At 35.1% G+C, this 144,179-nt stretch overlaps 2 protein-coding genes across 3 annotated transcripts; both read left to right on the top strand.

Moving 5' to 3' along the window:
• The first annotated feature begins 24,777 nt into the window (after positions 1 to 24,777).
• LOC149569055 (ran guanine nucleotide release factor, putative (Mog1/PsbP/DUF1795-like photosystem II reaction center PsbP family protein)) lies at positions 24,778 to 139,159 on the top strand. Its single transcript, XM_089821839.1, has 7 exons — positions 24,778 to 24,988; positions 71,055 to 71,090; positions 71,367 to 71,504; positions 72,008 to 72,094; positions 115,532 to 115,579; positions 115,683 to 115,759; positions 138,716 to 139,159. The coding sequence occupies exons 1-7, from the start codon at positions 24,899 to 24,901 to the stop codon at positions 138,855 to 138,857; spliced, it is 618 nt and encodes a 205-aa protein (XP_089677965.1). The 5' UTR covers positions 24,778 to 24,898; the 3' UTR covers positions 138,858 to 139,159.
• On the top strand, positions 90,913 to 97,130 carry LOC149569056 (uncharacterized). Of its 2 annotated transcripts, XM_089821838.1 has the most exons (4): positions 90,913 to 94,196; positions 94,329 to 95,762; positions 95,898 to 96,186; positions 96,305 to 97,130. In XM_089821838.1, exons 2-4 carry the CDS (start codon positions 94,369 to 94,371, stop codon positions 96,866 to 96,868), a joined length of 2,247 nt encoding a protein of 748 aa, XP_089677964.1. In that variant the 5' UTR covers positions 90,913 to 94,196; positions 94,329 to 94,368; the 3' UTR covers positions 96,869 to 97,130. The 2 variants fall into 2 exon arrangements, with proteins under 2 accessions (XP_089677964.1, XP_089677963.1); XM_089821837.1 differs by having other exon boundaries at positions 90,913 to 95,762.
• Positions 139,160 to 144,179: the final 5,020 nt, after the last annotated feature.

The following is a 144,179-nucleotide window of genomic DNA, read 5'->3' as shown; positions in this document are numbered from 1 at the left end:
CTGTAAGAGGATTTAAGTATGTGTGTAGGGGATGTTACATTGATAAATGAGAAATGCATTTATTTAAATAACGATATGGAAATCTAGGCTACCCCGAGCTAAATTTTTTAACTCGTAGTGATAACAATTGCTAAAAAATTAGACAAGAGCCTACAACACAATGGTAAATTGTGAGCCTCTTATGTGAGAGGTCTTGAGTTCAAATCTACTCGAACGCTTAAAAAATAATAATAACTTAATCATAACACATAATAATTAATCATGGCTTCAACCTCTTACCAATAATAAAAAAACAATTGCTAAAAAATTGAAGTTTGGATTATTAATACTTTTTAATCAATTACAAGGGATTTATCAATCCCCAAATTTGCTAACTCATCTGCCCTCATATTCCCCTCCCAATAAATATGGTTAAATAATTCTCTTATGAAAGATCTACATAGTTATAATGCTTTTGAAAGCTTCACATCTTACCTCTAGTTGGAAAGAGAGCCCTTTCTTAAAGCATTTTCATAAAGAGAGACCCTCTATTAAAGCTGAAATTTATTCCTAGGTTTTTGTGGCCTCTCCTATATATTTTGCTACATTTTCTATTTCTTCTCCCTTATCATTGTGAATGCAACATATTATGCCATCTTTACCTAGGTTCCCCCTCGAGACACCATCAAAATTGAGCTTGAACCTTCCTTTCTTTGAAACCTACCATACACATTCAAATTTAGATGTTCCTAAAATTCCCCCCTTACCCAAAAAGGGAGGTATCTTTAAACCATTCAATCGATCACGCATCTTCTCATCCCAATAAGTCATCCTCACTAATTTAATGTTTGAGTTAAGAAACCTATTATTTGTTAATTTAGTGATTGAAGTTTCTATCTTATTTATAAGTTATTCTACATCCATCATTTTTTCTTGAAAAATTCTTCTATTCCTCTCATTCCATAGTTCACAAAGAATTATGGAAAGGGAGGAGATCAAAAGGCTATGAAAGATGTTATCTAATCTTAATAGGGGCCAAGATGACAATATACTATTGATAGGACTAGGGAAGGCCACAAAAAATCCTAGTTGAGAGCATAGCCATTGCTAAAATGAGGAAGAGTAAGGGAAATGGAGGAAGAGATGATTGTTGGAACTACAATTAAAAAAATTGTTATGTTGTCATTGATGTCAAGCCTTATTGGTGAGATAGTTGCTACCTAAGTAGAGTTTCATATCAAGATGATTGATGGAGAGGATTTGAGAAGAAGAGATAACAAGAGAACCTAGTGGAAATATTGAGTTATGTTGAATTACAATTGGCACTTGATTAGTTGGACCTTGGCAAGATAATGCATTGTTTAATCATAACACTAAGTGGAAAAGATAGTGTGTTAGATTCTAGAAGAGATGATCAATAAAGAACAAATACTTAGGCTTAACTAAGCTTCAAAGTAGAATATTAAGGAACTTATAGTTGATGTCGAGCTATGCTAGCATTGACCGAGTAAACAGTAGAAGCCGAGCAAATTTAGTGTCGATCGAGTACCAATAAAAGATAGAGTAATAGAAAACTTGGACCGAGCACCAGTGAATGGACCGAGTGAAGATAACATAAGATGAGTAAGTCATTATAGTGGTGATCAATTTATCTAGTGATGATATATAGTGTTGGCCAAGTGACAACATTTTGCAGTTTGTGAAGGTATCTCAATTCCTAGCCGACATAATTGAGTTCTTAAAGTATGGAAAGTGTGTTGAAGATAAGAATTGATGATATGGAACATTTAATTCAAGGAAATTATGTTTGAGCATTTACATGCATGAATTCAAAGAGAAGCTTGGAGAATTTTCTAGAAGAGGAAGGAGGAAATGAAAAGATGGAAGGATTCGATGAATCTGACCTAACCCTAAGATCAGTGGTGGTGTTTAAGCGACAAAATATCAAGATACCTATTTAAGGGGACATAAGGGCTAATCTAATGAGGTTAGCAGAGATGATGAATACCTTAACAAGGTTGGAGTAATTGTTGATTCTATGGGTTGGAAAATTTGAGTAGAAGGCTAAACAATAAAGAGTTGAGGAGGAGAGTGATTGCTTTAAGGGTTCCCAAGAAAATCAATGATGAAGATGATAATGAAGGCCAGTTAATGAGTCAGTTGTTGAACCAAATTTGTGATCTGTAATTGATTAACCACCCCACCCCCCCACCACCTCCCCCCCCTCCTCAGTTATTCTAAATCATTCTAACAATTTGTGTTAGAGCATTGGTGCTTGTAGAAGGAAAAGTTTGAAAGGACTTAAAGCTAAAGATCAAGATGTATAGAAAGGAGATAGCCAAGCTGAACTAGGAGAACTTTCCTGCATGGAAGAGTTTGATGAAGTTGTGCATTGCTGGAATTAGAGCTTCAACACTATTATACTTGTAAAATAAGTATGTGGTCATACTTGTGCCTATGACAACCTAGCAGATAAAGGAGAAACATGAATACAAAGATGCAATGTTGAAGATTGCATCTTCCCTAAGCTACTTAGAGTTTGATGGCATAAAGGAATACAATTATGCAGAGATGATATGGGATAGGTTGGCAAAGATTCATGGAGGAGATAAGAATGTTCTTCGAGCCAAATTAGAAAGATTGAGAGGAAAATTTGATGACATGAAGATGATAGAAGGTGAGAACATTGCTCAATATGTTGGAAAAATCAAAGAAGTTGTGAATGCTATCAAAGGAGATGATGGAAAGATTAGTGATGAGACTATCATTAGCAAGGTACTGAGAACCTTACTTCCTATTTATGCTATTAGAGTTTCTACAATACAAGAAATAAGATGTACTCTTGCTAATGAGCTAGCCTTGGATATTCTAGTTGGGACTCACTACTTTTGAATTGTCAAATTTTGAAAATTTTAATGACCCTACTATTGAATCTTCTTTCAAGTCACAATTGGTTTTGCATAAGTCTAAGAAGAAGCAAGGAAGGTATGAGGCTAGTGAGAGTGAATCTTCTTATGATGATATTGAGGATCTTGAAGCATTAATGGCTAGGAGACTTCCAAGAGGCATATAAACATACAAAGGTAAACTCCCCATAATCTATTTTTCATGCAATAAAGTTGGTCATATTGTTGCAAGGTGTCCTGATAGGGATGAACGGAAAGACAAAATTTTCAAAGGTAGAAGAGACAGTAAAGAGAAAAAAGGATACAAATATTACAAAGGAAAAGGTAAGAAGTATTTTTACATTATTGAAGAAGAAAGTGATAGTGGTTCTAATAGTAATGATGAAGAAGTTGTTTATGTTGCTATGAAAGATTATTTTGATGAAGATGAGAAAACTGCACTTATTATATATGTGAATAAAGGGGATAGATGGATAATTGACAGTGGTTTATCACATCACATGACTGGTGATAAAAGTAAGTTTCAAAACCTTGAACATTATAAAGGAGATAGTGTTAAGTTTGGTAATGATGCACCATGTTTTGTGAAATGTAAAGGACCAATAAAATTAATGGATAATATTAGATGTGAAAATGATTATTGGGTTGAAGGACTTAACTACAATTTTTTGAGTGTGGCATGGATGAACAATTTAGGCTACAAATTTGAATTTGAGAATAAGAAGGCCAAGATCTATAGTGGTTCAGGATAATTGATTGGAAGTGGAGACCAAATCAGAGGTAATTTGTTCTATCTAGACCTATATGATGACACTTGTTTGTTTGCACAATGTGAGGATATATGGTTATGTCATAAGAGGCTATCTCATGTGAACTTTGATAATTTGGTAAGCATTAGTAAGATGAAGAAAGTAAGAGGGTTACCAAAATTGAAGAAACCTGATAATGTGATGTGTAAACAATGTTAGTTGGAAAAAATGGCAAAGTCTAGTTTCAAGAGCAAAACCTATACTTCTAATGTTATTTTAGGAATGGTTCATACTAACCTTTGTGGACGTATTGGTGTGCAAAAAAATTATGGTGAAAAATACTTTATTTTATTTGTTGATGACTACTCTAGAATGATGATTGTGATGTTTCTTGAACAAAAATCTGATGCATCTCAAATGTTTAAGTGGTATTTGGCTAGACTTGAGAAAGAGACAAGTAAAATCTTGAAGTGTCTAAGATATGATAGAGGAGGTGAATTCATATCTGGGGAATTCAACACATTCTAAAATTATAGAGGAATTAAAAGATAGATGTCTACACCTAGGACCCCTCCACATAATGGTATAGTTGAAAGGAGGAATAGATCAATCATGGATTATACAAGGATATTGATGATGGCGAAGAATGTTGCACCTAAGTACTAGAGAGAAGTTGTAAGTATAGTTGTTTATACCTTGAACAGAGTACAAGTCAAGAAAGGTTCAAACCTTACACCTTTTGAGCTATGGTATGGTCATGCACCTAATGTGAAATATTTCATTTTTTTTGAAGAAAATGTTATATGTTGAAAGACAATAGAAATGAAAAACTTGATGCTAAAAGTGATGAAGGCATATTATTATGTTATTCAACTAAAAGAAAAGCATATGAATATTTGAACTCCAACACTAATAAAGTTGTGGCAAGTGTAAATGTGAAAGTTGATGAATATGCAGAAGAGAATAAACTTGAATGTAAAAAGGAACTTGAACATTATAAAAGCTTTATACACATTGATGAAGGTGAGCCCAACACCTTACCCAAACCTTGGATGAAAGATGCTAAGCACCAGTAGCCAGTACATTTCAAGTTACAATCATAGTGGGTTGAGCATCATGCAATTGGTTCCAAGCATTAGGAAACATATGTTGAGTGTCAGGCAGAACGTGTCAAACAACAATTAATTGTTGAACAACTAGAAGAGCAAACATAAATACATGAAGTCCTACCTGAAGTCAATATGCAAGATGTACCCAAATTAGAAGAAATAAGAAGAGAACCTACATTAGCAAAGTATGTAAGAAGATATCATGGACTTGATCAAATCATTAGAGACAAAGACTTTGGAGTTGTGACAAGAAAAAGACTCAGAAGTGACACATGTTTACTATGTGAATTTGAGCCCAAATTAGTGAAAGATGCTTTGGATAATGAACATTGGATCCAAGAAATGAATGAAGAGGTTGAACAGATAGAGAAGAAAAAACCTGGTCACTTGTGCCTAGACCAAAAAACAAGAATGTTATTGGAATAAAGTGGATATTCAGAAACAAGTTGAATGAGAAAGGAGAAGTAACAAGAAACAAAGCAAGGCTAGTTTGTAAAGGATATGCACAAGAAGAAGGAATAGAATATGGGGAGACATTTTCCCTTATTGCAAGATTGGAAGGAGTGAGAGCACTTCTTGCATATGTTGCTTACAAGGACTCAAGGTATATCAGATGGATGTCAAATCTACATTTCTAAATGGAATTCTAGAAGAAAAAGTCTAGATTGAAAAAACTGAAGGATTTGTTGATCCAAATAATAGAGATATGGTATGTAAGTTGCACAAATATTTGTATGGATTGAAACAAGCCCCTAGAAAATGGTATGAAAGATTGCATACATATTTGGTGAAGATTAGTTTTTTAAAGCACAAATGACAATGGAAATATGTACTTGAAGACTTCGTCTAACAAAGAGATAATATTAGCTATGATTTTGTTTAACAATATAATATTTAGAGGAAAGGATACATTCTGTAAGTCATTTGTAGATCAAATGAGACAAGAGTTTGAGATGTCTATGTTTGGAAAGATCAATTTTTTTGTTCGCTTACAAGTGTATCAAATGAAGAAAGGTATCTACATTACTCAATCAAAATATATCAAGGAGATACTAAACTTTTTTGGTATGGAAGACTCAAGACTAGTAGGAACACCCATGGCTATTAGACTAAAATTTTAAAGAATGAGGATTCTACTAATGTAAACCAAACCTCGTATAGATCAATGATTGGAAAGTTGCAATCTGTTGTTCATAGCAGACCAAATATTGCACTAGCAGTTGGGACAGTTGCTAGATTTTTTGCAAATCCTAAGGAGAATCACATAATGTTAGTAAAAAGAATATTGAGATATTTGAAAGACATAGAGGATTATGGACTATATTACAAGAAGAATGAGAAGTTTAAGTTGAAATTGTATACTAATGCAGATTGGGCTAGTAATGTTGACGACAAAAAGAGTACAAGTGGTGGAGCTTTCTTTCTAGGAAAAGGTTAGTAATGTTGATGACAAAAAGAGTACAAGTGGTGGAGCTTTCTTTCTAGGAAAAAGACTAGTTTCATGGACAAGTAAGGAGCAAAACTATATTTCCCAATCCACAACATAAGCTAAATATGTAGCTAGAACAATTAATTGTTATAACATAGTGTGTATCAAGAAATTGTTGAAAGGAATGAAGAAAGAGATCACTGAACCTGTTGTTACATTCTGTGATAACATAAGTGCTATAAACATATCTAAAAATCTTGTGATGCATACCATGATCAAGCATATTGATATCAAGTATCATTACTTGAGAGAGTTGGTACAAGACAAATAAGTGAGATTGGAATATGTGAATACAAAGGAGGAGATTATTGATATATTCACAAAAGCTTTACCTAAGGATGCACATGAATATCTAAGAGGTAAACTAGGGGTGATTCCCCTAATTGATGATACTTAAGTTGAGATGATGTTGTGGATCAAAAGTGTTGATCATAATATCTTACATGTTGATGCAGAAGGTCACACTTTAGGACTTGCTTAAGGTTGTGAAAAGAGAAGAGCGCAAGATGTTGAATTAGTCATAAACAAGCTGATAGAAGAAGAACCCAGTTTAGAGAACTGATCGAGAGATATCTACATGTTGAAGATGTATGTGACAAAGTTACCTGGTGATTCTAGTGGAGTGTCTTTGGCATTGTTATCAAAAAGGGAGAAGTTTATGTAGTTACCATATGGGGAAGAAATTAGAAAGAGATGTTACAAAGAAGGAGAGTCCATAAAGAGATAAATCAATGAAAACTGTTGCTATCAATCAAGAAATTTTAGGAGTTGTATATCAAAGAGGGAGATGATTGATTTCATGATCTGATATGATAGAGGGAGCCTATGTGTTTCATATTAGAGCTACATGGATGAAAATAAAAATGAAACTAAAAAGGGAGATTGTTGGACACTGAGATGAGAATCAGACTGAAACTAAGGATATTAATGAAGATCTGATACTAAACATAGAGGGAATTGCTTGAAGCAAGTAAATTTATTGGATTGCATGGTAACTATAGGTGTTTCCATCAATGCCAAAGAGGGAAATTTTTGGAACTAAAATTAGAACAATTGTTATTTATCATTGATGTCAAACCTTATTGGTGAGACAATTGCTACCTAAGTACATTGTCATATCAAGATGATTGATGAAGAGGATTGGAGATGAAGAGATAACAAGAGAACCTAGTGGAGCGATTGAGTGTTGTGGAATTATAATAAGCACTTGATCAATTGGATCTTGCTAAGATAATGTGGTGTTTAATTATAAATCTAAGTGAAAAAGATAGTTGTGTCAAAGCCTAGAATAGATGACCAATAAAGAACAAATACTTAGGCTCAACTAATATTCTAAGTAGAAGATTAAGGAACTTATAGTTGAAGTCAAGATATGCTAGCATTGAACCAAGCATTAGTGAATGGACTGAGTGAAGATAATGTAAGCTGAGTAAGTCAGTATAGTGATGACTGAGTTATCTAGTGATGACTGAGGCCAAGGAACACAATGTTAGCCGAGTGACAACATTTTATAGTTTGTGAAAGAATCTTGATTCTTAGCCGACATAATTGAATTCTTGGAGTATGGAAAGTGTGTTGAAGATAAGAATTGATGAACTAAAACATTCAATTCAAGGGAAATTGTGTTTGAGCTTTTCTATGAATGAATTCAAAGAGAATCTTGGAGAAGTTTCTAGAAGAGGAAGGAGGAAACAAAAAGATGGAAGGATTCAATGAATCTGACCTAACCTTAAGATTAGCGGTGGTGTTTAAGAGAAAAAAAGATCAAGTTACATATTTAAGGATTCATAAGGGATAGTCTAATGAGGTTAGAAGAGTTGATGAAGGCATTAATAGGCTGGATCAGTTGTTAATTTTGTTGGTTGATGAATATGAGAAGAGGGCTGAATAGTGAAGAGTTGAGGAGAAGAGTGATTGCTTGAAGGGTTGCCAAGTGAATGAGTGATGAAGATGATAATGAACACTAGTCAAGGAGTTAGTAGTTGTTGAACTGAATTTGTTATTTGTATTTGCAAAGTGAGTTGTGTTTATTTAGATCAACCTGTTGTTACTTTCTAACCATTGTATAAATTTGAAATCCTTTAATCAAGGTTACATTCTAATGGAATATTCTTAATTCCTCTAAAAAGGCCACTCTTAACAAGGTGATTAATTCCTTTAGTAGGGTCACAACTAACAGTGTGTATTGTAATCTTTGGCAAGGTTGGCTCCTAACAGAGCTCACTTCAGATGAGTGAAAATATTGGTGACATGTTGCTGGTGGTTTTTTCTAAATTGGTTTTTCATGTTAAATCTTGGTGGTTTACTTCTATGGATATTATTTGAGATGTTTTACTATTAATGTTTTACATTCTACAAGTTTTTTATTATTGAGACACTGGACTGCAAGTTTTATGTTACTAATAAGTTGCTATAGAGACAAAGCTACTTAATATTTAGATCTAAGTTGGTTGAAGTGTTTAAAAGTTAAATTGGTACATCTGGACTTGAGGATAACTAATTCACCCCTCCTCCCTCTTAGTTATTCTAAATCGTTCTAACAATGATTAACAGTTTCTTCCTTAAACTCACAGAAAGGGCACCTACTAAGGCCTTGAAAGCCAAACTTTCTAAGTCTTTCCATTGTAAGGGCCCTGTGATGAAGAACTAGCCATGAGAAGAACCCAACTTTAGGAAGGTAAAATTTTTCCCAACACAATCTAAGAGGAAGAAGACTTTTTGAAATGCCTTGATGACATTCCAAAAGCCTGTGATCCATTTTTGAGCTATACTCTCCATTATTGCTACCATCCCAAATAAGGGAATCCTTACCTCCCTTGAAGGAAATCTTTCTTGAACAAGTAATTGATTAAAAGAGATATTTATCTTCCAAGGGAATATCCCTAGAATAAAAATCTTTCCATTTCCAGTTCAGCCCATCTCCCTCAAAGATCATATAATCCATTACCTTAGGTCCTCATTTGGATTCCAAATAGATCTTAGTGAGATGAAGGGACAAATAGAGGTCTAGGGCCTTATATCCTCCCCAAGAGTCATGATAGAATAGAGCATCCCTATCATCCCAAAGATTCCATGTTACTTTATTCTGAATAATAGGTTTCCATTTAAGCAAGAAATTACAAAATCTCAAGCCTTTAGGAGGATTAGCTTCCTTAAAAAAAATTTGGATCCAAGGATGTAAGGTATTTATAAGTTAGGGTCTTGAGATATTTTAGGTTAGGGGACTTGATTATCCTCTAGATTAACCTAGCTCCAAAAGCCTTCCCTTGAAGTTTTATATTCTTAATACCCACTCCCCCTAATTCCTTTGATCTGCAGACTCGATCCCATGAGAGTAGGGACAACTTTATTTTTTCTACACTTCCTTGCTAGAAAAAAAAAGACCTAAGATAACCATTTATGCCAGTCATTTTACCACTTGGAAGATCCATAGAAGAAAGTTTGTATATTGGTTGAGTTGTTAAGGTAGAAGAAACTATGGTCTTCATCCCTAAAGAAGAGAGTCGCCCTTCCAACCTTCCATTCTCAGTTTCAATTTCTAAATGATAGAATCTCAAAGCCTAAATAAATTATGACTAGAGTTTAGGGGCAAGCCTAAATATTTATAGGGAAATGTGACCTTATTAAAATCCAAAATAGTAAAATTTTGATCCACTATACTAGGTTCAATATTAAAGAAGAAAATGTCATATTTGTCTTTATTAATCTCTTGTCTTGATGTTATAGTATATTTGTTTAGGATGAGTTTTAAGCCTAAGCCCTCCTCTATCGAGATTTCCCTGTAATATGGTATCATCAACAAAATGTTGATAGTGGTGGCTTCCTAGTTGCTAGTAATGGCGATACCATTTATCCCCCTAAGGACCAAGCCCAAGAGATCGATCTTCCTAACACATCTACCATTAGAATTAAGAGGAAGGGGGAAATAGGGTCCCCTTGCCTTAGTCCTTGAGAGGTATTGAAAAATCCTATAGGAGTGTTATTGATTAGAATAGACATTTTCATGGTTTAAATGCATTCAAAGATTAATTCTATCCATTGTTTGGAGAAACCACAAATGCTTCTAGATATTTGCATAAAAATTGCCAATCTACCCTATCATATGCCTTCTTAATATCTAACTTGATAAGCAAACTAGGAGTTTTGTTTTTCTAGACTGAATAAATAGCTTCTTGTGCTATGATAATACCATCATATATAGATCTACCTTGGACAAAACCCATTTTTTCCTCACTAATGAGGTCAGATAAAATCCTTTGGAGTCTAGAAATGAGGATCTTGGTAAAGAAATTATAGAGTATTGCAGAGAGAAATAGGTCTAAAGTCATTAAAAGTTTCCACAGTTTCTTTCTTTGGGATAAGAGCAATAAAAGTATTATTAACTTCACACAATAGTTTTCTAGAGTTCCTAACGCTTTCCAAGGCCTTTGTTATATTGTCTCCAATAAAGTCCCAACACTTTTGGAAGAAGGTAGCAAATCCATTTGGCACCAGAGATTTATACAAATGCATTTGTTAAGAGGTTATTCGACATCTATTTTATATATTTTTCAAGAAGTAGCTTATTTTGTTCCTTGGAGACAAGTTTAGGAATGTTTCAAAGAACACCTTGTTGAGTAGATAGGTTAGAACTAATCTCACTATTATAGATTACCTCAAAGTAAGAGATTGCATCCAAAATAATTTCATTAGGAGAGTTATTTGTACTCCCATACACCCCTTTGATAGTTATGATTCGATTCATGATTCTTCTTTATTTTGAGTTATTATGAAAGAACTTGGTATTTTTATCACCTACCTCCAACCAAACCTCCCTCAATTTTTGCATCCAAAAAAGTTCTTCTTTGGTGAGAACTTCTTCACACTTTTGTATAAGATTTTTCTCTTCTAGGAACTAAAATTCTCTCATCCAATTCTCTAAAACTTATTTATTGAGGGATTCCAATTTTTCCTCAAGAGTAAGCTTATCCCCAAAGATATTACCAAAAGAAATATAAATTCTACTCCTTACATTTGATAACTTTCATCTTACTTAATACCTAGAATAGTTTAGAACCTGATATTTATGTTTCCTCCCACCATTTTTAAATTAATTTAAAATAGTTTTCATCTGTGAGCCACATTTGCTCAAATTTCAAAACGACAATTGTTGGACCATTCTATTAGAAATTAAAGTCTGCCAAGATAACTAAGAGGAGCGGGGTGGGAGGGGGGGGGGGGGGGGGGGGCGCTAAATTAGTTATCTGATCAATACAACTTTTATCAACCTTAGTAAACTTCAAACATGTGATCAATATAAACAACAACTATAAGAAGACACATACACAATAACACCAAATATGTTAACTAGGGAAACCCTTGATCAGAGGGATAACCTCGGTGAGGATGGTACCCATAAGATGTACTAATATAAAAGTTCCTTGTAAAAGGATGGACTCTATTAGGAGCCAATGAAATACATCCAATTAATATCAATCCCTGTTAGGAGACTTTGAATCCCAATGAGGAGATTCCAACCCTGTTAGGAGTTGTAGATGGCATATAGACACACTATCCAAATAACTTCAGGGGCAAGACCACCAAACTCACTGTCGAACTAGTCTCTGTATTATTCCTTTCAAAATAATAGAAATATAAACGATCTCAGCAACTCAAACTCTTGCTATGTCCTCTTCCGTGCCAATACCACACCAAAACACTTCTCAAATCTCAATACCAAATTTCTACACTTTGCATCACAATGATCCCTTTGATCACTTACTCACATTTACCAACTTTGCATATTACTTTCACAACTCACACTTGCATCCTTCATCACAAGGAAAATAAATTTCCATTATACGATGTCTTCAAAATAATTCATTGAGTAGGCCTTAAGGCTTTCCCAATGACAATTATAATAGGACTTCAATAAGATATTACAATTCATTACATATTTTCACAATTACAAAATAATGTTGGCTTGTAGTCTTCACAAATTATCACATGTAGGACCTCAAACTTCATACACTCATTGACATCATCATTAGGTTGTCTATTGTCACTGTCTAACTTTGCTCATCCAGATTCTATCCCTATTAGGAGATACAATCCGAACACTAGAAACTACTTCTCAGGTACTCTATCTACACACTATTTACTGTAAATCACAAATAAATTTCATGTCTTCAACTTCCTACATGCGCACTTGTCCATTTCATCAAGACATACTTTAGAACATATTTTCTACACAACCTCATTCTCTATATGCTACCCTGTCAATCTTCATAGTACATTGACATCAATGACAAAAATAGTCATGAATGCAACACACAGTCATGTTAACTATCTCTTGACAATGTTAGAATACTCCCCCACAAGAAAATCATCAGTATTCATGCTAACAATCTGCCCCCTTGGCATTGATGGAAACATAGATGAAAAACATCTAAGTTCCAAGAATACCAAATATAGCTCTATTGATGCTACTGCTCTCATCTTTTCAAATCCTTTTTGTCAATCAAATATGAAACTGTTAGGAATAACTGTTGCTCCCCCATTGATAAATTGATTTTCTCCCCATTGACATAAAATCTATCTTTTCTTCACAACTCTACCCTATTCATAGGAGATTCTCTCATATGCATTCACTTCTCCCCCATTCATAGGATATGTTTTTTATGTGCTACTTCTCCCTCATTGACCTCAATGTCAAAGGTAACATTATGTCAATTAGCTACTCAAAGTCTTCAACTAGCTCAAGTGTCCAAAGAAACTATTCAATACTAGCTACCAAGAGTCCTTCATGACTCTTCTCAATCACAGATACTCCCCCATAGAGGAAGCATTGAAATTCAGTCTAGATAAATAATAATGTTATGTGCCACTGGATTGATGCAATCTCTACATCTTCTTAAGCAAGGGCATAACCCCAAGTATACCTCGCAAATACTTAAATGTATCCTTAGGCAAAGGCTTCATAAATATATTTTCAATCTGCTCCTTTGTATTAACATACTCTAATATGATCTCTTTCTCTACAAATTTCTTTCTCAAAACATGATACTTAATCAATATGTGCTTTGTCATAGAATATAACACATGATTCTTAGACATACTCATTGTACTTGTGTTATCAAAATGTATGATAACAGGTTTTGAAAACTTTATCTTCATATCCTTTGGGATCTATTTCATCCACATAATCTGACTATAATTATTTGTTGCCACTACACACTCTTCTTCTATTGTACTCTATGAAATAAAATCTTCTTTCTTGCTCAACAAAGAAACCAATCTTCCTCCAAGGAAAAATTCTCCACCACTTGCACTCTGTCTTTCATCCATATTGCCTGCTCATTCCACATCATTATATGCACATAGAGTAAAGTCATATAATCTATCATGCCATAGCCCAAAATCAGGTGTGCCCTTTAGATATCTTAATATTCTTTTAACTACTACATAATGTGATTCCTTAAGATCCACTTGAAATATTGTTATTATTCCAACTAAACTTGCTATATTTGGTCTTGTGTGGGTAAGATATTGTAAACCTCTAATCATGGATTTGCACTTCTTCTGCTCAACTATAGGTCTCTCAACTTTTCTAGATTACTTGTGACTAGTTATCATATGTGTACCAACAGGTTTACAACTTTCCAAGCCAAATATCTTCAACAAGTATTTCAAATAGCTAGTCTGTGATAAGAAAATACCATCCCTATTCTGCACAATCTATAAACCCAAGAAATATTTCATCTCACCAATCAAGCTCATTTCAAATTCATTCTTCATTTCACCAGCAAACTTGTCACTTGCTTCATCATTACCTCCAAAGATGATATCATCCATAAATATCACAATAATGAACAAACCATTCTCAATTTCTTTCAAATATAAGTTACTATCCGCAGTACCTTAAGCAAATCCCCATTTTTCCAAATACTTATCCAACCTTGCATACCAGGTTCTAGGTGCTTAATTTAGTTTGTACAATGCTTTCTTCAACTTACATGACGTATCTGCTTCTTTTGTTAAAGGAAATCTTTCAGGTTGTTCAATGTAGACTTCTTCTTTAAGTTATCCATTCAGAAATGTTGACTTCACATCCATCTGATACACTTTGAACTTCTTATTTGTTGCATAAGCCAAGAACATTCTTACTGTATCAATTCTGGCAACAGGTGAAAATGTATCTTCATAGTCTATACCTTCTTGCTATAAATATCCTTTGCATGCCAATCTTTAGATTTATTTCTCACAACCTCACCTTGTTCATTTATCTTGTTTTTGAAAACCCACTTAGTTCCTGTAACATTCTTATCTTTAGGTCTATGGACCAATTCCCATGTTTTATTCTTCATAATCTAATCTGGTTCTTCCTTTATAGCTTGAATCCAATGAGCATCCTTACATGCTTCATCTACATTCTTTGGTTCAACTTGAGAAATCAAACATAATTATTTATGTACTTTATTTCTTGTCATAACTTCTCTATATTTGCTTCCAATAATCTAATCAACGAGATGATTCTTTTTCAAATTCTTGTTTGGTGTTAGTTTCATTGACTCAATTCTTTGTTCTACTTTAGGTTATGATCCTAGTTCCTTTTTCTATTCCACAACTTGAATGCCATTCTACAAATCATTGCTAGTCCCATAGAAAGTCGCAACATTTTCTTGCACAGGCTTAGGATTAGTTTCTTCATCATCAAAATTATAATCAAGCATTATTTCTTTAACTCCAAACTTCTCATTCACTTTTACATTTTTACTCTCAACAATAATTTTAGTCCTCTAATTAAAATATCTATAGGCTTTACTTTTCAATGAATAACCAAGGAAGATACCTTCATCACTTCTAATTTTTTTGAAATACTTCACTAATGGTGCATGTACAAACCATAGTTCATAAGGTGTCTTGTTTGTACCTTTTTTGATATGTACTCTATTCATTGTATATACTACTATATTAACTGTTTCTCTCAAAAATGTCTTTGATACATCATTCTCAAACATCATAGCTCTTTGTGCTTCTATTACTAACCTATTTCTTCTCTCAACTATACCATTTTGCTTAGGAGTCTTAGGGGTTGGTAGTTGTCTCTTAATACCATTCACTTCACAAAAGGCGTTAAACTCATTTGAGGTAAATTCTTCATGTCTATTAGACCTTAAACATTTAATCTTTAATCTAGACTCATTCTGAACTCTATTATTTTTGGAATTATTTAGAAAAATAAGAGGGGGGTGAATCAGTTATCCAAGGTCTAGATATAAAAATAAAACTTTTCACATCTTACTGAACCCATATCCATAAAACATCATTATGCATGCATCGATTAGATCATACAATACTTAAACTTTGTAGGTTATTGTCCTAGGTCAAAACAACTTTACAAAAATGTAAACATGAAACATAATAGATTCAATAGCACATTTGACACATGGATTTTACATGGAAACCCAATTTGGGAAAATCCACCAACAACATGCTACTAATTCTCACTCTTCTTAAGTAATGCCCTACAAAAGGCCAACCTTGTTAAAGGTTACAATACACAATGTTAAATGTGATCTAGTTAGAGGATTTCAATCACCCTATTAGGAGTTAGCCTTGTTAGAGGACTTTATGATGCAGGAGCATCCTGGGTTGCACTACTATCGTGCATGTTTTCAGTTTTTACCTTGCTATTGAAACTGTGTTTTTTTGGTTTTTGGGTGCCTGTTGCAGACTGTGTAACTAATTTTGCACAATGAATGAGAGGATTCACTTTTCAAGGATTGAAGAGGGCCTAGATTAATTCCTTGTGTCAAAGGAAAAAGTTCTAATTCCTCATAAGTTTGGAGATATGGCAATTCTCTCAGAGTATCAATTTCTAGTAGTTTTGCACGACAGTTTTATGTGCTTGACTTTCGGGATGGATGCACACTTATCCTTGATGAATCAGCCTTTGCACACCTAACGGGTTATAGAGGACCTAAAATACTAACCATAGTTCAAAGTGCAAGTTCTAATTCAATCGGAGCTAGGAGATATCGTGATTTTGCTTGGACATCAATTTTTGGACATTTAATTGTTGATGCAGGCTGACTTGTGGCTCTTCAAGTATTTAATTTTAGGTTTATTTTCATGATGGGTATTTAATATTTGTTGAGAGCTAACTTGTGGCTTTTCTATGTTCTAGAATGATATGTAAGCCATTTTGGCTGGTATAAATAGACTGTTTAGGCTTAGAGCTAGAGCAGTTTTAAGAGAGGATTGGAGAACAGAACTAGAAAGTGCGAATTTGAAGCTAGATCTTAGATCATGAATGTATTTTGTACCTGGCCATAATCCACAAGGCCTTAGAGCTGCACATGTATGATGATATTTTTTATGAATCAATAAAGAATATTGTTCTCTCTCTATGGTGTTGTTCTCTTTTGTGTTTGCTTTTGTTGTGTTAACTCTCGCATGGTGCCTTGAGTAGCTAAGTGTGCCAATTAGCCTTAGTTACTCTCAACTTACCCTATAGAACCCTATTTAAGATATTGGTTGTAGGTTTATAGATCTGGACATTTGACCTATAACTTGTAGAGGGTTACAATCTTGTAGGAACCTTATTTGTAAAGATGGTTCATCGTAGACGAAATGTTGATAATGCTATATTGGATCAGTTGAAAATTGTAGCTAGATTAGATGCTATGGAGACAACCCAGAGGAGAGGAGCACATCTTGATGATGTAAGTGATGATGAAGCAGTAGCACCAAACCATAATCTAGAAACTAAAGAAGATCAAGATGAGGAAAGATTGTTGAGAGTATTGTCTAGGGCACATTCAAAGCCTATTGTAGAAGTTGTTCCTTATGATGGAAAATTAGATACAAATGTTGTGTTAGATTGGATCTCAGATATAGAGAAGTTCTTTGGGTATCAAAACACTCCTGATAATAAGAAGGTGAAGATTGTAGTTACTAGGTTGAAATGTCATGCTTCATTGTGGTGGGAGCATTCACAAACTGATAGACAAAGGACAAGAAAGGAGAAGATCAAAATTTGGTCAAAGATGGTGAACAAGGTAAAGGACAATTCCTTCTTGCTGATTATCAAGTTAACTTGTTGAGAAAGATGCAAAATTTGAGACAAAAGGACATGACTTTGAAAGAGTATACCGAGGAATTCTATAGATTGGACATCAGACCTAGGCATGTGGATGATGATGTTGAGAAAATTACAAGCTACATAAATGGATTGAGATCTAGAATTCAAGATTAAATAAGTTTTGTGAAATTGGAAAGTGTAGAAGAAGCATAACAATATGCCTTGGAAGTTGAGGAGATCTTGAAAAAGAAGCATCAACAAAGACAAAGAAGTAGAGGTAGATCTTATGGAGAAGGTGGCCAATATGATAGCTTTGTGGAGGATAAAGGCAAATTTGAATGGAAGAATGATGATAAAGACAAGACCAAGTGGAAAGGTGGTAGTTCATACCAAGGAGGTACTGGATCTTACTAAGGAAGAGGTGATTCTTATCCTAGAGGTGGTTTATGTGGTAATTGTTTCAGATGTGGTAAAGAAGGACATAGATCTTTTGAATGTAGATCTTCTAAAAGTGGGTAGAATAATAGAAATGTTGTGATTCAAGGAGACATTGAGAGTTCACCAAGTGGACCTGAGGCTATAGAAAATCTAATGGTCAGAAGAACCTTATGATTTGAGACTTGATACATTATTTGATTGTTTAAACATTAATTTATACTATTGATGCTATGTAGTGTTTTACCTTATGACAATGTTATTTATGAAACCTTGATAATTATGTTTATACACATTTAGATAGTTCATTTTGATAGTATTAATTTGGTCAGAATGGGATTCATAATTATTTGATGAACTATGTTGAAAAGTTTAAGACTAAAATCGATGGATTATATCATGGTATTTGAATAACAAAAGCATTTTATATGAATACTACTTAGAAAAGATACATTCATTGAAATGAGATTATGGATGTTAAATGATTCATTCAATTAAATTTTTTTGATTATATGTGTGTGTGTGTGTGTGTGTGTGTGTGTGTGTGTGTGATTTTTCATTGAACTATTAATATTCAAATTGAATGTGTAGGAAAATTAACCATGGTACTAATTGGAGAACCAAGAGTGAAACCGATGTGCAAACATGAAGCCAAGGTTGAATCTAATGAAGATATTTGAACCTCGTTGTTATGTAATTTAATTTGTAATTGTAATTTTCATGTATGTATTAGTCTAGTTCATTCTCTAGTTAGTGACATGTTCCTTGTATTATGTAATGTGATTTTGTGGTGTCACTCGACACTTGTAATGTATATGTGTAAATGACATGTCAATTCGGGTTTAGCACCATTAGAATGTCGAGGCAACTTTATGGACCCTCAAAATAACCCATTTTCCAAAAGTTGCAAAAATGGAGAAGTCTTATGTACTTACCCTTATCCACACACTTTCCCAAACTTGCATTAATGGCAGGAGAGAAGTATGATGACCAAAGACTTAGGGTCAACTCAAGAAGTTATTGCTAGTAGGTGGGTGGGATTTGGAGGCCTTTTTAGAGGGCCTTGGATAACTTAGTGGGTGTTTAAGAGACACTAGGGTTTGAAGATTGGAGCAACAAAGGATAGGACTCTTCTCAAATTTCTATTCCATCACATTTTGAGTAAGGTTGGTGATTCTCTTGCCAAGGTTGTTCTTCATTTCTTGTAATAGATTAGCATGTGGAAGATCATGATCATGTTTTTCTTGCATTTTTATGTATTGTTATTTTGTGCTTGTGAGGGTTGGGAAATAGTGTTTTCAATCTTGTTTCTCTTGAATTTTCTTGAGGGATTGTTCATGGGTGTGAAGACATTACTCACCCTTGGAAAGGGAAGAAGTGACCTTATGGGGTGAAAGGGTTAGTTGTGACCTCCATGGAAGTGTAGAGTTTCTTCTCATGTAGAAGAGGGAAAAAGGCAAGGTGTATGGGCCCTTGCTTGCCAATAATTGTTAACATGCTTACCTAGGAGTTTTCAAAGCTAATTTTCTATAGAATACACCTTCAAACCTGGACTTAACTATTGAAAAAATAATGCTAGATCTTGGAATCTTCTTTGAACATATTTTATTGAGTGTTTTGATAAACATATCTTCTCCTATTCCTATTTCTCTCCTTCCGAGTTACAATTTGCAGCTATCAAAGGTCCTTGAGTTGGGGATTTCTTCCTTCTACAGGTCCAGGAAGATGGGTTTGGTTGAGATTTACTATCCACCACTTCTTTATTGTGGAGGGGGTTGAAGGAGTTAGATCATTTCCTTGATCGCCTACCTCCATTACCCGTAGGAAACCTAACTGGGGGATTATTCCTTTACCTGCCAAAGAAATTTAATCTTCTTTTCCTAGATATGCGAGAGCTTACCTCAATCCACCCATCTTCAAGCACATTTTTTTCTAGATGTAAGAATAAAAAGGGTAAGGCATACCTAGTTCGCTAGAAGTGAACACATTGGCTGTGATACCTTGGTAGATCTAAGAGAGGTCTATAATTTACTGGATTCACAAAGTTAATAGTCCAACAAAGGCCATTGTATCTTTTTTTTTATTTCACTATTATTTTATTATGATAATTTATTGTTAACATTTATAATACTAGTAATTAAATGTTGATTTTGTACACAGATAGATAATTCTAATTGTTTATTCAATACAAAATAATACTGAATTAAATTTTCAAAAGAACTAAAGATTCAAAGTAGATTAACTTATCCAAATTCAGAGACTTGATCTTTGTAATTTCCACACTAGGACAATAGATACAATCACTTGAAGCTCCCCAAATTGTAACAGGTAATAATCCTCATGAGTATGTTGCGATGTAAGCAAATATTCTAATCGAGGGTTTGAAGGAGATCTTAGTTTCTAAACAAATTTGGATTTTGATTTTCACCCATTCCGATCTTCGCACAAGGTCTCTAATCTCAAACTAATGTTTCATTGCTAGAATTAACTTTCAAAGTTTGCTTGCTCAACCTAAATTCATGATATGGGATTTAATTTTGTAGACACTTGTTATGTTTTATCCATTTTTATTTCTCTATCTCTTTCTTATTTGTTAATTACGATACCTTTAGTTTGGGTGTATATGTCTTTCCTACCTTTTTTTTTCTTTACCCTGCCAGTACTTTTTCCTGGGTGTCCACTTACCTCTGATGTGGATTTGTTTTTTGTCTTGTCTGTGATGAATTTGTCATCTTTATCAAGATTAAATTAAATTAATCTATTTTGGTGATAATATGATTGTCTTTGGATTATTGTTTCTTCTTGCCTGTGTTTGCCCTCGAATTCAACTTCACTTTGCTATAATGAAGACAATCTCCAGACAAATCTTTGTGAATTTGACAACCTTTTTCCTTCCAATTTTCTATTTTTATGCCCTAACTGGAGATTATATTGTATTTTTTAAAGATTAATCTATTTTCCACATCTTGAAAGGAGATATACTTCATGATACGAGTATATCCTCCTGCAATATTATTCTCTCTCTTTCCTGAATGTAATCATCGATTTGAATAATATAAACTGAGTTATTTGCTTCTCTTTTTTATAATCTCCTTCACAATCATTATTTTTCTGCCTTTGCATGCAAAGTTTTTTTGTTGCTCACATAATTCATGAGTATCATTTTGTGATTTTATTGAAATCTAAATTTTATTAATATAAATTAATTACTATACTAATAGTTGGTATAATTGATTATATTGGAAAAGTAAATAAAAAATGAATAAGTAGTAATTTTCATGTGGTGAAAATAGTGTAATATAATTAAAAAAAGTATTGTTAATTGATTCACATATAAGAATCGATAAAAAATTAGAAAATTAATTTTTGGAACTTATAAAGTTGAAAATATACTTTTAGCATGAAGTCGAACTTCCTATTCCCATCCCTTCACAGTTGTCCCAACGAATTCTATACATATTGAAAGGGGGTAGGTCCCTCCATCCACAAAATGCCATGGGCATCTCAGCATAGATCTAATCTTAAAAAAAGCAAGGGTCCTCTGGGCCTATCCCAGGAAGGCTATGAAATCAATCATTCCAACAAGAAGCAGAGAACTATCAACAAGAAAGGTAGGTACCTTGTGCAATTAGTTGTTTTAGTAACCTTCTATCCCACTAATGGACCTAAAACTAGATCCACATTTTTCCTGCCTGTGCCTTTATAGAGAATATAAAACTAGCAGTCGCATGCTTTTGTACATGCAAGGAGTGCACCGATAGGAGATGAGATTTAAGAGAAAAATCTAGAATGAACATTAAATAATGTAAATATAAATTTTTTAAAAATGAAAATACAAAAATACAAAAATAAAAAAGTTGAAGATTAAAACATAGATATAAAATTTACAATATTTAAGAAATTTGAATATTGCTTAAGAAATGTGTTCAATAATTTCAAGATTTTACAATTAAATTCAATTTATTAAATATGAAAAAAAAACATCTAAAAAAACCATCAAAAAATTTATTACGAAGAAATACAAAAAATAAAATGAAAAATACTCTAACAAATATTCTATTGACTAAATAAATTATAGAAATGAAAACACAATATTTAAAGAAAAAACTAAATTAGTATAAAAATAATAATTTAAAGTAATTTAAAAACTAAAATCTAAATCAATTTAAAAAATCAAAAGTTTAATAAATAGAGATCACAATATAATCTAATCTCTATTGACTAAATAAATTATAGAAATGAAAAAACAATATTTAAAGAAAAAACTAAACTAATATAAAAATAATAATTTATAGTAATTTAAAAACTAAAATCTAAATCAATTTAAAAAATCAAAAGTTTAATAAATAGAGATCACAACATAATCTAATCTATTGTGGAGATCACAATTAACTATTTTTTAAATAAATACGAAAAGAAAAACAATAGTTAAAAGTGGATATTTAAAATATAATCTTATGTGAACAAATTAGATTATTAATAATTTTTAATTTAAATAATATAATATTTACTAAATTTTTTAAAATAGATTAATAAACATTATTTTTTAAAATTAAATTTATCAAATATGAAAAAAATAATCATTTAAAAAAACTCATTAAAAAATCTATTATGAAAAATTAATAAGAGAAATACAAAAATATAACGTGTTAACAAATATTCTTGATTAAATAAATTATAGAAACTAAAAAATAATATTTAGAGAAAAAATTAAACTAATATTAAAATAATTTAAAAACTAAAATCTAAATCAATTTTAAAAATCAAAAGTTAAATGAATAGATCATGGAGATCACAACTAATAAATAGAAAAAGAAAAACAATAATTAAAAGTGGAGATAACAACTAATAAATAACAAAACAAGAGTTAAAAGTGGAGGGAGATAAAAAAGAAAGCTGGTAGATAATTAACGGGGAGGATTTTCAAATTTTCATCAAACTGACAACTTTCCCAGCCAACTTGCAAATTTTTCGTCAAAAATTTAATTTTCGAGAACGAAGTTCCCACAAATAGCCTATCGGCTAAATTAGATTTTAAAAAGTATAAAAATCTAATAAAATTTAAAACATAATAAAGCAAAATAATTTTGTTTAATTACTTGTTAAACCAATAATTCTATAAAATAATACAATAATACTTAACCTATGGGAATGACTAGTAATGATGTTAAATAAGTTAATTATTATTTTCAAAGTGACTGTGTCAAGTGTCATCATTACCACAACTCACTACGTATTTCTTTTAGATATACACTATATCATGCAAGAATTATTTAAACCAGTTCAAAAACTTTAATTACAATAAATATAATTGACTACACTCTAAACAAATATATTTCATTGACTTTATTAAGTTTTTAATAAAAAACATACATATTTCAATAAATATTTTATTGAATTAGATATTCTAACCCACCTTAATCCCTCTTGGTACCTTTAGTTCCTCTATTTTTTCCCTTAAAAGTATTCTTTTAAACTTAGAGTAACAAGTTTAACATTTAAAATTCTCAATACATCCCTTCCGACATTAAAATTAGAAATTTTAATATTTACTTAAACTAATTAGGTCGAAGGCGTACCTATATTGAAGTTTCACAACTTAAAAAATACATCAATGGTTTAAAATGTCTAATGCAAAATGCAAGAGGATTGAAAAAATCCCAACCGTTTGCATTTCTTTTTATTTCGATGTTAATATCTTTTCTTCCACATATGTGTTCTTTTCTTCTACATATGTATGTAGCACGCCACATGTTTTTTGTTGGCGATCATTTACTTTCTGATTTCAACTCCTTTGTATTGGTTGAAAGCACAATTAATTTAAAAACTCTATTGTACCAAGTTTACTATTGAGTTTCTTTTTAAATTTAAATGTTGCTTCTCTCTAGTTTCTCTAATTTTTATTGGGCCATGATGATAGAGAGCTTGAATATAAATACTATTTCCTTCACGACTTCATAGATTTTTTAATTTTTTAAAAATAAAACCATTGTACATTATTATGAATGACCTATACATTCATAAAATATGAAAGATATAGTTGCCTTCCACATGATCAAGATGTAAAGATAAGATAATATTTAATTTTTTAATTTTCTTTTTACAATACATATATCAAATATATATTTAATTTTTAATAGTAACAAATTATATTTAAAAACATATTTATGAAATGCATGACAAATTTATGGAATTTAGATTGTGCTAACTTTTTAACGTCAATGTTTCAGAAATGTTGATGTTAAAACTTTATGGACAATCTAAATTTAAAAAAAAAAATGTCATACATTTCTAATGAATTATGAAAATATGATAACTTTAATGTATTTGTGGTTTACTTTTATTTTTACATTTGAGTTGAAGGGGAAAATGACTTATTTAAAATCACAATATCAAGATAGATATTTATTTTGACATAAAAATGACATTTGTTTTCTACTTTACTTTGTCCTACTACTAATTATTCACAATTACCAACAATTTATTGTGTTTTTTCATTTTATTTTCATTTTCTACTTTGTGGTTACTATCATGATTAGAGGTAGTTTTATTATGATTAAGGTGGAAAGTTACATTATAGTTAGTATTATGTTTAAGGTTTGAATTTTGATTAGGGCTAAGGTTAAGTTTAGGTTGAGGTTAGGCTTTAAGAATATGATCATCTTTTCTTTGATGAAGTTGTGATTTTTACCAGAGTTGGAATTAAGATAAAGGTTAAGGTTAATGTCAAGATCTTAGCTAGGGTCGTTTCAATATTTTGTATTAAAAGTTTGTGATCAATATTTTGTAATATATATTTGTGACATGTTTATGATAATAGAAATTAGTTACCTTACTAGTCGTACAACATATGCAAAATAATATACATTTTTTTTTTTTTTTTTTTGCTTTTAATTGATTTTAATATTTCTTCTCCCTACCCATTGCACCCCAAGGTGCCATTGCTAGTTATTAGTGTGTATTACGAACTCGTTAATCTGCTTTACAATTTGTGCTAACTAGTAGTACATATCTTGGGGTCTACGCAAGTGCAAGCGCTCAACGAAGCCGTTGAAGGTTTTAAAAAAGCAAAAATGGAGCTACGTAGCGTTTTTTCTCCGCAAATGAAGTCTGTAAGACTTCCAAAGCGAGCTGGAGTCGAATATTCAAAATAAAAAAAATAAAAAATGCCGGACATAGCCGTGCCCGCAGAACCCTGTTTTGAGCGTCCTCTGTTCGGAGGCTCCATCTCCAGCACCTTTCCTCAGCGTTTTCAGGTATTTCTAATTGATTCACCTATTTCATAAATACTCTTTGATGGCTCTAAGTATTCAGAGCCTAGTGGTTACAGGGAAAGGGATGCCATTTCCAAATTAGGGTGTGGAGCATGCGTCAGATACACATATGTTTCATCAACATATAACCTAAAATGGCTTCCCAAATATAAATGACCTCATGAATCTCAATTACTCTCTAGTAGGTGACAATAGTACATGCAAATTCAAGCTGCCCAAAACCAGAAATTCTTAGTGCTGTCCATCCTTAATATATCAAATCCTATTAACATATTCTGCACGTCCCGCAAAATGCCTGCAATTTTGAATTTTTTGGATTCGGTTAGCAGGAAAAAGCTCGTTTAGGGTCTTTTGACGCTGAGGTGCCCAGAGAAATCTGGGAATGCTCCCTGCGTGCCAAATTTCTTCTGCATCAGGGAGACATTTCACCCATCTCTAAGAAATTCAGTTTTCTTTGAAAGGTGTAGCCAGGTATGGGTTTCCGTATTATGCTTTAAGTGAGAAGGTAGTTGCCATGTTTGAATTTACGTTTCGTTTCCAGGATTAGTCCCAGAGCTGAGAATTTAGTGTTGATTCTGAATTGTATTGCAATTTATCTTCATGGCAAGTCAAATTGTGATATTGCTACCAGGATTCAACTGTATAGTTTTTGAGTCAAACCCATTAACCCATGTTTCATGAGACTCATTTGTTATTATGTGCTTTGAGGTATTGATGACAACATTAGAATGGTTTAACCATGATAAATTACCCTTATTTTTAACTAAAGATAAAAAAGGTATATTAAAAATACACAGGGTTACAGAAAAACTATTATCTGTGAGCCAGAGCCTCAGAGGTTCAATCCCCACACAGTCCTATTCTTCACTGTAGTTGTAAATATTATTGCACAGATAATCAAGAAATGCCATATTTGAATTTAATGAAAACAATAGCGATAATATTTCAGGCAATATTAGAATCTTACCAACTGAATCTACTACCTGTGTTTCTAGCGGTGTTGCTAGTTGTATTGAAGTTAATAAGCAAATTACTGTAGGGCCTGAAGGATGCAGATTCTCTCATGAGGTAACTGAATAGGCCCCAGGGAACTAAAACTTAAAATATAAGATATGAGGATACTAGAATTCCCTGATCTCTGTAATATCATCTGTCCTAGAAGCCAAAAGTGCTATCCCAAATTGGAAATATCTTGATATGCCCAGATCTTATACCTTTTACTAAGACCATGCAAAACCATGGATGCAGGGGCCAAACTGTCAGTCCTGAAAATTTATACGCTAGAAAATTGTCCGCACCTGCTGGGAAGCTGGAAAATACCCACAAATATGGAAACATAAAATTTACAGCTTTGGCTGGTAGCAATAAAATTCACAGAATTCAGATAACTGAAGAAGAGAATTGCTAGGCTGACATTTACCACTCATGAGCACTAGAGGCTGGTGGTTGCCAATCATCAAGGAATTTTCAAAGGCATTCATTGTGATTCACAGTATCTTCAATAATGATTTTCTTGGCACTCTCATGATTGATTTTGTGAGGCTTTGGTTTTGTGAGGGTGCAGGGTCTTTTGTCACTATTTGCAGGGTCACAATCCTGTTGCATTACAGTTATGAAGCTCTCATTTCCCATGAAGCTAGTTGCAGGTCTTGTGTGATCCTTTGTTATAGATGATTTTCTGCGTCTGGATTTTGATTGCTGCTGATGGAGTTTACATTAACACAGGAATCCAAAACTCACTATCTTCTCAAGGCATTGTCATCACAAAACAAATATTCCAGCCTTGGCTGAAGAATGTCCAGTGTTGAAACTTTAGGGTTTAAGAAGGTTATCTCCTGTTACAAATCTTGGACAGCACTCTTGTTAGGTAGTTCCTCAACGTAGAAGAATGTTTGCAAGCTCGTAGCTAGAGTGGAAACTTTTCTCAATCCTTAAAATTATTTTCATTCGGTGCAATGTGGGTCTTACAAGATTCTAGGTCGATGTGCTTTAGAAATCTCATATTGGATTTGTAGTTGCTAGGGAGGAGAACAAATAGGTAGTTGTGTCAAATTGTAGAGACATTATTTGTGACTACTATTTGGGTGGTCATGCTTTAGATTTTTAGTATGATGGGGAGCCCTTGGGTCTCAATGGGTGATGATAACATCTCCATTACGTGTTAAAAATGCAACAATGCTATATTTTTCTTGTCTTACTAGTTAAGATTTTATTGCCTCGTCCCATCCTCCTCGGTGAGAAGTTGAGAACCCTTAACGTTCTATCCTTGTGGAGAATTGTCATCAGTCTTCCATAGTCTTGTTTTTTGGACTTCAAAAAGGCATTTGACTTGGTTTGTAGACAACAACTTTTCTAGAGGATACATGATTGCTATATTCCTAATTCTCCCATTATTGCAGTTTGAAGGCTTTATGAGATCGTTATTGGATAGTTTTGTACTTCGTAGTCTTTTTGAGTTTGTGAAGATTACGATTGGGGTCAAACAATGGTGTCCTCTATAATTGACCTTGTTGAAGATTTATATTGATAAGCTGGTGGAGTTTATTTGGTAAAATCCTCATATGGGTGATAAATGTATTTTGCATGATTTGATTATGGCCATCCTACCTTTTGTTGATGTTTTGGTCTTTTCTATCAATTTGTTAAATTCATACATCAACAACTTGATATCTATGCTTATTTTTGTGAGCTGTACCAGTTTGTATTCAATCTTAGTCAAACTAAGGTCATTTTTTAACATCTGTAAATGTTTTCTTTTGAGATTCTAGTTCTTATTTAAAGGGGCAGCTTTTGAGATAACATCAACTTACACATACTTGGGAGTCCAATTTTCTTGTCCTCCATCCAACACGAAGCCTACCTCTGAATTTTGTCAATGTTTTTAGAACTACTTCCATGATTTTTTTTTCAAAGACACATTTTTTTGATACAATCATCAAGCTTATAATTGTATTTGGGTCTAAGGTTTAGGGACCTAGATTGAGATTTGTGGATTAGGATCGTATTGAGAGGTTTTCTTGTGTCATGTTGCAATACATGATCCATTTCAAGTGGATTGTATATGGGCCTAATGTTTGGGGACCTAGATCAGGCTTTGTTGATTGGGCACATATTGAGAAGGTCCATAGTCTCGTGTTGAACCACATGGTAAATTATATGTGGGCTCATCATCTAGGCCAAATTTCCACCTAGTTGCTATCTCTTATGCTATTTTTAAGCTTACTTTCTACATATATAGACCCAAATCCATGGGGAATTTAACATCTTGACACGGGAGGTATCCATTCTTAGCTCTTTGTTCCTTTAATTGAATTGCTCATTGGACTTCAATAAATGCAAATATTGTTTGTACTTTGAGGCTAGCTTGCTTCTTTGTATCAACATCTCTATTCATAGACTATTAGCTTTTACTTTTAGGTGTTACTTGGAAGCTTTTATTTGACTTCTCCATTTGAACACTACCATCACTAGAGTTGTTAAAGAGAACATTTATAGATAGTACACTTACGCCAGTTAATAGTTCAATCTTCTTGTTTCACTTAAGCTGAAACTTTCTTTTGATGTAAAGCATTTCCTATAGGTGGAGGATGGTATCTTATATTGTCCTCATTATCTCTAGTGTTATTGTTCATTGGCTAAGTGAAGGTTTATTCCTAACAATTATTGGTTGAGATAGATCATCATATTAATTGCTAGGATTAGATTTGTTGTATTTACTTCCCCTTAGGGAGTGGAGGTTGAAGAGAAATTCATCTTCAAGTGCACTATTTACGAGATTCAACCATTGCCCTTATAGAGACTTAGATAACATTCTCTCCTTCCTATGGATATTTGGATTAGCAACGATTTAACTTTTATGTATGGGAGGTAGTTATGCTTAGATACAAATTCTTGTAGGGGTATCTCTAAGAATCCTAGAGACCCAAGATTAACACCTCCTCCTCCTAGTTCGTCTTGGAGGTTGGTGGTTCCAAAGAGCCTTAAGAAGCTCACACAAATATGGATGGACTTGGGAGATGCCATTTGTGACAACTTTACTTTTCTTCTCAAATGCCCTAGCTTATTCTCCAACAATTTGGTTTTGCTTCTTTCTAGTGTTGTGGCATGGATCTTTCTTGACAACATAGAGCCATTGCTCTCTCATCACTCCCTTGTCGCATGTACAAATGCATAAAATGAGCTTCTTCATTACTATAGTAGATGTTACATCAGCCATGGATGTTAGAAATGATTCTAGAGGGAGTGCTTGACTTGCTCATAGAGTCTCTGTTGAGTTTAATAGCAGCGATAGAGATCTTTGCATTGTGCAAATGTTAAACTGCCAGCAGAGTTTTCAATGATTAATGAAATATAGAGCGCTTCTAGTTATTTATGACTATCATTGGTTATTGCATTATTGGTATTGATTCAGGGATACTGTTATTACCAAGTCACTGTGAATGTTTAGGCATTGTTGGTTTTTATTGAAGACATTAGTTTTGTTCAATAATGGCTATTGATTACTCTTCTTCAAGGGACTCTTTAGTTTTGCACTGATTGATTTTTTTGTAGGTGATAGTTTACAACCATCTTTGTATCCTCATTGGCATCGTGTATGGGTACTTTCATTCTTGTGGTGACCTTTCGTATAACATCCAATTTTCATGGATAGACAATGATTGTCTATTCTTATATATCGGTGATTATTGCTAAAAGAAAGTGATCATTGTTGTTGTTCTTTTTGATTTCTTATAGAGAAGTTTGTTGATTTGAGGTGCTTGTTTACCACGGGTAACAATTTGCCCCCCAACCATAGACAATCTCATATTGCCTTCCTCGAGCACTGCATCTACTTGATAAAGAAAATCATATAATTTCCACGCTACACTATTCCAATAGAGGAAGATTGATCTTCCTTTATACCAATCAAATAGGATTCAAGGAGGCACACACCCCTTCCAGAGTTTGGGCCCTTAATTAATATTATATTATACTAATAATATAACATAATATAATAGTAGTGGCCCACAATAATATAGTAAAGTTGGGTCCTCTCAAAACATATTATAATTATTATATTATTATATAATAATATGATAACTATATTATAAAGTAATTATCACATCATCTCACAATAATCTTATATTATTGATATGATTATTATATTAGTATTAATCACTAATAATAATAACAATAAGATAATTATACCATCTTGCAATATAATAATTATATTGCCAATTTAATTATTATTTTATCAATCACAATAATCAATATAATTATTTTATCACAATAATTATATTATCACAATCGTTATTATATTTAAGTCGGCCAATAAGGGACTAGACCTAGCTACCAAAAACAATAGAGTTTGTGTAATCTTTGTAATTTTGAAGAGAGAACATTTGTTATATCATGAGTTATGATGTCTGCTCGGTGCATGAGTGACATATACTGTTTTGCATCTTTTTCAATTGTGTGTAAAGGTTGCATTATGAGATTCTAGTGATTGGTGTATCATGACTTGTTTGCAGTGATACTTTGTCTCTTTATGAACTCGGATCATGTGTGATCATTAAGTATTGAAGACTTTGGAAGGAGTAGATGTTTTGTAGTTTTTTTGAGAAACTTAATGAAGAGAATCTTTTTTGGGTGTGTTTGAGTTTTCCCCTTGAGTAGGAGGGTTTTCCCAATGTAAAGCTCTGTGTCTTTTTGTTCTTGTATTGTGTTTAAGGTATTGGCTCTCTAATTTGCTATTTTGGTTCAAAAACATTAACATGGTACCAGAGTGGGTCTAAAGAAAAGATCCAGAACTAGAACTCTTAAGCCTTGAGATATTCTATTCATGGAGATGTTCGTTCGCATTAATTGTGGGAGATAGTATGCATGCAATGCTTAATATTGTATGAATGCTGGTCTGCATTGATTGTTCAAGATTGTTAAAAGAGATACCTGTGTATAAAGAGATAGTTGTGTATTGATCCATATCTATGTTGGGCTGAGATCCTTCTTGAGGAAGATTAGAAAACAAAGAGGTAAGCATTTTGTGATTACACCTTTAAATGTTTATCATGAATTTTTGTTATAACACTGGGAATAGCGTATGCTTTTAGCATTGATCTATATATTTCTCTTCATGATAGGTCGACTCTATGAACTATTATAAATCTCCCTTGGTTACATGACGGATCGAGAAGCAACATGATAATGATAGATTTCATACAAAGTCATGCAAGTTGTAGAAATGAACATGGGGACACTACTTGCAATAATGGGACTGAATTGGTGATACATAGCGTCATTAAAGAGGAAGATCCTATATAAGTTGTCATTATGATTAGTTTCTTCAAAGAGGAAGAAATAATATTCAAAGAGAGCTTGTGTGGAAGAGGGAGAACGCAAAAGCTCCTTGCTAGACCGAACTATTAAAATAGGATCGAATAATTTGTTCTGTAACTTGTAATAGCACTTGTAGATTTTATTATGTGTTCCAAGTTACTATTCGAATGGATATATATGTAATATAAAGAGGCATGTCTCTTGAAGATACATGTCTCTTTAATATATTAACTTACATTAGTTATCGTGATATCACAAGTGATATACTCACAATATATTATAATGGTTATATAACAAGATTATACACACACACACACACACTCACTCTTAAGTTAATTATTCCATATATAATATTTGCCATATATTATCTATATGTCTCATGTATATAATATAATTTATCCGACAAAATTATAACATTAACACTTCCTCTTAATGAAGAAGGATAAAACACATAGATATTACACCATAGGTAATATTTCAAGAATAATACATTCAGGAAGTCTTTGATCAGAAGATTTCTAGTAAATGGTATCATATATGTATTGACTTATCAGAATATCAACACATGATATTCGCCAATTACTATTTGATATCATATTAGGTAACATTAGCACTTGCCTATCAGAACATCAATCAAATGATATTCACCAAGTACTCTAAGTAATGGCCTATCAGAACATCAACTAAATGATATTCACCAAGTACTCAATGCAGTAATGGTCTATCAGAGTATCAAGGCAAGATATTCACTAAGTACCTATCATATATCTATACAAACAACTTATAGATAATCAACTTAATGACATCTAACACTTATTTGTTGATATTCAAGATTAAAGCCTTTCGCGATCTATTTCAACATTTGCATAAAATGTATATCACGATTTAAGTTATTGTAAGATTGTCACCTTCCAATAACTTCTCTAATGCAAGTGATAAATTTGGAAGTCATCACTTCCTCATGATGTACACAAGGGGTAGGCCCATACACACATGACATGAAAAGTTCACATGAAGTCACCATATAGATACCGTCATGTGGTGTTGTCATAACATCCACCATGAAACATATCAAAGAATAAGGTTCTCACCTCAAACTTATCTTTCATAGATAAGAATGTATTACAAGGTATTGCACTTGAAACTTCTTCTTCACGAAGAAACATTTACCTTATGACCTCTGATATCAACTTTTTTGACCTCTTAGAACAAAGTTCTCGTTGATGAAGTGTTAGACTCCCTTTGAATATGTTATCATCCTTCTAACCACCTATGTCATGCTTCCCTAGTTTAAGAGGCATCTTGATCGCATAAGGTCTTATGATTGAAGGATATTTTCTCTTTGCTCCCTCTTTGTCCAAGGTTGCCTCTAATGAACTGTCAAAATCCCTCTCATAATCTCAATCATCAAGGATACTCACTTCAAGAGCCTCACATTATTCAACCTAATCATCAGATGATTAATGAATCCTAAATTACAGCTTCTTTGGAGCTACTATCACAAGATTGAGTTTGCACAATATTTGGTAGCATGCCTAATGTTCCAATCTTCTTCCTTGCAAGAACATTCTAGAGAAAACAAAAAAAGATCAAGGTAGATAACTTCTTATAGTGCATATAGAAATACAAATAAGATAGATACTAAAGTAATACTCAAGGATATAAATACTTATCTACACACCAACTTCCTTGATACAAGTTTCTCCAATTAGAAAATGCCTTCATATAAGCATTTCTCAAACAATGGGAATGGTACATTGGTTAATATCCCCTCCCCCATACAATGTAAAATTTCCACTTTCTCCATTTCATAGAGTTGCCAGTCACGATCAAGTTCAATGAGAGACAATCATGTATGAATGATATCACATTCTAACTTTGTTAGTCATCCGCTCAAGTCTCATGGTAGAAATTATCAGGTTCTTGCTTTAATGCAATTTTTTATGCTTCTTGATCCATCTTGAAGGCCCTTTAGAGAGATTTCTAATAGTTCATAAAACTAACTATCCCAAAGAGAAATACCAGTGATAAACATACAAGGTTATCTATCCCTCCTTCTATGATGTTTGTAGCTTGATTACTTGATATGGAATGACTTTACATAATTGTCAACTAGTCTTCCACTCTGTTAAATGCATCTCCTTGGTTTGATTACATTTAAAATTAGAGTTGAATATATATCACTTGCAGCCATGTTATTTCTATCATGATATCCACTCTACTCAAATACACCATATTTCAATGGTTGTTTAAGAGATAAAATCTAAACTTTGAAGTTTTGATTTCCTCACATCTACATGTTAATGTATAGATGAGGCATGTACCTTCTAGAGTGTTCAATGTTTCATATCACAGAGGAATCAAAACTTCTCTAGGCCATGAGATCGTGGTGATCATCATTTGCACTCTCACATGGCTTTTGGGCCTCTTCCCCCATGTTATGACTGCATGACACATATCTAGTAAAATTTTCCATATCTACTAGGTGATTTTTCATTGAGAGATTTTGATCACTAACTTTATGTAAAGACAGTTGTCTATGACCTTCTGCAAATGGATCCTCTCTCTAGAGATGTTGGGCAACATTAATTGAGAGCATGTAGTTTTTAAGTTGTCTAAACAAGTTTGTTTTGAATACGTCTTGCGCATCTTGATTGGAAAAATAATTTGTGATACTCGTGATGACTCACTCAACACTTGCTAGGTTGCTCCTTATTGTGCTGCTATCTTCCATGCTTTCTATTTGTTCATCAACAATCCGTTTTGAGCATATATTCAGCTATCCATGCTGCCTTTTATAAAACCAATCAAAGTTATCAGTGGGAAATTGATTATTTCTTCGACCTTTCTCTTATTATGAATTTAATTTTGGCGATCATTTTCTCAAACAGTTCACATGCACTTTCCACCCATTTATGTTTTGGTCTAACTCTTATATATAAGATGTGCTTTTGAATTCAACATCAATGATGCCTTAAACTTCTCAACACAAAATGTTCTAGTCCGCACAGAGCGACCAAGCTACGATAAATAATGTGTATTAGGACACATTGAATTTGACACCCAATTCAATACCAATGGTTTCACTTGCAAGCATTGGACCAAGGTCTCCAAAGATTCACTTGACACAAAACATGAGACATTGAGTGAGCCCTTCCTTCTTTCAATTTAACCATTGTCATTTATAGAGGACACATATCTTGGGAAAGTGTTTAAACATTGGAAGTCAAGAAACACTATTGAGCGTAACGTACAAACATATGAAATGAGTATTGACATTACCCTCCTTTTGTCACTCAACAAATATACTTTGCAATACCACTTCAATAGTTTATCCCTTAATGGTCAAACAAAATTTGATAATTTAATGTGCCATCTTACATTCTTTGCCTGCCACAATAATTCAAGCTTCGATACAAAATCCTTTCTTGATGCCTTAACAATATATCGATCGAAGACCAATATTCTAGTATATCGATAACCTTACACAACAACTTCTCTAGCAATCCAAGCACGAGCATCCACCGAGCGCACGAGATGTAGTCTTTCAAATCAGATATACTTGTAGTGATCCAAAGCAACTATCGACTTGATTTGATTTCCTCATGCGTAATCCACCCACTACATACTCTGCAGACATTTTCATTGGTGATCCCACGTAAGAGACAATGCTTCAAGCACTAGCAAAGTATGCGGTTTATATTGGATTAGACATTCTATGCAGGTACCAACTCGACGCCCTTTATATCCCAACACCAGTCTCAATGTAAAAATACATGGCCATTAATACAACTAGCCACTAGATCCAAAGATCCTAAACCATATATTCCAATCGTATTCGAGAAACCTAGCTTTGATACTATGTTAAAATAGGATCGAATAATTTGTTCTGTAACTTGTAATAGCACTTGTAGATTTTTTATGTGTTTTTCAAGTTACTATTTGAATGAATATATATGTGGTATAAAGAGGCATGTCTCTTGAAGAGACATGTCTCTTTAATATATTAACTGACATTAGTCATAGTTATATCACAAGTAATATACTCACATTATATTATAATGGTTTTATATATATATACACACACACACACACACATATACATACTCTTAACATAAGTTAATTATTCCATATGCCATATATTATCTATGTATCTCATATTTATGATATAATTTATCCGACAAAATTATAACATTAACAACATTGAAGTCAATCAATTTATTGCGATATCTATGAGTTTGGCTGCCCCTCTTGAGAGTGAGTCTCAAAATTTAGAAGATCTTTATGTGCTTTAATGAGTACTTCTCTGTGAGAGAAGTTCGACGTAAAATCCCTTGTTAATGAGTTCTTCTCTAGGAGAGAAGTTCGAGGTGAAATCCCTTGTTAATGAGTTCTACTCTACGAGAGAAGTTCGAGGTGAAATCCCTTGTCAATGAGTTCCTCTCTATGAGAGAAATTTGAGGTGAAATCCGTTGTTCCACCTTCTGGGAGTAGCCATGGTGGAAGTCATGTGTGACTTTATGACTTGGTTTCTGTTTCACCCTCTAAAAGTAACTAATATGAATATTGTTATGCTGAGATAACAATTTAAGAAAATCTGTAACGAGATATATGTTGACATTTGTTTTTGTTAATGTTTTAGCTTTAGTTGGATTGAATTGACCTAGAGACAATCCTTATATAGTTATTGGTCAATCATCAATTAGACGAACCCTCTTATATCTACTTATATATATTATATATAATTATATATAGATATGGTTATAAATATTATTGTTAATATATTGTCTAGTTATGATTAACTTATAATTTACCATAGAGACGTGTCTCTTCATGAGACATGTCTCCTATTCTCATTTTATGTGTCATTCAAATCAGCATTTGGAATACATAGAAATTAATGGCAGTGTTATTAGATTTGCAGAAAATGATCCTATAAAATTAACATGGTATCAGAGAAAGGCTGCAAATGGAAGAAAGTAACTAAAGCCATGGGATGCCTCTTCAATATGAATAATATACACACAATCTGCAAATAGTAGTTGGATGATGGTGTCATGGATGTCAAAGCAATTTATTCTTGTCAGACTAGAATTTTTGTATGCAAATTAAACAGAAGATTGAAGCTTCAGATGTATTAGTCTACAAGCTTGGAGGTTGCGGACTCTCGGATCAACAATATTTAGCTGAAGTAATTCAATTGACTGTTAGAGCATTTTCTGCGAAGAGAGCAAAACTAGATGTCTATAATACAGTGAATTTGTCAAACATCGTAGTCTATGATTCCATATTCATATATACTTGTGTCGCTCAAAATAGTGTTGTGATATGCATTATATTGTGAGGAATAATTACTGTCATAGTGTCATCAATGATATTGCAGAATGAATGGGGAATGTTGAAATGTCTACAAAATTTATGAAAGTTATTGGTTGAAGTTTGAATAACATTCGTGGAGTCTCAAATGGTATCGATTATCCCAAGAATTCTTCTTGAGATATCTTCGAAGGGTTAAGTTGATGTTCTTAAGCTTCTAGTGCCAAATTTACATTCGTTCTAGGCTTTCCAATGGAGATATCTTAACAATGCTATATTAAGAGAATTCTTTTAGGAATATCTTTTGTTATATGAAGGTTGCCCTGACAAGGGTGTAAACCTCTTAGATTGGCGTAAATTAAGTATGAATTCTTTCTTAAGCAATATTCGCTTGGGAAACTAGGTTAGCATCTTTAGCAGGTTAGGTTGTTCGGGGTGCTGGCCTCCTGCGAATACTCCCCTGGCTATGACCTACAAAGGTTATACAGCTACATCATTAGATGCTCCAGACATTACAGATATGCAAACTGCACACATAGGATCGACAGAAAATCATGTCCCGGCAATGAGCATTCAGACCATGACATATATATGGGACAAGCGGTGGTCGAAGCCAGAAGGTTTGGCATTTGAAAAGGAGACATTTCTAACCGGAGTATCTCTATAGCAAATAAAAATCCATTTAACGATACCGAATGTACATCATCTCTTTGAACAGTCAATCTTGAAGACATCGAGATTGGTTCTTACATATACACTATAGCTGATGCGCTCAAAGATATTCTTTAACATTTTCCTTGGGTGTTGAGCACAATAGCTAGTAATCAATATTAGTAAAAGAAACACCGATCACATTCGTAGCTCATTAATTGGATACATTCACCAATGCAAAATGGAAGGAAGACATTTGCATAGAATCATAGTATCATTGATAAAGGGGATAGAAGTATCTCCAAATGCACCACCTCAAACAAGAATGATGTATTCAATAAGTGAAAGCTACGCCAAAAGTAAACCCCGAAGTATATGCATTAATATGGTGTCATTTCTAAAACATTTGGAGTGCCACACATTTGGAGCACACATGGATAGATAGTTGACCAGTTGCAACTGAACCGACTTCTTCATACATCACAAAATGTCTTTATATATCTCAGCCATTTTTGACTTTAGTGGTTTGTATTGAATGAGGAAGAGATACATCAAAAGGTGTGTAGTCTCAGTGTAGAATTTTCTGAAAGGAAATCTGTGTGAGATGGTGTAGAATGAATATACAATAGAAGAGGCAGTCAATTTAGAGAAGAAATTGATTGATGTTAGTAATTACACAGTGTTGGGCCGTCTAGATCTAAGTCACAAGGTTCGAGTTCGTGTTCGTATTCGACAATCATAAAATTCGGATGAAGTTTGGGAAAGACAAAAAATTCGAAAAAAATTCTTAATTAAATTCGCTTTATATGAAATTAATTTTTTACAAAAATATAGCATAGAAAAATAAATAATTTATTTTTCTTTTACCAATTCATATATATATAATAAAAACATTATATAGAGAATAGTATTAAAATTATGTAAATTATATATATTAACAATATCTATATGTAATCTTATTTCAATATTTATTTCACTAATATATTATATCAACTATCTATAATAAAAATAATATTAACACATTATTTTCAAACTACAATATATAAAAATAAAGGCAATATTAACATAAAAAATAGTATTATCAAAGTATAAAACACAAGATAAATATTAGAAATTTTGAAAACAAATATACCCAACCCTAAAAATATTTTCATCGAAAACGAAAAACTTATAGTTTGAAACCCGACGCCCCACATTCCTCCATTTTCTTCAGCAGCCACGACACTCAACAAATCCTAGCCACAATATTTTAGAAATCCTTTGTTGGATGGAATCGCAATCACAAATTTATCTCCTGTACATCCGTGGGTAGTTTCTCCCACCCCTTTGAGACAATAAAATGCAAATAACGATCGATGATAAACGGCGAATGTAGATAAAACCTCCTGGTGGTGTTAGAAAAGAAAATGAAAACACAGAAAACCCTAAATAATAATTTTTCAAAGCTGATGTTGTATACGTAGCGAATTTTGGGCAGATTTTAACCATTTTTCATGCTGTTTTAAAGTTCGCCAAATTTCGAACCTCATGGCTGAAATTCGGCGAACCTTGTGACTTAGGTCTAGATTATATAAAATCTTTAACAGGAAAATTGAATTTTCAGTTTGAATACAATAATCAGTGGTTATATTGAGTATAATTGAATCGTTCTGCTGCAGTATTGATTTAAAGAGATTAGATCAAAATTAGTATGATAATCAGTCATACAAACGTGGATAGATAGTTGACCAGTTGGAGCCAAACCAACTTTTTCATACATCATAAAACGTCTTTGTATATCCCAGTCATTTTTGACTTAGTGGTGTGTATTGAATGAGGAAGAGATACATCAAAAGGTGTATAATCTCAGAGTAGAATTATCTGAAAGGAAATCTGTGTGAGATGGTGTAGAATGAATATACAATAGAAGAGGCAGTCAATTCAGAGAAGAAAATGATTGATGTTAGTAATTACATAGTGCTGGGCCGTCAAGATTGTTTAAAGTCTGTAACAGGAAATTGAATTTTCAGTATGAATACAACAATCAGTGGTTATATTGAGAATAATTGAATCCTTCTGCTGCTGTATTCATTCAAAGAGATCAGATCAAAATTAGTTCAATAATCAATCATACAAAAATTGTATCAATTGTTTTGTTTAATCAATCTCTACTTGTACATGAGTTGATGCTCATTTGAGTAGGTGCTCTGTTTAAAAGAGTTGTAGCTCTAAGAGCAGGGGTTGAGTACAAGGATGTTGAGCTCAGTTTCTCCAATGGTACTAGTGATGACATGACAATGATACCTTACTAGGATAATTCTAAGAAGAAATATGGGTTTGAAGTGGTTGAGTTTGAGGATGTTTCTTGCAGTTTCTTTCTCAAAGAATAAGATATAATTGTTTCTGTACAGTATGATCAAGAGACACAACATGTGATTAAAAAAGAAGAGAATATTTTATTTACGAGGAAAGATTTAACTATTAGGAGGAACTAAAGGCACAAACCCAAGTCACAGAGGAGATTTCTAGGTGGCAGCTTGTCCTAGAAATTACTGCTGGTTATGTTGTGGCTAGAACATAGAGGACTATTCAAGGGTATTCTAAAGTCAAAAGACATGAGCCATCTTGATTTCCTTGAGTTGGTGTTGATTTGAAAAGGAAGTCAATATGTATCATCATTCAATTTGTTGTTCATATTCAAGACATATGTGAACATCAAAATTTCTAAATTGATCAACAATAAAAAGAATAAAGAAGTTTGAGGAGGAGGACGCTTAAATCTTCAGAGTCATTGGGGAAGATTAATATGTTGGAACATGGGTATAGAACCAAAGTAGGAATACAAGGATCATCCCAAGAGGACTGAATAGGAATATAATTATGGATATTCATCTACAAGAAGCGCTGTTCTTTTCAAAGTTTTTGAACAACCACATGATGGTTCAAATTAAGCGAAAACTCTATAATAATGAATTATGTGGGAATTTTACATTGTGTGGGGATGAATAATTACCTTAACCAATGTTTCATTCCCCATTGGAGGCATTTTCTGATTTGACGCATATGGACCTTCATTGGAGCATTTATATCAAGGATGTTGATGTACAAATAAGTATTGATTATCTTTTAGTATTACACTTATTTGTTTATTGTCTTAGTCTCTTGCTTATATGTATGAATAATAAGAGTCATGTTCCTTGATGTACTCTTGTTCCATTCCTTGTTCTCCAGGGATGTTCTTGCAGGAAGAGAAGAATGATGCATTAGGTATGCTGCCAAGGCATTTGTGCAGGACTTGATCTATGAGTTTTTTGGAGAAAAATATCTTCAATGATTGGGACTATGTGAGTAGAGTATCCTTCCGTAATAGAGCGAGCAACTAGAGGATTTTCTTAAATTGAATGTCAACGATCTTCATCATATTGATTCAGAGGGCGTTTGACACTTAATCAGAGGCAACCATGGATGAGGAGGTCAGAAGATTGATATCAGATTTAGAGGGAGTCTAGCAGTTTATTTTAGGCATCCTTGAACAAAAAGAATTTCTAAGGGAGCAGCTAGAGGATCTGATTTCCTAGAATCTTTGTTCAGAGGAAGTTTTCGAGGTGCAATTCCTTGTTAATGAGTTCTTGTTTATGAAAGTGAAATTCCTTGTAATGCATTCTTCTTTGTGTGAGAGAAGTTTAAGTTGAAAGCCCCTATTCCACCCTCTAGGAGCAGCTATGGTGGATCCACCCACTGACATAGTTCATGGTGGATATCATGCGAGTTTCTACATAATTATGTTGGAAAACATCGTGAGAGGTGATGATCTTTCATCAATGTTTGTGTTGTGAGGTCGCTATTGTAAGGTGACAATCTTAACAATGACTTGATTTGTTATCATGATGGACTACATTAAGTTGTTGTCCCAGAATGTGTTAGAGATCTTGATAACAGATTTATCATGATGGAATACATTAAGTTGATGTCCTAGAATGTGCTAGAGATCATGATACTATGTTGTTCTTGAGTTCTTGATCTATTATCATGATAGACTACATTAACTTGTCTCAGAATGTGTTCGAGATCATGATAAGTAACATATCATGATAGACCACATTAAGTTGATGTCTTGGAGTGTGCTGGAGATTGTGATATTTGTCATAATGGAGACTACTTTGTTGTCCTTGAGATCAAGGTTGTTATCTGATAGACTACATTCAATATTGTCCTGGAGTGTGCCAGAAATCAGATAACTCATATCTTTCTAGGATATGATATTCTTGTTGATAGGCATCTTCGTGTTGATAATAGTGCTCATATCGCAAGAATGCGAGATTGATAAGATTTTCCAAAATCAGATCACCATTTTTTGAGATGATTGTATTGATTAAATCCTCCCTTGAGATCATGATACTCTTCATGATGGACTACATTAAGTTATTGTCCTTGAGATCATGACTGTTATCTAATAGACTACATTCAGTTGTTGTCTTAGAGTGCCGGAGATTAGATAACTCATATCTTTCTAAGATATAACATACTCTTTTGGTAGGCATCATGGATTTGGTGCCAGTGCACATACAAAAAGAATATAAGTATGATGAATATCATATGATTGATATTTCTTCGGATGATATTGAAAGATAAAATCTACGTTGATGGATCCTTAAAATATGCCATTCCAAGAATGTCATATTGAGATTATATCTCTCTATATGCTTGAGAGCATAATGTGTTCTATAATAATCCTCCCTAGCTAAGAGGGAGTGTTAATGTTGTAGTTTTAGCCGGATTGAATTGACCTAGAGACAATTCTTCTATGGTTATTGGTCAATCATCAATTAGACAAATCCTCTTATATCTACTTATATATATTATATATAGATATGGTTATATATATTATTGTTAATATAATGTTTAATGATGATTAACTTATAATTTACCATCGAGACATGTCTTTTCATGAGACATGTCTCCTCTTCTCATATTTATGTCATTCAAATCTGCATTTGGAATACACAAAAATTAATGGCAATGTTAAATACATTTGCAAAAAATGGTCCTATAAAATTAACAGTTTTGCCATTGTGTATGTGTCATGTGATGACACACTAAAGATCTCTATCTTGCTAAGAGGGATTGTTGAGTTTTATAACTGCAATAGAGATGTTTGCATTGTGCAAATTTTAAAATTGTCGACAAAGTTGTCAATGATTAATGATATATAGAGCGCATTCGATTATCTATACATATTATCAGTTCTTGCATTATTGGCAATGATTCAGTGAAACCGCTGTCGCCAGGTGATTGTGAATGCTTTGTCACTATCAATTTTTATTGAAGATGTCATTTTTTTCAATAATGGCTAACAATTAGTCTTCTTCAAGGGAATCTTTAGTTTGGCACCAATTGATTTTTTTTGTAAGTGACAATTCTTATTTATTGAAGCCATTTTTGTATCCTCATTGGCATCGTGTATGGGTGTCTTCATTCTTGTGGTGGCCGTTCATATAACATCTAATTTTCTTGGATAGATAGTAATTGTCTATTCTTATATATCATTATCATTGCTCAAAGAAAGTGATTGCTGCTGTTGTTCTTTTTGATTTCTTACAGAGGAGTTTGTGTATTCTTAATATTTCCGAAGAGAGAACATTCATTGTATCAGAGTTATGATCTTTGCTCAATGCATGAGCAGCATATACCATTCTCTATCTTTTGCAATTGTGTGTAAAGGTTGCATTGTGGGATTCTAGTGATTGGTTTATTGTGACTTGTTTGTAGTGATACTTTGTTCTTTTATGAACTTTGATCGTGTGTGATCATCGAGTATTGAAGATTTTGGAAGGAGCAGAGATTTTGTAGTTTGTTATGAGAAACTAAATAAAAAAATCTTTTCTAGGTATGGTTGGGTTTTTCCCTTGAGTAGGAGGGTTTTCCTAGGGTAAATCTCAGTGTCTTTTTGCTCTTGTGTTGTGGTTAAGAGATCAACTCTTTGATTTGCTATTCTGGTTCAAAAACACTAACAATCCCTATCTCAAGCCTCTTGGTCTTAGACACTCCCTAATGAGCATAATTAGATCTTTTATCCATCGTGGCACCTTGATTAATGATGACATTGATACCAATATCTCCTCCATAGGTTGGATAATAATACTTGTTGGTGTGTGTTTTGGGATACAAACAACACAAACAACATAGAATAAAATACCAAGGGTCCTCTTTTCATCATAATCTTCAATGTGTTGAACAAATGAACTATGTGATCACAAGGACGACTCCAAGGTTCTAAATGCTTGTGGTTTTATGCTCTTCCTGATAGACTCTTGTGGTAGATTGATTTAGTGAAAACAATCAAGGGGACTTATGTGGTTATTCAAGATTTTATCATTCAACTTTTTAATTTCCTTTTTTTTTTTTTGTGGATTTTTTAAGTTTAACACTCACAAAGATTTCTAAAACAAAGTGCAAAAGAGGAAGGTTTGACAAGATAATTCCAACTCTAAACTAGACCTATGAACCTTTGAAGACAAGTTTGCAAATGCAGAATAAAAAATCTATCCTTGATTCACCACATTCAACAACTCCACAAGAACGGTGCAATCTTCTAAGGTATTCTAAGGATTTTCACATCACAAATATTCACTTCCATGAGTTGAGTTTTTCTATTAGAAGTTGAGATTGACTTTGCACAGTAGTTGAAAACCATCCAACTATCAAAAGTATGAATATATTAATTCCACAATGAATATTTACTTCAAAATCTTCATTCACTTTAACAACTTGAAAATAAAATATAGTCTAAGTGGGAGACAATAAACCACACAACTTGCAAAAGATATTAAATTCAACAACAATTGAATAATGATTTTACTTATGAAGTGTTATGCAACAATTTCTCCAAATCTCCCCCTTTACAAATAAGAGAAGTGGGGTAAGAGTTTAAAAATAGATGAAGGGCCTAGATCAATTCAATATTGATGGCTAAGATTTAGGCTACTTTGCCATAATTAAGGTTTAGAATGATTATCAAGTGAGAACTAATGAAAAATGAACAACGTGTTAGGATTAACCACAGATTGAAATGACAGTTACATGCAAATATAACCAATAATAGATTGCACATAAGAGAACACAAGACACAAAGATTTAATGTGGTTCAACCCATCCTTGGGCTATGTCCACCAACAACAATTCCAGTGTTATTATCCAGTCATTACAATCCGCAATCCCTTACAGCTCAATATTGCTGCAAGAAGCTACAACATCACCGTACATTATGAAATCCCTAACCCTAAGCCTTTTTATACAAGCTTTTTACCGCTTACAAAATTAGGGCCAGAATAAGTCATCCAATAGAAAAATAGTAGCCAATGCCTTTTACAATATAAGGTCATTTTTGGCTTACCTCAGCGAGGGCGTTGCCTCTCGATCCCACCCTATACTATGGGAGGGAGTGCACCTAAGGCGCTGCCCCTTGACCCCCGTAGAAATAATCTAGGGAGAAACCGTGCCGAATAAACCTCTGAGTCTAATTAGGCGCCACATCACAACACAACGTAGATGGATCTTATCTTAATGGAAGAAAAAGTCAGGCTCATGGAACTTGGACACCTTGTCCTAAAAATATCTGATTGGTGGAGACAGTTGGTTACCACACCATCAATCTTATCTCTTTGAATGAAGTTGGCTTTTAACAATTCTTTAATTTTTGGAAATTTGGGATTTTGGGAAAATATTCCCAAATTGTATCATCTTTAAATCTCCTTGAACTCGGAAGATTCTCTCCCTTTTGAATGCTTTTCTTCATCTTTGATCCAAGATCTTAGGCTTATCGTTGTGAACTTTGAAATTTGGAAGATATCTTTGAAATCTTTCCCTTGTTCATCCATTCTTATTGTCTTGAAATTCTTCGTTGCCGATAAATTCTTGAGTTATTTTTGTTTTCCTTATCTGTGAATGATATCATTTCTTATACAATTTGAATTCCTTCCTTTGATCTTGATCTTTGGAAATCCCGGGTTGTTGTAGCATCTCCTTCACCTTTGTTTGCCCTTGATTGTTTAACTTTGCATTAGACGTGCAAAAAAACATTATGAAAATTGTCATTATTGAAATGACTTTACAAATCATACCTTGAATCATAGAAATGGCCTCATGAATGTTGGAATTGATGAAGTCTTGTCTTGGCAATGCACTTTCAATCTGATTTTTAGGAAATTTCCCATACTTAAGGCAATTTTCCCCATTGCTTGCTTAGTGATTTCACCCTCTAAAACCACACTCTCTCCCCAAAATTCACGCCTCCTCTCGCTAGAAACTTATACCCCTTCTTAACCATGGATACCTTAGAGGCCTTTTACTCTTTGCCACTTGGGAGTTTTCTCTACATGCTTGATGATTTCAACCTCAAATAGCTTTGGACTCCACAATTCTCTAACTTTGGTTCCAAAGAGTGAATTTTATTGCTTGGTTTGCATTCTTCACCTAAATTGTCAATATTTGGCCAATTATTCATCATGAGAGGGTGGATTTGCTTATGTATGTGGATTTTCTCTCAACTTTCCTTGGCAAATATAATGCGGATTGAGTAATTTGTCAATACTTGGTCAATTCGAGGTCGTCCTAAGTAGGGAGGACTTTGCTTGTGCTTGTGAATTTCCAACAACTTTCCTTATTTGAATTTAGGAATTTTCCACAACTTTCCATGGATTTGATTTGGGATTTTTTCAGTCTGCTTAGGCAGAGTTCATTATAGATCTAGGAATTTCCTCAACTTAAACAAATTTTCTCCCTTGAAAGTTCGTTCTCCATGGGAAACTTTTGATGATACATGAGGAATTTCCAACGCACTTCATGGACAAACTTCATTATGCTTTGAGGATTCTTCACATTCTTCATGACCAGACTTCTCTTGGATTGAGGAATTTCCAAAATCTGTAGCCAAAGGCTGCAATCATCCTCTAGGCTGGGCGAACTTTATATGTGGTCAAGGATCCCGAAACACGTAGATAACTTTTTCCTTGCCTTTCACTAGCACTTCTCATGGAAAAATCCTTTGGTAGGGCGGAGTTGATGATGCAATGAGAATTTTCTTGACACTTAGCCATTTTCAAAGCTCCTTAGTTTGAACACACTTGAGCTTGGAGCAAGGAATTTCCTCCTTTTAACGCTGAAGTTTGAGGAACTTCTTCTAGTCTGCATGTTATCCTTATGAATCTACAATCAGGAAACAAAAAACTTACGAAAATTAGGCAAGTCTACAAGAAAATTAGGAAATTCCACTTGTGAACTGCTTCCAAACCTGAAAAAAGGTGGAATTTTAGATAGAAAACATGCAATTGATTTTCTGATCTGTGCTAAGGAAAACCTTCAACAAGTATGAAATTGAATCTGAAAATTGTCGAAAACCTCTTTACATTATTCTGAAATACTGCTGACTCTGGAGTTATAATTTCTTCTCGTGAAGAATAAATGCCAAACTTATGTGTTTATAGGAATTGTGAATGTTCACGAGGAGATCAAAGTCCTTGCTTCTTCCTTTGTTTTCCTGATATTTTTCCTTTCTGCTTTCTTTCTTGGTTGACTTCTTGGAGGCTTTCTTTTAAAGCTTGTTTTATTTTATTCATAGCAATCCCCCAAGTTTCTTTTGCTCATTTCTAGAAGCTCTTATTTAATTTGATCTTGGGGGATTGCTAGAAGTTCTCATTTAATTTGATCTTGCTTGCTTTCTAGAACTTTCTTTCAAATGTGCGAGGACTTTGTGTTGAATTAAGGAATTCTTCTTTCCTTTGGCCGAACTTCATGTGGTCTTAGGGATTTCTCATGTTGGAGAAGTCAAAATTTGCCCCTTGTCAAGGAATTTCACATCTTGAAACTAACTTTGTTGAGGATTGAGCATTGTTATCATTTCCAAATTGGATTTCACATGACTTCCAGAATTTGCCTCCTTGAAAAGACTCGGCATTGGTTTGAGGAATTTTCCTCATTAGAGATTGGACTTTGTGTGTTAATGGAAACCTCCATGCCTTAGATAAATATTCATGTCTTCAGAAGGGTGAATGAACTTGGTATTGACTTGTGGAATTTCCTCATTTCACATTGCGTAGATTTGAAATTGAACTAAGGATTTACCTCTTCTTTTTAGTGGACTTCACGCTTTACTAAGGATTTTCAAACTTTTTTCCTCAACACTTAGCGAAAATTTCCATCATGAGGGGAGGGAGACTTTGCTAGCATTGAAGGATTATCAAACACATAACAATTTCACATCATTCAGTTGGATGAACTTGAGCTTTGCTTGTGGATTTTATCAACACCGAACCAATTCTCTCCCTGACCTTGGTGCACTTTATCATGCTTTGTGGAATTTGCCCATAATTAGGAGACTTCGTGGGCTGGTTGGACTCGATGATTATTGTGGAATGGTCATTTCACAGGCAAATCTTGTGCCCCCTAGGTTGGGTGGAATTGAGCTTGAGACACAAAATTTCCTTTTGAAAATAGGAATTTCCATACTTGGAGGAGCTCACATTGTAATCACTTGTTGATTTTCCTTGTTCTACCGTGGGTGGAATAAGGAATTCTTCCTTTCTTGGATCAGGCTTCATATGGTGTTAGGGAGTTCTCATGTTGGATTCAGACTTTGCCCCTTGTCAAGGAATTTCACGTCTTGAAGCAGACTTTGTCGAGGATTGAGGATTTTTTCGTTCTCTCAAAGTTAGACTTCTAATGCCTTAAGGAATTTCTCTCCTTCCTTGAGTGTAGTTGGCATTGGTTTGTGGATTTTTTTACTTGGACAAATGTTTCTTGGTCAGAGTTTAGGTTGATTCATGGAATTTTAAGCTTGGAGTGTGGAATATTCATATAAAATATAGCATTGAAATCCTTTCTTACACTAAGTTATATTTTTATAAATACTATCACGATGTTTGAGAGTGGTTTCAGATCTCTAGGAATTACAATGGACATTCGAGATTTCAGAAGATCTTAAAAATCTCCACTCTTAGTGAAATTGCAGTAATCAACATGCTTCCATCAATGTTCTTTTCCATTGCCCTTTTTCAAGATTGCTAATAAAGTCGATATTGCAATAAGGAATTTCCAAAAATTTTCATAATTTTGAATGCTTTTCCTCATTTTGAAATCTAGTACTTTTCACCACTTTTCATGCTTTTTCATGAAATCTGAGACGAACTTGAAGTTGAAAACAAGAATTTTACAACTGGGCGCAAATTTTACCTTTCCCAAAATGCAAGAAAACAACTTTTTAAATTAGAAAGAAGCAAACAAAAAAGCAGGTTCCCCGATTGGCCCCAAAATGCCAAAAATGGAACTTTCAAAAAAGCAAAAAAACTGATCTTTTCCTAAAAAGCTGATAAAGACTGTGTCCTTTGGATCGGTGATTTTTCAGACTTGGAAGAAAAGAAGTGTTTCAGCATCATACCATATACGATATGTTCATTGGCATTCATAATTGTTAAAGATTTAATTCTGAATTTATTCTGCAAGAAAGGAAGAAGAAAGTTAGTACATTGTAATCTGCATACTGAAAGAATTGCATAAGTCTGATATAAATTTAATAAACCTTAACATGGTATCAGAGCCTTGGTAACGAAGATTCAAAATAAATTTTAGCTATCGGACTATTGTATATTTATATTGCAGTCACATTTCATTCTTCACAATGTCAAAGATGATTAGATTTGAAGATCGACCTGTGAAAGACTTCGGAAATTATCATTGCAAATCAAATATTTCTCAAAATGCTCATAAGCATAGAGTGTGAAGAATAGGAAAAAGGGGATTGATTTGTATGTTGATAAGGGATCAAAATATTTTACCATCTCTATAATAAAAAGTAAAAACAAAGATGTAAAGAAGACTACAGATTTTCTGGTTCTGAAATGTTATCCCTGCCTTCCCTGTGGTTACATTCAAAGACTGCTAAGAGCAAGGTTCAGGAAGCCCAAAACTTCAAATAGCTTGAATCAGAGTGAGATCTCTGATGCCAATCTGAAAGAGCATTGGCAAAGAGATGAACCTATTGATAAGAAAGATTGGAGGTGAACAACCTCCATCGAAAATGATTGTGGGCACCGTTAGCATGAAGAGGACAGATAAATTAGTGTATTGGCCAGAAGAGATTGTAGAAAGGATAGTGATAGAGAACTGGAATATGGAGAAATGATTATTGATCTGAAAATTCTTCACTGGCAAGATGATGACAGTCGTGACAAGAAATGGTCTACAGTGCGAGGACCTGAAGATGCTGCAATTTTATTGAGATACAATGAAAAATGCCTTGAATGTGAAGACATGTGATCAAAATTAAACATGGCAATAGAAATGCCTTGGTGCATATTGGGAACATTTGCAGAGTTATAGTTTGAATAGGCATAACATTCCTATCTAGAAGAAATGGGATAGTAATTTAGAATACATTACATTTTCAGATTAGTAGCTGGCAACAGTTTTCTATAGCACAATTTATGGTTGGCTGAAACAGAAAATTATCTGTGCACAATCGTTTACAATTACATTAAAGATATACATCCTTCTCTCCTTATTTTTAATTCAAATATACTGAGTTTGGCAAGGTACATTCATGGATAAAGGAAGGAACAAGCGATTATTACAAAGTCAGTGAGTATACATATCATGCAACACCATGTTCTGCATAGTTTTCCAAACTATTATCTTTGTGACAGAAAGCAAATATTGCAGATGCATTTGACCACAGTTTTGGACAAGCATTTGAATCTTCCTCAATCAACTCATTATGGTGATGGGAAATGTCCCATTTCAAATTGAAATCTGTGATTCATCATCTAATGCTCTCTCTCTCTCTCTGTCTCTCTCTGGGTTCGGCGATTCCAGATTTGAAGTAAAAGCAAATACTCAGTCATGTTTTAGCAACCACCACTATAATGACTGGCTTCATCATCATATGCTCCACAGACAATAGAGGGAAATGTACAAGTATGAACAATGAAGCATCGTAGAGAGAATCTTCTTTTGCTTAAGTATTTTTTTCTGAAATTGCATTGAGTGTATACTACATGGTCGAGCCATATGGAAATCGGCTACAGAAACATACATGTTGAAATATTTGGTGCAGTTAAGATCTTCTTTGGTTTGTTATGTATCTCCTGGCGAAATAGTGAAATGAGCCATGGCATAAAAGCTGACAGAGAATGGTGGTTCTAATGATGACAATGGCAGTGAGACCGCTTGCATCAATGGAAATAAATGCTCATTGTTCAAAATCTCATCCATTATCCAACATTATATTTGTTTATGTTCAAGCCATTTTTGAAAGCATTTTTTTGTTGGCAGACTTTGGCTCTCACCATTATTGTGAGCTTGCATCTAATCCCTTGATTGGACAACCTATTGGATATATCTTCAATTTGCACTCGACTTAATGACTTCAGACACATATTCAACACAATTGGCATGGAGGACCCGCTGTTTGGTGACTACTTTGATCTTTGTGGTTTGGGCCTACACTTTATGACAAAGTTTCCCATGAACATGCAGTGTCAGTTCACTTTAGCTTACTTGTTATGGAGGACAAAGCTTAATAATTAGACAATTAACTAACACCCATAAGGAGGAGTGGTTCAACGAGTATAAAATAAGTATTAATGATATTGTACGGAGAAGTGATGAAACACTAAAATCAAAGAAAGGATCTAGAAGATCCGTTGTCTTCATTCATCACAATCAAGTGGGGATAAAGAATCCAATAAATGGAGATGTATTTTTTTATGCATGGGACCACAATGATGTATTTTACACAACCTTGAATCACATCAAAATGTAGATAGTGATATCATAAGAACACTAGATACACCAATATGAATAACTACAACTTCTGAGAGTTTTGTTAGTTACTTGGATTGGGATGGAAAGAACAATGTTATATAGATTGATGCCACAAAGTATATGTCAAACTAGCACTAATTTGGTTTGATTGGATTTGCCAAAGAATAGGTTCTTGGTCCTTAAATAGAGGTCTAGAGAAAATATTTCTGATCTAATTGCATTCTTGGATCACAATACCTTCCAAGAGTGGGACCTTGTGAAAAGGGTATGCTTTTGTGTTAGAGGGAGCAGCTAGAGGATTTGGTTCAGATGAACTTTCGAGGATCTCGATCATATTGGTTTAGAGGGAGTAGACCATGTTGAAGGAAATGTAAGCAGTCTTAGGACTATAATTCATGGGATGGAGTCCTATGTATGAAGATTGGAAGGCCTTCATGCAGAATACTAGGATATGATATTTCTAGATAGATGGATACTTGTTGGATTGAGGAGCATTCAAGAGAAGAGTTTAATGCATCTTGTGTGAAATTCACGTAGACTGATAAGATGACACAACTTTTTTCCATAAGGCTGAGTTGACGGCACATATCTAAATTAGTTTTCTAAGAGGAAGAATTAACATTCAAAGGGAGTTTGAAAACCCATCACAGGCAACTTTGAGCGAGGAAGTCAGAAGGATTTAGATGGAGTTTTATATTTAATTAAAAGTAATTTTGGATGAGGAGGTCAAAAGGTTAGTGTTTGTTTCATGCGTTCTCCTTCGTAAAGGAAGAGTTCAAGGTGAAATCCCTCATGATACATTCTTCTCTATGAGAGAGAAGTTTGAAGTGGAAGTTCTTATTCCACCCTCTGGGAGTAGCTATGGTGAGGCCACCCTCTGATATCGTTCATGGTGAATGTCATGACAACGGTGTTGGCAATATGTTGACATAGATGTTTTGATTGTTGTCATTTGTGGCAACATGTATTCAGCATTTTATTTATGCATTTAGAGAAAGAAAATTAAGTGTTAGACAATTTGCAGCAGCACAAAGAACATATGTGATGTGTACAGACAACTCATTGAGAGTTAGCTTATGCGCAGTTGAGGAAAGCTCTATGACAGTGTCATGGTGATGTATACCAGTGCGTAAGAGTGTACAGACGGTACGACGCGAGATATGATTGAAATAGCAGTACGGGTATTTAACAGAGCATAACAGAGAATTGGATTGTACGACTTAAGGAATAATTTTGGTAACAAAATATTTACTAAGTCATAATGAGCCGACTATATGGATATTATTCCATAAGTTATTTCATATTATGCCAAGTGTGTGAAAGCATGAAGGCCGACTAAGCAGTGAATTATGTATATGAGAGGTACAAGTAAAGATCTTATCTTGCGAAATAAGTGTGCGATGTATGATGAACTATTTAACAGATATATGATCTATGCGAGATTTGTGATTGATGAGATGATATTCGAACTACATTTGATTAGAGCAAGTGCGAAATACAATAGACAAAAAGTATTGTATGTATATCAAACTCGTGAAGAATTGAATTGTATAATTGCATGTTAGGGCAGTGGGCTCTACTTGCATACATTTTATTTGTTCCACCAACTCCTAGCAAGGTTGAAGAAACTCCTAATAGGGTTGAGGCTTCTAACAAGGCCTAGTCCTCTAACAAGGACTCGAGACACTATATATACTTCATAGACTCCTAACAGGGTCAATATCCTTAGCAGGATCCTATTATTTAGTGAATCATCTAGTGTGTATTATCCCCATCGAAGTTTTCCCTTGGCCAGGGTTTCCCTAGTTAACAAATAATGATGTTATGAGTTCTCTATGTGCATGGTTATATTTACTGTTCAGCATTGTTGGTTTACTTTCATATGCAGGTTATAAAGTAATTAACAATATTTAGTTGTAGGCAAAAGTTTGTAAAATACTGATTCACCCCCCACCCTCTCAGTATTATCTATTTCTAACAATTGGTATCAAAGCTTTGTTACTCAGAAGAAGTTTAATAGCTTGAGTAAGATCCCTATAGATATGGAACAGTTGAAGAAAAACTTTGAAGAAGCTCTTGAGCAGATTGATCTTCTTACTAAAGAAAGAGATAACTTAAAAGAGAGATATGAAGATGCAAAAGTCTGCATTGGTAAATTGAAAGACAAGATTGATGATCTAAAATCTGGCAAGGAATCAATTACACAAACTAGTGACAATGAAGAAGTAGGAAATCTTCAGAAAGAAAATGAGATTTTGAAACATGAATTGAAAATCGTTGAACTTAAGTTGAGTCTTAAGATAAATGGTGGCAAGAATGAACCTGAACAGAAAACTGAGAATGCAAACCTTAGATCCCAGTGAAGTCAAGTTACATATGAACTAGATACTATCAAGATTAAACATGCAAAATTAGAAAAGTACAATATCATTGTGAAAGGAGAATCAACACAAGCTAAGCAATAGTTAGAGAAACTTTATTCCAGTAGTGAGAAGATAGATCAATAGATATTTCACCAGAGACCACCTTATGATAAGACAGGACTTGGATATCTGATTGGAGAGAAATCAACCAAGAAAGTTGAAATCAGAAGAGAACCAGATCCAGTTATTGAATCCCCTAAGGAATTTGATTTGAGTAAGGTTGAGTCAAGCACATCTACTGAAGTATCAAAGGAAGTAGAATTAATTGATTTATCAGTGAAACATGATGAACCTAAGAAAATAGGGCAAGTTGATAAACCTAAGCAAGATGAACCACCCAAGGAAGTAAGACGTGAGTTTAGAGAAGATGCTTCATATGTAATGAAGTTGGACATATGAAAAGAGATTGCATAGGTAAGTCTTTTAAACCCATTACCAATTTCTATTGTTATAATTGTCATAGTTATGGACATAAAGCAATAGAATGTAAGAAACCTAAGTTTGATGGTAGTAATGCAAATAGTAGAATGTTTAGGAATACTAACCTTGCAGGTAATGAAAGAGAAGATCACATATCAAATCCAATGATGGAGAGAAATATAATGGAGAGAAGAACCATTTTGTGTGTTACAAGTGTGACAATCTTGGACACATTGCAAGGAATTGCAGAGCACCTGAGAATTAGAATGGAACTAATCAGAGAAGAAATGCACCTGAATGTTATGTAATAACTTCAGGCACACAGCGAGATATTACAGAATGGACAGAAGGAATTTGAACAGGAATCCTAATAATAGAACGAACATCAACAAAAATGACGGAAGGAATGATAATGACAATGACAACAATTAGAAGGAAGCAATTAAGGAACATGTTGATGAATTCAAAGAAAGATTTGTGTCAGCTAAGGATCTAGAAAGCTTTTTTACAATTTTGGAGGAACAATATTTTGATGCACCTGATAAGAAATTGAAGTCATAGATTGTTTGTGACTCATCCTACTTGAATTAAACAATTTCATAAGAGGTAGTGCATCAGTTGGCCAGATTTTATGTTAGAGAGAGTTGGAAGTTGTGCACTTAACAGAAGGTAAAGGACATAGAGAGAAGGCTATGGTCAAGTATGCAAGTCTAGAGATGATCTCAGTGAGCAGGAATTCAAAAAACAAGCTTACTAGTAAATAGAGACAGTATTTGAATTTGTGGTAGATGCGCATTTAATGCGCAGTGCGATTTGAAATGACTTAAGGATTGCAAGCAAGATTGTGTGTACCATTTGTTCGTGCGAAGTGTCTTGAGCGAATTGAAGAGCAATTTGACAATGAATTGAAGTGCGAAGAGAAGTTTGTGAAGCGCAAAGTTGTAGAAGCCCTAAACGCGATTTTTAAGGTATTTTACGGAGCTAAAGCTAAGTATTTTCAGTAAATACAGTAGAATTGCAATGGCCAGTCAAACCATCTATGATGTGAGTGATAGACCATGGTATGTATTCAAGAAGCATCTGTTTGTATCACTTTTGTATGACCCTTTGGGCGCATTTTTGCAAGTTCAAGAGAATGTGCTTTATGTTGAGGATATCATAAGTTATATCCATTGTAAGATTGAGAGTATAGGAGATGAAGATATTCACAAAGATTTAAGAACCATGTGTAACAATGACCTATCCTTGAAATTTGAGCTTGCGCACCTAAGTGAGTTGAATCTAGTGAAGTATATGTTTTATACAGAGTTCGATAATCACGATTTGACCCGAATTATTCTAAGTAGGGTACACGATGATTTGTTATGGCTAGGTGATGTGCAGATGGTTGTTGACAATGACCAAATTCATAAGGTCACAGGATTATGTAATGAGGGATGCAACCTTGTCAATGAGAAGAATGTAAGAAAAATGGTCGAGACAAACCTGAATACAAGGTTTGATGGAAGAAACATGAAGGTGGACTCCATTCAAGACAAAGGAGTAAAGCTATTAAGCAAGATATTAGGGTACAAGTTCAACCATGAATAAAGGGTTAACTCAGTACCAGTAGGACTTTTACATGCGACTTATGTGATGGCAGTTCAAGGGAGAAAAGTTAATCTATATAAGATTATCAGACTGCAATTGTTGGACAACATTGCCAAAGTGAAGAAAATAAAGAGCATAGTTTTTAGATTTGAATCCCTATTGACTCTTTTGTTTTTCTATGCTACAAGGAAGTTTCCTAGAGTAACGAATTGGGATATCAATGAGTGGACAATGAAGATGGTGACTCAATGCTACAGATCAAAGTTGGAGAATGTCAGGGAAGATGACATTGACAGAATGACAAAAATTTTCCAGTCAAAGATGAAACAGAGGTATAGAATACCTCCCTCTATGGTAGAGAAATATAAGGATGAGATATGCTTCATGGTGGAGACAGACAACACCTGTATAGACGCTGTGGTACCAAGGGTTAAGTTCATTGAACCCATGGGATATGAGATGAGCGTTGAGCTCATAGAAGGGTATGCGCAGATCATACTCCAACTTTAGAAGGACACAGAGTGCCTGAGATGGGGAACTTATGAGGAGAAAATGAGAATAGTTCATTCTGAATTATGCAGCAAGGAAAGCAAGAAGAAAGTGGAAAAGGTCTATATTTGATCACCATGAGCTAACTTAGTCTATATTTATTTGATTAACATCATCAATTATTTATTTTGTTTCTGATTTCTTTCTCTTATCTTGCAGGTATAACCCACTGATCATTTGTTATCAGTCCACACTCTTCATCTTGACCTTGCTGGTCATCCTTGATGAGTCTCAGTGTGGCTGTCTATATCCTTGAATGAACTCTGTTTATTACAGTCAAAACTTTTTGCCCAGCCTTGGCTTACACCAAACAATTATAAAAGAGGTTCATGGAAATTTTCATAACAATTTCTTGACTCTTTGAGTGTGCCTTCTCTTATCTCAAAGCCATATGGACGATGCCCCTGCATAAGTGTTGCACAAAATTGGAAAGCTTTTCAATTTAATTTAAGGTCTGAAAGGAATAATCATAATAGTTACAACAAATAGCTCAAACCCCTTTTTGCATTTACATAAATAATTTAGAAATGAAATCAACAAATCTAATTCGGACCTAGTCCGTCTAACATTTCCCTTCAGATTTCAAGCTAGAATATCTGAGCCTTATTATAAAAATAAATTTGAAAGGTGAAGTTCAGAAAGAATGTCGACCTGGCTTTGTAATGCAGGGGTATTATTATCCTCAACTGTTGGTAAAATCCGGAAGTGTTTGGAACAGTTCCTTAGCTATGGAATATCAATCCTCTAGCAAACACAGGTATGATGGCAACCTCTATGGAGCAAATCGCAGGCAGGAAATATAATCCTCAAAATGGACAATCATAGTTATGAAACAATTCAATGGTATGAATGCCGATCACAGTTGAGGGTCCACAACACTTATGAATGCAATTATTGGTATGAAACAATGACAAAGTGGATGCAATCACAGGTGAGAATTAACGACACTGTGTATGCAACTTGCAAATGACAATGGAATCGCAAATAGCAATTAAGAATGAAATCACCGATAAAGAGTGTGTTAGCTGGTTAGAATGCAATTGCAAATATAAAATTTGGCTTGCTGTTTCATACACATACTTGGTTATGAGCAAGATGAAGAAAAGGTGGCTATAAAATGAGTTACGTTCAAGAGCCATTAAAGCGGCCAATAATACATATGGCTAATTCAATGACATCAAATAGGCTGCTGGAAATTATAAAGGCCTGATGAAGAATATAAAATAAGAATATGGCTGCTGGAAAATATTTAAAGGGCCGGTGGCACAAAATAATAAAATTATAACATTGCCCAAAGGCGGAATCATAAATTGCTCTCAATGTGTTAATATAAGGATACCATCTTGTATCCACCTTTACTCGTATATGCATATACACATGTATATGTATGTAATATTCTAAATATACATGCTCATGCATACATCATATTTTAAGTAATCGTATACATTCATGTGTGTTATATTTGAATTGCGCATATACAAATATATGTATGTACATGTAGGTACCATGGTATCATTATATTAAGACATGTCACTCATAATAGGAAGCTCTGAGATCATCCCAAATTATAAAGGTAACAATTTGTTCTTAGCTTGATTGTTTTATTATCTTATTTGGTGCGTTGACTAGTTAGCTCATGGTGATCACTTGGTAAGTCCTTGCTTGCCTAGTCCAGTTTTCCCTTGACTAATGTGGTTTAGGACACATACCTATTAGCTCAATGGTAGCTGGTGCCCTCATGCTCTTTCTTTTGTTTGCAATGTTGAGTAACATGGATCGGTTTTGTAGATGTAATTATATTGCCATTGCTATAGATATATTTCAAATGCAGATCCCAAACTGTTATAAATATAAGAGTAGGAGACATGTCTCATGAAAAGATATGTCTTTATGTTAATCGTTATTAGTTAATATACATTAAACAATATAAATCACAATATAACATATGATTTATATATATGTGCGTGTTTGTGTATAATATATATATATATATATATATATATATATATATATATATATATATATATATATATATATATATATATATATATATATATAGACACACACACGTGTGTGTGTGTGTGTATCAACATTGCAACTTAAGATTAAATCAATCCAACTGTAGCTATAATCTTAACACTCCCCCTTAGCTAGGGAGGAATTGTTATGGAACACAATATGCTCTCAAGCATAAGGAGATATATCATCTCAATGTGATATTTACAGATGTCAACAAAATCCATCAACTCACACATATATTAACATATATTACATATGAAATTTGCATCAATTCACTACTCCCTCTCTAACAAAGTGAGAATTAAAGCAATTTGATTAAAAGGTTTGAACACCACCTTAAGTGTGGTCAATGATAGATTTAAGTTATGGTGTCTGTTACATCCTAATTTTTGCCCTAAAATTTTTAAACTAAATATAGCCGTTGAACCAAATTAATTTTTCATGTTCAAGTGAAATTGAGTTAGTTCATAATAGTCGTTGTTATATCATGGTAGTTATAGCCGTTATTTATTTATTCATATTCATGTGAAATTGAAGCAGTTAATTTTAGCCGTTGCATCAATCTAATTATCATATGAAATTGAGTCAGTTAAATCTAGCCGTTGTGTTCATGTGAAATGGAGTCAGTTAATTTTAGCCGTTGAACATTTATGATGAATTAGTTAGTATTTATAATGAAATTTCCTAACGATTATATCTAACAAATTATGAATCATGAATTGATGTTTTGGCGAGAATGTTGTTTTAAAGCTTGCAGGATGAAGACCGGAGAGAGAGGGGAAGCATTACGAAACGAGGTCATCAAAATGGGATGGTCATAAGATTCAGTCATCTGGAATGATAGGTTTGACCTAAAAATCGCCTTGGCAAGGTTATTAGGACTTGGCAATAAATTTCTTGGCGGAGCCCCATGAGCTAAAATTAAAAATAATATAAATATTAAAAATAAACAAACTTCTTACCTTAATTAAATTTACAAAATAATAATATCACTTAATATTATTTTACTCTCTCGATTAAGATCATAAATAAATAAATACAAAATGGCACCATTACATTAGAATTATTAATCCAATAATGCCACCTTGCAAATACGTATTTATAATTTGAACTAAGAAAATAAGATAATATAAAATAATATTAAATAATAAACTCTTCATCATCTTCCTTTCATTTTATTTTTCCTCCTTTTCATATCTTTCAAACCGATCAAATTAAAGAATTCAAATATGAATCTTGTAATGGCAGGAATTTGTAAGGTCGATTCTAACTTAATATATTTGATAGCCTTGTCGTGTATCGGCAATCATAGACATCCAACTCTTCTTTATTTCACAATTTCTCTTAATATTTCCTTAGCTCTGTGACGGTGCCTTTAGCACTCGGGTTATACGTTTTTGCATCCAAAAACAACTGCGTTTCCGTGGAAATCTGAAGGAAGCGTTTTGATTCCAATGAAAACAAACTCATCTACAGAGCAGTGAGTCACGTAAGGAGATGCCTTGTATTTTCTGCCTTATTTCTTTCTTGAAAACTTGTCTATTTGAGTCGGCTTTTGAGTCTAATTCCAAGTTCTTCCACACAATATTTAAACATGTCATTTTCCATATGTTTTGAATATACGTAATCATCTTTAAGTCTGTATTCATGTCCACTTCATAAAATGTTAATGTTAATAGAAAAAGACGACTGTGAATATAATATTGGTCTAATATATTTCTCAAGAGTAATCGATTGCCACAATTTTGATTTCTTTTAGATATAAGATTATTCCATCATAATACCTGAACATGTTAAGCTCTGCAAATTTCCTGAATGATTTTCTTTTGATAAATATGTTTAACAATATGGAACAATGTCCAAATCTGAGATGAGTAACAAATCCAAGTACCAAGGAAATTCACAGGCTGTAGAGCCAGAATCTTGTGAATAGGGTACATGTTATATTAGTAAAAGTTAATGGTTCAGGCACCAAGGAGACACCGGTCTGATGGCCTGATAATGGTGAGGAGGTGTATTAACCTATTAAAAAGAAAACAAGAATGAAAATCAGTAACCATTACAAATAAATCTAATGCATTTAGCTCATGCAAATTCCACTTTTGAAATTAGTTGTCAAGCTGAGTGTTGGAGATCGGGTTACAAACCCACATTTTGAAATCCTTGGCGAGGGTGGTATTAGGTAAACATGCCACAACAATATGATCGTGTTGTTGTCCAGACGCTTCAGTTATTCATTCAAATAGCTACTGAAACCTCAACCCACCTGATTAATCCGATGGCTGGATCAATGAACGTTCCAAGCCCGACCTCGGGGTAGGGAGGGCCGTTCTATTAATTTAGAACCTGTGGGGATAAGTAAAAAGGTCCGCGGTTGGGAGGTTAAGCCTATGATAATGCTTCTCCTCTCACCAAAGTTAGAGGTTGAGCAACCAATGATTTGCAAGTGCCTCCCGCTAATTGGATAGTAAATAAGCCGACGTATGTTCATGATTACCAAAAATTATTTAGGCGGAGTTTAAACGTTTTTGGGTCATTCGATCTCAGTGTGACACTAAGGAAAATTATAGAGTATATTACTTTTCTTACCTCTACAGAGGGATGCATTCAATTACCAAACTAGTTGGGTTAGGCACTTTCCCTAAAGTCTCTCAACTAAAAATAGTATGTTCTATTTAACTTGTAAATTAGGATTTCCTTTCAAGCTGTTATCTAAGGCTGCGTGAACTTTCTGTTGAAAAACTTGTTGTTGTTGCGGCAAAGATGGGCATTGTTGCTGATCTAATGTAATGTCAGTAGATCTAATGTTCAGTTCCACCTTGGTGTTCCCCCACCAAGTTGTTGCTTCCCCAGTGAATTGATATATGCCCCAAACTGCCTTTGAGGTTTCTGAAAAGTTTCAGAGCTCGAAGTATTGTTCCATCTCTGTTAGCCATGCTTTGGCTTCCTCTCCAGAATCAATACCAGAGAATTTAGGGGGTTTAATTTTCTTAATATTTGCTGATAAATCAGTCACGATTTCCTTTTTCTTTTGTTTATCAGCTTGTTTAGGGGAGGGGGTTCTATTATGTCAGAGACTTTTGTCTCAGCTTTGGGTGTTTCTTGCATTTCCTCGCGATGTTGCCCCATCTAGGCTGCCATCTCACTCATTCTTCTATCCATAGCTTCTAGTTTTAGTTGTGTTTCTTGTAGAATTTGAAGTAATAGCTCGTTAGAGGTTTGATGGTTCTTTCGAACTATCTCTCAGTTTTCCACATTCTTGTTGTTACCTATGTTGTATTTCAGGTCTTTCACCTGTTAGTTTACACAATTAAGTTTACAGTTTAGTTTTTATTGCTCAACTAAGCAAAAGAAGGTTTTATTTCTATTGTTCAAAATTTTCTCCTTGTTTGTCAAAATCATTTTTCAAAAACAAGATTTATTTTCATTGCTCAACTAAGCGATCCTTAATTACCAAATTTCACTTATATTGCTCAACTAAGCAAAAAAAAATTTAATTACAAAATTTATATCCATTGCTCGACAAAGCAAATTGCAAAATCACGTCCATTGCTCGACAAAGCAAAATTTTTAATTACAAAATCATATCCATTGGTCGACAAAGCAAATTACAAAATCACATCCATTGCTCGACAAAGCAAAATTTTAATTACAAAATTATATCCATTGCTCAACAAAGCAATCTTTATTTACAAAATTCCTCTATCGAGGTAGTCTACATCCATAGAATATTTTTATTCTTGTTTTGCAACATCTGATTTTGTCTGGTACATTTCTCGTACCATCCATGATCTATGAAAATGGAGGAGGGGATTGCTCTGTTGAGCGTTCCAATTCTGAATCAGTTTGTTCTTGTATGCTCCCTTCTTGGTAGGGGTCCATCGAATTCTCTCCTTCATTCGTTGAATGGCTTGGTTCAATGTTTCATCATCTTGAGGCTTGGAACAACAAGAATAATTGTACTTAGTCATATTCTTAATGAGGTAAGGAAAAATAGGATGTCGTGTTTTCTTGCGAGGTGTTCTACGTACTAACATCCTGTGTTCAGTTTTTTTTCAATTTTATTAGATTTTAAGAAGGTGATGTGCCCTAGGTTTAGTGTTGAACCCAACGCTCTGATACCATATGAAACAACTGGTTTTCTACTAACTAATTTCTTCATTAAACTAACCGATTCATAATTCATATTCACATGACATAGAATTCAAAAACGGTTTAAAAATTGAATTTAAGCCTACACTGCTTTTCTATTCGAACAAGTTTATCATTAACTAATAATTGATATAATCAGCTGAAAATAAATCTAAACTAATTTTAGATTTACTGAAATGAAAATGCAGTTTAATATGCTGATGAACAACTAAATAAATTTTAAGATAATATCTAACTTATCAGTAATTGTAACTTATAGCTTGAAAGGAAATACTAACTTACAGGTTAAATAGAACATACTGTTTTTAGTTGAGAGACTTTTTAAATTGGTTGTCCAAGCTTTGACTTTTGTGAGAGGAGAAGCATTATCATAGGCTTAACCTCCCAACTGCAGACCTTTTTACTAATCCCCAGAGGTACTAAATTAATAGAACGGCCCTCCCTACCTCGATGTCGGGCTTGGGACGTTCATTGATCCAGCCATCGGACTAATCAGGTGGGTTGAGGTTCCAGTAGTTATTCGAATGAATAACTGAAGCGTTTGGACAACACCACAATCAAATTGTTGTGGCAAGTTTACCTAATACCACCTTGGCCAAGGATTTCGAAATGTGGGTTTGTAACCCGATCTTCACCACTCAGCTTGACAACTAATTTCAAAAGTGGAATTTGCATGAGCTAAATGCATTAGATTTATTTGTAAAGTAATGGTTATTGATTTTCATTCTTGTTTTTTTTTTAACAGGTTTATCTACACCTCCTCACCATTATCAGGCCATCTGGCTGGTGTCTCCTTGGTGCCTAAATCATTAACTTTTACTAATATAACATGTACCTATTCACAAGATTTTGGCTCTACAGCCTGTGAATTTCCTTGGTACTTGGATTTGTTACTCATCTCAGATTTGGACATTGTTCCATATTGTTAAACATATTTATCAAAAGAAAATCATTCAGGAAATTTGCAGAGTTTAACATGTTCGGGTTTTATGATGGAATAATCTTATATCTAAAATAAATCAAAATTGTGGCAATCGATTACTCTTGAGAAATATATTAGACCAATATTATATTCACAGTCGGCTTTTTCTATTAACACTTAACATTTTATGAAGTTGACATGAATATAGACTTAAAGATGATTACATATATTCAAAACATATGGAAGACGGCATGTTTAAATACTGTGTGGAAGAACTTGGAATTAGACTCAAAAGCCGACTCAGATAGACAAGTTTTCAAGAAAGAAATAAGGTAGAAAATACAAGGCATCTCCTTACGTGATTCACTGCTCTATAGATGAGTTTGTTTTCACTGGAATCAAAATGCCTCCTTCAGATTTCCATGGAAACGCAGTTGTTTTTGGATGCAAAAACATATAACTCGATTGCTAAAGGCACCGTCACAGAGCTAAGGAAATATTAAGAGAAATTGTGAAATAAAGAAGAGCCGGATGTTTGTGATTGCCGATACACGACAAGGCTATCAAATATATTAAGTTAGAATCAACCTTACGGCTTCCTACCGTTACAAGATTCATATTTGAATTCTTTAATTTGATCGGTTTGAAAGATACAAAAAGGAGGAAAAATAAAATGAAAGGAAGATGATGAAGAATTTATTATTTAATATTATTTAATATTATCTTATTTTCTTAGTTTAGGTTATAAATACATATTTGCAAGGTGGCATTATTGGATTAATAATTCTAATGTAATGGTGCCACTTTGTGTTTATTTATTTATGATCTTAATTAAGAGAGTAAAATAATATTAAGTGATTATTATTTGATAAATTTAATTAAGGTAAGAAGTTTGTTTATTTTTATTATTTATGTTGTTTTTTAATTTAGCTCATGCGGTTCCACCAAGAAATTTATTGCCAAGTCCTAATAACCTTGCCAAGACGACTTTTAGGTCAAACCTGTCATTCCTGATGACTAAATCTTATGACCATCCCATTTCGATGACCTCGTTTTGTAATGCTTCCCCTCTCTCTCCGATCTTCATCCTACAACCTTTAAAATAACATTCTCGCCAAAACATCAATTCATGATTCATAATTTGTTAGATAAAATCGTTAGGAAATTTCATTATAAATACTAACTAATTCATCATAAATGTTCAACGGCTAAAATTAATTGACTCCATTTCACATGAACACAACGGCTAGATTTAATTGACTCGGTTTCATATGATAATTAGATCGATGCAACGGCTAAAATTAACTGCTTCAATTTCACATGAATATGAATAAATAAGCAACGACTATAACTACCATGATATAACAACGACTATTATGAACTAACTCAATTTCACTTGAACATGAAAAACTAATTTGGTTCAACGGCTATATTTAGCTTAAAAATTTTAGGGCAAAGATTGGGATGTAACAGTGTTCGGCAAGATTTGGCCTGAAAAACCATAACTGTCATGGTGTCCGGCAAAATCCGGCCCGATGAACCATGATAAATTGGTTATCAAGGTGTCTTGCAAAATTCGGCCCGAAGGACCAAGATAACACCTGCTCCAACACATTTTGGTGTTAGGAGATAGGTCTACTATTGATAAGATCGTCACCTTTCAATATCTCCCCTCTAAATATATACATCAATGAAAAATCACCATCTTTCATGACATAATCACAACAACATCATGTAGTAACTCACATGATATCCAGCACGAACCAAGTCAGAGGATTGACCCACCATAGTTGCTACTAGAGGCTGGAACAAGGGTTTTCACCTCAAACTTCTCTCTCATAGAAGAGAGCACATTACAAAGAATTTCTCTTAGAACTTCTCCTTATAGAGAAGATATCATCCTCAAAGGATTGCATTTCAAAATTTTTTCCGTTGAACATTGATCCTGGGAAGTCAGGTCCTCTAGTTACTCCCTCAGAAACCCTCTTCACCCAATGATGCCCCGTCGAACTCACTTTGAATCTGATATGAATTTTCTGATTTTCTGGTGATAAGTCATCACTTCCTCATGATATACGTAGGAGTAGGCCCATCAACATCATGCAATCACCCACATGTATTTCTAGACTTCCTTTGAGTATCAATCTTCTAAGCTCTTGCATTGCCTTAGAAGAAGTGTCATACTCCCTCGTAATGTAGAAGAATCTCATAATTTCAATCATTAAAGTTGTTTGCTTCAAGAGCCTCATTTTATCCATCTTGATCATCAGGGTCTTTGGAGCTATTGTCATTAGGTTGAGTTTACACAATAATATTTGGTAGCATGTGTAAAGTACCAACTTTCTTTTCCTGTAAGAACATCCTCAAACATAAAGGAAAAGATCAAGGCAAATAGCTGTTATAGTATGTATAGAATTACAAATAAGAGAAGGACTACAATAAATATATAATTGTAATACTCAAAGACAAGAATATTTATCTTCACATGAAAGAGACATCTCCCCCTCTAAATATGGTTCAAGTGGGAATGGGACATTGACTATTAGTTCCCCCCACAATGTAAGATTCCCACTCCAAAATCGTTAACCCATAAGATCCACTCCAGTCTTGCATCTTATCCGCATACCTTGAGTAGAATTTGTGATGGTTATCATACCAGATGTGTATGTGTTCAATGGAATCCTTTGAATTTACTACAAAACTTGTATACATGATAAGTATGCTGGCATGCAACTTTAACTGCCCTTCCTTAATACTTGCAACATTATCTCTTGGAATTTTGTGCCAAGAAAGTATGCATCTTCAATATCAAAAAAATACACCATCTTTCTTATGTATGACTTATAACTCTATAGTTAAAATGGACCCATAGTTTGATCAAAAAATTAAAATAATTTTTTCGCACTCTTATACTATCACTGCTCACAATTACACTTTCCACTTGTTTGCAAAATGAATTTTCGATCAATCTCAAGATCAATAAGTTTGATACCATTATAATGTCTCCATTTGAAAATACCTTCCAATTAAGGGACAACTCCCTTGAGTCCTTTTATACTTACTCTGAGATATCACCAGCATTTCACTATAAGTTCATAAATTGATCATATAATGTTAATAATTGGTCAATGATTGCTTTTGATGAAACTTGCTATATTTGATTTGGATAATTGGTTGCATCTAGTTTAATGCTTTCTATACAATGTGATCCTTCTTATGGTTTTTGGTAGCAATTGTATTATGTAGATAATGTAAGAGTTAAAAGTTTGAGAGTTGCTGTGAGTAAAATGTCAACCTCCCTTTGATCGTAGGTGGGTCCCTAGTTCTCAAGACTTCTACTCCACCTCTCTTTGTTCATAATGTTTCACCACTTTGTATAGAGATGTATCTTTTCAAACTAGAGTCAATTTCTTGACTTTTTATTTATTCACACTTATTATTTATTATTTATAGTTATGGTCGCTCCTCGTCTTCCACTTAATATCTTGTCTTTATTTTCTCCTTTATTGTTCCCTGTAATTATAGTGTATTTTAACGCCTAGTATGGTCTGCTATTCCATGAAATATATTGTTACTATTTGTTTTAGACTTGTTGCTATGTGGATGGAGACACTAAGATGCGATGGAATTCTTGTGATGTTTACGAGGAATATCCTCTATCTCTTTAACGTGTGGTTGATATCTTCTTATTTTGATGTGGTCTTCTATGGAACATTTTTCCTATCTAAGAGGCTCCATTCATTGTCCAATAGCTGCGATGGGTAAAGAACTTGTCTTATCGTTCAATCCTCCAATAGAAGCAATCCGACTTCTTTGTTTCTTTTCTTTTCTTTTTGTGTAGTTATATAGACTGCAAATTTAATTACCTCTTATTTATATTTTGATACTACTTTTGCATAGAACATTGTGGGGAAATTATATAGTTATTTGTCAATATTCTTACATACCACGCTACCAATAATATGTGGCTTGTATATCCCTTACACTTCATCTCTTTCCATAAAATGGTTTTGACATCCATGTACTGCGTATTTGCAGATTGTGGAATGCTAAACAGATTGTTTTACCTTGTTCAATAATTTACCTATGCTCAATATTAAAACTTCAATGATTGACATGATAACACACATCATCTAATCTCCATATACGTGGCTAATAAAATAAAGATTCTTGTAACTATCCCAACACGCAGGGCTAATCCATAGTGCGAATTGGATAGTTTTATTTCTCCTTCAATAAGCATAGATTCCCTTGGTCAATGTATGTAATGAATGTGTGTTGACAATGTATGCAGAAAGTCTTTTCAATCTTGTGTGAGGGATGTCAACCCAGATATCTGTTATGCATTTAATTTTTTTTTTTTTTAATAGCACTATATGTTGAATACCAAAAGAAGTAAGGTGAATTCCTGCACTTAATAGCATTGAATACCAAAGGAAGTAAGGTGATTTCCTGCACTTAATAGCATTGAATTCAGCATATAGAAGTCCATCATATTTGTCATAGTTTGTTTTGTGATTACCCACGATGCTCTCCTCTTCAATGCTCGACAACTTTTCCTCCCAATGCTTGTTTGATATCCTCCACTTGTGTTTCTTTTCGCTGAGTCAAATGCCCTATTTGATCTCCTATCCGATGTTGGTGTCCTTTGATCATTTCGCTCATCCACTATTTCTAAAGGTGCTATCTTTCATTTTTAAAAAAATATATATTTTTAATCCCTATCGTCTATGTGCACATTTGATATGTGTCAGTTATATATCATTTTATTCTTGTTTACGTTGACTTGGTTCCATTTGTTGCTTCGAGTGTACCATTTGACCTGTGAGCTTTTTACTTATGCCAAAGCTCAAGTTTGGATATAGAAGATAAACATTTTCTACATATATGTCACACACCAACCTGAAAAACAGTCATTGTATAGAATAACCAATCTTGCGAGGCGGATGTTGGGAGTAGGCATGTCAGTTATGATCCATGTATTTGTCTTGTACCGAGATTCTTTTTCTGCCTTCTTGGCAACTTTTCTCTATCTAATTCAATTGCTCACATCTACAGCCTAGCTCTGATACCATTTTGAGTAACATGGATTGGTTTTGCAGATGTAATTATATCGCCATTGTTATAGATATGTTTCAAATGCAGATCCCAAACTCTTATAAATATAAGAGTCGGAGACTAAGAGACATATCTTTATGTTAATCATTATTAGTTAATATATATTAACCTATGTCACAAGGTTCGCCGAATTTTCGGCTTTATGTTCGAAATTCGACAAACCTAGAAAGAATTTTAAAAATTCATTTAAATTCGGGTTGAGTTCGTCCAACACAAAATAAAACTTCTGGTTTGGCTTTAGTTAACAGGAATAGAGATTGATTTTGCTTCTTCGTTTTGTTTGGGCTCTGTCACCATTGTTTTTGTATTTTCTTTGCCTAGACTTCTAACGCCACTGTTGTCATCTCTTCTCCGCCTAGACTTTTGACGCCACCGTTGTCGTCTATGTAGTGGGGAAAGAATGTAGCGCATGGTGCACCTGTGTGATCGCTTCCATCTAGCCACAAACACAGTTTTCTCTTGCCTGATCGAGCTTTTCTATTGCCACACAAAGAATATTAGGATTTCATTTCGTTTTTAGATTTTTAAGATACATTTAATATTAGAAGGTTTAAGTTTATTTATTATTATAACATTTATCTTTATTAATTTTGATGGTAATATTAATAGTTAGTATATAACTTATTTATTATTATAATAATGTGTCAACGAATTTAAAACTTTATTATTTTTAATATTTTTCATTTTGTTTTGTAAAGTTAAAATAAAAAACTAATGTATTTCTTTTGTATGTTTTAGTTAATATAATTGGTGATTTTATTTTGTTTTTAAAGTTTAATGTTTTATAAATAAAATATAGTATTATTTTAACATGTAAGAGTCAATAAAAGAAAATAATGAATATATATATATATATTATATATAAGGCAAATTTAATGTCAAATTTTTTTTCGAATTTTTATCCTTATCGAACTTCATCCGAATTTCATAGTTGTCGAACTCAAACTTGAACTCGAACCTTGTGACTTAGATATTAACAATATAAATCACAATATAACATATGATATATGTATGTATGTATATATATATATATATATATACATACATACATATATCATATGTTATATTGTGATTTATATTGTTAATATAAATCAATTCAATTGCTCACATCTGTAGCATAGCTCTAATACCATGTTGAGTAACATGGATCGGTTCTGCAGACATAATTATATTGCCATTATTATAGATATGTTTCAAATGCAGACCCTAAACTCTTATAAATATAAGAGTAGGACAAGAGACATGTCTTTATGTTAATCATTTTTAGTTAATATATATTAACAATATAAATCACAATATAACATATGATTTTTATACACACACACACACATGCATATAATATATTATACATACATACATACATACATACATATATATACACACACACACCTGTATCAACATTGCATCTTAAGATTAAACCAGTCCGACTGTAGCTATAATCTTAATAGGCAATGCTTCCCCCCTTTGCCACGTTCCTACAAGAGAAGTTAATCAAGGTGATAACATATTTCCAAACCATTTAATCAAATCAAATAATTATATTAGCTAATCCACTTGCCATTCATATAACATCATAACAAAAACCATTATTTCAAATTCTCAAGAAATAATGATTAACCAACTCCTCAATTTCACATGAAACCGTAACAAACAACTAACACTTCATTTTCACATGAAATCAAAGATAAATAACACTTTAACCAACCAACTAAATTTTGTCTGAAGTCTCAACGGCTATAAGGAACATTTTAATTTAAGCAAAATTCAGGATGTAACAGATTGTGCCTCCAACCAGTGACATCCCATTTTTTCCATGGAACTTTCAAGATGGGTTGTATTCACAGTGGAAGCAGCATTCAAATTCCATTCGCTAGAAGTACCTTTTGCAGCTTTTAAGACTGTGAGTCTCAACTTCTCTACCTGAGTACTAAGCACTTTCGGAGAGTCCTTCTGAATCTAATTTTACTTTTCAATTGTCTGAACTCTTTGACCGCATCTTGTTGTACGCTAATTGACATTGATTTTGTTCATTGCTTTCTAACCACATGGGCTGCAATATTTATTGGTACCAATATTGATAGCCACAACCCTCTCTAACTGAATTCTGCTCTTTACTGGTTCCTGGGTCTTGTCACACCTTCCAGTTTATAAGAGTCATCTTCTTTAAAGTCCGCAACCAGGGGTTTGTCTATGTCTTCAAAATTCAGAATGGGCTTTGCTGCCAAAAACTAGCCAATGTTCTCCCTACCATTGCTCAAGCAGTATCCGACTCTCCTTCATCCCTTCTTATCTCTTACTAAATTGTGTCAGCATTCCTTGGCATCCTAACGGTAAAGAAGATGTTAAATGTACCTATGAGAAGTAAACAGTTGCCAACCAAGCCAGACAATAGACTGATTAATGTACAGAATACTGTGAGAAATTACTCTAACCTAAGCATTTCCAACTAAGTGCTTTCTATGATTACTTCAATAAATGACTATCAAGGTTTATTGTCAAACTAAATAATTATCAAGGTTTTTCTAATAGTTGAAGACTAATTTACAGGTAGCACACTTTTGGGAAGGTCAATGTTAAAATACAGCTACAAACTACAGTTATAAATTGAGGAATCAAACACTGCCTGATGCAATTGCAGAAGGGGTGTAATTGATGTTTCTGTCCTTGTAAATAATACTTTAACTTTAAGCAATGAAATCATAATTATGCTCTTGTATTTGGATGTTGATGGAATGTAAATGGCTAACAAAAGCATCATATTTTTATTGTTGGCTTGTAGGATCTGAGCACTATTAGGGAGGTTCCAGATCATCAGGTTTTCCCCTTTTTCTCAGGCTGCTTTTTATAGTTTGTTTACAATTCTCAATGCTTGTAAGATATGAAATATACATCGAATTCCATGCATGGTGGATTTCCTCTAGCAATTTATTTGCCATATATTTTCAACAGGGTTTTACAATCTCAATTTATACAAGTTACACTAATGGGGGTCTTGGAGTATAAAATTACCATTGAATGCTCTTTAGAAGATCACGATTATTGAAGTCAATGTGTAGTTTCACTTTGCAAATTTTCCTGTTCATGTGTGAAGGAGGCGTTTGCAGATCTAAATCGCGACGAAAGCCTGATAATTGAGCTATTGGATCTAAAGCAAGATGTTGCAGATAATCAAAGTGCATTGTGGTTTCTTCAGGATCTTGCTAATGAACAAGATTCTTCTGGAGATCTTGTATGTTTATTTTCTTAGTGTTACTTTAATTGTAAGTTAGAAATTCAAATTATATTAATATAAAATGCAGATTCCCAGTTCAAGTTTCAGAACTTTATTTTTCATATTTATATCTCGCCATGTGCAGTGTGTGTGAAACTTTCTGAAAGTATAGCTTAAAAAATAAATATGCATACTTATTTTGATCCTTGGAAGAGGTATATCAAAGGCAGAGTTAACTTTTAGAGAAAATCCTTAGAGATAGGATAGTGTTATTCTTTTTGTTTATATGGAAGCACACATTTAATACTTGTCTCCAATCAATCGCTGATTCACCAGTACAGTGCTCAGTTGAATGTGATATTGTTGCAATGTCAGTTCAAAGTGAGAAATTGATGTTTACCATACAAGTGTGATTATTCAAAGTTGGTATACTCAAATTTCCTGATTAATGGTGAAGGCAGGTTGAAGTGTGATAATTTAAAGTCATTATATTCAGATTTTCTGATTAATGGTGATGGCAGGTTGTAGAAAATGTGAGTACTGTTGCTTCGTCAGATGTGCCATTTCTTGATCCAACAACAGTTGTCACAGCTGCAGTTGGTCAAATGGTAAGTCTTTAACTTAGTGGGGTTCAATTGTACCTTTTCTTACAACTATATGTGCATATATTACTATATTTGACAGATGTTATCATTGTTGGTTTCTTTGTAGTTTACTATCAAAATGAATTGATTAGGTGACTTTGCCAATGGAGCATCCCTAACTTTATAGTAAACTGTATTAATAACATGTTGTATCATAAATTTGAGGTTAGAAGCATGGTTAGTTTGGGCTTCAAATTCGTCAGTGTATTTAACCAAAATGTTTGGAATTTCTGGCCTGACATACAATGCAGATTAGTTCTTCAAGACAATGTATTAGTTTGGTTTGATTACAACACTGCAGTTTATTGCTAGCCAATGGATTAGAATGCCTTGGATCTTGCCACAACTATCTTAACACGTAAACGACTTGAGCTTTTCATCGCAACTTGTTATTTTATTAAAAAAATGGTTTTGCTAAGACATTATATATTGAGAACTTATATAGTCAGTTTATACTTTACAGGGTGCCTTTGCATGAATTTCCCTATCTCAAACACATAGTTTGTAGTCAGCAAAATGTTCAATGTAGATTTCTACTGTAGTTTAGTTATTTTATCACACGAGAAGAGATTAAAAACTTGACGGATTAAAAGGACATGTAAGTAACCAATTTCTATCACATAAATTCTTATTATTTGTGTGCTCTTGCTTTAGTTTTGGAGAACAATTGGGTAGTCCTAAATGGTAGATTTGTTGAATCCTTCCATTCTCAATCACAAAGTTTTGTAGTTGGCAATAGGTTCATTGTAATTGTCTACTTTGCCAACATAGGTATACAGATATCAATTATTTTATCATACAAGAAGAAATTAAAAATAATAGAAATTCTTAAAGAATATTTAAGTTATATTCCTATCACAGAAATTCTTATTGTTTATTCGAGTTTTCTTTGGTTTTGGAGAATATTTGTGTGATTCTAATGATTCATTTGCTGTCGTGGCAACAATTGGAAAGTAGTGTTATTGCTATCAGGATTTGTCCATGTAGTCTTATGAGTAGTGGTTCAAAAGAACCCATCTCTCTTGAGAATGAATGGGACTTAGTACTCATTACATCTAGGTGATGCTCATAGGGGTGAAGCACCAAGACTTCTTGGGCAAGTCACCCATCCTAGTTTTTCTTCAGCTCAAGTGCGCTTAACCCCATTAACAAAATCTTCAGCAAGTGTTGTGCCTTATCAACCATTCATTATAAAGCCCCTTAAGCTCATCTGTTGATAAGTAGGAGATATTGTCCACAAGTCAACTTGTGACATTGCTATGAATGTTCAAATGTGTAGTTATTAGAGTCAAATTCATTGATCCATGTTTCATGAGGAGTGCTTTACAAGAAGCCATCTCTTATGAGAATGAGTGGAACACTTAGCACTTATTGTATCTAGGTGATGCTCACAAAGGTGAAGCAATGAGACTTATTAGGAGGTCACCCATCCTAGTATTACTCCAACTCAAGTTCCCTTAACCACAAAGTTTCCTCCAATGTTATGCCATCTTTGCTTGCAACCCCATTCGAAAAACCTTCAACAAGTCTTGTGCCTTGTGAACCATTCATTATAATGTCCCTTAAGCTCATCAATTGATAAGTAGGAGGCATTTTCCACAAAAGTGAAAGTGTGATATTGCTATGAGGATTCAACGATGTAGTTTTGAGCCAAGCTCATTGAGTTGTGGTTCACAAGATCTCATCCTTCATGAGAATGAGTGGAACACTTAGCATCAGTGTAATATGGGTCCTGGTGGACTAGGGAATGAGGAGACAACATGAGGTGGTTGTGGGGTGGGGGTGGTGCTGTATATACTATATTCCAAGGTTGCACGAGGACGGGGGTACTTGGGTACACAGGATACTAGTATTGGTACGGGTACGACTATTTTTCAAAATAGGTGGATCCTGGTGGACCAGGGGACGAGGAAACAACAGGAGGTGGCTGCTGTGTGGGGTGGTGGTGCTGTATATACTATATTGAAATATACTATACATAAAGTACTTGAAATGCTAGTTATGAAAATGTGTAGAATCTTCCTCTTCTTCTTGCTTCTCTTTAACTTGCATAGACTCCTTTCACTCCTCGAATCACTCCTCACTCTTCTCTATCTACTGTAGCAAACATTAAGAAATGCAAAAGTGAGGAAAAATGAAGCATTGAGGGGTTTAGAATTGGAGTGGCCAAGATGGGGCACACCCCCATGTAGGGTTTGAATAGAACCCAAAGTACATTTTAAAAATATAATTTTTTTATTTTTGCTTTTCTTATAAGCCACTAATGGGGGATGTACATAAGTCCACTGGATTGCTAGGGGCGCTTGGGCATTCCCCAACCATCTAGGGGACCTTTGTGCATCCCTGCGTCCCTAATGGTGCAAAGATAAAGGTGGGGGGGATGCCAAGTACTCGTTCTGACATCCTTGGAATGTCCCCATATCGAAAAACTTGGGGTTTTGGGGAGATGTGTCCTTGTGTTTCAGTGCTTTGCACTCATTGCATCTAGGTGATGCTCTCAAAGGTGAAGCATTAGGACTTCTTGAGAGATCACCCATCCGAGTACTAGTCCAGGTCTGCAGGTTTATTATAATGGTCAGTGGTCACTATTATTAAAAAGTAAGTATTTAGAGTGTTTATGTCATAATCTTTAGGAAATTTTTATGACAATGTTTAAGTATCTTGTTGCTGTCATGTAATTGGAAAAATACCTATTTAGGGTGTGAATGAGATTCACATCTTTTTCTTATGAGTTTGCAATTAGTCTATAGCATTGCTCGATGAGATTTGGGGATGTTTCCTTGTGGGGATAAGGAAACATAGTTTAGGGACAAGGGTACTTGGGGCCTAAGTTTGAAAACAATGGAGGGACAGTGGTGGGGACAGCGAGGGAGTGGTGCTGACATAATGATAGTCATGACTCCCTTGCTGAACAATGCATCCACCCCGAGTAACTTAGACCGGCAAGACCTCCCTTGCTTCCTACGCATACTCGACACTTCCATAGTTCCTTGGAACATCCTTTGAGTCCTCAAATCCAATCTTGCATGCTACCATAACACACCCTGTGTCTCCACAACTTGCCATCTCATGTTGGTCCCCCTCAGCTCGCTAGGAACCTTGAAGCACCAACCTGTTCCCTACAAAACTGTTTTAGCCAAACATTGAATCCAAACATCGAGCCTCTATTGCCTTGACACCATGTCTTAGTCTACATGCCATGTTGGTGAACACCTTTAACACATGCATCCATTGCACTCAAACCAACCCCCGTGTACACATAATCTTACCCACTGGATTCCTTTGTAATGCATACCTACTTGAGTACCATACCCTTATGCCATGATGCACCTAGTCCCTTGGACATTGTACTCCATTTCCAACTTGGCTACGCCACCATAGCATCACCTATGAATCACTTCACCCATTTTAGTCATGCACCACAAGTCATCCCTTCTCACCATCCATCATAACTCGCCTTTTCGAGTAATGCTAGTCAAACTGACAATGCATAGATATATGGCTTTGCAACACTTCCCCACATAACTCACCATGAGCCCCAATGCTCATACACAGACAAACCACTTGCCTCCTACTATAGGATTAGGTACTCCACTTGCCCAACTTTTAGAATTAGATGACTCACCTTGAGTCATCACCAACATTGGCTCAGTTACTCTACTTCACTAAGGTAGGGACAACAAGCCTTGCATTTGCCACCAAACCTCACCATAACATATTAAGGAGGAGTTACTCTTCTTCACTCCTAAGACTATGTGTCACCTTTGCCTCACCCCGAGACTAGAGGGAAGGACTAATCTGCTTCATTCCTCTTGAGGGAGGTCAACTACCTTAGCCACCCTTAATGCACACCGACACTTACCCTCCATGGTTACACCTCAGCGCTACGCCATGCCTTGCTTATGCCACAACTATGTTCGTGGAATCATCACATAGCACATCCCCAAGATCACACCTCAACTCTCTCCCACGATGAGATCCTATGCCACAACTATGCGTGCACAACACACGATATAGCCCCATCGGATACTTTAGAGTTTCATTTTCTAGATCGACAACCCCTTATAGTAGTATTCAAATGACAAATGTCAAAATTGAACATTTTGAGAGCTAACCAGCGTGTAGTTTTCATCTACAAAGAGTGGTTTTATTGATACTATCTCAGCTTGTAATTCTGGTATACCAACATTACTGTGCAGATTTCTTATAAAATAATGTACATACAGAGATTGGTAGAAGAAGGCGACCGAGCAATCACAAAAAATGTCAGGGAAACGAAAAAAAGATTGGAAAGTTTATTTTTTCGTCTTGGGGATAGTCTCCTTTAATTTAATGGTAATGAACTACTTCATGAAATGAGCTATATGTAACGCCCTGCTAGGTGACCCAAAAAAAATTAACCTAAAGTTTCACTAAGTCTGCCATTTTTTTTTTTTTTAAAGATAATAACTTAACAACAACAGATATAAAATAGCGGAAGCAATAACAAGAGATAGAATAGCGGAAGCATTATCTCGCATACATAACAGCCAACATAAACAGATAACATCTCCTAAGGGTCCCATGACGTTGAATCACATTTAATTTTAATTAATACTAAATCCAAAACATAACAAATCCACATCAAAGAATTATAACAAGTACAATTCCAATTCAATAATATACAATTACAAGATGTCACTTGACAATAAGCAGATTGTACAATCATCCATTGTACAAGTCACAGAGTATGAGAGGCTGAAATAATATACATCATGAAATAGATTACATCATCTCATAAGATCTATGAAATAAAATACAATACAATACAGTACAAACATCTATTATAGTACATAAGAAATAGAATGAAAGAGAGTACAAAACAGGGAACTCCAGCCACGACATCGAACTGTCGGATCACAATGGTATAAGAAAATGCACTACCACCCGACCTCGTGAAACCCAAAAAGGTCGACTCCCACTGCGCTAAGGAGATAAACTCAAGTCCCAAACAGGATAACAAACTCAAAAGTCAAAACCAATGTCTAGGTTCAAGGAATCACCTGAAAGAAAACTATCTCAAAGGGTACCAAGACACAAGTATCAACTAAACCCAGAGGCAACACAAATACGTAGAAGATCTACTATGCAAGTGGGCAGGCGTCATTACATAAGCCAACTCTAAGGTTACCACAGTAGTCTTTTAATACTCTGGACCCCCTAGTGCCTCTATGTGGCATCAATATCCTTTCGTACACACAAGGCATACTAACAAGTCAGCTCTAAAGTTACCACTGTAGTCTTTTAATACTCCGGACCCCCTAGTGACTTTCTGTGGTACCAATATCTTATTAATTCATTTTAAACCCATTTAATGAAATGTTATCACTTATTAAAATAACCTACAATGGGTTACCCGCTAGCCTCTTTAGGGCCTCCGCCTCCATTGCAAGCCACTTCCCAACATGACATACAGATAAGCTACTGTAAGCTTAGCAAAAGGAAAAGATCTCAAATGACTATAAACCACACATCACTTCTTAAACAAGCAACTAAGCTAGTATTGAAAATATTACTGATCATAATTACAGATTCCATCAATACAATCATCCTAACAGGATTGATCCAAAATCAAGTAAACATAAACCAAATCACGTCATAACATGACATCACCAAAAACAAATCATTTAATCACCTCAATCCTATACAAGCAACTGGGAAGCAATCTAAAGATAACTGATCGAAGACTCAAAGGTTATATCAGCAAAGACACATCATCCACCTCGGTTCTACACAAGAACTGGAAAACACATCAAAATATCTGATCAAACTCATCATAGCACACACATGACACATCACAATGGTCAGGTATAAAAGATCGTAATCAAGCATCATCATGACATCACATAACAAAACTCCCAAGCCTTTGGTAATAAATCTTGATTGGCCAAAGCTAAGTCAACACTCGAAAACCCCAACACCAGTAAATCACACGTCACATAAAGAGTACATACAAAAGTCATTATCATGATTCATTAGGTTTTGAAAAATACACATGTTTAATTTTCACTATAGGTTTCCAAGTTCTCATTTTGTTTTCAAAACACAAAGATTCAATAACAACCAGGGTTTTAGTTTTCTTTCCAAATATTACTGTTTATAGAGTTTTCAATCTCAATTAGGGTTCACTTTTTCATTTTCCCAAAATACTATAACTACTAAGGTCTCGAATAATAAAATTTCCCTAGTATTACAAATCATTTTCATATATTTGAACCACATAAACACATCCAAGTTTATAAAAGAAAACATTAATTCTCCCAGTTAATTTCTTTGATTTTCAATTTACTTTAGAATTATATTTAAATAATAAAGTAATAAATCAAATTTTCAAATAATTAAATTTTAAATTTTAACAATACTTATCAAAATTAATAATAATAATTATCAATTATTACCATAATAATTTTAAATTTATTAACCTTTGGAAAAAAAAATTCCCAAAAAGGAAACATGCTTAAAATGGAAACTTTCCCGAAATGGAAACATGCTAAAAATGGAAACTTTCTTGAAATGGAAACATGCTAAAAATGAAAACTTCTTGAAATAGAAACTTGTTAAAAATGGAAACTTTCTTGAAATGGAAACCCGCAAAAATGGAAACTTTCCTGAAATAGAAACTTGCTAAAAATGGAAACTTTCCCAAAATGGAAAAATGCTAAAAATGAAAACTTTCCCGAAATGGAAACTTGCTAAAAATGGAAACTTTCCTGAAATGGAAACCTACTAAAAATGGAAATTTTTGTGAAATGGAAACTTGCTAAAAATGAAAACCTATACTAAAATACAAACAACTAGACCACACTCAAGGGTTATAATCACAAATTTACTTCACTTGGCGAATTTAGAAGGGTAAACAACTTGGGGACTTGTCCTACTTTCTAGGACAATTGGCTTAGGTTGGGATTTGGACTCAAGAGTTATCTCCGCACTTATACCATTGAAATACTGCGATAGGGTACGCTCATCCTGGCAATTGAAGGAAGTCGATACTCGGTATTTGCAATCTACATAAAATTCACGCATGTACAAACACATATATTCTAAACTAAACAAGCAATGGCAGGAAGTGGTACATCGTGTAGATCCCGACTAGCAAGTGACTGCAACTTCCTCCCTTAACCACATCAGGAACGTCAATCATAAAGTAAAACATACACGTACACCATACACATGCAAGAATGGGGTAACCATAGAAAATCCATATAAATCATTCCTCTAACATACATCATGAAATAACTGAAAGTCATTAAATGAACATATATATCATCATCGAAATAATTGAAATAACTAACTCATCATATAAATCAACTGAGTATGAAATGACATATAATCAAATCTGGTAGCTAATACCGATAATCATAAAACACAATAAAAAAACTGACCTAAAAGAATCCGACACTACAATAGAAAAGTCTAGGGGTAGGCATTACACTATCATTAAGTTTTGTTACTTCAATTATTAGCACAAGATATTTTTTGTGGATTTGAGTCTATTAAAGGGGGTTGACTTATATTTTATGTTGATGTTGGTTTTATTCATTTAGAGTAAAAATTGTTTACCTAAAAGTTGTAAACCTAAAAAAATTAATACATACTTTTGAACTTCTGAAGTCTAAATGAAAGAGATGGAATGAGGAGAAAATGGTCATCCAATTATTCTAGACACCATGTCAATTCAAAATGTGAATGGAAATCTGTTGTGTCAATGGAAATTGCAAGATATGGCTTTGAAGGTCAACAAGAAGAATTCATAATATTTCTTAAAAGCATTAGTTGACTTTAGTTTATGGTATGGGATGTAAGGCTAAATGTCTTTTATAATATTTTATTACCTTTAGTAATAACTTAGGGATAGTTTTTTTAAGTTATTTTTTTGTTTTTAAAATTTTAATGACCTTTTTAGAGGGAAATGCCTAGAAGTTTCTTTCATGTGATGGGACTTCTGCGTGTCTCAGAGACTTCCTAACATCTCCCATTGGTGTTCCTTCTAAAGGAAATGCCTCTTATTGGCTCGAAATCATGGGAAACCATAAATGTGTTGGAGGTGGGGGTGCAATGGAGGCATCCCCTTGTCCCCAAAACATTCCTATCTTAGAGATTCTATTTTTTTGGAGGGGGGACGCATCCCTGTGGAGCGACGGTCTTTAGGAATGGTGTGCTCATGACAACATGCTACTCTTGTACCACATGCAATCATAGTGCTACAACATGTTTTTGATTAACAATAGAATTTCCATAGTCCGGTTCAACTATGAACTGAGTTGTATGGAAATTCAAAGATTAGTATGTTTTTCAACATAATGAATTGAATTTTAATGTTCCACTATTAATTTAAGATGTAAGTTACAACTTAAGGAGACTTATTCACCAATAACATCACAAAAGCAGACCAAGCAGCCATTTTGTAAAAGAATTGAAAACAACACGTGTCTGAAAAAATTCAAGCTTGAAGCAACTATGATCTCCCTCTTGCTGGCAAATCTATGCCATAAGATAGAATTATAGCAATTAGACACACCTACCACTTAGCTTTCGTCTTTCCATTTCAGACAATGTATAAAGGTTGGTTGAAAAGATGCAGAGAATCTTTCTTCAATCATTGTTCCAAAGATTAGATTTTTTGCAGATTTAGTAGGCCAATTTTTGGCGTAGAGTTGAACTCAACAACATCATGACAAAAACCATGATATTGAAACATTTAAAGGAAAGAAATGATTTTCTATGCAATCTTATCTAAAACAATGATTTTCTTTGCACTCTCTTCTAAAACAAATTTGAAGACATGCAAAGGTATTCTATTCAAAAAAAAAAAACATAAAAAAGAGTACAAAACTAAATTTGAGCTGAAGAAAATCATCTTTTATTTATATCAATCTATAGTTTTGGATGTGCATGGCATTAATACAAAACTACAACAATCTTTTACTTATATCAATCTATAGTTTTGGATGTGCATGGCATTAATACAAATTACAACATGGAATTTGCATCGCTTGGCCTAGCATTATCAACTCTATGATGGCTCATGCATTTGTGTATCAAATACATCTTAAATGTTTCAAAAGTATACTTGCACATGTGCTTACAACATTCATGGGACATACCCAATTTCTCTACTCCTCAGTGTAGTGACCTTTTAATACCATCACCCCATTGCAAATGGGGAGCCACTCTTCCTACTTGGTAGTAGAGTAGTTTGTTAGCATATTCCTACTTTGGTAATGATTTGAAGTCTCAAGTTTGGTGAAGTCAGGTGTTTGAGCAAGATCTTAGAAGATGCAAGTCAATCCTTAGTTGCCCGTTAGGATCTTGGACTGAGTTAGTGGTTTCATGTGTCAAGCTATAATACAATTGCTTAGTGAATTTGAAAGTGCAAATTGAAAGTTATGGGAATCCCTAATGAAGAGTGAAATTCTGACTTGCACCGTGAATGTAGTTCTAGTGCACATGCAAAATTAGATTTGCCTTGATGCAAAATCCAAAACCCTGTCAAAACTCCAATTTGCAAATTGATGAGGATGCTTAAGGAAAAGTCAAGTGTTGTATCAATTTCAACATTGACAAATTTGTAACCTTCAAACAACATTTGTGCAAATTTTGACCAAGGAAGATGATTTGGATTTGACAGACTGAATTCTGAAGTGAATGATTGAAATCTGATTTGAGTGATTAAGGGCAATCTGGGTAAATAGGCAAGGAATTCCAAGGTAAATGTGAAAAGCCAAGGGCAAGCCCCAAGACAAGGTGAAAACCTTAAGTCTGCATGATGAAACTCCAATACCAAACAAAATTCCAAGTCCCAAACACTCAGCAAAATCCTGAACCCACTTTAACGTGAATTTCCAAGCCAGACCTGCCTTGGACTAAATTTCGAAGCAAGGTTGGAAACCTGTCCTGACTTGGGGTGTCATGAAATTCAACCCACTTCACTTGAAATCTGGGCATTGCTATGAGGTTTTTAAGCAAGTTGACAAACACATTTGATCTTAAACATCATGCTTGGACAAACATCAAGCTTTCAGCATTGTGAGAAAGATAATGAAGGACTTGAAATCATAAAATTCAATTTGCATTTGAAGATCTGATCCAAGACATGGCAAGAGTTCAAGTTGAAATGAAAATCCAATTTGCATCTAGAAGAAGAATTTAAGGAATCCAATGTAAAATCTGAGTTTCGTTTGGAAATTTTCTAAGATTTAGGTTGTGTTTTGAAATGAACTGGAAAATTCCAAGAGGGGTCAGATTCCCAACCTTCCTTCCCTTGGAACAAAATTCCAAAGGGGGTTGGATTTTCAACCTCCCTTGGAATTAATTTCCAAGGTAATTTCAATTTCCGCCCAGTACTTGACATGAAAATCGAAAAATTCAAGATGGAATTTGGTTTGTAACAAGTAAGATCTAAAGACCAAGATGAGACTCCATTTGATTCGGAGATCTGCAATGCTTCTCAATTTTTGAGACAAGGATCCAAACCCTTGAAACGAGAAGGCTATATGATCTGAAAGAAACCTCCTTAAATCCGATTTGCAAACATGGAGAAAATCTGGATGCAAAAGAGAACACAACTTGCAAATTAAAGAAATCTGGATTGGAAAAATGAAGTTTGATTTGTTTTCTTGAAAAAACATTAACTTGCAAGATCTCTTGAACACAATTTCAAGAGAGTTTGGATTTCGGACCTTCCTTGGAACAAAATTCCAAAGGGGGTTGGATTTTCGATCTCTCTTGGAACAAAACTATAAAGGGTGTCGGAGTCCCAACTTCCCTCGGAATTAATTTCCAAGAAGCTACTGATTTCACCTCCCTTGGAACAGCCACTGATTTCCACACAAGCCTTAGAAACATTTTTTGAATCCAATAACCAAAATCATCTTCGCTGAACTCAAAGTTAAGGTGTTGCAATGGAAACTCTGAGCGATTTAATGAGAAAATTCAAGTATCTGGCATGGGAAATCTATATTATTCAAATCAGATCTGAGTTGTACAAGACAAAAACCAAAATTAAAAGGGAATTGGATTTTTAGATTTTTTTTGAATAGGTGATATGAATTCAGTTTTGTTTGAAGTAAAAGTGAATTTCCAATACTTTAAAAATGAATTCCAAAGGGGGTCAGAATTCCAACCTCCCTTGGAATAAAATTCCGAAGGGGATTGGATTCCTGATTTTCCCTGGAATTCATTTCCAAACCCCTTATGAAATCCGATCTATACTGAAATAAATTTCAAATATCAATTGCCAAAACTGAGTCATCTATGATAAGAGAACCAAGTGCAAACTCATTGCTAATCAATCACGTTGGCCTTAAGAGGATTACTTAAGTTGTAAATTGAATAGACTCCTAAATCAGGTCAGCTCATTCAATGGACACACCTCTTGGTTGTGAGGTCTATAAAGAAAGGTGCAAGCTTTCATTTTAAACTGCCAATGCAATTCAAACATCAATTACAAGAGCATCTTAGATCTGGTGAAGTGCAAAAATCAGGAAGAATATGAAAATGAGAACATTTGCATCCAATTGAGCAACAAACTCGCTAGAGGTAAAGGGATTGAAGTTGAAAATCAAGGAGCCACCCTAGCTATAAGAAGTGTGAATTCTCGCAAACATAAAATCCAGGGAAACTCAAAATTCATTCAACATTTCAATCAAGTATGGCTTGGAGATTAATTTGGAAGTATAAAATAATGAAATCAAGAGGTTTGCTGGATCTTTTGTAAGGGAAATTGAATTTTTAAACTTGGAAAGTCACAAATTATAATTCAAATCAGGAATAGAAATTGTTTTATGATATGCGTGGGTTGGGTTAGGATTGTGAGCAAGACAAAATCCCTTCATAGAAATGTGATCCCAAAGCTAAGTTGAAATAATGCTAATATTTTTATTTTGATCACATTTATCATTTTACAAACTTAACAGGTGATTTCTTGTTTTTCAAGGAATTGAAGAAGTTAGAGTTGCAAAGTTCAAGTCACAACTATAAGGGATTCCAAGATCAACTCAGGGGGGATCTGTTCTCAACATGGAGATGACATGCAAGAGGATGCTCAAGGTTGAGTCTCTTCATGTGAAAGAGTGATTCAAAACACCAAGGTCGACATGGGAGCATTAACAAGGCATTTGTAAGCAAGGTTACCCCAGTTTTTTGGGATGGGTATGATAGGGGATAGGGGGATGAGTTTTCAATACAACAATTATTTTTTGCCAATTTTGTGGACAGCTAGGGGATGGCAAAAGGGACAACTCTATTAAAATAGGGAAAATTAAAATATGTAGAGAAATTCAAGATATAAATGAGTTTCTTGTATGACAATATTTTTTGCCAATTTTGTGGACAGCTAGGGGATGGCAAAGGGGACAACTCTAAAAAATAGGGAAAATTAAAATATGTAGAGAAATTGTAATAAACTCACTGATGTTTGGGTTGGAAACTCAACCTATTCTATATAGTGACTGTCTGGTTTAATGTTTGGAGGGGCTCTTGCTTAATCGTTGTAATTAGGAGATAACATGAGTGAAATAGGTGCAACTTGCGAGATTACCCAGTGCATAATATTTAAAGGAAATTAACAAGCAATAATCATATACATATTACATTGCTCACAATATTTCTCTATTCCAACATGGAATCTGGAAAACGTTTTAGCAATTACAAAGTGGTACAGTCAATTTGCACACACTTGAACTATATAATTCTCCCTTTCCTCACATCGTGTGTATATGCTATGTGACTTAGTCCAAGCGTCCTCCTCAGATTGTAGAATGGAATGCATAGGATCGCAATTGCTTGCGGCTTCTCTCCTTGCATGCTATTTCCTCAACTTTTGACTTGCAAGTATGCCTCTGCTTGTGGTAGCTTCCCATGCATTTTACTCCTGATACATCATATCAACATCTGTGACACTCTTGTCTAACGCACGACACACACCCAATTGCTCTTTGTCAATTCAATGATGTTGAATGGGTATCACTAGTTATGTCTCCACAATGATGTCATGATTCACAACTCGGTTAGCCCTACCTGCATTCTATAAGAGTTCTAACTTTTGTTGCTTCGTGCTGCACTTGACAATTTTGAAGCTGTTCGCATTGATATGAACCTCAAGACCATTCGATTAAAATGGCATCAAGGTTGTTGGACCGTGAGGGTGACGTCTTACAATCCTTACTACTCGTGATCAGACTGAAGCTTGTGCCTGCTTCCTCTAAATTCCTCAATATCCAAATTCATTTGCATATCCCTCCACCTCTGTGATGCTCTCTATTACCTCTTCCTCTTCCTTGAGTGTAAGTGATGCTACTTGGTAGCGACAAAGCATCTCTCTCTCTCTCCAACTATTGCCTTCCACTCCAGTTGGTGTTCAACGCATGGCTTGGTGGCCAAGGCAACGCCTATCTCCATCCACATAAACCACTAGTGCTTGACATGAGCCTATATAAGACAAACCAACTCCCTTGGTTTTATTCATTGATTGCGATCACTAAGCTTTAATCTCTTTTACCAACTACTTAATCCATCAGATAGCCTCCTGGAATGACAGATAGGAGGCCATGGCCCCTTCCCTTAATGCTATTCTGACGGGGACATGATAGTCGGCCCCCCCTTCAATTCGCTTGTCCCCAAGTGGCCACAATCCAAGTCGCTTCAATGTTTCCTCATTCTACCAAGTTGCATCTTTAGAAGGTAAATTTTCCCATTGTATCAGATACTCCTTAATCATCCTTTTGTGTAGCATCCTTTCTCTCATGTCTATAATGGCCTCAGGAACCAATATCAATTTTCCCTCTTTGTCAAGTAGGGGTAACTATGCCGAATGTGGAACACATTATTTATTTTGCCATCCGTTGGTAACTCTAGCTCGTATGCAACCTCACTAACCCATCTGATTACCCTAAATGGGCCATAGTAACGAGGCTTCAACTTCTCGACACCCTTCTTTTCAAGGGAGGTATATGATTGTAGCATGAGGTGCACCATATCCCCCATCTTGAAAGTGTGCTCCACTCTGTGCTGATCTGCATACTGTTTTTGTTGGTTTTGAGGTCTTCACATATTATCCTTTAGTGTTCTCATGATATCCTGGGTCTCTTGTAAACATTCCCTAGATTTGGGTGTCTTACTATCACTGAAAAGAAAATCCACAAAGTCTAGTGCATCATAACTGTAGAGGGCCATAAAAGTTGTCCTCTGTATGGACATGTGGTGGGTTGTGTTATAACAATATTCACCAATGTGTAGCCATTTCACCCATCTCCTTTGTTGCCTGGCTACATAATTACGTAAATAACCTTCAGGCCACTTATTCACTATTTCTGTTTGGTCGTCCGTCTGGGGGTGATAAGTTGTGCTCAGAGTAAGTTTAGTGCGACATAATCTGAAGAGTTCTTGCCTAAATGAGCTCATGAATTTGTTGTCTTGATAACTAACAATGGTCATTGGTAGGTCATGTAATCTAAAGAATGCTTCAACCACTTGCACTGCTATATGTGTGGACGAAATAGCTATGAAGTGAGCAAAGTTGGTTAACTGATCCACCACCGCGTAAATACAATCTCTCCCTTGAGAAGCATGTGATGAAATCCATTGATATGCTATCCTACTTTCGCTTCGGAATGGGTAAGGGCTGCAATAGCCCACTGGGATAGTAGTGTTCATGTTTATTTTGCTAGCAAATTGCACACTCCCTCCCATGCTGCAAAACATCCATCTTGAGTCCTTTCCAAGAAAACCGCTCCCTCACCTACCCATGTCTTGAAGTGTCCCTGGTGTCCTGTCATAGATGAGTCATGAAAGGCTCTAAGGATCCTTCGCTTCATAGTAGAACTGGGTACTAACCATATCCTACTCTTATACATTATCACCTTTCACAATTGTATACCTCTCATCCTTGATAGTACCATCTATGATGCTTGAGGCCCAATCATCTCTAGTATAATCCGCCATAATCAGCTCTCTCCAATCATCCAGTAATGCCCCAATCACATAGAAGTGTAGTCTGAGATAGTGCATCAACAACTATGTTTTTCTTTCCTTTAACAAAAATTATATCAAATTCATATGCTTGTAGTTTGCTGACCCACTTTTGTTGCCTATCATTCAACTCCTGCTGCCCAAGAAATGTTTCAAATTGTTATGATCTGTCTTGACTGTAAACTTGCTACCAACCAAGTATTATTTGAATTTAGCCAAGGCATGCATGATAGCCAACATTTCCTTGTCATAAATAATGTAACTTTGCTCAGCACCTGTCAACTTCTTGCTCTCATAAGCAATTGGGTGTTGGTTCTTTATCAATTGTGCTCCTACCCCCTCTCCTGAAGCATCACAGTGTAACTCGAAGGGTCTAGTAAAATTAGGAGTGGCCAACGCTAGGCAAGAGCTCATCAACTGCTTGAATCTTTCAAAGCACTATTGAGACTTGTTAGTCCATTCAAATGCATCCTTCCGAGTCAAATTGGTAAGGGGAACTGCTGCATGTGAATATCCTTTCACAAAGCGCCTGTAAAATCCACACAATCCCATGAACTCGCAAAGGTGTGAAAGGTTATTGGGTGGAGGCCAATGCATAATAACACAGATCTTCTTTGGATCCACTTGGACACCTTTTGTGTTGATGATGTGCCCAAGATATAAGAACTCTGTCATGCCAAACTCACACTTCGACATTTTTGCATATAATGACTCCCTCTCCAAGATGCTCAAAACAATGTCTAAGTGTTGCAAGTGCTCCTCTCATGTCCTGTTGTAAATGAGTATATCATCACAGAAGATTATTACATATCTTCTCAACTGGTCCTTGGATGTCTTGCTCATACATGACTAGAAAGTTGCCGGTGCAGTGGTCAATCCAGAAGACATGACCAAGAACTCGAAGTGCCCATTATGGCACCTGAATTAGTCTTCTCTAGATCCTCATTCTAGACTCTAATTTGATGGTAGCTGGATCTCAAATCAATCTTCAAGAAGTAGCACGCCCCATGCAACTCATAGATTCTGGGTATGGAATACCAGTTCTTAATGGTGCGCTTATTAAGCTCCCTATAGTCAATGCACATCCTAAATATCTCATCCTTCTTGACTAATACTACCACTAAAGCAAAGGAAATCTTACTAGGCCTGATGTGACCCATCTCTGGAGCTCCTTAATGGCTTTCTCTATCTCATCTTTGTACCTATTTGGATGCTTGTAGGGTGTAATGATAACTAGTTTGGCTCCCTCCTCTAACTCAATCATATGCTCCATACCCCTATCTAGTGATCTCCTTGCTGGAATATCATCACACACTAGAGTGTTTGGTCAATAGATCTTGAATTTGCGGTGGGTACTCATGCTTTTGTTGCATACTCTCCTCTTGCATCCACTGCACCTGATCATGCTAAATTAGCCTCTCCATGTGTCTTATAGGTATCACCTTAAGCCCCTTATCTATAAGAGCTCTAATCACCACTTTCCTACCCTAATTCTTGAGCTTCAGATCCATCCTATCCAGGTTGACAATGAACTGATGTAGGGTCTTCATCCAAATGATGCCCACAATGCAATCATAATCACTCATGGGAACCACATAAAATCGACCTTTCATATCATAATTTCCCATACAAAGAGGCATATCCTCGACTACCAAAGAGCTATGATGTTGATGTCCACTAGCCACCATGACTCTTAAACCTCTATGCATATTTGTCTAGAGTCATAGTCTATGAACACGTGTCTTAGATATAAAATTATGTGTAGCACCTGTATCTATTAAAGTAATCACTCGCTGTACTTGAATAGTAATATAGCTTGTTCATCACCTGATAAGTGGGCTATAACTTTCCCGTCAACCACCTTGTCATCTGTAGACTCACCTCACATGCTGTTTTCACCTTCTAAATGGCTGTTATCTCCTTCTGATAATGATTCTTCCGCTGAAAAATATTCCATGTTGGCTTCCTTAGCTTTGAGAGGGCACTTGTGGGACAAATTCTATGGCTCCCTACAATGGAAACATAACTTTTTCCTTCTAAGTTCATTGAGCTGATCACTGTCTAGCTTTTTAGTTTCGGCTTTTGGAGGTTGTTCTTTGTGGAAGGGCTTCTTATCTCTGTCCTTTTAAAAAGTGAAACCCTTAAAATAAAATTTGTCTCTAGATGTGGTTGGCTCCATGTCTCTTACCTTTTTGTAGGCCTCCTACAACGTAGTTGGACTAAGTCCTTTGATCCATCCTCTTAATGGCTTTGTGAGGCCCTCCATGAAGAGCATTAAGAGCCTACTAGGTGCTATATCCGTCACTAAGGCTTGAAATTCAGCTATGTAATTATCAACACTTGTCCATTGTTTGAGCTGTGACAACTCTTTAAAATGTAGCTTAGGGTCTGTGTTATCAAACCTTTCAATGAATGTTTCCGTGAAGTCAATGTATGAAGTAATTTGGTTATGCCCTAAGGTTATCATGCCATGATTCCACCATTCGTGCTCAAGTCCCTCTAGGTGTAAGGCTGCAAATTTGATCGCATCCTCTTCTGGCATAGGATTCAGCTGGAAATACATATCTAGCTTTTGGACCCAAGCCTTTGCGGTCATCTTACCTATTCCATCATAGGAAGGGAGGGAAAATTTGTTAATCTTTATTAGCAGCTCAACATATTAACCTCAGTTGCCGACCCTTGGCATGTGTCTCATCCTTAAAGTCTATGTAATTACGTAGAGTAATGGATGCTCGAAACTCGTCTCCTTTTGCTGCCCATTCTCTCATCAATTGGCCTTGTACATCCTGTAATTGCCCCTCTTGTCCCTCTTGGACTTGAACTCTAGGAGGTCCTTGCTGCTCTAGGTATTCTACCAAAATTATCAGCCACTTGTATTCCTCCATTTGGTCTATTTTGGTCAACCTGCTTGTTTATATTGTTTGTTGCATTACCCCCACAATTGTTATCCATTGACTTCCCCATTCTCATTTGCTGCACCATTAACCCCATTGTTATTTGTTGCATTATTGGCATCTATGTTCAGATTTAACCCCAATGGCCTTGCAGTCATTTGCATCATGAGTTCCATTCGCTGCTCTCGTCGTTGTGCTCTTTTTTTAGCCAACACATTCCCTTGGTTGAAGGTTTCTATCAATTGTTTGAACATCCGAGCCTCATTGCCCTTTGCATTTCTTTCACTCATATTTTCGAATATAACTTCCGCAGAATCTGTATTGCTGGTTTCTATCTCCACCTGTAATGAAGTTTTACTCTCAGAATTCTTGGTCACTTTGACTCTTGACTTGTCGTGCTGGTGTATTCCATAGGTTGTAATTGGCTCTATTCATTCTCCAACAACATGGTTACAACCATTTACAAAAAACTCCACAGGCTGGAGAATCGTAAGGCTTTCATACCACTGTAATAGACTCACTGATGTTTGGATTTAATGTTTGGAGGGGTTCTTGCTTAATCGTTGTAATTAGGAGATAACATGAGTGAAATATGTGCAACTTGCAAGATTACCTAGTGCATGATATTCAAAGGAAATTCACAAGCAATAGTCTTATACACATTACATTGCTCACAGTATTTCTCTACTCTAATATGGAATTTGGAAAACGTTTTAGCAATTACAAAGGAGTACAGTCAATTGGAATATAAATTGGTCTATGATATGCGTGGGTTGGGTTAGGATTGTGAGCAAGACAAAATCCCTTCGTACAAATGCAATCCCGAAGCTAAGTTGAAATAATGCTATCTTGAGCTTGATCACATTTATCATTTTACAAACTTAACACGTGTTTTCTTGTTTTTCAAGGAATTGAAGAAGTTAGAGTTGCAAAGTTCAACTCACAACTATAAGGGATTCCAAGATCAACATAGGGGGGATCTGATCTCAACATGTAGAGGACACGCAAGAGGATGCTCAAGGTCAAGCCTCTTCATGTGAAAGAGTGATTCAAAACACCAAGGTCGACATGGGAGCATTAGCAAGGCATTTGTAAGCAAGGTTACTCCAATTTTTTGGGATGGGTTTGACAAGGGATAGGGGCATGAGTTTTCCATATGATAATATTTTTTGCCAATTTTGTGGACAGCTAGGGGATGATAGAAGGGACAACTCTATAAAAATAGGGAAAATTAAAATATGTAGAAAAATTCAAGATATTAATGAGTTTCTTGTACACAATACTTTTTGCCAGTTTTGTGGACAGCTAGGGGATGGCAAAGGGGACAACTCTATAAAAATAGGGAAATTCAAAATATATAGAGAAATTGTAATAAACTCATTGAGGTCCGGGTTGGAAACTCAACCTATTATGTATAGTGACTGTTTGGTTTAATGTTTGGAGGGGCTCTTGCTTAATCGTTATAATCAAGAGATAACATGAGTGAAATATGCAACTTGCGAGATTACCTAGTGCATAATATTCAAAGGAAATTAACAAGCAACAATCATATACACATTACATTGCTCACAATATTTCTCTACTCCACTATGGAATCTGGAAAACGTTTTAGCAATAATAAAGGAGTATAGTCAATTTGCACACACTTGAACTATATACTTTCACTTTCCTCACGATGTGTGTATATGCTATGTGACTCAATCCAAGCGGCCTCCGTAGATTGTAGAATGGAATGTACAGGATCGTGGTTGCTTGCGAATTCTCCCCTTGCATGCTATTTCATCAACTCTTGACTGACAATTATGTCTCTGCTCTTTGTGGCAGCTTTACTCCCGAGACGTTTTAGCAACATCTGCGACACTCTTGTCTAATGCACTACTTACACCTAAGTGCTCTCTATCAATTCAACGATGCAGAATGTGTATCACCACTTATGTCTCCACAACGATGTCATGATTCCCGACTTGGTTAGCCTTGCCCGCATTCTCTAATAGTTCCAACTTCCATTGCTCCACGCTGAACATGACAATCCTGAAGTTGTTCACATTGGTATGAACTCCAAGACGATTTGATTAAAATGGCGTCAAGGTTGTTGGCAGTGAGGGTGGCATCTCACAATCCCTACTGCTCATGACTAGATTGAATCTCGTGCCTGCTTCCTCTAAACTCCTTTATCTCCAAATTCATCTGCATATCCCTCCACCTTTGCAATGCTCTCTATTACCTCTTCCTCCACTGACTTGTTCTCCCCTTCCTTGAGTGTAACTGATGCCTTTTGGTAATGCCAAAGCATCTTTCTCCAACTACTTCCGCATCCACTCCAGTTGGTGTTCAACACATGGTTCGGTGGCCAAGCCAACGTTTGTCACCATTCACATAGATCATTGGTGCTTGACATGAGCCCATATAAGACAAAGCTACTGCCTTGGTTTTATTCATGGACTGCTATCACTAAGTTTTATTCTCTTTTACCAACTGCCCAATCCATTGGATAGCCTCTTGAATTGACACATAGGAGGCCGCGTCCCTTTCCCTTAACGTTGTTCTGACGAGGACATGACAAAAATTCAAGAGATCAATATGAAAACATGGATGAAGACTGCAATTACACATAATAGAAGGATTAGTAGAATTTATATGCCAGATTTGTGTTATTTTGAAAGTCAATGTCAAATCTCCTTTAGAAGTCAAATTTAAAGGCCCCTAGGCATCCCTTGTTTTTTGGACATTTTTGGGACAAGGATGCCTTAAAAAAAATGGGTACACGTCCTTGGATAACGTTGTTTGCAAGTCATTCATCAAGCTAGCAAAGTGGTTTAAGGTTTTAGATCAAAGTGAAAACAAAAATGCAAGAGCAATAGCCTATGAGAGAAAGGATTGACATGCCTTGCTTACATTATGCCTTGTGAAATGATTCAACATCTCCTAAAGAATGCATCATTTATATGATGATCAATGTTGTATATCCAAATTTGTTGGAAACTTCAATTGAGAGTTGATTATCAAAATGCAAATATACACATCTCATGGATTAAGGTCAGTCAAGATACAAATGAAGTTCAAAGTCATGAAGAAAGGTCAAGGTTGCTAGATCAATTTCAAGAACATTTCAATAAGAAAATTTCCAAAGTGGAAAGGATGAAGAATTGCAGTTAAAACAAAGATTGCAAGATAAATATGCTAAGGTGGCACCCACTTATCTTTAACCAATTAGAGGATTCCAACTTGTCATGTCCCTGCTCATCCAATTGAGCTATTCCAAGTGGATATATGTAATGCATTTCATGTAGTCCCCCATTGAATTTTATCTTTGGTCCATCCTCAAATAGATATGTATTAATAAGTAATGTTATTTTCTCTTTGGTCAACATTTAATGCTTGTGAGAAGTGGTAACAAACCCTACCTAGGGTTATTTTAGAATAATTTGGGAAATTGATCTTAAAATCAATTTGAGCCATCCATTGTACTTGACGCATATATTTAAAATTTCATAGTCATTGTTGATCTCATGATGAATATTTATAATGTTTTTGTAGTGTTGCGAGTTTTCCATGAACACAGAAGTTGTAAAGTAGTGAAGCAATTAAACGAAAGATATTATTGCTTGTAAATCATGGTAAAACTTGTTTTCATACCTTTTGGTACTTGTCTATGCTCCACGGGGACGCGTCCCCTGCCTCTGTACCCTAGTACCCGTACCGGGTACGAAACGGGGACGCGGGTACGGATTTTGGACGTACCCTGCGACGTCCCTTTTTGAGGGGAAAGGGGACGGTCCCCGAAACGCAAAAAAAAATTTCGTAGGAAACTTGGGTACGGATTTCCGTACCGGGGACGGCGTTCCCGTCCCTCGCCCGTACCCTTTTGCCCACGCCGTCCCCTATTTTCCAGCCGGCCATGGGTGAGTTAAAAAGTTAAAAAAAATGGTTTTTAAAAAAAAAAATTTAATCTTTTCTATTCCGCCTAGGGCCCACATGGATGTTAAGTTGTTAACCCTAATGTGTCTTCTTAAATAGTTAAAGTTGGAGCTCATTGCTCATTTGGAGTTGTTTGCAAGTTGGGAAGAGGAAGAGGAAAACATTGAACATTCAACAACAACAAAAGAGGAGTGTGTTTTGGAGGTGGAAGAGAAAGTTTTGCCTTCATTTCTACTTCATTCTAGGTATGTTTTTTATTTTCTTTTTGTTTGATTCAAACTTCATTGTTGTTTGTTGTCATTTTTCATTTTTTTCAATGACATAAAGAGGGCATGTTAATGGAACATTGAAATATTTTTTTTTTCTATAACTTGCAGCAGTATACTATAAATCATTGTAAAATCCAAAGGCAAAAACATGAGCAGCAGTGAGAGTGAGGGAAGTAGTGATAGCATGGAAGTTGCCATGCAAGAAACTCAAGTGTCACAATTACAAAGACCAAGAAAAAGACCTAGGGCAGCCATTGATGAGCCTAATGTAGATGTCCCTATGCCTAATCCATTTGAGTGCCCTTCCAAAGCCTTAAAACAATATGCCAAAGGCCCATTCAACCCTAAGAAACCTCTCCTACAATTTGCCACAAAAGTAGACAAGAATAAGAAGAAAAATTCGGGGGGTAGTAGGGAATGGGAGTGTCATTTATGTAAGAAGCATTATTTTGGGAGCTACACAAGAGTGTATTGCCATCTTTTATGGATAGGTGGGCAAGGGGTGAAAGGTTGCAAAAAAATTACGGAGGAAGAAAAACTTGAGGCCAATAGGTTGTATGTGGAGGGGGAGTTATTGAAATCCGGGGGTCCTATGAGTAGCACACCCACACCCTCATTGACTCCCACTAGCACTGTTAGTAAAGGGAAGGGAAAGGCCAAGACTAAGAGAGATACCAATGTGGCTGATTTATTTAACATACAAGCAAAAGATAGAGCTGAAGAGTCCATTGGCAGATTTCTTGTTGCTCATGGCATACCATACCATGTTTCTCGTTCCTCATTCTATAAACAAATGTGCAAAGATATTTATGCTGCTGGTCCCTCATTTGTACCACCAGGAGAGACTAAATTACGCACCACTATCCTTGACAAAGAGTACTCAAAAGTAAACATTTTGATGGAGGATATGAGGCAAACATGGATGAGTGATGGATGTTCTATTATCATGGATGGTTGGACCGATATCAAACATCGGCCACTCATCAATCTTATTGTCACTAGTACAGCAGGGGCCTATTTTCTTAGAGCCATTGATTGTTCGGGAAAAAAGAAGGATGCATCCTTCCAATTTCAGATTTTGAAGGATGCTATAGAAGAGGTAGGGACTTCAAATGTTGTGCAAGTAGTCACTGATTCAGCCCGTGTGTGTAAATCAGCTGGATTGATAATAGAGAGCACCTATAGACACATTTTTTGGACCCCATGTTGTGTACATGCATTGAATAACACCTTGAAGGACTTTGGGAAAATTGATTGGATAAAGACTATGGTGTTTGAGGCTAGAGACGTGCAAATGTTTATTTGCAATCATCACACATCTCTTGCATTATTTAGGACATTTTCCAAAAAAGAATTCCTCAAGCCTGTGGAGACTCGATATGCTAGCTACTTCATTTTGTTGGAGAGGATGCTTGAGGTCCAAGAGGCCTTACAATCCATGGTGGTCAATGCAGAGTGGAATAGATGGCATGAATCAAGCACCCCAGATGGAAGACTTGTCAAACGAAGAATCCTAGATGAACATTGGTGGACCACAATGAGGTAAGAAACTTAAGAATTGGTGGATATCATAATTGTTATTATTGCTGATTTAATAAAAAAAAAAAATTGATTTAAGCACTTGCTGATTTTTTTAACATATTATGTTTCTCACTTGCAATTTTCTTTCATTTGCAGATACATTTGCTCCTTCATTGACCCTATTGTGCAGGTCATTAGATATGCTGATACTGACTCTCCTAGCCTTGGAGAGATTTATGAGACTTTTGATAGCATGCTTGGGCAGATCAAGCAAGCTGTTAAAGATAAGGAACCTACTTTGGAGTTCTACGAGGAGCATCTTAAGCCCATTGTAATGAAAAGGTGGAACACTATGAACAACCCACTTCATATGGCAGCCTATGCAGTCAATCCAAAATGGTATGCACCAAGGCCTGGGAGAGTGCTTCCATCTAATGATGAGGAGGTGAGTTTAATTTATTAAAGAATTCTGATTTTATAATACATTTTTAAATATTTTATTTTATTTGTAAAGTTTATAAACTCTAAGTTCTCACTTCTTAATTTTTGTTTGTTCAATATAGGTGAAGGACGGCTTCTTCAAGGCCCTTTCAAAAATGTATAGTGCAGAGGATGCTGCAAAAATTCGAGGGCAATGGCTTGACTTTGCCAATCTTCGTGGTCCAACATTTGGTAGACCAGAGGCGAGGACTGATAGAGCTACATTAGCTCAAAAGGACCCGATTGGATGGTGGACATGGCATGGTAGAGATGCACCTGAGCTGAAAGCCCTTGCCACCCGTCTTCTCTCACAGGTTGCGAGTTCCTCTGCTGCAGAGAGGAATTGGTCTACATATAGCTTCATTCAATCGGTCAAGAGGAACAACCTTACCTCTAGACGATCAGAGAAGCTTGTGGCTGTTCATAGTGTATTGCGACTACAGGAGCGACAAAGTCTTGAGTATCGACAGACTCCAGCACTACGTTGGGATGTTAATCCTGAGGATGCATTGCAGATTGATGAGGATAACACACCCCCAGGGCTGCTTGGAGTTCCATTGGATGAGGACCCTCTGCCTACCCCTGCCAGTGATTCAGAGGATGAGATTGATGATGATCTTGATTTAGATAGAGATTTAGATTCCTAGAGGACAGCCATATATTTGGCTTTCTGCTTTTCAGATACTCAGATACATTATTGCTTTTGATTATTATGGAGTTGGACATCTCATTTACACTTCTAGTATTTACTTTCATTGTGTCATTTTGATTTTCATTTCATGCATGATGATGATAGATTGATACTTGGAGCCTTTGGGCATTTTTGCTAATTGTATGCGATATTCGGATATATCATCATATCATATTCTCATTTTGATTCTAATCTTAATAGTTTTCAATTTCCATGTATTCTATGGTGAATGGTTTATCAATGTTATGATTTATCATTGTTATGGTATGCATATCAGAAATATATCTCTAAAGAAGTCTAATTCTCCATATATAAAAAATTTAAAATTCCCTATATTTTATAGCCGTCCCCTGAGGTCCCGTCCCCTAAATTTTGGCTTCGACCCGTACCCGTACCGGAAACACGTTCCCGTCCCCTAAAACGTCCCCGTCCCGGAAACTCCGTGGAGCATAGGTACTTGTTGATTGCAAGTAATAGTGCAAGCTAAGATTGAGCCCCACTGCAAGCACTTCAATCTTGATGGTCATTGCTTTGGATAATCTATGATTTTGATGAGCATAATTAATTTGAAAGTCATATATGCACCCTTCTTATTGGAGTTGAGTTGGTGAAGCAAGGACTAGTTTGGTCTCATCACACCTTCAATAGTCTCCTGCATTGGTATATTAGATGTAGGAGTAGCTTAGAATTCCTAAACTCATATTCCATTTGCACTTTATTTTGAGTCATTGTTAGAGTTCAACGAAGAGTTCAATTGCTAGATCATTCGCATTTAGAAAGTCGATAGATTCTTTACAAAGGTTAATATAAGTATAATGGCCCTATCATAAAATAAACAATAGAATAAAACTTGTTTATGGGCCAATTAATTTAGCGTATCTCGGGCCCATTTTTATTTTTATTTATTTCCATAGGATTTTTCGATGTCTTTTGTTGGCCCATAGTTTCTCCCTTGACGAGTTATATATGTCCACGAGGTTGCATTGGTTTGGAATACAATTTGGATTTATTTCTTTGTACTGTGAATTCTTGTTGGAGTTCAATATTGTTCGCCATTTCGGAAGTGAAAGATCTTCCCTACCTAGCTTTTCTAAGTTTCAGTGGGATTCAACTCTCACCCTACTCCGTCCTTGTATTACTTCGCTTGGATTTGGCAAGTTTGACCACCATCCTTATTTGCAAGTTTATCAACTATTCACTTTTCAATGGAAATTTATCTTTGTGTGGCAAATATGATTTTTGCTATGGTAATAAGTTACAACTTTGCTATGTTTGGTTTATTCCTTGCACGGGTGAATGCTAAGTCTCTTGATTCTTTATAAGTATTGACAAATTAGTACAAAAGCACCACACTTCATACTGCCTACATCCTCCATATTTCCAACTTCCTTCGTATGCACTAGACTCCTTTCACCATTAGACAACACTAGGTGTACCTTCTCCACATTCTTCGTACGTAATAGACCCCCACCCATTGTACGACAATTGCTCCTCACCGTACAGTATCACCCATTTCTGTCATATGTCATCAAGACTGTACGAATACTCCTCCATTGTCGTACATCCTATTGCTTATTCCACCGTACGAACTATCTCTACCAATCGTATGATTTGTTTCTCCCAAGCGTACAATTTCCCTATCTCCATCTGTTTACTGTACAATCTCTCTATTGCCTCCATACACCTCGGTTTGGCTTTGGGTGGACATTGGAACATTACAATAAGTCTCCAATTGATTATCAACAAATCACATAATAAAATTGAGTTGTGTCCCTTGGAAAGTCACTTGTTCACATTGTAAACCTTGGGGTTAGTTCACTTGATCACCCAATATTGTTACATTGTTTAACATGTAAAGTTTCCTTGTTCAAGAGAGGATTGAAAACCTAGTATTCTATCCTGCACGTTGGGGTGGTCACAAAAATCACATCAACAGAGGCCCATGTTATTGGTTGCAACTCAAGAAAATCTTGATCACCCTAGCAAGATCCTTTGTTGTTCTCAGCCTTGGCGATCCAATTTGATAATGGCTCAACCTCTTCTAATGCAATTAATGACAAATCAGAGCCCATACTATGCTTGTGATAGGCACTCATATTAGGTGATGGAATTCAGTAATTAGATCATGGTACTCATTTTTAGTACCCTCTTAATGCAAGGTAGAGAACTTGATTGTTTAATCTTTGGTCATGGGTTTGCGTGATAGATCTGTGTCCAGATTCGGTACCCTTGTATGATTTGAGCATCTATTGAATCCATCATAGGGTAGAGTTTCAAATTCCCTAATTTTGTTGCACATCACTTTGAAAGGCTTGCAACTTAGGCCTAGGTCTATAACCATTCCAAGATTTCTTTATGGTGACATACATGGTGAGTGACATTTTACCTTAGACACTTTTAGGAAGATTGTTGTATTTTGCATGAGAATCCCTAATATTAGTAGATATCAAATTTTGGAGCCTCTACCTCCTTATTTAAAAGGTAGGTTAGGTTAGTCTTGCAACTAAAACGAGAAAAACTTTTGTGTGGCTTTGAGTGAGATCTAGACTATTACCCTTGGGAGCAGTTGCTTCACCTGTTGGCTGTCTAGGCATATTTTGATGTAATGCAATTCACAACATCTAATTCACTATTAACATTTAGCAAAAACAGAATTAAAAACAAATACAAGAGAATTCAAGTAATGAGGTTAATGTCTTATCTTCATCATTTTGTTCTCCAACGTTCTTGCAATTAAAATTTAAAACTAAGAAACCTTGTGCGTCCTCTAGAATTCCCTCCAAATCTAACTTATTACAAACTTATTATTTCCTAAATATCAATGTTCTAAACTAATTTCACATGACTTGAGAACATCTCAAGAAATTATGTAAAGCTCAAAACTTTTTAATTAACTTTGAGAGTGTATAAAGAAATTACTAAAATCTTAGAAAATCACTAAAATCTAGAAGTCACTAAAAATTCTTGCACCATTCTCCTAGGGTTGAAAGAAACACAATTTTTGCAAGCTTTTGTCTCTGAACACATGTCGATTGTTTGGATCTAATCCTTCTCATTGTACCACAGATCTTTTGTATTGAGTTTTCAAAATGTAAATTGTCTTCTTGGGCAAAATCTATGCAATCATATCCTTTGTTTTGCTTGAAACTCATTGTTTCCAATCCACTTCTTTCCCACACATCTTTTACTGCTAGTTTCCTACCAACTCTTTTCCTATTTGCATTTATCTTGAAGAAAATTACAAAAAATAATGATTAGCTCTTCCTTCTTTGTTGCTGCAACATCCTCATCCTCATTCTCATTTGTACTTTTATTTTCTAAAACTTTAATATCCTCTAAAGGGTATTAAATTGCTTTTTCTGGTACTTGTATTTCTTCACTTCCTTTTCTTTGCGTCAGTAGTGCATATCAAGAACTTGTAAATTTCATTTCCTTGATATATTCCCTTGCAGATAACATATTTATAACATTTCTTTCAGCCTTAAGAGGTAATATATTCACATTAGAACCATCCTTCATTACCTTCTATCATGCATTACCTTCCTGTCATACTGTCAAGGTCTTCCCAGCAAAACACGGCTTGCACCCGTTGGAATGGCATCACACCAAACCTTATTCTTATTTCATATGGACAACTTGGTTAAGCATTTCTTATCAATGGTGACTTCATTTCCCTTTTTAAATCATGCAATACAATAAGGGTGGGGATGTTCACAAGGCAATTTCAATTTATCTATCATTTCTCTAGAGACCTTATTCTCACAACTGCCACCATCAATAATATTTTGACAAGCCTTTCCTCTTGAGGTGCAGCTGGTTTGACAGATATATATGCAAAGACAAGAATCATCACATCCCTTATTTTGCATGCTCCTCATCAAGTGGCTGTCACCCACATTTGGTGGAACTTCAAGACCTACCTACCCTTTCTTCCTCATCCCTGGCTTGTGCCAAGTACATTCTGGGTTGTTCATCTTCGCTTTGTCCTGACATGTGATGATTTGGACATTGAAAATGCTCTATGACCTTCTTCACCACAACTAAAACAAATGGAAGTTCTTCGCAAGTTTTTTCATTGTATATTGCCACTATATCCTCTACCTCTTTGAAATCCTCTTACTCTCTCTTGATTTTGAAATTCCTGTATCATCTAATTTACTACTTCTTGAGATGATTTTCCCCTACCACCCTTTGGAAATATTGTCTATTATGCTTTTCTTTTGTCTTTAAAGCTAACTGGTATGCTTCTTCAAATGCTGTAAACTCTGTACATGCTCAATTGTTTCCAAGCCATTCACATACCTTGTAGCCATCTACATGTTGAATTTCTGAACCAGAATTCAAAAATGCAATATACAAAAAAACAGAAAAAGCATGAGAACAAATGACACCAGAACTAATCCTGGGAAAACCCTCCTACTCGAGGGAAAAACCCAGCCATATTCAAAAGAAATCTTTATTGAAAACTGGGTACATCGATCTCAGGTTTTCTCAGATGAAGCAACTCAGAGATTGTTAGCTCATAACAATAATTAGTAAGAGCATATCAAGCATAGCTTACTTAGTATTTACGAAATGCACAAAATCTTAAGAGTCTCACCGAAGTTATCAATTCGGATGTGGATTCCGGAAGCAGATATGGGATGCGGGGATTTTTATTTTTTTTGGATGTGGATGTGGGAGGAAACGTGTGCACATATATATAATATAATATAATATATGCAAAGAAATGCAAGAAATATACAAAAACAGATCATTTGATAGTATGACTATGAATCTATGATACTTAACCCTTTATTAAAATTCAAGATATTTCAAAATTCATATGATTATCAATATCAATATGTGCTTGTCCAACATTATCGTTTAGTCTTAGATAATAAGTTCAAATAGGTCATGTTCAAGATTCCAACAAAATAAAAACATAGTTAATGGTTGAAGATTCAATCAATCAAAGTCTGACTTTGAATCATAGGGATTCCCAAGAAAATCCACATTCTCATCATCATCTCCAACTGCTGAAAGATCATTTGAACCAAACATGGTTCCACTTATGCTAGATGCACCACATGCCACGCTATCATCATTTTCGTCTCCAATTGTAATAAGATCATGAAGTGTTGCATCGAAATCTGCACACTCAGGGGCTACATCCCAAAGCTTTGTTGCCCCTTCCTCGTAATGATCATTCTTACGTGACAAAAGACGCAAGTTGATGTGGACAAAGACCAAGTCCTCATCTTTCTTGAAGCCCAACCGGTTGCGCTTCACTGAATGGATAAAGGAGTATGTACTCTAGTTCCTTTCAGCAGTAGAAGAACTAGCAACCTAGATAGTTGTCACAAAACATACAAATGAAAAGCAAATTAATTTTAAAGAATGTGTGAAACACTAAATTCTAGAATGCAAATGTAAACATAAAAGTTTAAAACAAATTTACAAAACAAAATAAAAAACTTGCGATAGGACCTTGATTGCAAGAGGTTGAAGATGCTTGAAAGGTTGAGCATACATGTACCACCATGTGATAGCTCCCATTCTATTTTGGTCTTTTAGTGCAAATGGAGAATGCCTTAACCTCGAAGCAAACAACCTAAATTCTTCCCTCACTTTTTCATGCATTTCTTCCAATGGGAAGAGTCTTGTAAGAGCTTTGTGGCACCCCTCAGCAACCTTCTCATCCACAAATGGTGCAACTCTACTTGACATACCAACTACCTCCTCACTATAGTACCTAGGAGATAAGGCATATGCAAGGAGGTGCAATGGGGTAGTCATCTTATTCCAGCGATGGTCGATAATTTCTTGCACTTGTTTGCATAAGGTTTCGCATTGTGTGGAGTCACTCTCATGTGCTTGTATAGAATGTTTTACCTTCTCAACCATGGTGTCCATGCCATCATACACATCCCCCAAGCAAGGTGTATCTATATCCGCAAATCGAAGCATAGTCATGATGGGCTCGGTGAAATCCAATACATATGCCACACGAGCCCACCAACTTTCATTCAAGATCAAATCCCTGATCCTTTGTGCTCTTTCTGAATTTGAGATCTTCCATATGCCCCATTGATTACCGATGACCATTTGCCTTAATGTAGCTTTTACCTTGAGGAGTCGTCTCATAACAATTGTATGAGATGCAAAATGGGTCTCAACATCCTAAGCAAGTTAACAATATCTCAATTGACAATATAATTATAAATTTTAATTTTTAACTAAATTACAAAACCATGAAACTTAGTAATTTAAAAAAAAAAAAATTTACCTTCAGCAACTCCAATTTGGAGCATGTTCTGAAAATGGATTGTAACATATGGTGGTTGGTCACAAATATCTATATGTCCTCCCTCTCTTCGTATATTTTCTTCACCCACTCTACTTCAGTGCCAATCGTCTACATGATCAAGTTAAGGGAGTGAACACTGTATGGGGTCCAAAAAATATGCTCATACCGACTCTCAACTAAAGTACTTGCACCCCTGCAATTTTTGGCATTGTATGTGACCACTTGTACCACATTCTCATTACCCACCATCTCAATGGGCTCGATGAGAGTTCTAGAAATGAATTCAGAATCCTTCACTTGCCCCTCACAATCAATAGCCTTCAAAAACATTCTCCCTTTGGGGGAAATTGTAGTCACATTAATCAGTGGCCAATTTCTTGTATCCTCCAACCATCTGACACAATAGTTAGACCCAAAGTTTTCCAAGACTTCTTGATTGGTTGAAGGTCTTCCTCTATATGTGTCTTCTCTTGTTGCAATAGAGTCGTACACACCTTTTCATACCCCGGGCTTGTGTAGTCAGCTAGTGATTCTTTGATTGCTACCACCATTTCCTTCTAATATGGCGATCTCACCATGTTGAAAGGAAGCCCATTGGCATAGAGGCAACGTGCAATAGCTTCATCAGCACAGTCTCTTGCCTCCAATTTAAATGCGGTGTGCAATGGGCCTCTTTTGCGTGTTGAAATTCCCACTTCTTCCTCATCCTTTCCTGGCACAAGTACTTCCAAGAATGGGTGTTGGGAGGATGTAGTTGGTTCAGTGGGTGTGATGGAGCTCTAATTTTTGCGAAGGATTAGAGTCTCCATTTGTGAATAATGTTGGAGACTTGGTGAAATATAGTGTCATTAATGTTACAAATAAAAAATGTAATCAATATCCATAATAAAGATATATCATACATGCTATATGACGCGAGAAGGAGATCTGAATTAAGAAGTTACAAGTCTCTAGTCAGCATGTTAATGCCATAGTTTCTATGCTTACAAATGATTCTTTTGCTAAGGTGGATAGTTATGAAATACATGAGGAGTACATCATGAACCCGATCAATTAACTCAGAAGGTGTAGAATAACTCTACTTTAGGAGTTGTCGTTATAATCATATGAAATCATTTGTATGGAGAAAGATGTGCATATCAGTATTTCATAGTTTTACGAGAGGTGTCTGTGCAAAGATTTGAATAAATTATTTATTCTGAAGCAGAATGTGCATCTCTATTCTCAAACACATATCGATGATGTACAACTAGATAGCATTAGTACATACCATATCGAAGATGACTTCTTCCAACAATAACAAGCTCCAGTTGACGGGAGGTAATGATATTAATAAAGAATGATGAAATAGTGACTGTTCTGAAATCAATTCCCATACGTAATATGCAATAGATGAAAGCGGGCATAATAGTGATAGCTGAATTGAAGGGCAAGAGAGGCAAGACTATATTGAGCATTTGAAATAAAGAGTGAATTACCGTTCATATATTCTTACTGCCAGTACTTTAATAGTAGCAGCAGAAATGAAGTTTTGATACAATGATTAAGAGCATAAGGAATATGAATCATTTTCCATGCCATCAAGTAAACAACAGTTTCCATTATCGCACAACACAGTTATTTATAACTGCATGCTTGTTGAAAATGACAGAAGTATATATTTGATGAACAAAGAAAAAGATGAATTCTATAGGAAGCAGCGGACAAATTTACGGCAATATGAATAAAGGCATTCACAGAGGATCGATCAGTTGGAGAGACAAATTTTGATGAATTCAAAAAGCTCAATAAAATCATGATAAACTATAGAAATGCTATCCGCATATGTTGATAGAAGGTGTTTATGAGTCTATTCACCAGGAGTCTTCAATATTTGGAAGGCAAATAAATAAAAAATCTGGAAAGGAGAACATTGAAATATATTTCAATATATTGTTTCCAAAGCAATAAATAAACTACAGTTGTTCCCGCACCGGAAATCACCAAAGCTCACGCACCTTTCAATCTGGAATCACGGGAAATTCGTTTCATTCAATTAAATTGTAGTTTTAAGTTTTAATCCATATCTAATGTTGCTTTGGTTCTATTGCAGGGTTAATCGATACAAAAGAGGAATAAATGTTTATCTCTAGGATGAAGCCTGACGATTACGCATTAAGGGAATCATATTGTGCGATATTTTAATTTGGCAAGTGCAAGCAAATTCCTCTATAAACAAATCACATAAAAGACAAAGGCGGCAATGTATAGTGATGTTATATGCAACTGAAATAAACTAAAAGAAATACTTGGGTGAAATTATAAGTCTTTTGATTTGTAACAACTTCAAACTCCTATCCTCAAGTCTCATATGCCTAGATGCAAGCCGCTCCATGATGTTCGAACTTGTGAAATAAGGACCTTTCTGGAAGAAGCTACGTAGATGTATGAGGATCTCAGACGTGATTCAAGCAACAATCTTACGTAATTACACAAGGAGGAGCATACACCTATGTATATATAGAGAGCGTAAGGATTTCAGTGAGTGCACGTGTGAGTCATTTTAATCATATTTTGGCCACCACTTAAGTGCCTAAGGCGCATAATCATAGACCTCCGCTTATACCAAAACAAAATAATGGTTAAACTTTATATTTCATATTAAGTTATTTGTTATGAAAAAGCATGTTGTTTTGAGGAGGGACTCGTATCTCTCCGCTTATTATAAATGTACGATGAAAATCAAAACAAGGGACATTTTCTTTTCAGATTCATATTTTAAAATTTTACATATACATGCTCTATGATATATTTTATTTTTCCATTGGTGAAGGAGTGAAGTTTTGAACAAAGCCCATGGATTGAATTACGAAGCAAATTTATATGCGATTCTGGAATTGAAATGCAATAAATAGATCATCTGTAACGGGTGTCTTTATTGGGATTTTATTTCCGGCATAGTTATTTTTATTTTAAATTTTGGAGTTTTAATTTATTATTAAGTTGTGTCCTTTGTAAATGTTTTTTTATTAATTTCTATAAATATTTTAATATTCAGATAAGTGGATTGGGTCATTATTGCATTTTAAATTTGATAAACATAGATATTGTGAAATATATAATTGTTTCCCTATTTATGTCTAGTTTGTTTCCGCAGGAGTTAAGGTGCATTCTAGACTAGTTTAAAATTGCATTTATATAATTGATCCGTCGCATTTGAATTATTAAAATTATCTATAGTTTAAATATATTAGATTTTATAAAGTTGCACATTTCAACTAATAATAATATTGACTCTGATTGCCCATTTAATTAAGCACTGGTCTTTTACTCTTGATTCATAATCCATATGTTGGCAACTATTTCATTTCTTGCCTTAGAAGAATTAATATACTCATTTGTTGCAATCATCCATAATAATCACTTTTATTAAAAAAAGAACTCAGATGTTCTTTTATTATTCTTAATTCACAATTCACAAATTTGAAGTTTCCTATAATTCTTGCCATTAGGAAAACTTTCATTGTATTCATGTTTTAATCGATTTGCTTTAAGCATCTTGGATTTAAGGTTGTTGTCCAGGATCACGTACACCGGCCTTGGTTTTGCAGAGCCAAAAATGCAAGGAACTTGGACCATATTGTTCAGTTCCGTCAAGTTGGCCTTAACTGGTTGGATACCCTAGCATCAAGCAGGCAAGGCTCGTAGGATTCCAATTTGCGGTTTTGGGAACCAATAGGGTGCATGCAGCTTGCTCTTTGAGGAAGGACCCTAACAATAGCTTTTTTTATTATCTATTGATCAATGCATCAACAACTTCTTGTTCTCTTAGAAATGAAAGTATTTCTGCACTAGTCATCCTAGTACCATTTTTGCCTTTGCACATTCCAAATCCTTTGTTAGCAGGGCCCATAAAATGAAGCTTCACTCGGGAATATGAGCTATTGAAAGGTTTTCCTTTGTTACTTTGACAATAATTGCACTTCCAATAGTATGAGCCACCTCCTGAAACCTGTGATATCCAGGTTGTATGTCTCCACAAAGGAGAACCTATATCAATTTTGAACTTATCAGTCCCTTCCCCTCCTTGGGCCCCCATTGAACTTTGACTAGCACTACCACTAATATCCATTCTTGCCGAGTTTTTTGCCTTATATAAATAAATTTTAATTAGGTCCTAACAACTATGAACATGCTGCATACAAGTGGAAAGAAGTGAGAAAAAATTACTAAAATAGATATCCAAAGTTGCTTCTACATATCTTTCAAATTTTTTTTTTTGAAAAAGAACTTTAAAAATCTTCAAGAACTTGAAAAATATCATCAAAAACTCTAAAAAATTCATCAAAATACTCAAGAATTGGATTGATCACTTACCTTGAATGATTTAAACTCCTTTGAGAAAGCTATCTATCCCTCTTCGATCGATTCTCTTTGAAAATGCTGAACTTGGCTTAACAATGACAATGAAAACTAGAGATCTAATGAGAAGTGGCTATAGGCGCAAACAAAGTTCCAAAATGAGTTGTGAATGCTTCAATATTCACCTTTAGGGTCATTTTAGGGTTTCATAACAAACAATAACCTAAAAAAGCAATTACAACACATGTTTAATCAACAACTTAAGTCTTGTAAAAAATTTATAATTGTTTTTTTTTTTTCACTTTACCAGCTGCTAGGCCTGCGGATGCTCCTGGATGCATGCGGGAGCCTACCAGCCACTTCCAGATGCATTGGGGAGCCTACGGCTAGCTTCCGGCCAACATCTGCAGGGCTTCCGGACGCATTCGGGACCCTGCCAGCTGCTTCCAGATGCATGCGGGAGCCTGCGGCTGGCTTCCAGCCAACATTCGCAAGGCTTCCGGACGCATCCGGTATCTGTCCGCATCTAATGCGGAAGCCTTTTCCTTCTGAGATAAATCGATATCCTAGAGTCTCACAGATTCAAAATATAAGGAATTTTCACATGAAGTATGATCTTTCACAATCATACATCCCAGTCATAATAAATCATACAATACAACAATGAGCAGAGTATATATATCTGAAGCAAACACGGTAATGATAAAACATGGATACCAAGGTCGCTTGATATCGGCCCAATAACAACTCTCAAAATTATCACGATAATGTTCATCTATCTTTCTTGAATAATAATGACACTCCTTAAACAATGTCTTTTCCAATTCTAATGCTGCCTCATACACGGAGAGTACGTTACTACCACACACCCCGCCAACTCCTTATAATAAATAGTCATTCCGAAATACAAAGCCAATAATCATAAAACAACACTTGCGGAAGACAAGACATCTTCAGACTCAGTTGCAATGATTTTCCAAGGAGCAAACAAATTTTCTTTAAAGTGTTACAAATCATGAACCGTCATGACCAAAGGAAGAATGATGGCTATCTTAAGCACAATAAATCAATGCTAATGAATTAGCTATTGAGTCATAGAAGAATATCTCCATGTCACCAATATCCTAAAGAACAAGCAACAATGATCAATATAAGAAGATGATCCATAAGATACACAGCCAACTAAAACATGACAATATAAGAAAACAACTAGGATGCCATGAAATATCAAAATGGCAACATAGCGTCAATGAGAATTATGATCCAACAGATGAATAATTCAACATGAACATGAAGAAGATAAGCACCGAACAGTAATATAAACATTGACAGAAGTAGCAGACCCAAAATGCTCGTATAGTGAATAGTAGATGATTCTTAGGTATGAATGACATCTCTCACAAGATACTAAAACAGTAACACTCCCTCTTAGCAGGAGACAAATCATTCATATGTTATAGCATGACATGCATAAAATGCTGCAACCAAGAAATGTCAATAACAATATCATCATAGATTTTCTCAACGTAATATTGTCATCTTAGTAAGACATTCACCTTGGCTACTCCCAGAGGGGTGAATAAACATAAGTGCTACATCATGAAATATTTTCCACGACATCCATACTGCCTACTTGTAGAGGGTGGATCCACTATACCTATTTGTAGAGGGTGGGACAAGGGCTTTCACCTTAGACTTCTCCTGGTGAAAAATGCATCTCCACCATGCTTACTCACAAAGGGTGGATCTGCCATACCAACTCGTAGAGGGTGGAATGAGGGATTTCACCTTGAACTTCTCTCGCAGAGAAGAACTCATTAACAAGGTTTTCCATCTCAAACTTCTCTCGCACAAAAGAACTCATTAACATGGGATTTCAATGTTTCACCCTAAGTTGTATGGGTACCTCCCCCCTCGGGACCTACAAAAGTTCAAACCAATTCGAAGTTTGGGTCCGGTTCGAACTTGGTTCGACCAGGGTTCCAATTTTTGCCTGCTGGTTCAATTTGGTTCGAACCAAGTTTGAACCCAGGTGAACCAGGCCAAAAAAATTGAACAAAGTTCGAACCTAGTTAGAACCACGTGCTTTTTGAGCCCCGCGGACGGCAAAAAAGTGTGTTTTTTGCAAAAATTATTAATTTGTTGGCATCCACAACTCTAAAAGGTTGTTACAAAATGCTTTTGGTGGCCTCTCATTGTCATATTTTGTGGCCTGTCATTGTCATTTTTTGAAGAATTTGATGCCAACAACATTGTTGCTGCTGCTGATCCCATTGGTCTTAGCTCTATTGCTGAGTCAACTAATGCTAGAGAAGAAGAAAATGAAGAAGTAGAAGAAGATGAATATGAAGAAGATAAAGATTAAAGAACTTAGAATATTAATAGATTTTTATTCCATTAGTTGAACAATGAATGTGAAACGATGATACTTGAACTTGATGCTACAATTTATTTTTAATGTTTTGATATGATGGTAAGATCACTATGATTACAAGTTTATGGTCTTTTTGTTATTTAAATGTGTTTATGCTACTATGCTATATTCTAATTCTAACTCATACTTCATAAATATGTATATATACATATATTTTTTATAATTTTTATATGTTTTGTACTAACGAACCCAAATGAACCCAAACCCCTTTCCAAAATTTTGACGAACTTGCGAACTGGTTCTCAAACTTCAAACTTGGAACCGAACTCGAACCAGTAACTTAGGTTTCACCTCAATTTTCTTTTGCAGAGACCAACTTGTTACATGTATAAGAATCGATGAGACTCTTTCACAACAGAGATTCTCTCTCAGCAGGGGCAGCATTTCACTGCTTTGATTATCACAATAAGTGAACTGATTCCAATTTTGACCAAATAGAGAGTTTTAGTAGTCACACTGCCACTTGAGCTTGCAAGGAATTATACATTCTCCTGTCACATAGGCTCGCTCTGAATTTGATTTCTGCATCTGAATAATCTCCCTCTGAATGTCATTTCTTGCTCTAATGATAATCTGAATAGGTTCTTCCTCTTCAATGAAGTTGGGTAATCAATTCAATCCCATGGCTGCAAGCAAGATTTTCTATGTTCATGACTTTGGATGTAATCTCTCATCATCTCGTTGCATCTCGATCCATCCTAGAAACATTTTAGAAACATACATCATTCACTACTCAAAATGTTATTGCATGAATGGAGTATTAAAAATTCATATGATCAATATATAATTCTTATCTCTTCATAGTTTAAGGATTTAATCTTCCTCACAATATGCCAATTGGTCTTTCACGATCACATAGTTATATAGTGCAGGCAAAGAATGCAATTTTGAACCCTAGTATAGAAGATTGTATGAGAAGCCGCAGTAACGGAGATTGAAACACCCGCTGTGAATCATTGAACAATGTATTTAACACACATTAGACATCATGATTCTTCTAGAATTCAAATGTCCTATTCTGGTTTAGATTGTTTTCTTAAACCTGCTGTGATACCATGTTGACTTTCTGAACCAGAATTCAAGAATGCAATATACAGAAAATCAGAAAGACATAAGAACAGATGACACCAGAACTTGTCCTGGGAAATCCCTCCTACGTGAGGGTAACCCAGCCACATTCAAAGGAATTCTCTATCGAAAACTCAAAACTGGGTACAATGATCTCAGGCTTTCTCAGATGAAGCAACTCAGAAATTGTTAGCTCGTAACAATCAATGGTAAGAGCATATCAAGCATAGCTTCCTTAGTATTTACAACATGCACAGAATCTTAAGAATCTCACTGATTCATAATATAAGGAATCCTCACATGAAGTATGATCTTTCACGATCATACATCACAATCAGAAATAAATCATACAAAACAGCAATAAGCAGAGTATATATATCTGAAGCAAACATGGTAATTATGAAACATGGATGCCATGGTCGCTAGATTTGCTATCATGCCTGCAAGCTTTGCTACCTGTTGTAGATTTGCATATCTTTATGCATTTGGGCAAGACCTCTTCCTCTCCTAGCCATCTCTCTGCTCTGTTACCAGATGATGCAACCCAATTGAAAACATCTAATTTGCCATTAACATTTAGAAAAGAAAAAGATTAAAAACAAATAAAAAAGAACTCCAGAAAGGAGAGTAACTTCTTTTTATTATTCTGTTCACCAACCTTCTTACAATTGAAAGATACCTTATATCTCCTCGAGAATTTCCTCTAAAATCTACCTTAATACAAACATACTGTTTTCTAAATATCAACTTTCTAAACTAATTTCATGCAACTTGAGAAAATCTCAAGAAATTACAAAAAACTCAAAACTTGGCAATATACTTTTTGAGAATATCTAAAGAAATCACTTAAATCTCAAGAAATCACTAAAATGATAAATCTATAAAAGTCACTGAAAGTAAAAGTTCTTCTATATTCATAGTAGTCTCCATCTTGGGAGGCAATTGTGCCATCATATCAAACATTTTTTGGCCTGGTGTTCGGGTTGTTTGTGCTATTTTTCTTCTCTTTATTCCATAGTATTATGCTTTGCAATGGGTATGTAGGAGAGTCTGAGTCTTTACACTATGTGCAGATTTGTCTTGTATCCCAGTCTCACTTAAGCGATATCTAATCACTCTACCTATGTACTGTATAAAAGTGAAACACTTGAAGTTGAACTCTAAATGTCTAGGCTGGGAAGATCACCGGCTCTAGTACTTCTATAATGTTCGGGGCCAAAACAATAATGAAAATTTAGTCCTTAACATTCCACAAACACTTATCATTGGAGTGACAACACCATCGACCCTAGCATTCACTTACTTCTTTGACAGCTTAGATTCATTTTTTTTAATGCATCAACAACATCATTCTGCAATCCATATCAATACCTTTTATTTGCTTGTGGATTTGATTGTGTAGTCGTTTTTGCATCGAAGTTTTGGATCACACTCAATGATCCATCATGAGGAATATTACAAATAACAAAGAACTCTTGATCTTCATATTATACTTTATAGTGATTATCAAATAACATTTGTAAATCCCACTTTCTTTCTTATTACTGTAATTTTTGTGTTACAGTCAAATCTACAACTTGTAATCCTGATTTCTTTTCTCAATACAGTAAATCTTCTTACAATAATTATTGTGTTACAGTAAAATTGCTCTACAATATTAGTAATTGCAACATTTTATGCCAACAACAATGGAAAATTAGATGAATACAATGTGCTTTGAAATTTGAATTCACATCCAATGAAGCTCAAAATCAAACTTTGCAGGAGATTGTCCTCCAAAATCACTAGAGTTTATTTTTCAAGGATTCCCATGCTAGAACACGAATGCTTATAGTTGTTTCTGAAAAGAATATGTTCCAGCATATATAATTATCTGCAATGAAAGCATTTACTCTTTTATATATTCTACTAAGAAAAGAGGTTGGCTACCATGTACACCTGCAACTTCAAATTTGAACAATGATCATGGGTGGGAAATATTCCACTTTAAAACTGGTGGCGCCCAAAATAAATTACCATAAACAATACGCCATGTGATTGGAGATGTAGGAGTTGATATCAGGGTTCAGGGGTTGATAATATCATAAAGGACTCGAATTGTAGGACATGATAGAATGGAGAAGCTCAATCAATGCAATGGCATGGAGCGTGACAAACAGAGGAATGATGTAATGAAGAAGTTGAAAACTTAAGACATGTAGTTGAGAGAAGTTTTGGAAGAGAAGGCACACTTAGGAAGCGAAAAAACACAATGGACAGAAATAGGTAAGACAAGGACTGTCCAAATATGTAAAAGATTGTTAGACTGAGAGTGACTGGAAAACAGATAAGTCCTCATGCAAGCCTTAGTAAAATGTTAGTCACAATGTGTTAGCAAGGGAACTGTTGAAATCTTGTGCATAGGTAGAAATGGAAAGTGTACTGGTTGTTTGGTGATCCATAGCTATGATTGGCCATGCTGCTGAACCAAGTCTTGTTGTCTACAGCAACATTTAGCTCAAATATGTATTCTGTAATGCCAAGTTGTGTTCTTTGGTTTGTGTTATTACCAAGATTATTATTCTATGCAGCCAAGCTTGACACAGTGGTCTTATTTGATACCACACCAGCAATTTCAATTGTGCAAAAGGATTTAGGAAGTTTGATTGAGTTTAACTCTCCATACGTGGTATTGCTGAGTGTTCATCGTCTCTCTTTACCTCTCTTAATGTGGTGGAGCCCCCAATATAATATGAGGTTATATTTTATTTTAGTGCAGCTCAACTATTACAACTGCAAGGTGAAAACTTGTGTGTGCCTTGCATAATGGTTCTTTTCTTTATGTTAAACTGTGAAATCTCTTGTTATGCATAGATGGAATAAGGGAAGTTTAATACTTGATCCCAGCAGCAGATCAATAACTACAATTGGTGGCACTGCAGAATGAATATTCATGGCCTTTTGTGGTACCTGGCTCATATCTATGGTATGCAGTAGTGCCATTACCCAACCAATCCTGTTTCAATGTGATACCACGTCAACAATTCCCATGGCGGGAAGCTTGATTGAGCTTAGTTGAGTGCTATTTTACCTCTTTTCCCTACTTAATGGGTGGATATAATTATTATACTTTATCCCAATCATTAATGACAGATGGTGAAAAATTGTGTGAAAGAGTAACATTTTGATTTCACCTTCCATGATGGCTTTTCTCCTTCTGTTGCATGATATATTCTTATGTGCACATGCAGGTAGCCAGAAAACAAACAAATGGGAACAAAGATAGAAAGCTATTTCTGATTTTTATTCCCATTTCAGACATAATATTTAATATTTTCTTTTGAATATGTATACTTTAGTTCTAGCAATTTAGAATGATGAATGTTGTATATCTCTTGGGAATTGGATAAAAACTAGCAATTTTAATAATAATGTAGATCAGGTGATTAGGAGCTACGGAAATCAAATTCCTGGATAAATGCAAAGTTAATTTAGGCAATTTAAGTTTAGTTCCCTTCCTTGAAAGACATCAATATTTAACAAGTTGATTATTATTATAAAAGGCAATGTTATGGGTCATATGGTTTGTGAGTAAAAGGATGAACCTGTATGGCTTTGTGAAAAAAGAATTTATTTCTAAGCAAGACAATCATACAGGAGAAACCTAGACCAACACACTGCTTAGAGCCAAGATCAATACCTAGACATGGTTGATTATGATAATTGAATGATGATGTGAGTTAATGGCATCACAATGGGGCTAATGGATTCCAGTGATGCTAACAGAAAATACTGCAGTGCTGCTGTCATTAAGGATAACAGGGACTAAGATCTGAGTCAGTCCATGTAGACACAATGAAAAAGATGATGAATTATGCAGACTATCTTGAGGATTAGAATTTTAGTAATACAAGGGAAAGAATGATGTGGGCTGGAAATATGCTGTGCTTTAATCATTTAATGAAGACGAAGTTGGGCACTTGGAAATGAGTATGAGCTTATCTAATCACAATATAATTTTTATTGTGATAATCAATCAGCATTTTTTATTTGTTTTCTGATGCTTTCCATGGACAGCAATATGCTTTTCTACTAATGCTAGTCTGTGCTATTAGTCTAGTAGTGTTGTCCTGAGTTTCAGAGTATGTGTCTTTGCTTTCCAGAGGTAGCTTGGAGAAGAGATGAGTGACTATGTCACTTGCTGTGATGTGCCAATTTTCTTATGACTTTGAAGTTTTGGGTTCTAAACTTCTGCAGGATATTGTATTTGGATTTCTGGCGGCCTTCTGTTGTGGGAATAAACTCTTAAATTGAGCATTTGGTTTCCATGTGTGATATCCTGCACTTGACAGTTCATGATGATGCCTTATTTTATAGAAAAATTTGACCAACATTAGGCAATCAGAAAGGTTATTGTTAATTTATTGTTTATCAATCTCTTTTGAGATTTCTACACAAATGTTTTGAACATGATTTGTGATTCTCTCACTCACTCAAATTAACTGCAGGGAATTTCAAAGGGTAGGCAAGGGAGGGAAGCACACAATATAGTAAGGGTATGGTGCTTTTCCTCTCTAATGTGTCTTTTTGGAAAATCAAATTTCATTTTAATGTACTTGTATGATATCTTCAGTTTCCTAATGTTACAACTTTGTTCAGGTTTATGTTGCAAACTTGCGCTTGAAGGGCGTTGGCACTGATGTACTGATTACTGCATATGAGCCATTACTGATCAGGTTTGTCTGTAAGGCACATCCTGATTTTTAGTTATATTATTTGCAAATTTTTCACCTAAAAGGTCATCCTCCTGTCAACTAGGAAGATTGTATAAATGCTAGGATATTATTTAAAATGGAATGTGCCTACCTTCTGGCATGTTTCATTTTTGTAAAAAATACATTGATTCATTCCAGATTTGTGGTACAGAGATTGCAGTGGCCTTTCTTTTTGGTGAACTGTGATATATTTAAAAATTTCTGTAATTTTTCGTCTTCTTGCATGATGTCCTTGTTTAAATATGAGATGTTTTAAAATTTTGGGGAACATTTACAGAATGAATCGTAGGCAAAATGGTGCCTCTATATTTCTTAGAACATCCTAGCTCATCACATTTGTCATTTCAGTGTGTTTAAATTCTGTTCCATGTTACACCAAGTTTTTGAGACAGGGATGACAGGGGATGGCCAGCAATTTTTTTTAAAGTAATATAGAATTTTTTTGAAATACTCATATCATAGTTGAAAAGCATAGACTCAACAATTACCTGGATCACCCAAAATTTATAGGTACTTGATGTTAGTTTTTGTATCACAACATAACATATTAGCAATTGAATATCTGATATGGGATATCAAACACTCAATTCCTGTCTTGAAAAGTTAATACTCATGCGGACATAAGCAAAACTCCAATGTTTCTTACACCTGTGGATGCCAACTCAGTATATTGATGTGATTTGCTGGTAATCACGTAGGCGGGCTTACGTTATTCATTCGAAGATAACTTGGTGGTACTTCGCTTGCTTGACTTGTTCTTTTCTCCTTGATCACTTTCACTTTCAACTACTCCTATCACTAAATGCTTATTGCTCTACTACTACTTTTATGGATGGAGAAATTAGGAAATGGATGGGGATCTAACCAAAGGAAAGCTTGCCAGCCGCGCTACCTCCATTGGTGTGATGATTCTAAGGGATACTCTTAGGATTTTCACACTGACACCTATCTTCCAACCCAACTTGAAGTACAAGCGGAAAGATGGTATGCAAGTAGAACTAGGAGCGATTGGACTAGATTACCACACAAGACTTCCTAACAAGCTGCTAGGATGCTAGTGGCCTAGTATATAGGTCCCTATAAAACATTCACTAACATCACCATACAATTAGCCTTCTACTTCTACTCTAACAACATGAAATGAAATCCTACTTTAATTTGAGAGATGAGAAGAACCATGCAATACACCAAAATGATCATGTATATCCACCATGCAAGCCACAACAATGAATAGAGAACAATTTTGATAGTATTTTGGCAACAATTCTCCAACATAACTCCCTCACAAATGAGAGCAAAATGGCTTTATATAGAGCCTCCAAATTACAATGAATGGCCGAGATTAAGAGGCAAAATCAAGGGCCAAGATTATATCTTACAAACCCTAATTAGGGTTACCATTATCCAACCAATTACATGAGGGCACCAACTTTGTGGGCCAATGAGAAAATTACAATAATTTGTCAACCAATTAGAACATAGGACACTTGGCATGATTTGATTGCATGCACATGAAAGTGCCACCTCATCAACAATATAAATTTATTCAATCCTTGAGATAAGGTGAAGCCTTGGATTTGTCCTTAGAAACTTTCTCATCACCACTTGAACTTGCTTGTACTTGATGTCCTGACCCTAAAAGGATGAGGTCTTCATGTACTTGGGGTAATCTCGCCTTGGCCTCAGTGGCTTCCCTGGATATGAACTTCTTTGCAACTTGAGAGTCTTGCTCTTGGCCACTACCTTGAAATCGAACTTAAACTCCCCCATTATCCTTGCCTTCCTTAACCTTCCTGGTCCTCCAACCTTCCCATTCGAATCCAACCGAGCTAGCTTGCACAAATAGCCAAGCCTTGCCTAGCCTCAAATATTTTCAAATCTCTTCTACTAATCCGCTCTTTCTTGAAATTGTGGGGCTTCTTGAATCTCAATCTTCAATCAAATTCGCCCTTCACCCGATTTCATTCTTCACCAAAGCTTGCACCTCAACCTTTCCTGGCTTGCAATCAAATAGAATGGCCAGGACCCCATGTGGAATTGCTTCTAGTTTTACATTGCCCTAAGTTGTTATCCTAGATTTTCACTTATAATTCTAGCCTAATCAAATTTTCCCTTTCCATTTGCAATTTCATCAATAAAGTAATACATCCAATTCTTGAATTGCATACCTTATGAGACACCCATGATCCGGCTGAGAAGCACAATGAGGTCACCAAACTCTGATTTGAAGTCTGATCGGGTGAACCTTGACGCCTTGGTGACTCCCTTCTTGCCTTCATGTACCCAGTTTTGTTTTAGGAGAGTGAAGTAGGCATCTTGATTATCCTGGTGGAACTTGGCAGCCTGATCCATTGTTTGTCTCTCAACTGTATCATGTTTACTGTATCGATATTGGTATCGGTAATTTGCCTCATTTTTGAGGAGAGGGTGGTTTTGGGCATCATGTCCTCTTTGTCTTTCTTAGTATTTGTTCCCTTAGGGTTCTTGCTTGCACTAACATCTACCATCCTAAACACTTATTTTTGCCCCTTCGTTCTAAGTGATATGGACTACCCTTATCGATTTCCAACCTTCTTTCTATCGATAGATTCTAACTTATTTCTACCGCTTCAAGTCCTATCACTACACTTATCAATCTCTAATCTTCAACCTAGGGGTGGGACTACCACTTATTTTTGCCTCTTTGTTACCTTAGGATGGACTACATTTATATCTCCTAACTTCATTCCTAGGGTGGTTTAGCTTATTTCTGCCTCGCCAAATGTCCTATCATGGATTCTACACTTATCTCTCCAATCTTCAACCTGTAAATGGGATGATGAAGTGGTGGATGATGAATGCAAGAAGAACCAAGAGAAACAAAGCTAGACAAGAACAAGGAGCGAAATCCGCTTAAGGACCACCTTTCAGCTCTAGAATGAATTGAATTCACCTTTACCAATAGCGGGGTCTTCTTTGAAGTTTGGTTTAGACCTAAGAATTTCAAGCCCTTTGCAAATAATGATGCCCTAGTTGAAGAAATCAAAATTCTGTCCTCTTAAAATTGCCCATGCATGTGCCAAAAATCAGGCTTCAATCATATGTACTTCATTGCTAAAAAATATCATCCAACCTAGGAAAATCAGACCACAAATTTTGGCTCCACAAAGTTCGGCTCTACAAATTTTGGCTCCACCAATTTTAGCTAGGGAAAAAATCGCAGCTCTCTGCTTGTGGAATGAGAAAGGGGGAAGCCTTCTTATACCCAACTCTACACACTCCTCCTAGCTAGCCAACTAGCCCTGGGAGAGAAAGAAAATTTAATTAGTGCACAATTCTGGCCTAGATTTAAATGCCAAGCTAAAAATTAATTCTGCCATAGTGAAACTTTGCATTTTACTTGTCGGTTAAGACCAAAATTGCAAAAATAAAATTAATAAAGCCTTGGAGATGCTAAACATTTTCATTTAATGACGTTTTAGTAATTAAAATATCATTTAAAATCGGACTTAGCAAGCTAAAATCGATTTTTCAATTTTAATTTACCAACTTCTTAAAAGATTTCAAAATCTTTAAGACAAATTTAACCTATTTAACACCAATTTTTTGCAATTTAATCCAAAATCGATTTTGCAATGAAATTTTAATTTTTTAACCAAAATAAATCATTTCTCTAGAATCTAAAATCGATTTTCCTAATTCAATTTCGCCATTACAAAATCAAAATTTTTCACCAAAAATTAAAATTTCCGAAACAATTAAATCTAAAAAAAAAAATATTTTGAAAATGCTAAAGATTACATAATTAGATCCAGTTTTCAAAATAAAACTGTCTAGGTCCAAAATTTTGTAATTTTATCCTGTCAAGTATAGTCCAAATTATCGAGAAAATGTTGTCTTTGAAATTTGTTTGGCCTAAGGATAAAATTACCTATTTTGGAAAATCAAGTTAAAACTAGGTGAAAGACAAATCTAACCTCTTCTCTCTTGACCCAAAGGCGTCCAAGGCGTAAAATTTTCTAAAATTGGAAATTTTTGGACAACTTCAAAAAATATTTGCCAAGGCAAATGAAAAAATTCCAAAAATCCATGAAAATTGCCAACGCTTGCCCGAAAAAGGGGGTCCCCAAAATTTTTGGGCCGATGGTGTGAAAACCTCACAACAGTGCTTCGTACTTGATAAAAATTTCAGGAAGACTGAAAAATTGATTTATTTCATTGAATGTTCGAAAAATCATAATTTTTGTTGTAATATTCTAAAAACACCCATATATAATTGAATTTGTAGAAGCTATTACTAATTTTCATCATATATAAATTGAAATTAGAGTTTAATGCATACGATAGGCCAAAAACTAAGTTCAACCTCTGAATACATCTTTACTTCAAATTCTTTTATCAATAAAAAATATAAATCATAACTGCTGTCTACAACTAAAGCTCAAAACGTTTTTTGTCATTGTATGGGTGTTGTGGAAGTAGATTGTATAGCTGCAGTATCCTTAATGGGTGCCTCATTTATAGTGATGAGATTAAGCTATGTATGCATTGAACTTGCCGTTGGTGGGTCACCAACCTCATCTTTTGCCTCATATGCTGCCATATTTGCCTCCCATTGTTTACCTGTACCTCCCTCTCCAAATCAACAAACTCATTACTGATTAACAATTGATCTACATCCACATTTTGAGGTTTAATAGTATAATTTGAATAAGGACCCAGTGTCATCAAGGTCAAGTGCATTATGTGCTTCCTGCCCTTGTATGTTCTTTTCATGCATCCATAGGTTGTATCACATAGATACAAGGTCATTCTAGTGCTTTTTAGTTAATCTAGTATGCTTCTTTGTGTGAATTGTGTCAAAAACACTTCAGTTGTGTTCACAACAGAAAACATTGTGAAGATAGAATAAAATGTAGATGACAAGATTTTGAAGATCAGGTGCTGTGGCACTATAATCTTCCCACTACAAATCTACAAGGATAATATTTATATCTTTTTTTAAGGATTTAGGGAAGTTGAAGTAAATCATAAATTACAAGTATGTATATATATGTTTATTATATATACTTATGATTTACTTAATGTCTATGTATCTATCTATCTATACACACACACACACACACACTCACTTCTAATGTAACTTTTTGTTAATTTGATGTGTAATAGGCCATAGCTAAAATTTATTATTAAAATTATAAAACTTTCACAGCACAGTTCAATGTGGGCATCGGGAGGAGAGAATTGAATAAACAAAACCTCCATTATAGCCCAAAACTTTTGCAAGTTTGGGTAATATAAATTTACAATTCCCGCTTCTAGCATTTGCGGGATACTGATAGCATTATCACTATTTTCAGTATAATCAAACCTTATATACAAGGCTCTAGATTACAGAATTTATGATCTTTGTGGTATGGATCATAATTTGGGGATTACATTACATTCTCCTTTAATGTTTTAGATTCCACTTCTATTACAAGCAAAGGAGGGTACATCGTGCATGCTTGAGTTTACAATGAAGAGGAGATCTCACTTTAGATTGTCATACCAAGGTAATCTTTGGTCTTTGAGAACTGTAAAATCCCGAAGCACCATTCTCTGCCCTGGTAAATGTAACAAGCATTTTACTTGGAACAAAAGAATCAACTAATTTCAAGATTTACCAAAGTTTTGAAATTAAATAAACAGGGAAGGAACAGATATAACATGCCAATTTATTTTGAAGACAATAAGATAAAACATTACTGGAACATGTCACGAAATAACTTCACGTAGATTCTATTCTAAATTTCTCTTCTGTTGCATCATAATCAAAGTACAGAGAATGGAAATAATCTTACTTTTTATCAACTAGCAGTCAGTGGAGCATCTTTAATCTCTTTCTGCATTAAGGGTGAAAAGATATTATAAAGGCATTAATCTACCCAACCATGGATCGTAACTCGATCCTCCCTTGCTTATTTCTTACTGAGGTGGGCCTGACTCTCCGCAAGGGCTAGTTATGTAGTTAGGTCAAGTCATCTGGAATTGGTGTAAGGCCCTACACTCTTAATCAGTTATACCCTATAGCTACTGCTAACTTGGTATAACACCAGACTAAGACTGTACTTGGGAACTTATGAACTGACAAACACTAACGTCCAGTTAGTACACCTCAGCGAAGGTTTCACTGCACACGATCAATATGATGTTGAGTTCACACCCTATCTGACTTGCACCTTTGGAGATAGATTGAGTGAAGGAAACTCATTTTGGTTCTTAAGTTGTGTGCTTCTTAATAGTATTATTTCAATGTAAACATGCGAACTATTCAGCATGGAACTACACAATCGAGCCCATGTACTTTGTTAGGACCTCATCTGTTCCCAAGAAGTATATGTGCCAGAGCTGTTTTCTCACGTTATGTAGGTCCATGCTGAAAGGCTCATGGATAATTGTCAATCTTATCCAGTTCTGACAACTGTCCTGAGAACTTTTCACATAAACAGAAAGTACCATTTACTAAATCCTCTCACATCATCTCTCTATAAGGCTACCACTGTTGTGTTTTTTTGTGTTTAGGTGTGATAGTTTGAGTATCAGCTACAGCCTGAAGGCTGATTGAACAACATGGATTAACTAAGGTTTCATTCTCTTCAACAGTTATTTCATTCTGTATTGACAATACACAAAAACATAAATACTAAGGTGCACAAGTAAAATCTGAACTGTGTTTCTTAGTACTAAGGAAACAAGTAGTAAGGACAGATATCGTTCTATTCCTCTTCCCTAGCTAATCAGTATGCGCAAGTCTCCAGTAACATGATGGTTTACCTGGCTAGAAATCTTCTTTTCCTTATTACATTTATTCTGACAAACTTGGGTTCTCTTCATTTTTAGGAAAGATGTAATACGGAAGAGTTCATTTCTTTACCAAATTAACAGTAGCATAAGACCCTTCACTAAGAATGGTTACAAAAGGAAATGTTTCTCTTTTCTTCCTGACATTTTAATGAAAAAAGACCCTTTCAGCCTTAAAGATTGTGCATACATGAGCTTTCTACGAATCTTCCCTCTTATTTTAAAATTGAAACAGCTCTTAACATATAGTACTCATAGTTACTGAGAAACGCAAGAAAAGGAAAATAACTCTGTTTCATTTACAAGCAGCAATGCAGAAAATTACTTACTAATGGAACAGAGCTATCCACCAAGTACTTCCAACCACCAGACGCAAGCAAGAAAAGCTCTCTTTGTTTCTGTTTCTTTCTAAGTAAATGCAGAGATTTCATACTTGTCCTCCACTGCAGGCTGTGTATGTATGTTTCTAAGTGTCTTTACGATAAGTATAAGCGAACAATTGTGCAGCCTATTATGTCTATGCAAGTATGGAAGCCACAATATTAGATGCAGTAAGAAAGTCAAGTAATGTGCGTGGAAACTCAATCTGATTTCTCCTGGTCAAGAGTACAGTTCGGAGCCTTTTGTGCAATCGTCTCTAGCTTCTGCTGAGTCTGTTCTGTATATCACCACCTTAAATGTGTTTGCATCAATAATATATCAAGAACAACGAGATACATACTACTACTGCTGTCCAAGCAGGGATGAAAGGGTGTTGCACAATAATGAAAGGATTCCCTTTCATACCACCTTCCAAACCTAATTCTTCCACCCATACCTGATGAAGGGTGCTTCCCTTAAAACCATAAACTCATAACAGAAGCAAAGAAACAACAGCAAATGCGAGAACAAAATATGCACTTATTTGCGCCACAAATGCAGAATTACAGAATTCACAAGTACAATATGCTAACCCACATGGGTGCCTTCATTACAGTAATCTGCAAGACTAAGCTACAAATTACTATCCAGAGCTGTCCTAGACAATTTTTGAGTCTTTCTTAAATAGGCAATTTTATGCCGCCCGAGAAGGTTCTAGATGCTCAAACTTAATACCTAGGGTTGACAGACCCTAACAATACATATTGAGTAGGCTAAATACATTTTTGACAAATTATTTTAGAAATTTCGGTAGCCCAACTTCGGAAAGCGATAACTTTCGAACCGTTGCTCCGATTGGCTATTGTAACCAGTTTTCGGAAATGCCAGCTCCTAATCTACAGACTTGGTACTGCGCAAGTGCCCTTCCATCAAGTTTTCGAACCTTATCCAGGCACTCTAAGGCCTCCAATAGTGAGCCTGAAGATTTTCTGCAAATTTTTCCACTAAAAATCTGCAATAAATTCTCTAATACTTAAGCTGGAGCAATGAGATTTTTATAGTAGGCTTATAACTCTAAAATGAACCTTCATGTAGAAAATGAGAACATTTCGAGCTCTTATGACAAACTTACTAAAAATAGCAAGTTCTCATAAATAATAACCACCCTGTCTACTAGTCCTTATTAAAATATAAAACACTGAAAATAAAATATTTTTTGGTGATGCAAGATTGCTCTTACACCTAGGATGCTCCTGCATCAATACCCCTAATTCATGCGATCAGTAGGCACAATAAGTCCACCACTTGTCATTTTGTGTAGAGGATACACACAATGAGCATATCCACCCAGCTCAAATTTCCCAGTGTTATCCATTGTCAATAATAAAGTGTTATATGATTTAAAATCAATGTTTCGGGTACGTATTGAATTCCACTCTACAGCTCTTTGAACTCCCTTATCATAATTCAAATCAAAGTATTTGTCAATACAATATGACCGACCAAGATTATAAAGTGGCTCTTAACTCTATAATGGTTCATATATCCAAATGTTTTATTAACCTTGTTCAATAAAATTAGTGAGTTGATTAGGTACCTTTCAAATACAAGATTACTCAATAGACATTACAAATTGATAAAAAGATATATTAAATGTCATTGCTATAAGTGTATGTACTATGAATACATTTAATGTTTAGGGCCTCAATTTCCCTATCAAGTAATTTTATATCGATATGTATGCATAGTTGTAATATTTAACATGGGTATGCGCGCACACACACACATTTACACATCTTTAGATAATACTAGTATTCAACCAAATCATCTACACACATGTAATTGCATATTATACTGCAGCTATACATACATACATATGTTTATATAATTGCTTGATAAAATTTATATTAGAGTCTTAACAAGGAATGCCAACTCGAAACACCTACAACGTACCAAGGTGAACATAGTCCTATAAGGAGCAAGTCGGTGACATACCATCCGTGATTAGATGGTTATCTCAACTTAATGGAGACATAAGTGTGCGCTCCCCTTCCAAATTCCTACTTGGGACCTATGGTGACAAGGTGACACTAGTCCATTCTACTCCATACTTACCAATCCATCATTTGTTAGTGTAGTTTTTTATTTTTCCTATTTTGCTAGGTTTTTCCTACACTTTTAATAATCTCGCTTAGGTTAATAAAGCATGTCTTATTAGGTGAATGGTTGTGACGTGTCACCTTCCTACATGTGAGCATCCATTAGCTATCTTGGGAAGATACTTTGCTATCTTTAGTCTGATAGATGGTTGCTCCTCATTGGTTGGTGTTGCCACCTCCTCCCTCTTCCTAGCCTATATAAGCATGCTACCTGGCTTGTATTTGGATCTCTTGTTTTTGCATCCTCTTAATGCGATTTTGCTTCCAGCATTTGCATTACTCTCTTGGAGACTAACTCTATGATGCTATTTTGATTTTATATCATTTGCATTCATAGTTTAGATATTTATTCTTTGCACTAGTTTTCTGGGTTATTAATCTTATCAGATTCTAACATGGTATCAGAGCTTTTCTATGTGCAAGAGTAGATTTTAGTTTCTTTATTTGAGAGATTCAGGGGGGGCTAATAAACTTTATTGTAGTTTTTTTGAAAAACGAAGTCTGCTTTTCTCTTGCATCTTTGGATGATCCTGAGAATCAGAAAAGTTTTGACAAAAATGGTTTTTCTCTGGGGTTTCAATCTCAACTCTGACAACCAACTTGCATATTTGAAGTTTTCAATCAGTATTGCAGGTTCCAGCATACCATTGATGGACTTAGGGAGTTGATCCAGCATTTGCATGTCATATTCTGGTTGTTGGGGTCGTTTTTTGATTTTTGGAGCCGTTTTTTATTGTGAAAGGCGTCTAATTTACACTACAGTAGCATTTTCTGTATATCAACAAGAAAAACGCTTTTGAGTTTTGTTCGCAGCTCCGAAAAACCATCTGGGTATCTTTTAGATTTTGCATGCAAGTTGTATATTTTGCAGAATCGAGCATGCAAAGCTACAGCCATACCCCTCTCCATTGGCAGTCGCAGATTTGAACGCAATTTTCAAATGTCTCATTCTTGCTCATATGGACTTCGATTTTGATGATTCTTGTTATGAACTTGGCTATTTTTTTGTGCTCTATCCACTAGTGGAGTTGTTTTTTGATTTTCATGAATGAATTCTTCAAAAATTGCAAATTCTGAGCCGTGATTGTGCACAGTTCTCGTTTTGGAAACTTCGGAGGATCATAACTTTCTCATACAACCTCGTATCGAGGCGATTTTTTTTTGAAAGTGCATGATTTTTCGAGTAGATCGCAGTTGTGCTATTTGTTTCCTTGATTATTGTGCCCAAGTTTCACTTTTAGCATATGCTCTTCATGAGGAGGCCCTATTGGTTTTTCTTCCGTAACTTGAGCATACGGACGTATTTTTTCGATCCGAAAAATGCGTCGGAAAGCTGGTTCTAAGACGGAGATGACGGTATAGGTTTTTTTGATTTTTGCTACAGTCTAGTTGCCTGTTTTGGCAGTCAAAGCCAGATGTTCTATTTTGCCTTCCGGGAGCCATATCTTGCTCATTCAGACTCTTTTCTGGACTCGCCAAATATCGTTGGAAAGCTGGTTCTATGAGTTATTCAGTTGCAGAGGTCTTTTATTCAGATTTTGCTCCAGATTCTTTCTCCTTCGAGTTTTGCACTTTTACACTCTGGCGGATTACTTGGATTTTACAGGTCCTGGAATCTCTTTTTCTGTTCTTTTGGCTCACTCTTCTTTCTGACTTCTGAGCATTGTATGCTTCTATTCTATTGCATTCCTTTTTCTGTAAATGCACTGAGATAAAGTGCCTGCTTTTGCATATCTGGGATCTTGTACACCTTGTGTTTGTTTGTACTCGCACTCAGTTATAAAGTGCCATGGGGGGTCATGATGTTTTGCCATTTTGTGCTCATCCACCTTTGTCAAGTGAATTTTTCTTCCACGACATTAGCCCATGCAGTGTGTCGGTGACACCGCCCTTTATCCTGTGCTTGTACTTCTATTGCACTATTGGTGTTCCTGATTCTTCTTCTTGCAGATGTTTTTGGCATTGCATTTCAGTGTTCCTGTCACCCCTCTCCCTGTTCAGCATTATGGGGGGGTTCACCTGTTGGCTCTATTGCTTCTTTGGTTCGGTTGAGTGATCTACGTATTCAGTTTTTGTTCCTATGTACTAGGCAGATGTAGTGGCTAGGCACCTATGCATTTCGGTGAGATGGTTCATCTACTATATAGACATTCATTCCTACCTTTGGAGGTCACCTCTTCGATTGATCTTCAGACTTTGTCTTTTCTACCTGGTCATGCACTATTTCAATGGGGGTTCCAATAGTTTCTTCTGACAGTGTTTGCAGCTTCATGCTTCGGAGATGCTTCATGCTCTTTTTTGTTCCTCTCTTTGGGAGATTTCCTAGATTGGAGGCTTAGTTTCCTTCATCTAGTTCTTTTTCTTGTATTGGGTACCTGATCAAGCCTTGTTGTCGGGACCCATTTTCCTGCTTTCATAGCTTTGCTAGGTTAGCTTCCTCCCAAGCTTCGCTTATGGGGGGGGTGTTAGTGTAGTTTTTTATTTTTCCTATTTTGCTAGGTTTTTCCTACACTTTTAATAATGTCGCTTAGGTTAATAAAGCATGTCTTATTAGGTGAATGGTTGTGAGGTGTCACCTTCCTACATGTGAGCATCCATTAGCTATCTTGGGAAGATACTTTGTTGTCTTTAGTCTCATAGATGGTTGCTCCTCATTGGTTGGTGTTGCCACCTCCTCCCTCTTCCTAGCCTATATAAGCATGCTACCTGGCTTGTATTTGGATCTCTTGTTTTTGCATCCTCTTAATGCTATTTTGCTTCCAGCATTTGCATTACACTCTTGGAGACTAACTCTATGATGCTATTTTGATTTTATATCATTTGCATTCATAGTTTAGATATTTATTCTTTGCACTAGTTTTCTGGGTTATTAATCTTATCAGATTCTAACATCATTGTCCTTAACCATATCCTTTCCCCCTTTCCTAATGATATCTTTCTTCCCCTTTTCTTGGAGGCCAAGTTGATCTTGCATTCACTTGCCAAAACAAGGCAGCCTGATTGTTATCATGGCATCATAACATCTTCAAGTATTTGTAACTAAACAATTACATCTATTCAAGATACATTTGATTACATAAATCAATATTTAATATCATATAAAATAAGAAAGCAATTATCATGTGTGCAATATATAATTGAAAGCCACTGTTTAATTGAAACCAGAAACCATCTGGGATACAATTATACAAAACCACTATTTAATTGAAACTAGAAACCATTTAGGTTACAATTATGTAAAGCCACTATTTAATTGAAACCAAGAACCATCTAGGTCACAATTAAGTAAAACCACTATTTAATTGAAACCAAGAACCATCTAGGGCACAGTTATGTAAATCCACTGCTTAATTGAAACTAGAAATCATCTAGGTACAATTATGTAAAACCACTATTTAACTGAAGCTAGAAACCATCTAGGGCACAATCATGATTAGGTCGTTAAAATAAGGTGATCCAGAGGAATGTGACAATAAAACTATTCAAACTTGCAATACAATAATGGCTACTATCCAACTTGACAAATCATCGATGAACCACACCAAAGAATCATCAAAGTCATTCATTAGGGAATGCTATGATAACAGAGTAATATATGGTATTATCAGCAAAGAAGATTAGATCTTAACAAGAGTAAGATAATTGTATTTCAAAAGTAGATTATATTGAACCATAGAATACCTATAAGGTCATAAAACCGATAACATAAAGTTGTCCAGATAGCATGCATCCAAAAAATCTCATAACCAAAGGTTTGTAAGAGATAGCATATATATACATATATGAGTAAATACGAGTGAACATACAGCGAACATACAGTGAACCAAGAAATGCCCCCGTTACCGACTAGAGACCAGTATGAATCCAAAGCCCAATATAAGAGAATCATCCGATACCATATCAAATGTGCCTCCAAAGATCCTAACAATGATAATATCCAACAACAAATTTCCCAAAGAAGTGACTAATATGCATCAAGTTCTTACAGACCAAAACCAGGCCATAAATGCTATCCGAAAGCCATAACCATGATTCACTCAGCATAAATCTGTCTATATAACCCAACAAAGATAGCCAAGCAACAAAACAAAAGAGTAACCTTAAGCAACCAAGAGAGTAAATAGATGTTTAAAAACATGAAACAAATACCAGATCATCATCTAGTGAGTATTCAATAGAGTACAAGGACAAAACTACGACAGCTTATGGTGTGTCTATATATATATATGTTTATGTATATATGCAAAGGAAAATAATGATAGTCACCAAGCCTAAGATGCAGAAACAAAGAACCATAAGTATGACATTAAATTGAGGATGTGAATGACAAACCACAGCCACAAATATACTAAAGATAAATATTAATATAACAATGCTACCACAAGTCTAATCTACATCCAAAGAAAGCACCCCCACCACCAGTATAAGCTAAAATATACAGGCAGCCATATACCATCCGTCAAAGAGTGCGAGAAGCAAAAGATTAAAACGTCCAAACCAGAGCAAAACATGGATGATGCAAAATACACAAAACTATCCTACATAAGCAATAAACATCTAGAGATATCCTAGAGTCTATATTTACATCTATAAAGAGTAGTGCAAAGACCCTTAGAGGACAGGTTCCTTACCCTTAGCATATGAAGATGCCACATTAACAATGGAAGGACTCACCATATTCTCATCGTTGCTATGATCCACATTATCTTCCTTCAAGAACTTATCCAGCCAATTAAATTCCTTGCACATTTTGACATGCATTATCAACATGAGGAAATCAACATTCTTGGTGATGGTTGGAATTCTAGATTCAAAAGATCCGAAATTTTCAGTTATCGAAATTGGATAAACTGGAACAGGGTAACCATTGACCCATAGTGTCTCCTTTTGGGGATATACAAATCAGCATTGTTGTATAAAACAATATCCATCTCTTTAAGGAGGAACCTTTCAAAGAGACTTTTGTAGAGTTCACTTTAAGGAACCTTATCCTTATCTGCCTTTAATACCATTGCAATGAACATACCTTTTAACTTTTATTTTATATATAGTTTTAATTTTTTAATGGCAAGTACTGCCAAAGGGGGTAACTCCCTGTATTAAAATGAAAAGAAAGTTACAATGCTTGTGAGATGGTCTTCATCCCATCCGCTAGTTCATAAATTTTTTTAAATTTTTATTGGGAGAGAATAAGTCCCAAAGACGATAACGTAGTTCACAAATGCAGCGAAATAATAATTCTCAATGAACTTTCTAAATAGGTCAAGAGACTTAGTAACAAATTCTTTCTTCTTGACAAGCTTAGCATCGAACATACTTACAATGAAGTTGCTTTTTGGATTAACCATAATGGAAAGAATAGTCATTTGTACCTCTTCAGCTATCTCTGTTTTGACCAAGTAATTCAGAAATATGGCGGCTTGGTGCATGAAACCCATTGCCTGTGCTACATGTGTGCAAAAGATTTCCAATAGTACTTGCTGGCTATTTTTGCCACCATTAGCCCAACATAAATAACCGATTTGAGACATCTTCATCATGGGCTGAACTCTGTTATAGTGGGTTAAGTTGTTAACACATCATGTTTTCCAATTGCTTAACTCATTGCATTATCCTTCTCTTGAGTGAGCCATTTATCACTGAGATTCTCAACAGAATCTTATAATGTAGCATTCATCAGAGAAATTTCAATTGTTGCTAGAAGATAAAAAAAAACATGCACGTCGAAGGGCCATGTTACTCTAATAAGGAAAAACATCAGTAAAGCATATGAAATATGGCATGTCTAGCCGATATCTTAGGTGGGCCAACATGTTGTGTAATCCCATTTTCATGATTTGGCAAGGGGAGAAAAGACATCTTGCAAATTGGGGAAATTTTGCCATTTTGCAATTGCTTTTGCTGTCAGGTGCGAAAAATGTGCCAGCAGTCATATTAAAAGATTTTTGCTTCATCAAGGTTTGTGTTTTAATATTGCATTGGGATATTTTGTGCTGCAACTGGGCCATTCATCCTGATGGTATCTTCATCAATGGCTTACATTTAAACTGGTGACCTGGGTCTATTTTCCATGCGTGGCAGTGTTACTTAAAGGTGTGCAGGGTGGGTTAAGATGTAGTGTTGAACACCTTGACGGTTTTTGCCAGCATCATGATTTGACTGTTTGCAGCCACAACACATTACTAGGACTAATTATTTATTGCCAAACTACAGTTTTTGGCTTTGTAAAATGATGTTGGTGCATCCCCAACCTAATTTATTGAAATGGGTTTTTTGGCCCCTTCCATCTGTTGGATGCACTCATTTGGTCTTTTTTGTCACTTCATATATGAGTGTTTACACAGAGATCATATTTCATATCTGTTTTTTTGTTTATTTCTGCATCTGTAATCGAGCTCTAGTCTAGTTGGGGTTTGAACTTCAAGTTTGTAATTAGACTTATGGTTGATCTATAAAGGCAATTTCTATATATAATTTTTGGGTTCTTCTCTTGTTCTCTTGCAGTGGCTATACCCTGTATATGTAAATTCCCTTTTGCCTTTCATTAATGAAATTTTGTGTTATTAACCTCTTCTTACATTCCAATATCTTGTGCATGTTATCTTTGTATCTAAACGCCTCTTTCTCTATTCCTAGCTTGAATTTTGTGTTAAATTGCTTGTAGTTGTCTTGTGAATGTATCTTTTTGTGTAGTAGCTAATAAGTTCTAACCTGCATTTTTGTCTTTGGAGTGGAATTAGATCAAGAACTGTGTATGTTTTCAGGGTCTTTTATGAATGCTTTCTGCAGCCATAGGCATAGATCAACCACTGCTTCAATCTGGTGCTTGAGTCTGTATCCTTCTCCCTCTTCCCTCAAAAGTTGTAGTTTAGGTGCATCCTAATTGTAGGGAAGATGACCTCTGAAGATTCAGCCTCAAATTGCAAGCCCGACACTTGGAAGCTTTTTCCATGTTGCACAAGTTTAAAGTTCAAAGCAGATTTCTATGACAGTGCTGATGAATATATGGCTTTATTTCAGGTTCAATCTCTGCTAATACAGGACCTGATGTGCTCCACAATATGTATAATAACGATGCAAAGATATGATAAAAGTTTCTTCAAACTTGATATCTGTATTACCTCCAATCTGCGTGCATTAATGAATTTCGATGCTTGCAATGTTGGGCGGTAACAACATATATGCAAGGGTGGCTGGGTATATGGGTGAATGGGCATGTCTCCAAATGGAGACATGGCCATTCACCGGTATACCCGATCAGTGGTATGATCACACCCGTTGATTAGTTATAACAAAACTAATTGTTTCAAGACTTGACAAAACCCAATGCAAATCAATAGTGATCAGAATGGAATGCGATCATTACTGAGATCGATTTCAGATATAAACAAAATATATATATATATATATATATATATATATATATATATATATATATATATATATATATATGATCAGAGATATTATCTTAACCAATGCTACATGTTTTAACAACAAGATTGCCCAGGATAACATGTTAGGCAAGGGTGCAAAGTTTTGCGTTAACAATTTTTGGCACACTCAGTGGAAAATAGATTCAGTTGTATAAGTATGCAGTTAGCCGATTCAAGCTTCATTCACTGAGAATTTGGGTGTTTTGTCAGTGCTATTAGCCTTTAGAGACATTTTATTAAACACCATGGCGACTCTAAGTGCAAAATCTGCTGGTTTCAATTCCAAGTGTTTTATGTGTAAAGATTATATTTGATCTTTCATGTTTCTCCAAGTTTTCTTTGAATTTTCAGCTTTTATGAAGTTCCAATCATGGACCCATTTCATAGAAATGCTTATTATTACTCCCCTTATCATGAAAAAAATGCTTCCCCTATACTCTCCATAAATATCAACCTTAGCCACGACTTGGTAATGACCCTTATCCATCTATTGCACCATATGATCAACATATCTAATGTGCTTATTATCTTCCTGCCACTACTCCACAAGTCCTGACATCTTTAGATGATAAATGCAAAGCCATGGCACTAAAAATGCAAGCTATGTTGCAAAACATAGATTGCGAGTTTCAGGTCTGCAGTGAGCAGTCATTTGACTTCCACAGTCAAATAGATGAAATCAATAGGCGACAGGAGCAAGGGGAGATGATTTCTCAAGTCTATTCTCATGAGCAACAAATGGAAGTCCAACACAGGAAACATGAGGAGGAATACACTTATCAAGCTTCTTCTGCTAATAAACAAGAGCCATATTATCACTCTCCTTCACTCTCCAGAGTTTAAGGTATGAATAATTCAGATTTAGGACCTTGCAAGAAGGATTACTATAGAAAGTAAAGAGATGATGCTCAAGCGTTCTCAAGTAAAAGCATTTGAAGCACGGGAAGCTCCTAGATGCAAATTTGCTAGCTTCAGCTAGAGCACTTCCCCTCCAGTACAAGAATATACACAAGAGTTATAGGTCCACTCACAAGACATATTGCGAAACCCACCATCTTAAGAAGAGCTACCCAAACACAAGTTTGCTAGCTTCAGAACGAGTGAATCTCCCAAGTTTTCCATTTCAAGCTACGAGGATCCTCAACCTATTCCTGTCCACCTCCTAAGCTTGATGTTTGTGAGCCTTCATCTGATTGTTGTCCCTTCGTTTATCTTGAGGAGGTGGATGTATCTTTTCTCACATCAGAGAGTTCCGAAGAAGCTACAAATAGAGGCGGAATAAGTACTACAACAAGAGGTGGATGAAACAAAGCCAAGGCTGCCCCATGTATAGAAGGTACAATCAGCTACTTATGAGCCATTGCATACTCTAGAGGGAGAAACATTTTTGTAGCAATGGAAACACAAAGAAGCCAGCATGATGCAAAAATTAGAAGGCAGTTGGAGGCCCACCAAAGCCAACACAAAGAGACTCTTGCAAGGGAGTTGGTTGCACAAAAAGAAAGAACAACTTTTGATGTAGAAAGATATTCCCAGAATTCTGACGTACTTCCAAACCAAGAAAGTAATGAAGAATTCTTAAGTCATAGGGGATGGGGGTACTTGGGGTACCGGTATGGGTACAGGTATGACTATTTTTCATAATAGGGGACAGGGGTACTTGGTTATGTCAAACTTTATTTTTAATTATACTTTTATATTTATAGAAAATCTGAAATTATGAGTCATGACAATTGTTTTTCAAAACAAGAACAGTGATAAAGTTTGCAAATGTAATGTACTGTTTTCACTTTCAGATTTGCTATATGCATGTAATAATATTATATGATAAATATTTAGATGCATAACAGAGAAGGCAGACTTTAAACATGAACAAGAAGATCATAAATCATATGACAATGATGTATTGCAAATGATAAACATCTGACTTGAACAGCGATAAAGTTTATTGTTAATCTCGAAGTTTCAAACTGATTAGGTATTGAATTAAACTTGATAAACAACAAGCTGATACGAAGAAAAAAAAAAACAAAAAAAAATCATAAATCTTAATCAAGGTTCTTAGCTATGATGCTCTCCACCAAGTACCAAGGGTGTGGGTACGAGTACCCATGCAACTTTGTGTTATACTGATAATAAAATTAAAACGATGCACAAGATTTGAATTTCTGCCCGTGGACAATAAAATTAAAATGAAGCTTGCTATGAGAAAAAAATAGTGTTTATTTATGATTGAATTTTTAATTTAAATAAAAATAAAAATATTATTTTTTATATTAAATAGTAAATATTAAAATATTTGAACTTATAAATCTAAAAGTTAATTTTGTTTTTAAATATTCATCACAAAATACATATTAAGTTTTATGTATTAAATAAAAATATTAAAAAAATGTTTATATATTAATAAAAAATGTCTTAGTTTCAATAAGTTGTACCAGTCGCTTATTATGTTTGAGACAATGAGATGTGGATATTTGTATTGAATGACCATGGTTTTGATGTTTGAGGCTATTGTTATAATATTGTTATACTACTGTTATAACTAGTGAAACTGTGATTTATTTGCATATTTTCTTTTTGTTATAAATTATTGGCATGTGTGTGTGTGTGTGCGCGCGCGTGTCTTTGTATGCTTTTTCTCCTTGCCGTCCCCTATTTTTGGCCCTTTAGGAAATGTCCTAGAAACGCATCCCCTACTATCCCCTTGTCCCCATCTGTCCCCAAAACATCGTGGAACATAGGAAATTATATTAATTTTCAAAGAGAGTGCCCTCAAAAATAGTATAAATATTCATAGAGGTGTCTTTGACTTCTATTAAGTTCGTTCACATATGTAACTCCCAAGCACTATCCCATAAAGCAGTTACTGAATTCCATGTTCAACTAGTATAGAAAATGCTTTAATTAGTCCTATTAACTCCCTATCCATTGCCTGATTACAAACAATATTTTCAAGTCCTAGCAACAAAATAATCGCATGTGTGCCCTTCCTTACATATGTGTGTTCCATTACGCATTGATGTAGAGATGTGTGGTGGGTAACCAAACTTCTATGGATTTATAAGGGAAATACAAGGTTTACCCAATAGGTCTAAATTCTAATGGCACCTAAATGGCTCCAAGAGGTCAAAACTCAACCTATCACTTACCCAATGCCCCAAATTACTTGAATCACTTGTTTGTTCCTAATTTGAAGTTTTCCAACCAGTTTTAGGCTTCTAATTACTGGGTTTGTCCTCAAACTCCAAATTGCTCCTTGTAGGCCTTGTTTTGCTCAATTAACTCTCTATTGTTATTCCCTTGCAATTTTCTCTCAACTTTTCTAAAACAACTGGTAAATAAATTACACATTTAGATACCCATTTGGCTTCTCTACAACATATCAAAAACTTGGGTAGGGTTGTTTTCAGACTGTGTCCCTGCTGTACCATTATGGCCCCCCTTTTAGGCTTAAAAACCACCAGTTTTACAAAGTACAAGAAATACTTAATCCCAATCTACGAAACCTTGGACAATATTGAGTTTTAGTCCTAATTAAAGGATTCTACAATCAATTTCAGTCTATGACTTTATTTGCTATGAAAACCCCAAAACTCTTCTCAAATAGGCCCTAAAATGAGAGTTTCTTTATTCAACTTACCCCAATCACTTCTGGGATCAATTGCTTGATCCTACAGTACGTCCTTGATGTCCTACAACTTCCCCAATCATAAAAACATAAGCTCCTTCAGCCAGGTCTTCAGCTGCTATAGGCTAGCCTCAAGTTTTCTTCACTTTACTACACAAAACTCATAGGGTAGCACTGCAATTTTTAATTTTCTTGCATGAAACGAGTTAGTACATTAATGCACATGTTATTAGTGGCCCATCCATTGAAAATCAGAAAGCCATTCAAGCAATGGACCCCAAAATCCAAAGTTCTACCAAAACTAGTTAATTAAAACATTGATTTCCTTGCAGTCAGTATAGATCAGATTCTACTGTAGTAACAGATCAACAAAACATGTAGAGACTTACAATATGACTATATTAATATTCTCCAACCATCCAAATGTAGAGATCAATCAATAAGAACCAATAACAATAGAAAATTATGAGAAATCCTTCGATTTTATTGCAAAAACTCCACTTCCAGCCGTACAGTCATGTCTACATTCACTATTTTGCTTACTTGCCTGATTTGTCCTAGACAGACTGGATCCGAATTCGGGCTTGGATCCTTGAGGATCCGAGCTGGATCCTTCATTTTGCCTGTTGATCCGTTATAGAATCAAGGATTCTGCTTAGATCTCCAAGGATCGAAGCCACAAACCAAGGATCCAGCACCAATCCGTGGCAATACAAGGCACAAAAATATATAAATCGTGAATGTGAATGTGTTGATTTTCTTTATTATCGTGAAAATAGATCAAATATCAAGTATTCTAGATTCATAGATCCATATTAGAAACATAGATCCATACTATGAAATGATTTAGTTGTAGAATTTTGTATATTTCTCTTATTTTTTAGTGTATATATATATATATACACACACGAATCCTCCACGGATCCGATTCACGTGCCCGAATCGATTCATGAACTAAGATATTTTGGCTTTTCCATCCATACAATACCATTTAAAGATGTATTTCAACTTCCCAAACTTAATCCAAAAGGTTGGTTAGTTGTAAAAAAAAATGCATAATAAAAATAAAATAGACTCTCCCTCCTAAATCTAGGTTATCGTTACAATTCAGATTTTTGAATTTGTAACTTAATATTTATCAACTTTTTGGGACTTCTAACCTATCAAGCTTTAATAAATGACTTTATATCATTATTCCTAAGTCCTCAAACTATTTTACATCCCTTGGGTAGTATTGACTCCCCTTACATCAGCAATTAGTCCTAGAGTCCTTATCATGACCCTTAGGACCATCCATCTTTAAATTGGTATAATTTCCTCGAAAGGCCATTATTGGCTCCAATAAACTCCATTTGATTTGATGAACTCCATATGTCCTTGTATGCTTTCTCCCTGCCTCCTTGATCCTATTTGAAGGCCTTGGTGCTCCTGCACCACGCATCTGATGATTCTCAGACAAATATAAAATTATATATATATGAACAAGTAGACCTTGGAATGGAAGGTGAATAACACACCTAAACCTAGTACCATCTGATTCTTGACAACTCTGGATCTGATTGCGTTTTAGACTTTGAAGCCATATTAACATTTAAAATCCTTTCAATTAAACAGGATCCAAACAACCACCTGCAAACTAGCTTAGAAAGTAGAAACTTGTGGATATTGTGCATAATGACTCTATTTTTCATTAAAAACATCCGAGGAAAATTTCTGTCAAGTGATCTCTTGTAAATTTCCTACTATCCCATAATGCCTTTTTATAGAAGTGTCTGAAAAGGTAGCTTTTTGAGGACCACAAAACATAAGATTTTTACTCAATTAAGTTTAAATTGAACTGGCAATAATTCAATTTTACTTTGCTGAAGGTGATAACTAATAGAGCTGAGATCAGGTCTAGTTGAGAGGTATCCAGTAGAGTTGATTGAAGTTTCATCTTATTTTAAAACTAAAATCTAAAAGACAATTTTTTATACCACTTTCAGGTGCATTAATAAATTAAACAAGCATATCAGCAATTGTAACAACAGACTAACTATTTGTGAGATTTGAAGGTTGAAGAACCAGCACATAATTAAAAAAAGTCCAAGAATCATTGAGCATGTCCGTGAATTCTAAGGATTGAACCTTGTTTCAAATGTATTCTAACTCTGCTCAAATTGCTTGTGAGACAATTTTAGCAACTATAGATTGAGAAATATAAAATTGCAAAATTCTTAGAGTTATATAAGCAGTTGGTGTCACATATTCTTTAGATATTTAAGCATTTGATGTCACATATTCGTTAAGTTTTATAAGCATTCATTTCTCTTTATAGTGGTGATTACAGGTACCATCAGTTTTCTCCATTTGTCCAGTGTGACTGAATTTCCAGCTAGAAATTATTCCGTAGAGAGCTTGTGAAATATATTTATTTCATAGATGAATTATATTGTGATTGAGTCTTTGAATTCAGCATGTAGTTTTTCAAGGATTATTGAAAGGGTTCTAACTTGTGACACCATGTTTCTAGTGAGCTGAGCGAGAGCGCAAGAAGCATTGGTTCAGGAGCTACAGTTCCTGCAGCGGCTGTTGGTTGCATGCCTGTTATGGAAGCTTTCAGATTATGTCTCGCAACGTTCAAAATTAACAACTGGAGTCTGTTTGGATCTTGAAGGTTGTATTTTAGAATATTTGTGCATGGGAATCTACTGTGGATCCCAACTTGGAGTGTTTGTATTTGTTTACTTAGATAAGTTGCAGTTGCATCTGCAAAGAAGCAACTGGCATTGTCTTATCCTGATTCCTTCTATTATATGATAAAGATATGTTTATCTTTATGTGACATGGCTGTATAAACCATATTTTCTTTATTTTTTTGTCAGGCTTGCATAATTTGCATACCAACCTTTTTCCATTAGCAACTCTTCTGTATTCACATATCCAATGCCATAAATGCTATAAATGTGTTCACATATCCGATCCCTTTGTAGACAAAGATCTGAGTTGAAATTTTAATGAGTTATACATTGCTCGGGTGTTCTATTTTAACTGATAATTCAGTGTCTATGCATATACACACTCCTCCACCTCATGCACACTCACACATGAACTACGCACGAGTCCACACATCGTTATTCACCCATCACCTGCCCATACACATGTATGCAAATGCACATACATTTGTTATTTACAAGAATTTATCTGATACTTGTTCATCTGCACTTTTGTGAGGCATGAATTGCTTATCATTAAGTTTGTTTGTAGTAGAGGCATTTAAACAGGTTTTGTTTGGAGATTTTTTTTTTTTGTTGGTTTATTTTGATTTCTTTTTTCATTTAAGTGGTAAGTTTCCCTAGTAGGCATATTTGCTTGCTTAATGGAACAAATGGTGTTACCTTTTTGGTTAAAATCACTCAGGATTTGTACCTAGCCTCATTTGAGGGTCTATGCAACACTCATTTGGTGATAATTTTCTTATTCAATATCTATGCATTCAAGGTATTGTTTTATGCAACACTTATTTGGTGATAATTTTCTTATTGATCAATATCTATGCATTGAAGGTATTGTTTTATGCAACCCCAGTTTGAAGTTATCTTCATCAACAAAAAGCTTGCAACTCTGGTTTCCGAAGCTTAGTAGATATGTTCCTCCAACAAGATCCCAAAATTGTCAAACAATTGTGCAAATTGACACTTAGTCTAGGAGTATTGCATGTTTGAATTTTGAGATTGCCCATGTTATTCCACTCTGTAAGATTGTAGCTTTTGATTGTAAGATCTATACCTATGCAAACAAAAAAGGGAAAAGTGTTGTGTCGTAGGGGCTTGCCCAAGTCAAACTTTGTGTTGGTATTTCCACCTTCACTACAATGAAAGCAAGCTTACCCCTGGTAAGGCAAAGGCTAACAACCTTAAAGGAAATGATTGAGATGATAAACGAATACCTTCAATAGCAAACCCTTGCCTAGAAGTCTCACACAAAGTTTGATGTTGCTTGATGGATGTTAATGCATGCCTCCAACAAGGAGGAACACGTGAAAGTCAATCCTGATAGCAATATCATAGTTTGACTTGCTCTAGAAAAATATTACCTACTTATCAATTAATGAGCTTAAGGGGCTTTCTAATGAATGGTTCATAAGGCACAACACTTGGTGAGGGTTTTGCAAATGGGTTTGCAAGCAGAGTGGGTTTGTTTGTGAAGGAAACTCCGTAGTTAAGCACGCTCGAATTGAAGTGTTATTGGAATGGGTGAACTCCCAAGAAGTCTCAGTGCTTCACCTCTGTGAGCACCACCTAGATCTAATGAGTGCTATGTGTTCTATTTATTATCATGATAGATGGATTCGTGTGAATCACTACTCATGCAACACAAGTTAGTGAGTTTGATTTTAAAAACTATATAGTTAAATCTTGATAGCAATATCTGAACATGAAAGTCAATCATGGTTGTTGAACTTGAATGCTTGAGTTCTTGATTGCAAGTTTGTCATCAATTTCGCTAGTGATGTTTGATAGAATGCTCATTTGTAATTTGGATTAAAGGACCTCTTGATGATAAATGCTCAAATGAGAGACAAAATTGTGTTTATATAAAACTTGAACCTATCTAGTTTTAACTATTGGTTAAGGTAAAAAATTGTTCCCACTACCTGCAAAACTGATGATTATGATTTGAAATTTGGGGCCAAAATGCTTGGACACGAATACTAAGTGCCCTAGTCCTATCATCTTGGTCCAAAAATGGTCTTTGAGTATGGGATTGCATCTAACTTCAGAAATAGCCTCAAAACTAAATACAATCAAACATAAATTAGGAGCATGAGGGATAACCAACAAAATATGTAAAAATTTGTGAGGGGACACAAATTATGATAGTACAAATCACAAAGAAATGAAGTAGAAGCAAAGTAAATATTTATTGTTTTCTATTGCCTAAGATTTAACCAAAGTCACATGGATCACTTGATATAGATTAGAATCATAGGAGAGAACCTACTTTTTATTGAAGAGGGTGTCACATTTGTAGTCAAATTTTCATCTTCAAAATCAATTAGCGATCAAGTTAGTCAACAAGGTTGGGTGTTACATCCTCTTCGATTTAATGTCCTTTTAGGTGTCTTTAGGGGAGGATAATTAAAAGGTCTTTATTTATTATTTCAACATGCCCAAAAGACTTTAAGGTGTTCTTTTCCCTAGGGATTGCTTGTTTGGGGCATTTAAGTGAGATAAGTGACCTATGTTAGAAGTTGCATAAATTTTCCATATCTTTTATTGTTTTTCTTTGGTCATTATCAAATGCTTGATCAAACATTGCATATACTCATTTTGAATTCTTGGAGGGAAGGTGAATTCAAACTAAACTCTTATCTAACTACAACTTACATGGGGTTCTCTCCTTGGTTGAGTCAAAGGAAAATAACTCTAATAATTCTTGAATCTAAGGTTGGAGGGTCCCCTTTGTGCATTCATGGCCACCGTAAAAGATTTGAAGGGGATAGAAGAATGTATTCAATATAATAGTGTTGGTGAACATTTTTTCCCTTTTGATTAAATGTGAAATATCTAGTTTGACTATGTTTTTTTGAAACAGGAAAAATGAATCACAAACAATATGATTTCCTTGCCTTTGGGAACTCCCTGCATTTGAAGTTATAACTCCCTTCTAGAATGATTTAAAAGAGATCAGGCTAACTGGACATAAAAATGAATATTTACCATTTGCTATTCAATAATAAAAACATAATTTTATAGTGTAGAGTTCTATTCCTTTATGAAATCAAAACCCTAATGCCATCGATAACCATACGATCACAAATGAATAACAATCTAAAATGAGAGACCAACTGATTTATCATTGAATTTCAAATGACATAGCAAAATGATATCACCAAAAATAGTTTTAGAGATAACTATAAAATGAATGTTCAAAGAGTTGATTCTCTTAAGATCATAGAAGTAGAGTGATATTGCCATGCAGGGCTTCTATATTAAGTTTTTAAAACTAACTCCCACCGAAGTTGATAAACTAATATGTTTAAACATAGTTTCTAAAACAACCAAGAAGGAAACATGTTATTGGCTAACAACCCTGAAGTCCTATCTAATTGCCAGTTAGGATAGATGTACCAAAATTTTGATCTTGGGCTATAGGAAGTCCTCGAGCTTCCTTCCAATCTTTGTGTGTTGCCATGAACCCAATTAACACTTTTTGTTGTGGTACGCACAAATGCTCCAGCCTCATCGTCCAAATATTCATCACCTTGTGGATATGGCCCATCTTTCTTTCCTACACTTTCAGGTGATCTCCACAGATAATCATAATGGAATCGACACGTGCAATAGTAGTGAAATCCTTTATTGAAATGTCCTTGATTTCCTTCATAATCTTATTTTATCTTGAAAGGTAGTAACTACTTCTTGGGTTCCTCGATTTGGTCAATCTTCATTCTTCGTAATTTTGGCATCAATACATTTGATGTATTGATGCCATTGTTTAGGATTCTTTTTGGCACTCCATATCTTTCAAAAGCTTGGAGCATTCCTCTAGGCTATGCTCGACCATTGCATTTCTCCACTCCAAGGTAGCTATAGCCATGACCAGGAAATAATCATCTACACCAACATTAGGCTTTTCCACTAGAAAATTGGCTACGTCGTAAGCTTGAACTTCACCGATGTGTTGGACATATTCCTCCATGAGACGTCACTGCATCCACCCAATCGTTGAATACTCAAGCAACCAGCTTGTCACTTTTCATCTGGCCCAAGAAGTTCTAATTTGCGGGGATGTAACATCAACTACAGGGTGGCACTCGACAATGCTAGGGCATCAGATTTTGGAGAACACGAACATACTCAACCATCAACTTCATGGACTGTTTCAATTATCTCTTTTCCTTCCACTCCTGCTTGCAATCTTGTGATTGCTTGTATTCCAAACCTTCGTGTCCGCAACTCTAGTCACAAGTCCAAGATCACTCCTCTCAACGATGTAATCTTGTAGCATGATCTCATCATGACTTTCATCACCAATGGGTTTGTAAACATCAACAACCCAATGCCCTGTTTACTCATCCAACTCCAAGCTAGCTTCAACCTTGGGCTATTTGTTCTTAGGTGTTTTACCTAAACACTTGCTTACCATATCTTGAACTGGGACAATCACTAGAACTATGCTTCTCTCTTTACTAATGAAGAAATTGAACCAATAGGGTGTAGAGGAACTACTTTTGGGTTGAGGTGTTGGAAAGTTTGAAGGGTTTCCAATAGCTAATGAACTCAAAGTGTTAGCACCATCAATCGCCTTCTTGTTCCCTTGGTTCATGGCTTCTGGAATGCTTTCAAGTGTGGACTCTACTGTTGGTTCACCCTTGTCTTGCTCTTTCTCCAAGTCGACTACAATGAGTAGCTGTGCCTTCTTTCTCTAGCTACATGAACGGGTAACCTTGGGTGAAGGTTGAACTTGAACTAGCTTATGAAAAGGGGGTTCAACTTCTAGTTCATGTTCCTGCTCACCTGTAGAAGGACATGTAACAACTTTATTTGTATGAGGAGGCAATGCAGGGCTAGAACCAGTCAAGCCTATCTGAGGGCCTTGTTTTGCTTGTCCCAATCTTGACCTTCTCTTTTCTTCGAGCCACTTTTGAGTTTTTTGACAACAGAGGGGGTCTTGGCATGAAGATCATCCTCTTTTGGTTTGCTCCAATCCAGTTTAGGTATAGGGAAAGCCTCGACCTGTTCAGTAAATCTTCGATCAACCTTTTCATTTTGTTCTTCTTCAACACATGTGGTGTCCGTCTGTAGCCTGAATTCCACAATTTATCTTAAGGTGAATCTAGATCACCACCTTTTCCTTACCTCAAAGTCATCTTCGTAGTCAATCCAGGAATCTTCTATTTGAGGTTTATGGGTGGAGGGAAACAATAAAAATTGAGATTGTGCAAAGCTCTTGCTATCATATTGGGATCAAGAAAAATAGAGCTTTAAGTT

Source organism: Cupressus sempervirens, chromosome 3, assembly GCF_028749045.1.
Source record: "Cupressus sempervirens isolate cs-2001-9-10 chromosome 3, ASM2874904v1, whole genome shotgun sequence".
Lineage (NCBI taxonomy): Eukaryota > Viridiplantae > Streptophyta > Pinopsida > Cupressales > Cupressaceae > Cupressus > Cupressus sempervirens.
The sequence above is the reverse complement of the archived record's forward strand: the minus strand, read 5'-3'. Positions and strand labels throughout refer to the sequence as shown.

Bases quoted from the DNA above. Each gene is read 5' to 3' on its own strand.
- LOC149569056 (XM_089821838.1), top strand. From the start codon at position 94,369: ATGAGCAGCAGTGAGAGTGAGGGAAGTAGTGATAGCATGGAAGTTGCC. The intron at 95,763-95,897 runs GTAAGAAACTTA...TTTCATTTGCAG, and splicing joins CATTGGTGGACCACAATGAG to ATACATTTGCTCCTTCATTG. The intron at 96,187-96,304 runs GTGAGTTTAATT...TGTTCAATATAG, and splicing joins TTCCATCTAATGATGAGGAG to GTGAAGGACGGCTTCTTCAA.
- LOC149569055 (XM_089821839.1), top strand. From the start codon at position 24,899: ATGCCGGACATAGCCGTGCCCGCAGAACCCTGTTTTGAGCGTCCTCTG. The intron at 71,091-71,366 runs GTTTTCCCCTTT...TCATGTGTGAAG, and splicing joins GGGAGGTTCCAGATCATCAG to GAGGCGTTTGCAGATCTAAA. The intron at 115,580-115,682 runs GTATGGTGCTTT...AACTTTGTTCAG, and splicing joins AAGCACACAATATAGTAAGG to GTTTATGTTGCAAACTTGCG.